The 142824-nt window shown below is 44.4% G+C and overlaps 3 protein-coding genes and 1 long non-coding RNA gene across 11 annotated transcripts; 1 reads left to right on the top strand and 3 right to left on the bottom strand.

The window, feature by feature from the left end:
• Positions 1-16604: 16604 nt before the first annotated feature.
• Positions 16605-31238, bottom strand: CHAMP1 (chromosome alignment maintaining phosphoprotein 1). 3 transcript variants are annotated; one of them, XM_017951450.3, is made up of 3 exons: positions 30935-31238; positions 24401-24522; positions 16605-20140 (listed from the first exon to the last, which is right to left on the bottom strand). In XM_017951450.3, the coding sequence occupies exon 3, from the start codon at positions 20083-20085 to the stop codon at positions 17647-17649; it is 2439 nt and encodes an 812-aa protein (XP_017806939.2). In that variant the 5' UTR covers positions 20086-20140; positions 24401-24522; positions 30935-31238; the 3' UTR covers positions 16605-17646. The 3 variants fall into 3 exon arrangements, with proteins under 3 accessions (XP_017806939.2, XP_021785530.1, XP_031511554.1); XM_021929838.2 differs by having other exon boundaries at positions 16605-20093; positions 30935-31082; XM_031655694.1 differs by lacking the exon at positions 30935-31238 and adding an exon at positions 30298-30897.
• A 15195-nt stretch (positions 31239-46433) lies between these two features.
• On the bottom strand, positions 46434-70939 carry UPF3A (UPF3A regulator of nonsense mediated mRNA decay). The gene is given in 11 exon segments (XM_031655701.1): positions 46434-47455; positions 50192-50486; positions 53292-53413; positions 60061-60219; positions 60312-60367; positions 66045-66155; positions 66277-66375; positions 69724-69830; positions 70531-70591; positions 70594-70688; positions 70869-70939. Coding segments are annotated over 11 exon segments (1305 nt in total). The 3' UTR covers positions 46434-47326.
• Positions 70940-71625: 686 nt separating this feature from the next.
• LOC110741748 lies at positions 71626-74578 on the top strand. Its single transcript, XR_004178592.1, has 2 exons — positions 71626-72141; positions 74164-74578. It is a non-coding gene; the product is annotated as an uncharacterized LOC110741748 (long non-coding RNA).
• A 5480-nt stretch (positions 74579-80058) lies between these two features.
• CDC16 (cell division cycle 16) lies at positions 80059-120061 on the bottom strand. Of its 6 annotated transcripts, none has more exons than XM_021929831.2 (19): positions 119797-120056; positions 117963-118017; positions 117770-117867; positions 116024-116062; positions 115562-115702; positions 112933-113092; positions 111829-111920; positions 111195-111328; positions 110221-110300; positions 108839-108888; positions 107468-107541; positions 103448-103573; positions 95168-95320; positions 93048-93111; positions 90521-90582; positions 89456-89591; positions 87193-87283; positions 80258-80567; positions 80059-80175 (listed from the first exon to the last, which is right to left on the bottom strand). In XM_021929831.2, the coding sequence occupies exons 1-18, from the start codon at positions 119842-119844 to the stop codon at positions 80296-80298; spliced, it is 1875 nt and encodes a 624-aa protein (XP_021785523.1). In that variant the 5' UTR covers positions 119845-120056; the 3' UTR covers positions 80059-80175; positions 80258-80295. The 6 variants fall into 6 exon arrangements, with proteins under 6 accessions (XP_021785523.1, XP_021785526.1, XP_021785527.1 ...); XM_021929832.2 differs by having other exon boundaries at positions 80064-80175; positions 80258-80555; positions 119797-120061; XM_021929834.2 differs by lacking the exon at positions 95168-95320.
• Positions 120062-142824: the final 22763 nt, after the last annotated feature.

Raw genomic sequence — 142824 nt, 5'->3', positions numbered from 1 at the left:
AATAATTCAAGTTTATATACTTTTGGCTTCTTATTTTTACAGAGAGATTAAAGATATTTTGGCCCTTTAATAAACATGGTTTTGTCTGCCACAATGAGAAATTGTACTATGAGGAAACACATCCCTGTAGATGTTGGGAGATGGTATACTCATACATTTTCTAACCTACTATAGAATACTAATATATGACAGTTTATGACTGTTTACTTCCTAGTTTTCTCTGGAAAATAAAAGATTAATAAATATTAAAATTATAATCAATATATGTAAATAAAACTACTAGAAGTAATAGAATAACTAGAAACGACTATGCAAAGCATGCAAGAAAAGTAGGGCATGTTTCACAAGTAAAGTAGGGTGTATTTTTTATAAGGAAAACCTTACAAAAAATACAAATAAAAAGAGATATCTAACCTTCCCTGTGTTATATTTGTATCAGTAAAATGTTATGTTTTCAGAAATTATATAAAATTCCTGGAAATTTGTCAATGTCCTCCTTATCCATGCTATGTGCCAGTATAGAGTTATGAGTCATAATTCCAATTATCATTTTAAATGTTGTGCTGGGTGCAGTGGCTCACACCTGTAATCCCAGCACTTTGGGAGGCCGAGGCGGGTGGATCACAAGGTCAGGAGATCAAGACCATCCTGACTGACACGGTGAAACCCCTTCTCTACTAAATATACAAAAAAGTAGCCAGGCGTGGTGGCAGGCACCTGTAGTCACAGCTACTCAGGAGGCTGAGGCAGGAGAATGGCGTGAACCCAGGAAGAGGAGTTTGCAGTGAGCCGAGATCGCACCACTGTACTCCAGCCTGGGTGACAGAGCGAGACTCCGTTTCTAAATACATAAATAAATAAATGAATAAATAAATGTTGTATGCCACAGGAAAAATCGAATATCCTTTTCAATTGTGGTATAATTACAGCCATTTCATATTCTTTGTCATTTAGATATTCTTTCCTCCTGATGCTTTCCTGAAAGCTCCTGCAATCAGCTACAGGTCAGAATGTTCATCTCCAACACAGGACTCCCTCTGAGATTCACGGAAAAGAGTATGACAGGCACTCTGGTTAAAGGCTTCTGATGATATTGCTTAAATAACTTTAAGACCATACACTTGACTCAGTGAAGATCTCCAGAAGCCTAGTGGAGAAATTGATGGGGTCATGAGACTGCTAACCCAAGATCCAGCAAGACTGGAATTGATTACATGGCACTGAATGAACTGATGAAAATTGATTATAATTTTATAGCTTTTTAGAGCATTGCTGGTTCTTTAATGTTCTAGTTTCTGAATTTAAGAAATCTCTTTCTCTTAATCTAACTGTAACTTACAACAATTTTGTAGGTTATACTTTTGTAAACAGAAATGAAGCATTTATCTTTTTTCCCCTGCCTGATTTCTCCAGAATTTTGAAATTCTTACTGAATACTCTTATTTTCATGATGATACAGTTATTAGCAAAAGTCCAGTAAGAATCTGTTCACCTTATAACAGGACATAATTGGAAAATTTGGTTATATTATCAAGGTTTTTACTGGAATATCATATTTTGGAAGTTTACCTAAGATCAGTTACGACCAGCAATTTTAAGGAAGTACGGTTGACTTTTGTGGAGACAATGCTTACAAAGCACTGTGAGAAATGGGAAAGTTCTTCAAAGATTGTAAAAAGTCACAATTTCTTACTATAAGATTGCTATCCACTATTTTTATGTGTGTGTGTGTGTGTGTAGGTGTGTTCCAAGTCTGTTGTCCTAGCTTGCTCCGGCATGCCTGGACAGAACTAGACAAGCCCCAGCCCATAGTGTATACCATTCCTTATTTGGAGATGCTTCCTTAACTATCCCTGGCAACTTCCTTTTCTTTCTTTGTTCTATTCCCCTTACCTAATTCAGAAAGTTTTAAACTAATAGCCAATTGGGTAAAGCGTAAAATGTGAGGTCCTATTCCAGCCAGTGGAAACTGGACACAGCAGTAGGGTAGACGCATCAGGTTATAAATAACTCTGTCTCCTTTGTTCGATGTGCTCTTGTGGCTGGACAGCTATTGAGTAGCACCCTTTCAGCAGAAAGTAAAGCTCGCCTTGCTAAGAGATCATTTGTTCCCACGTTAATTCTTTTTTTGTTGTTGTTGTTTTTTGGAACACCAGAAACTTCATTCCCAACAGCACTCTGAGAAAAGCCAGGCTGATACTTAGATTACAGGGTTCACAGCCTTACAGGTTAGTAAAGAAGGTCATTTCCTGGTAGGCCCAGGAATTTAGGGATATTTTGGGGGCCTCAAGAAGAGAGGAATTCACACAAAGCTATAAGGACTACAGCTGAAATTTGATATTATATTCTTAGCTTGGCTTTTAGCCTGAATAAGGTCTTTAAAAGTCAAATCTGAGATTCTGTATGAAAACTTCCAGCAAAGAAACTTGAAAGCACCTATGTGGCCATCTCCTGTTCTTGCTGCACTTATGTAAATAATCCAGCAAAATCTAACAAAACTAGACTTATTTTTAAAACAAGAATAGTCTTACTTTGATTATGATCAAAAATGATGGTTACTACAGAGAATAATTTTATGTTTCAATGGAAAACTATAACTTGGCCAGACATGGTGGCACATGCCTATAATTCCAGCACTTTGGGAGGCCAGGAGTTCAAGATCAGCCTAGGCAACATGTTGGAAACCCCGTCTCTACCAAAAATATAAAAATTAGATGGGCACGATGATATATGCCTGTAGTCCGAGCTAATCAGGAGACTGAGGAGGGAGGATCACTTACACCAAGGAGGTAGAGGTTACAGTGAGCTGAGATTGTTGAACCTTTGCACTCCAGCCTGGGTGACAGAGCCAGACCCTGTTTAAAAAAAAAATTTTTTTTAAGGAAAGCTATAGCTATTGTGGGTTATCAGATTCTAGTCTTGTTTCTTGTTTTTGGGCTATTTTTACCTCTTTGTAAACTGGATCCTGCCATCTGATGAATTTTGTCCAACAATGATACTTGTGGAATAAGAAGCCAAGTATTGTCTCTCCTACTAATGTATCTATTGTCAGTTAATTTGAAGGTCTCCAACCCTGGAACAAAGTTAGAAGAGGAAGGTTTTGCTCCCCAAAATGTATAACCAAACTGTGGTACATTCATGCAATGGAATACTATTTAGCCATAGAAAGGAACAAGCTATCAACTCACACAAAGACATGAGTGAATCTTGCATGCACATTGCTAAGTGGAAGAAGACAGTCTGAGGAGAATACACACAGTGTGACCTCATTTAATGAGACACTGCAGAAAGCAAACTACACAGATGGGAAACCATTGGCTCCATGGGGTGGGGGTTTGAAGCATTTCATATGATACTTTAATAGTGGGATACCTGCCACTATGCACTGGTCAAAATACGCAGAATTTTACAACCAAATGGGTAAATCAAACTCTATTCAAATAAAATAAAATTACTCAGGATGTGGAGTATCCCAGGACAGAATACATCATGTGAAAAAGAATTTAACTATGCTACAAATTACTATGGTTTGGATGTGGTTTGTCCCTGCAAAAACTCGTGTTGAAATTTGACCCCCAGTGTGGCAGTGTGGGGCGGTGGGGCCCAGTGGAAGGTGTTTGGGTCATGGGGATGGATCCTTCATGAATAGGTTAATGTCCTCCATGGGGGTAAGTGAGTTCTGCTCTCACAGGAATGGATTAATTCCTGCAGGAGTAGGTAGTTAACAAGAGTCTGGGTTCCTTGGCTTCCTGTATCCCACTTTCAAATGTGATGGGTACCTCACCTAAGAAAGGCCCTTGCCACGCTGGTTCCCTCTGCTCACCCAACTGTACTGACTTCTCTTAACCCCCTATGAACACTGTTTTCTAGGTTGGGTGTGTTTTCTGTAATAAAAAGGTATTTTTGCACCACTTATGGAGGACTTTTTGGATGCCATGCTAAGCATTTCATAGTCACGAGCTCATTGTACAAACTACCCTTTAAAACACTCAGATGAATTAATATTCCCACATGAATTGGCCTGAGGAAGTGTGTGCTGGAGAGATTAAGTAATTAAATGACAGCATACAGTTAATTACTGAGGGGATTTGGGTTTGGACCTGTGATCTGTGATCAAACACTCATGTCTATAACCACAAGTGCTGCCATATCATTTGCATAAGGATTTAGAATCCCTGCTGGCAGGCCTGGGAAGGTGCATTGTAACCAGATAAGAGGTAATTACCACATTTACTGAGTTGTGAGAACCACTGCACTGCCTCTCAGAGAATGCCAGGCGCTCCTGTGTTTGTCTCAGTGTCTCCAGCTTGAATTGCTTCACCCCTGGCTCTCGGCAATGCTGCTCCTCTCTCCTGCATGGATCACCTGTTCCTGGAATTCATTCTCCCATTTCTTAGGCTGCCACTTTACTGTAGCTTCCTGATCTAAGGTAAAGCTTTGATGCTGTGCATGTCCCAAAATGCCTGAGCACTATTCTCACACTGGGTTGACGGTTTCGTTGGGTTTAAAATATATATATTTCTCTCAGAATGTGAAGGCCAAATTTCATTTTCTTATTATATCTAAAATTTCAACGAAAAATTTCAGTGCCATTTTGGTTCTTGATTCTTTGCAGGTGATCTTTTTCTTTCACCTCTCTGGACGTTTTTCAGATCTTTATCTCTGATGTTATCAAATTTCACAATAATGTGCTTTAGTGTAGAAGAACTTTGAAATTCATTTTGAAGGGAAATCAATAGATCTTTTAAATCTGAAAATTCATAAACTTTATTTCTGGAAAATGTTCTTGATTTTTGAGTTATAATTCACATACTACATTTTACTCATTTAAAGTGTTCAATTTAGCACTTTCTGGAAGTAGCAGACTTCACCACTATTTAATTCTAACATATTTTCAGCACCCAAGAAACACTGTATTTTCCATGTTTTCATCCTACAACCTCTGGCAACCATTCCCTTTTGAGGCTGAGTAATATTCCATTGTGTGGGAATACTTCATGTTATTTATCTGCTCATCAATTGGTGGACGTTTCAGTTGTTTCTACCTTTGGGCTATTATGGATAATGCTGCTATGGAAATCTGTGTCCAAGTTTCTGTGTGGACATGTTTTTAATTCTCTTCAGTATGAAGACTTCAGTAGAATTGATGGATCAAAGAGTAATTCTAGGTCTTACTTTTTGAGGAACTGCCAGACTGTTTTCCAAAGCAGCTGTACCATTTAAATCCCATTGATTTCTTTTCTGATATTTTTATTCCTTCTGTTTTTATTTTTTTCTTTTTGTGAAATTCTATTTTAAACTCTGAAGATGAATCAGGAAAATCAATGCAGCTTCTTCAATAAATACAAGAAAATGATATACAGGAGATATAGGGGAAATGTATAAATTATACAGACTTAAAAACACATCAGCTAATCACAATGTATGAATTTTATTTGGGAATATAGACGGAACAGAATTGGCCATGTGTTTCTGGTTATTCTGAAGGGTTATAGACAATAGGGGTTTGTTATATTCATTGTTTATTTACATATATGTTTAAAATTCTCCATATAAGGGTTTTAAAAATTCCATTGGGCCGGGCGCGGTGGTTCACACCTGTAATCCCAGCACTTTGGGAGGCCGAGACCAGCGGATCACGAGGTCAGGAGATCGAGACCATCCTGGCTAACACAGTGAAACCCCGTCTCTACTAAAGAATATAAAAAATTAGCCGGGCGTGGTGGCGCCTGTAGTCCCAGCTACTCCGGAGGCTGAGGCCGGAGAATGGCGAGAACCCGGGAGGCAGAGCTTGCAGTGAGCTGAGATCCGGCCACTGCACTCCAGCCTGGGCGACAGAGCGAGACTCCGTCTCAAAAAAAAAAAAAAAAAAAAAAAAAGAGAAAAAAATTCCATTGGAAGCCTTATGTTTTAAAATGTACTCAGATTTTTTTTTTTTTTTTGAGACAGAATCTCCCTCTGTCGCCCAGGCTGGAGTGCAGTGGTGCGATCTCGGCTCACTGCAAGCTCCACCTCCCGGGTTCACACCAGCCTCAGCCTCCCGAGTAGCTGGGACCAAAGGCGCCGCCACCACGCCCGGCTAATTTTTTGTATTTTTTAGTAGAGACGGGGTTTCACCGTGTTAGCCAGGATGGTCTCGATCTCCTGACCTCGTGATACGCCCACCTTGGCCTCCCAAAGTGCTGGGATTACAGGCGTGAGCCACCGCGCCTGACCCAGAATTTGTTTTAATCAGGGATGTTAGGACTTGCAGACATGGAAATGACTGTCCCGGGGAAATATGTTCATACTCACAGATCCCTAGAAATAGGAGGCACAGGGAAGCCCCAGGCAGAGGCAGAAGGAGAGAGAGGAAGACATGGGCAGGAGCCTCTGCTGTGGTCTCTGTGGGACAGCAATGTCAGGCAGGGCAGGCAGGCTTAGGCTGGCCAGTGTGAATAACTTCAGCAGGCTCTGGGGCATAGGAGCCATCTCTAGTTACCTAGTACCTGGCCCTGGGGTGATTACGGAAGGACGGTATTGTTTCCTACAGCATCAGAGCCAGATAAGGTAGGTGGTTAGGAGTATGGGTTCTGGATTGGTAGTTTAATTGGCTGGCCCTGGAAAAGGCAATCTTTTCCCAGTAAACCCGAGATTCTACAGCATCAAGAAAATATAATTAATGCATTCTGTATGCACAGATGGAGTCTTCTTTGGCTTCCCCAAAGGAAGAGTCCACAGAAGCCTGGCACTCCTGGACCTGAGGAAACCCTGAAACTGTTGGTATCTGCAGATCCTCTCCAAAAAGAGTTTGCCAATCTCCTCAGACTGTAAGCCTGACCCCAGCATTCTGGGAGCCAAGAGGGAGAAAGAGTCTGCGGATCTCCCTGCTCAGTAAATTGGCTTTCACTAAATACTCTCTTTGCATAAGCAGCATTATCCAGTGTCCTGGAGCTTAGAAAAGTTGTTTCGATGTCTGAAGAAAATAAACTGTTTCTTTTTCTGATGTCAGGGGAGGAGCATTTGACTGCCAGTGTGGAATGAGGGGTCTTGGGATCACACTCTTCCCAATGTGCTTTGAACCAACACTTCTGTGTCTGCCTCACCATCTCCTCTCCTTACCTAGACACTTGGGAACCCTCACCCAAGCCCTTCTAGGAGTCTGTGGTGTGGCTCAGCTGTCTCTGTAGGCATCTCTTGGGGTTAAACATTTTCCACTCTGCTAAGGCAGTGCCATCTATTCTTCTGCTTCATCTTCAGAAGACACTGAGCCCCTTCCCACCCTCCCTTCTCCACCCTCCACACCAAGTCCATTGCACCCTTGAGGCCACAGGGTTGCTGCCATAGGATTTTTGAATTGAGTGCTCTCTTTCCAAGCAACTGTGAGAGATTTCTATGGCAGGGCCTCCAGGTTCCTGTCAAATCAAATTGTAGTTGAGTGTTGGGTGCTATTCAAGAAGCATCCCCCTTTCTCCTTCCTAACAGAGCCCTGAATTATTCAGTCACATGGTTTGAAACATGGGGTGGGTGCTGGTTGACTTAACCTAACCAGTACTGTCTCACCCTATGTCACAGTTACTGGTTCCAAGGTGGTTGCATAACTGAGGCTCATGCCAGGTGCCACACAGGACTCCCTTGGCCCCCTAATGGACTTGGGGATGGGCAAGGGCCTGAGTTGTTCCAATTAGAGTCAAATACAAGTTGTGCTAGGTTGTTAGGAACAAGAGTGTGCTTGTTCATGCTCCCTCTTTGGTGAAGAATGCAGCCTCAGAAATTGTTCTGGAGATTTTGCCACACTCAGAATGATTCTGACTTCACTGAAGGCAGAGCAGAAAATTGGGAAGAGACTGAGTCCTGGTAGCATCCATGAGCTTCTTTTTGCTCAAATTCACCCTGAAGCCTGGCCTGCTTCTGAACTACCCACCTGAATCAATAAAGTGCCTTCTTATTAAAGTCAAATTGAGCTGGAGTTTTAGTTACTTGCATCTACAGGTATTTTGTGAAGCTGATACTGTGGGTTTGTATCTGAGAATATTTACAGTGTTTCTCTCATGGTTGTCAATCATTTCAAGGATGCTCTGAGGGTAAAAAAATGATCAATTGTGAAGCAGTTAATTGTGCTGTCAGGCATAATTCATTGGGCAATAGAAAGCTTCATTTACTGGGCAGTAGAAAGTTTCATTTTAATGGGGCATCATAAAAGACAGAATTAATGGGGATGGTGACCTATGACAGCAGAGGAGGTCTCCTTCATTCTTCTTGCTGCAGAACCAGAAACTTGTGTGGGAGGCAGCACACAAGAGGGAAGGGGTGCAAGAACAGAGGGCCGGAAAGGAAGGTGAAAGGAAGAGAATGAAGCATGAGGACCGGGAAAAGATACCCCATGGCTTGGTGTGGAACTCTCCTAAAGACACAGTGAGTAGGGGATGCCTCAATTGACTGAAGCAAGAGGAATTAAAGGACAACTGGAACCATGAGACATTTTGTTGTTCACTGCAAATGCTCTTGGTGAAGTACTCATGGCTCTAGAAAACTGTTTGCAGGTAAGTCTCAGGAGTGTTGGGGGAGGAAAGAGGTTTCCTCTACCCTCTTAGATTCTGTGGCTGGACCCCAGTCCAGCCCCACAGGGTCAGTGGGTTTTTCTCCCCATGTGTGGAGACAAGCGACTGTAGAAATAGACACAAGACAGAGATAGAAGAAAAGGCAGCTGGACCTGGGGGACCACTACCACCAAGACACAGAGACCGGTAGTGGCCCCGAATGCCAGGCTGTGCTGATATTTATTGGATACAAGAGAAAAGGGCAGGATAAGGAGTGTGAGCCATCTCCAATGATAGGTAAGGTCACATGGGTCACATGTCCATTGGACAGGGGTCCCTTCCCTGCCTGGCAGCCAAGGCAGAGGGAGAGAAAGAGAGAGAGTACACAGCTTACGCCATTATTTCTGCATATCAGAGACTTTTAGTACTTTCACTAATTTTGCTACTGTTATCTAAAAGGCAGAGCCTGGTGTATAGAATGGAACATGAAGGCAGACTAGGAGCGTGACCACTGAAGCACAGCATCACAGGGAGACAGTTAGGCCTCCGGATAACTGCAGGCTGATGTCAGGCCCTCCACAAGAGGTGGTGGAGCAGAGTCTTCTCTGAACTGCCCTGGGGAAAGTGAGACTCCCTTTCCCAGTCTGCTAAGTAGCAGGTGTTTTTCCTTGACACTGACGCTACCGCTAGACCACGGTCCGCTTGGTAATGGGCATCTTCCCAGGCACTGGTGTTACCGCTAGACCAAGGAGCCCTCTGGTGGCCCTGCCCGGGCATCACAGAAGGCTCACACTTCTGTCTTCTGGTCACTTCTCACTATGTCCCCTCAGCCCCTATCTCTACATAGACTGGTTTTTCCTAGGTTATGATTGTAGAGTGAGGATTATTATAATATTGGAATAAACAGTAATTGCTACAAACTAATGATGAATGATATTCATATATAATCATATCTATGATCTATATCTAGTATAACTATTCTTATTTTATATATTTTATTATACTGGAACAGCTCGTGCCCTCTGTCTCTTGCCTCAGCACCTGGGTGGCTTGCCGCCCACAGGACCTGAGGATTAAACTGACATAAAGAAGATTAACAGAAGAAAAGCATGCACATTGTGTTTGATGTTAATATTTTTGCATGTACACAGAGGTATTCTTAAGGAAGAAATGAAGACTCAAAGAAGCGGATAGGGCGAAGAGCTTATATGACACTTTAACAAGGAATGATGAATTGCAAACATGTCACAAGACAAAAGGAAAAAGGGGCTGGGGCAAATTGTGGTAAAGTGATCAGAAAACTCCTGAGGAAACTAGTGGAAGAAGTGGGTCATTTTAGGACGGCCGTCTGTACGGACACATCTCAGCACAGTCTCCCCATCTCTGGTGATGAGAATGGTTTCCTCTTTCTGGTAAAGAGGGGGGCACCTTTCTCAAAGGATTCCACGCCCTAATTTTAGGTATACAGAGGGAAGCCAGAGAGGCCTTCTGGCATCTGCGGTTTCTCAAGTGCCTTCTGCTCAAAATCATCAATACATCAAAGCAGCATATTTTGGGTGGCATGTTATGATGGCCCTCACTGTGAGGAGAAGGAAGCTGCAGCACTGACCACTCCCAGTGGGTGAATGGAATGCTGTGGCGAAGGCGGGTTACAAAGCTGGGAGAGCCAGTGTTGGTTGCTGTCCTTTCTTTCTCTCTCTCTTTGTCTGATAGTCTGCAAGAGTGCACAGGCAAGAAAGAATGTGTCTCCTATGAAGTAACGCAAAGTACTAGTCTGGATGAGCAGATACAAATTAAATCTATGACAGACCAAAGCAGAATGAAAAGGATAGAAAGATGGAGTCGGGGGAGGGAGAAGTGAGAAAAACAAGGTGACTGCAGGCACGAAAGAGATAGGAAGAGTTCTGTGGCCAGGACCCAACAATCCCTGACAAGGTGGTAGATCAGTTGCCTCAAGAATAGCTTTTAACCCAAGGCCAGATCAGTTGCCTTGAGAATAGCTTTTAACCCAAGGCCATGCAAGGTGGCTTATGGCCCAGGATGCATAATGTCCTTTTTCCTTCAGGGGTGTGTGAGGAGGTGTTTATAGAATGCCAGTTCTGCCTGGACTGGGGCTGAGTTAGGAGGAAACATCACGGTGACCTATGAGTTAGGATAAGAGGAGGGCTTTGCCAGCCAGAAGCATCTGAAGCTAACTGTTTTATGCTAAGGTGAGGGCACTCCCAGTGTAATGGCACGGGCCCTGTCCCTTGAATTTACAGTACTTGCATGTAGTTATAAACATAATTTCCTCCCAAAGCAGCCAGATTCCCTGTGCCTCAAACCACACAGGGAGCCTGTGGTGGTGATGCTGGTCGGGAGGACCCCGCAGAGGATGATTTGGGAATTGGCGTGACCCCTGAGCTATGCTTTTGGAAGGAGAAATCTGGCCCTGCCTCACCTTGAGGACATCTGATGGGAAAAGTTCACATTTCTTTTATGTCAGTGTGTCATGGCTGGGCTGAATTAGGTGATCTCCAAGGTCATCTTCAGTCTTCTCACTGTGTGCTCGGGGATGGCACTCTTCAGTCAGCCAGGACAGGTGACTGGGAAATGGGGAAGGAGGGCCTCCTGTTGTCATGTTTCACCATAGACAAGAAAGGATCTCCTTTGAAACTCATGTGTGCACTTGACACAGGATCACATGGAGGGTTCAGGGGGTCCCCTCCCCCAACCACTGTCTCCGTGAGCACAGTGCTTTATTTTTTCATTTTTATTTATTTTTGAGACGGCGTCTTGCTCTGTCGCCCAGGCTGGAGTGGAGTGGAGCGATCTCGGCTCACTGCAAGCTCCACCTCCCAGGTTCATGCCATTTTCCTGTCTCAGTATCCCAAGTAGCTGGGACTACAGGCACCAGCCACCATGCCTGCCTAATTTTTTGTATTTTTAGTAGAGACGGGGTTTCACTGTGTTAGCCAGGATAGTCTCGATCTCCTGATCTCATGATCCGCCCGCCTTGGCCTTTCAAAGTGCTGGGATTACAGGCGTGAGCCACCGTGCCTGGCTGAGCAGTGCTTTAAAGACATGTGATGCTACATGGAGATAATGCAATGAGTATAAGACCCGCCAGGAGAACATTTATCTCACCCACCAGAAGGTACACATCAGAGGCTATTCATGGGCAATCCCAAGTCAGAACAGATCTAGGCCTCTGTCTTCACCACTTTTCTTACATTATCACTGACTGACAATGGGCCTCATGTTAATATTTTTCAGAGGAAAGACTGCAAAGGTTTACTCATGAGTAAATTTCAGTCATTCTCCTGTGAAATCACTTTCCAAGTAAAGAATGTGCACCCCATATGTAAGTGAAGACTTTGAAGCTAGATTAGAAGACAACATTCACGAACCTATGTTGTCTGTAGGGAGCTTCCTGAATTTACTGTTAACCCTAAAGACCTGCCGGTGAGACCTTGGAGACTATGAAGGTGGGGCCCATGACATAGACCACGGGGAGAGATGCCATCCCTTCTGCCGACCCCTGGGAGCAGCCTCTGTAGTTAGAAGGTTCCAGATGCAGGTTCTGGGGCCTCAGGCTCCAAAACAAAAGCTCCATAGAAAAAGCCGCGGGCTGCTTCCTGTTGTTTTGCCTTCTGCTGGGTCTGGTGCCAGAAAAGGTAAGACTGAAAGGAAGATGCCATCTCAAGAACGACAGCTGGGCCGGGCGCGGTGGCTCATGCCTGTAATCCCAGCACTTTGGGAGGCCGAGGCAGGCGGATTACGAGGTCAGGAGATCGAGACCATCCTGACTAACACGGCGAGACCCGTCTCTATTTAAAAAATACAAAAAAATTAGCTGGGTGTGGTGGCGGGCGCCTGCAGTCCCAGCTGCTCAGGAGCTGAGGCAGGAGAAAGGCGTGAACCTGGGAGGCGGAGCTTGCAGTGAGCTGAGATTGCACCACTGCATTCCAGATTCCAGCCTGGGCGACAGAGCTAGACTCCATCTCGGAAAAAAAAAAAAAAAAAGGCAGCTGTAAGGATCAAAGGTTGGCACCTGCAAACACAGTGATGTTGGGGGCACCCTGTGCTCAAAGAATGGCTGTTCTGGGTGACCAGTCATCCCAAGTTGCTGGGACAGTCATGGGCAAACCAGAGCAGGTAGTTGCTCTGTTATTTATAGCCATCTACCAACAAAAATTTAACCAAATCAGAATGCCCATCAGGTCCATTGTACCCAGTAATATACTTGTATTTGTGAATATCACAGTGCCTCAGCCCCTCGCAAGTCAAATGGAGGCCTTATTTCCTGTATCCAACTCAGTAAAGTAGCAAATATAAAAGTACCGAGAGTCCTTGAAATCCCACCCCCACACAGCCTGTCTTTACACAGTCAGCTATCTCCATGGAAGTGAGAAGATACAGTCGGCTATCTCCATGGAAGTGGGAGGCACTAACCCGTCTTGGCTCGAGAACAGATTAACGAATAATGAATAATGGGGTCACTTGAACTCCTTGATGTCTTCGGGTTATTATCTGGTTTCTTCACACGTCCTCCTCAGGGAAGTCACAGTCCTCTGGATGACCACTGCCAATTGTGTTTATTGCTTAATTATTTTACCTGCATTTATTTATTTATTTATTTAGACAGAGTCTTGCTCTGTTGCCCAGGCTGGAATGCAGTGGCACGATCTCGGCTCACTGCAACCTCCACCGCCCGGGTTCAAGCAATTCTTCTGTCTCAGCCTCCCGAGTAGCTGGGACTACAGATGCGCACCACCACGCCCAGCTAGTTTTTGTATTTTCAGTAGAGACGGGGTTTCGCCATATTGGCCAAGCTGGTCTTGAACTCCAGACCTCGTAATCTACCCGCCTCGGCCTCCCAGAGTGCTGGGATTACAGGCTTGAGCCACCGCGCCCAACCCTGCCTCTTATTAATTACTTGTATCTAGTCTAGGCTTGTTACAGGCCTGTTCAAAGTGGATGATTTGCAACAGCCTGAGCGTGGCTTTCCTGATTAAAGAGAAATAATTTTCTAATGCTAATAAAGCATGCAAAAAGCTGGAGTTACAGAAAACCCTTGGCACTAGGACCAGGAATGCTAAGAGCATGGGAAGAAAACTTTGGGTGGAGAGATACAGCTTATTTTCACTAATCCGGTAATTTCACCTACGGGTGTGGTAGCTTTTAGGGCCTTTCACAGAGTGTAATGAAGAGCTATCTCATTTCTGGGTGTTTATCCACAGAAAAATGAAATCGGGATCCCAAAGAAATAGCTGCATTCCCATGTTCATTGCAGCATTACTCACAATAACCAAAATATGGAATCTACCCGTGTCCATCAATGAATGAACTGATAAAGAAAATGTAGTGTGTGTGTATATATAAAAAGATAATACATATACAGATAAAGTAGGTGGTTAGGAGTATGGGTTCTGGATTGGTAGTTTAATTGCCTGGCCCTGGAAAAGGCAATCTTTTCCCAGTAAACCCCAGATGCCAGAGCATCAAGAAAACAGAAAATAAGAAAGTATAATTAATATATTCTGTGTGCACAGATGGAGTCTTCCTTTGCTTCCCCAAAGGAAGAGTGCACAGGAGCCTGGCACTCCTGGACCTTAGGAAACCCTGAAACTGCTGGTATCTGCAGATCCTCTCCAAACAGTTCACCAATTTCCTGTTTAAGACTGCAAGCCTGACCCCAGCATTCTGGGAGCCAAGAGAGTCTGCAGATCTCCCTGCTCAGTAAATTGCGTGTATATATATACACACACACAATGAAATACTATTCAGTCTGAAAAGAGGAAAATCCTGTCACTTATGGCAACATGGATGAATTTGGAGGACATTATGTTAAGTAAAATAAACCAGACACAGAAAAGACAAATACTGCATAATCTCACTTGTATGTGGAATCTAGAAAAGTCAGACTCATAAAAACAAAGTAGAATGCTGGTTACCATTCTATACCATATCTATATCTATGTATCTCCTATTGGTTCTGACTCTCTGGAGAACCCTAAAACACACGGCAACTTGAAAATATAAACTGGTTCACAAATTATTTAAACAAACTAGTGAATGGTAGATATTGAATCGGAAGGGGACTAACAAGGTTAGAATAATAATTGCTACCAAGGATAGGGTGCCTCCTTTGTGCTGTGTCTCCATCCTCCACTTTGGGAAGCCAAGGTGGGTGGATCACCTGAGGTCAGGAATTCGAGACCAGCCTTGCCAACATGGTAAAACCCTGTCTCTACTAAAAATACAAAAATTTAGCTGGGCGTGGTGGCGGGCACCTGTAATTCCAGCTACTTGGGAGGCTGAGGCAGGAGAATCACTTGAACCCGGAAGGCAGTTTGTGGTGAGCTGAGATCACACCACTACCCTCCAGCCTGGGCAACAAGAGCAAAACTCAGTCTCAAAAAAAAGAAAAGAAAAGAAAAGAAAAGAAAAAGAGTGGAAGCCACACTGAGGTAAACCAAGAACACAGGGGTTTAGCCAAATACAGCTCAGGCCTTAAAGCCAAAACTACACATGCATCACTACCACTTACCGGGAAGTCAGCCCTTATCCTATGGCACTATTATAAAAAACCCCATTTCAGATGGCAACTCATGTGACTTAGTTGGTGCCACCTGGAGCAAAGGTCTAGGATGAACTGCCAGGTTTGCACCAGACAGGGTGAAGTCTTAGGAAAGAATCTGTCTAACAGGGTTGGTCTGAGGGTGCAGGAGCCAGGAGAGTTTCTAGGTAATGCAGACCCTTCTTGTTTCTCAAAAACAATTTCAGTCAGTCAGTATGGACAAGAAAAGGACAACTAGTATAACCAAGATCTTACCTGTCCTACCTGTTGGCATCACTGCCTACAAGGGAACTCATCTGGAAGCTTGTTCTCAAGGTGCCATGTAAATTGATAGCAGCAGCTACTCAGTGCAGTGTTCACCAAAGTTAACAAATTTGAGGCTTCTAAGACCTTACTTGGTATTATCTAAATGTATTAGTCTGTTCTCACACTGCTACAAAGAACTACCTGAAACCGGGTAATTTATAAAGAAAAGAGGTTTAATTAGCTAATGGTTCCACACGCTGCGGAGGAAACACGGCTGCAGCAGGAGGCGGGGAGGCTCAGGAAACTTACAATCACGGCAGAAGGCGAAGGGGAAGCTGGCACATCCAACAGGGCTGGAGCAGGAGGAAGAGAGCTAAGGGGAAGGTGCTAAACACTTTTAAATAACTCACACACTATCACGAGAACACCAAGAGGAAGTCCGTCCCCAAGATCCAATCATTTATCACCAGGCTGGCCCCTCCTCCAACACTGGTGATTACAATTCAGCATGAGATTTGGGTGGGGGTCGGGTGTGGTGGCGCACAGCTATAACCCCAGCACTTTGGGAAGCTGAGGCAGGTGGATCACTTGAGCCCAGGAGTTCGAGACCAGCCTGGCCAACATGGCAAAACCCCATCTCTATTAAACTACAAAAATTAGCTAGACATGGTGGCACGCACCTGTAGTCCCAGCTACTCAGGAGGCTGAGGCACGAGACTCCCTTGAACCTGAAAGGCAGAGGTTGCAGTGAGCTAAGATCACACCACTGCAGGGCAACCTGGGTGACAGAGCAAGGATCGGTCTCAAAATAAAAAAAAAGAGAGAGAGATTTGACACAGAGCCAAACCACATCACTAAATATTGTTAAGATATCCCAACGGGCATATTAGTAGGGAAGCCAGCCAGTGGGGAACTAGGACAAAACTGTTCATTGTTTAAAAAAATGTCTGGGAATAGCTAAATTAAACCCAGTACAGCATCTCAATCCTGGCTACACATCAGAATCCTTTGAGATTAAATGCCTCACACTGTTTAGAGGCAGGCAGGATAGGCAACCACCGGAATTAAAAAACCTTTCATATGAAAGGATGAGATTTTTCACATGGAGTCCTCCCTATACAAGCATTCCCCTAACTTACCTGACCACAGAACTTGGAGAAAACACAGCTAAGAAAATGCTGCTCCAGATAAGAAAACTCCTATGTTGAAAACATGGAAATAATGGATTTGTATATCATACAATGCAAATTACACAAAAGAAAACACACATGAAAATGTTGCTGACACGAAAGCCTTTCTTTTTTAATTTGGCTGATACACATTTGACAAAATACTTTAGAATAAAATAATCCATGAACAGGTACAAGGTATTTACAGTAACAGAACTGAAAAACATAAAATTGATATATTTCTTTAACAGAAATGTCTATAAAATTTTCTACTGTGAACCTGGAAGACTTTCAGTTCCTACTTATTAACCTGGTCTTAAGCCCCAACAGGCGACATGTAAGGCCCAGGAGTAGGACATACAAACTCTAACACATTTGGCAATTAAGAATCATCTATTAGTGTGAGCTGGCGGGTGGGGGCTGGGATGGGGATGGGGAGGGAAGAACCAGATCTTAGGGTAAGATATAGAATGGAAGACTCCACTGAAAACAACTATGGACAAAAAAGATCTAAAATCACACTTATCGTTCACTTGTCTCCTGTGGGAGAAGGCTGCAAACTATTTTAAAGACTTACTCGATTTTTCCCATTAGCAGACAATCAGCAACCCTGAGACTCCAACATTTCATGACATAAAAGCTAATAAACATCTAGAAGCTGATTAAGATTTATAAACTAATTTTACATCAGATAGAAAATAACTCTTATGATTTAAAAATACATGTGAGGAAACAAAATTTCTCAAATTTATTTTTCATGCCTAATTCTTAAACATTTCAACTAATATTTTCTATTATCTGAAATTAGTTCCACACACAGATATACTTTAACTGAATGCTTTGAGTACAACTTGCTCTTGATTATTAAATGGAATGCCTACTTCCTTGTTTTATTATTCATACATATTTAAAAGAAATGAGAAGTTTAATCCATCTGGACTATATAGAAATTGATTGACTTACAAGATAGCCACATAGACAGAGACCAGAAAAAAATAATCAAATGCTCATTCTTAGTAACACAACTGAGATAGTGAAACACGGTACACCACACGTCATCTACATATCCAACTAGGCTACTTGATAAGCTATACTTACAAAGAATGGTTTCAACGAACACCTTTGTAGAACAAATATTCATACTGAGCTATCAAATTTGCTGCTCCTCCAGTGGCGGTTCAAGAGCTTCCATTAGCTTTTTATTTGCCTCTTCATTATGCCGGCTTTGACAATGAGTTAAATGTTTCTTAAAACCTCGTGGGAAATTTGATTCAAAATTACAACGTGGACATTTAAGTAAACTCTGCCCATGGGCTGCTACATGATTTTTAAGGAGAGATTCCAAAAGAAAAGCCTTTCCACAAATTGTGCATTTGTAAGGGCTATGAACATTATGCTTATTAACCAAATGATGCAAAACAGCACCTTTTTTCATAGCACGACAGCAACAAATTTTGCAATAATACTTTCCTTTTCCACGCTTCATATATTTTGCAATCTCCTCTTCAGAGATAAAAGCTTCTTTTTCTTCAGTAAACTGTAGCACATTTCTAGACTGCTCTGGACTAGTCATGTCCATTTTGTTCTCTTTGCTAAAATCAATGGATTCCACATCAACCTGCTCTTGATCACTGCTTGATTCCTGGCCCTTAACATCCACCACATCCAAATCTGTTTTTATGTACTCACTACTACTAAGCTCAGCATCTGAGCTCTCTTGGTTGTCTTTCTTGAGCTTCTTTGAGGAAGGAAATAAAGTATCTTCCAAAAGTTTCTTAGGTGAAGCTAAAAGTTCTTCCTGAACCAAAAGATCACATTTTTGATCATCTATGGCATCTATTTGTAGTTCATCACCAAGCTCAACAGCCTTCTGTGATTCTGAGAATAGAGCAGATTTGGGGAGTTCAGGGAAAAGGGCATGCTTCCGGGGCTCTGGAAAAAGGGCACGTTTGCGTGGTTCTGGAGAAGCAGGAGGGGCTGTTTTGGCAGGCTCGGGAAACAGGGCAGGTTTTCTAGGCTCAGTATCGATAGAGAGAACTGGCTTCCAGATATCTGAGGCTGCTTTGGGGGACTCAGATGGCCCAGAAGAACCTGGTTTTCGGGTCTCAGGGAAGACAGGTTTCTGAGGCTCAATAAAAAAGGAAGACTTCCAGAGATCAGGAGAACCGCCACGGGAACTTTTCTGGGACTCAGGGAAATCAAGTGAAGCAGGAGAAGTTTTCCGCTGATCTGGAGAAAGCTTCCAAAGGTCTGGTGACCCTGAGGGTTTTCTGAGCTCTGGAGATCCTGCTGGACTACGGATCTCTGGGGATAGTGGTGGGCCGGGTTTGCGAAGCTCTGGAGACACTGGGGGAACTGCCTTCCAATGTTCAGGAGACAACGTGGGAGCTGTCTTTCGGAGTTCTGGTGGGCCAGACTTCCATGACTCAGGAGATGCAGGGGGGGACTTCCAGGAGCTGGGTGAGACTGATGAAGATTTCCAGGATGCAGAAGACACAGATGGAGTTGGTTTCCAAGGTCCAGGAGATATAGAAGGAATTGGTTTCCAAGGTCCAGGAGACACAGATGGAGCAGGTTTAGCTGGCTTCCAAGGTCCTGATGACGCTGAAGGACTGGATTTCCAAGGCCTAGGGGACCCAGGTGGCCCTGGCTTCCAAGAGCCTGGTGACACAGCAGGGGCTGGTCTCCTAGGCTCTGGGGAGACAGTAGGGAATGGCTTCCAAGGTTCAGGAGACCCTGAAGGGGATGGCTTCCTTGGCTCAGGGGAGGTAGTCCGGGCTGATTTCCGAGATTCTGGAGATGCAGCTGGGGATGGTCCCCAAGGTTCTGGGGAAGCAGCTAGAACTGGTGACTCTGGAGATGAGGCTGAAGGTGGGCCCAGTGTTTCTGGGAAATGAGAGTGCTTCTGGGGTTTGGGATTAGGAAGAGTAGCCTTTACGGGCTCAGGAGATACAGGGGCAAGTTTCTGTGGTTCTGGAGAAGGAACAGGGGCAGGTTTCTGAGATTCACAAACAGGGACTGGTTTTGGAGGTTCAGGAGAAGAAACAGAGGCAGGTTTTGAAGGCTCAGGAGAAGGAAGAGGTGTCTGTAGCTCAGGAGAAACAACAGAGCCAGGTTTCTGAGGCTCCAGGGGAGTAAGAGGAGTAGGTTTTGGTGATTCTGGAGACAAAACTGAACCAAGTTTCTGTGTTTCCATTGAAAGGGCAGGTATGGGTTTTGGTTCTGCAGAATTGCAGGGTATTTTCTGGTGTTCAGGAAGAGGAGGGCTTTTCACAGGATCTGTTTCTTTGTTCAACTGAGTTTTTGGTTTATCATTCCATTTGTCTGGGGATGCATGTTTGGATGTGATGTGATAGTATACGTTAGAGTACATCTTGCTGGTGAAGAAGCATTTATGGCAGTGAAATAGCTTTGCACTTTTCTGGTAAAATATCATTTTGCCTAGCCCACCAGCATCCATTTCATCACAAAATTCTGGATGGATGGTACCCATATGGATTTGTACATTTTCATAGTCTGTGCCTCTGAAACTGCAATGGTCACACTCCAAACGTGCTGATGGTTTACGAAGTTCCTGGAATACTTCCATTCTTCTTTCTGTTACCAACACACACGGTTATATTCTTTAAAAACTTTCAATACCGCTGCAATAAAGTAGGAATAAATTATTTTCATGAACTGTAATTCTGAATACAATGCTGTCAGTCCATTATATAACTGCATAATCTTAAGTCTAGAACAGTGCGTGCTTTATTTGGTAGTATCTCTAGGGAGAATTTGAAGAAAAGGAGACAGAGAACAGTCCCAGGCACTGTACTAGGAGTTTCACATACATCATCTCATTTAATCCTAATGATATGACTCAACTATTATTTTCACTTACAGATGAAGAAACAGGTTCAGAGAAGTTACATGACTTTCTCTGGTCCAGGCTATAGGACTATTAGTGATCTGGGCCTCACTCTAGAATTAGCTGTTGCATGTGCTTTATAGTTTGACTCTCAAACTCCAGTACACAAGTCCTCGGCACACAAAGACAAGTGAATATCAAAATTAAATCCTGGCTATTTAAGGATGAACAAGAGACTAAACCTTTTGCAGAAAGCACTTAATAAATTTAATCTAGCTATAAAAAGACAACTTTAAAATATGATGCTGGCTTGATTTCATGTCAACATATTTTGCAATGTTTAATCTATCCCAATATAGTATTTTATTAATTCATTTAATAAATAAATAACTTTGTATCCTATAATTTTCTAGGCACCTAGGTTTAAAGCAGTGCTTTGTAATATGGCGTTCATGAGTTGGGAAAATAAGGTGGAAAGTGATGTAGAGAGGCTGTTGGAAAAGACCTCTACACATGGGACATTCCAGCAGAGATCCAGGTGGAGAGTGATGTAAGAGGCTGTTGGAAAAGACCTCTACACATGGGACATTCCAGCAGAGATCCTGAATGATGTGAAGGCGCATACCAAGCAAAGGGCAAATCACAGGACATGCCGGCAGCTGGAACACAGTTGCCGGAAAACATGCATTAAAAAAAATTGTAAACCAGTCTTCTTAAGTAGTAAAAAGAATAGAAGCTCGCAGTTAAAAACACATTCACATGGAACAGAACAGAGCCCTCAGAAATAATACCACACATCTACAGCCATCTGATCTTTGACAAACCTGACAAAAATAAGAAATGGGCAAAGGATTCCCTATTTAATAAATGGTGCTGGGAAAATTGGCTAGCCATAAGTAGAAAGCTGAAACTGGATCCTTTCCTTACTCCTTATACGAAAATTAATTCAAGATGGATTAGAGACTTAAATGTTAGACCTAAAACCATTAAAACCCTACAAGAAAACCTAGGTAATACCATTCAGGACATAGGCACGGGCAAGGACTTCATGTCTAAAACGCCAAACGCAACGGCAACAAAAGCCAAAATTGACAAATGGGATCTAATTAAACTAAAGAGCTTCTGCACAGCAAAAGAAACTACCATAACAGTGAACAGGCAACCTACAGAATGGGAGAAAATTTTTGCAATCTACTCATCTGACAAAGGGCTAATATCCAGAACCTACAAAGAACTCAAACAAATTTACAAGAAAAAAACAACCCCATCAAAAAGTGGGCAAAGGACATGAACAGACATTTCTCAAAAGAAGACATTCATACAACCAACAGACACATGAAAAAATGCTCCTCACTCGCCATCAGAGAAATGCAAATCCAAACCACAATGAGGTACCATCTCACACCAGTTAGAATGGCAATCATTAAAAAGTCAGGAAAAACAGGTGCTGGAGAGGATGTGGAGAAATAGTAACACTTTTACACTGTTGATGGGACTGTAAACTAGTTCAACCACTGGAAAACAGTGTGGCGATTCCTCAAGGATCTAGAACTAGAAATACCATTTGACACAGCCATCCCATTACTGGGTATATGCCCAAAGGATTATAAATCATGCTGCTATAAAGACACATGCACACGTATGTTTACTGCAGCACTATTCACAATAGCAAAGACTTGGAATCAACCCAAATGTCCGTCAGTGACAGACTGGATTAAGAAAATGTAGCACACATACACCATGGAATACTATGCAGCCATAAAAAAGGATGAGTTCGTGTCCTTTGTAGGGACATGGATGCTGGAAACCATCACTCTCAGCAAACTATCGCAAGAACAGAAAACCAAACACCGCATGTTCTCACTCATAGGTGGGAATTGAACAATGAGATCACTTGGACACAGGAAGGGGAACATCACACACCGGGGCCTATTGTGGGGAGGGGGGAGGGGAGAAGGGGGAGGGATAGCATTAGGAGATATACCTAATGTAAATGACGAGTTAATGGGTGCAGCACACCAACATGGCACATGTATATATATGTAACAAACCTGCACGTTGTGCACACGTACCCTAGAACTTAAAAAATATATATAAAAAAAAACCACATTCACACAGTACAAGATACGGAGTGTCAGTCTGCAGGGGTAGCCAGTGTACTCATGTGTCCTGGAAGAAATGTCCTAGGCATATATTGATTAACACACATGCTTTACACAAATGGGATATTAAACATATTATCTGGCAACTTACTCTCAATTAGAATTCATCTCTTTAAGACATTTTTACATATGGAGTAAGCACTGACTTTCCTTGTACTTATCTTTGCATGTAAGGCTATTTCTGCAGGGAAAATTCCTAGAAATGGATTACTTAGCCATTTGTGTTTAAAATTGATACATTTTACCAAACTCTCGAAAACTTACATTACTGCATAACAGCAGTGTATATATGAGAGACAATTTCATATAAATTCCTAATCCTTGCTACAACCTAGGTGAAAGCCAGTATTTCACTACTGTGTTAATGTGCTTCTCTTAATGAGAAAGACTGAACACTTTCTCTTATTGATGGTAATGATATTTACTGCTTCTTAAAGAATGGTACAGATTAGAAACTCTGGCTCTCCCTTTATTAATTACAAAACCATTAATTTAAAAAAATGTATAGGCCGGGCGCAGTGGCTCACGCCTGTAATCTCAGCACTTGGGAGGCCGGGTGGGTGGATCACAAGGTCGGGAGATCAAGACCATAGTGGCCAACATGGTGAAACCCCGTCTCTACTAAAAATACAAAAATTTGGCTGGGCGTGGTGGCTCAAGCCTGTAATCCCAGCACTTTGGGAGGCCGAGACGGGCGGCTCATGAGGTCAGGAGATCGAGACCATCCTGGCTAATACGGTGAAACCCCGTCTCTACTAAAAAATACAAAAAACTAGCCGGGCGAAGTGGCGGGTGCCTGTAGTCCCAGCTACTCGGGAGGCTGAGGCAGGAGAATGGCGTGAACCCGAGAGGAGGAGCTTGCAGTGAACTGAGATCCGGCCGCTGCACTCCAGCCTGGGTGACAGAGCAAGACTCCGTCTCAAAAAAAAAAAAAATTAGCCAGGCATGGTGGTGTGTGCCTGTAGTCCCAGCTACTTGGGAGGCTGAGGCAGGAGAATCGCTTGAACCAGGGAGTTGGAGGTTGCAGTGAACTGAGATTGTGCCACTGCACTCCCGCCTGGTGACAGAGCGAGACTGCGTCTCAAAAAAAAAAAAAAGTATAATATTTCTAACTTTGATAACTTGTTTTTAAAGATGTTCTCAATGACAATACTGTTTCCTAACACTTTTATCCATGGTATATCATTTGCCTTTTTTATTTTTTGGTCTAAAGCTAAAAAGGTAACAGGTATTTGAGGAAATAAATACTTTTCTTCGGAAACTATTTACTCTTTCTGCGTTGCCAGCAGTTATTCTGTATTTTAGAATATTGTTTTTAGGACTAGGACTGTAACAAAAGAAAAATAAATAATTCAGTACTGAAGAAAAATCTCTAAAAATGATCTTTAACTTACAAACGTAATTGAATACATGTAGAAATAACGGGTTAACCATCCGTCTCAGAGCCCATTGTTAAATAAAACTAGAAGACTTTAAGGGAAACCGGAGAATAAGTCTCAATAATCCCATGCAGCTATAACTGGCAATAATGAACAGCCAAGCTAACATTAAAGAGCACTATATTACATACTGTAATTACAACAGAGACTAAGAGCTCAGGTGTGCTGGGTTTGAGTCAGAGTCACCTACCATTCCCCATCCCTCCCAGCCAGCCCTCCTCTTCCCGCTGCCTACCATCAGCTCTTCAGGCCAATCTCATACTTAAACCTAAAAAGAATGCTATAGAATTCACTTCTCATATCCCAAATTATGTATATCTAGCGCACATCACACGTTATATCCATAAGGGCGTGTATACTTTTAGAGATTTCCTTCAAGAACTCCAAGTATTTTTTTTTTAATTTTCTCCTCATAAAATATTCTCCTAAGCATGCTTTCCCCACTAGACTTACCTGCTGTATTACTAGACACCTTAAAATTGGTCTTCAAAAGGCAGGCATTCTACATGGCTTTTTGACTAAACCACAGCAAACAGCCTATAGTATAAGAAGAACAACAAGACGAGAAGTTGAATCTGGAAAAAAAAAAAAAAAGTGATCAAAACTGTATCTGTGATCATGTGTGTCCCCTGTAATAGAATTCTGTGTATTTCGCTCACCATCCTGCCCTAACAGTGAGAGGAGTCCAATCCACTAAGCCTGAACACTTACTTTTTTTTTTTTGAGACAGAGTCTCGCTCTGTCCAGCCCAGGCTGGAGTGCAGTGGCACGATCTCGGCTCACTGCAAGCTCCGCCTCCCGGGTTCACGCCATTCTCCTGCCTCAGCCTCCCGAGCAGATGGGACTGTGCCCGCCACCACACCCAGCAAATTTTTTTGTATCTTTATTAGAGACGAGGTTTCACCGTGTTAGCCAGGATGGTCTCAATCTCCTGACCTCGTGATCCACCCGCCTCGGCCTCCCAAAGCGCTGGGATTACAGGCGTGAGCCACTGTACAGGCCTGAACACTTACTTTTATGAAATGACACCAAAGACTACAGTAGATACCACTCCTGACACCATCTCTGTCTACTTTCTCTTTAGTAATCCACTATGGAATTATGCCCGTGTGTGTAATCATATCCTTCTCAAACCAATCACCTAACTTCACTTCTCTGATAAGCACTCAGAAGACTGCTGGTGTGACTACAGATGCTAACGATGGCTGACTTTTGTCAGTTATCGATATTACACAGCAGAGTGACAAATTAACAGGCAGTGGAGGAAGGGACACCACAACAAACAGGACCAAGAGGTACAAAAAGAAAGGACTCTGGGAGGAGGATGGCGGTGTCCTGACCCCAAGTAAGAACACATGGACCTCCTTCAGTGATTGCTCTGCCCTCTTCTCTTCCTGCATGCATTTCAAAGATGAAGCATCATGGTGTAGATGAGTCTGCTGACAAGAACAGAATGTGATAAACTGGCTGTGCACAAGCTACACAACAGCGCACACTGTGCTTCTCATTAGCTCCAGCACATTCATCTACCCCTTCTCTATCCCCTACCCCGTCACTGCTTTAATTCTGACATCTGAACTTCCTGCCACTAGTTTCCCTTTCTTCCAGCTACCAAACCTGTCTTCCAAACAGAAGCCTAATGTGACCTGCCTGTTCACATTTCCTCCAAGTCAAATAAGACACCTACACTACACGATTTGAATACGGCATATAAAGCTCTTCACAGTCTGGCCCATGACCAGACTGCGTTCTCAAAATACTGGCCCACATGTAATTCCCTGACTATTCCAGCATCTGGGCCTTTGTATAAACTATTTCCTCTCCTTTACACTCCCTGTCTTGCCTGGCCTTCAGGCAGGACGGCTTTTTAAGTCGGCTGTCTCCCTGTAAACACGGGATTGGTTCCAGGACCACTCCCACATGCCAAAATCCACACATACTCAGGTCCTACAGTCAGCCTTGTGGAATTCCCATATATGAAAAATCTGCCCTCCATATAAATGTCTCACATTCTGTAAATGCTGTCTTTTTTTATTGGCATTTGGTTGAAGTTCAAACCTCTGTTATTCATGCGTCAACTGCACTGGCCAATTTTCCACTCCCTCCCAATCTTCCTAGAAGCCCCAGCTGTATATGTCACCCTCTGGCACTACAGCCTGATACCAACAACAGGTTGCCAGCTCCTGGAGAGGAGGGACTATCCATTTATTCACCTCTGGAACCGCTGCACATCCCTGGCACACAGCATGTGCTCTGTTCAATCCTAACGTTCTCTCAATCTTTGACTCACAGGATTTTAAAACTAGAGGAAAACCTAAGCTACTATCTAGTCTCAAAGTCATAGGATTTGGGGATAGGAAAAGACCTCAGGGATCATCTACTTTAAAACTTCAATTAATAGTTAAGGAAACTCAAGCTTGACATTAAACAACTTGCCCAAGTCAGACAAATGATCAGTATCTGATGAGAGAATCAAGTTCTGTCCAGGTTTTTTCTACATATACACAAACTAAAACAGTGGAATTTAGTAGCTCTTTTAAAGCCTGTACCATAGGCCAAAAGAAACAAGATGAAACAAACACTTAGAATCCACATATCAAGTGCATAAATACAGGACTATAGAGAACTATATCCCATATTCTGCATGGGCAGAGTACACCATACCAGTGGATCACTGTCCCCAGCTCTGGGCAGGAAGGACACTTTAAGAGAGTCTCTAAGAAACTAGAGAACATAAAAAACAAAAACAAAAAAAGAAAAAGAAAAAAAGGCAACCAGGATGGCGGATGGCCCTTTAAAAAAAAAAAAGTCATTTATGAATACAGACATTTACCTTCAAAAGGGTAAGAATTATAGATAATATATGAGCTATCCTAGAAGTGATAATCAGAAGCTAGCAGGAAAAGAATTGTGGCTCAACACAGTTTACAAACTACTCTATTATGAACTACAATGAGTTCCTTTGTTAGGTAGGAGTACTCCATAATTAGAAGCTGACGATCAGGCCGGGTGTGGTGGCTCACACCTGTAATCCCAGCACTCTGGGAGGCTGAGACAGGTGGATCCCTTGAGCTCAGGGGTTCAAGAACACCCTGGGCAATATGGCGAAACCCCGTCTCTACAAAACATACAAAAATTAGCTGGGTGCAGCAGAATGCACCTGTAGTCCCAGCTACTTGGGAGGCTGAGGCAAGAGAAATCACTTGAGCCTAAGAGGCAGGGGTTGCAGTGAACCAAGACTGCACCATTACACTCCAACCTAGATGACAGAGCGAGACCCTGTCTCAGAAAAGAAAACCAAAAAACCAACCAAAAAAAAACCACTGATGATCAGCATAGGACTAGAAGGATCTTCAGAGGGCTTGAGTTCGACCTCTTCATTTCATAACTGAAAAGACTGATGCTGAGGGAAAGAAGTGACCTGTCAAAGATCACAACACTGAGGTCAGAGGAAACAGTTGGTTTATTCTGGTTTTCTCAATTCTGGTCTCTTTCCCACAGTAGCAGAACGATCTACAAAGGTGTTACAGAACTGAGTCCCAGAATTCAGCTTTTAGGCAAAGCCTAGAGAGCTGGGCATCCTTCCAGCTTTAAGGCTCTAGCAAAATTTCTTCCTAAATTTAATAACTCCTAACCCTAACTAAAAATTAACTCAGAATTGTCCAGATTAACAAAAATTTCTTTTTGTCTTTGAGACAGATTACGCCTTGTCTCTAAAAAACCCAAATTCTAATAATTGGTGCTCTGCTGGTCTGTCACCCAGTATTCTCCAATGCAATGTTATGCCATATGGTGTATCATACCTATTTCCCATTTCCCATTCCATTTCTTCTTTGAAATCTAACACCACTGATCATCTTTTAAAACACATCTGATGCATAGTTTTTTTTAATTAAAATTCAATATGTAGAACATGTTTAAAGCTAAGTGGGTTCTATTAGTCTATACACACTAGCATTGTTCTTTATCTTAGTGGATTTTTTTTTCTTTTTTTTTTTTAAATTTAAGAGACAGGGTCTCGCTCTGTTGCCCAAGGTTTTGTTGCAGTGACACAATCACAACTCACTGCAGCCTCATACTTTTGGGCTCCAGAGAGCCTCCCGCCTCACCCTCCTAAGTAGCTGGGACTACAGGTGCATGCCACCACATCTAATTTTTTTTTTTTTTTTTCTGTAGCGATGAGGTCTCACTATGTTGTCCAGGCTGGTCTTGAACTCCTGGCCTCAAGTGATCCTCTTGCCTTGGCCTCTCAGTGCTGGGATTACAGGTGTGAGCCACCACGCCTGGCCTTTAAGAAATTAATAAACCGGGCAGGTGCAGTGGCTCACACCTGTAATCCCAACACTTTGGGAGGCTAAGGCAGATGGATCATTTGAAGACAGGAGTTCATGACCAGCCTTGTCAACATGGTGAAACCCTGTCTCTACTAAAAATACAAAAATTAGCTGGGCGTGGTGGCACACACCTATAATCCCAGTTACTTGGGAGGCTGAGGCAGGAGAATCGCTGGAACCTGGGAGATGGAGGTTGCAGTGAGCCGAGATTGAGCCACTGCACTCCAGCTGGGCAACAGAGTAAGACTCCATACCCGCCCCCCACCCAAAAAAGAAAGAAATTAATAAACTAATTTTTCAAGTAGTTTTATGTTTAAAGAAAAACTGAAGGTATGTACAAGAATTCCCACCTATCTTCTTGCCCCCAGTTTCTCCTATTATATAGGCTGAGCGTTCCTAATCTGAAAATCTGAAATCCGATTATGCTCCAACATCCAACATTTTTTGAGGGCCAAAAGAAGCATTTTAGATTTCAGATTAGGGATGTTCAACCAGTAAGTACAATGCAACTATTAAAAATTTAAAAAAAAAAAAATTCAAAGCACTTCTGGTTCCAAGCATTTCTAATGAAGGATACTCAACTTGTATTAACATCTTCTTGCATTAGTGTGAGACATCTGCTACAATGATGAGCTAATATTGATTTATTATTAAGTCTATAGTTTACACAAGAAGTAATTATTTTTTATTTATTCTTTATCTTTTTGAGAGGGAGTCTGGTGCTGTTGCCAGGCTGGAGTGCAGTGGCACAATCTCGGCTCACTGCAATCTCCACCTCCCAGGTTCAAGCGATTCTCCTGCCTCAGACTCCCCAGTAGCTGTGACTACAGGCGAGTGCCACCATGCCCGGCTAATTTTTGTATTTTTAGTAGAGACAGGGTTTCACCATGTTACCCACGATGGTCTCGATCTTTTGACCTCGTCATCCGCCCACCTCGGCCTCCCAAAGTGTTGGGATTACAGGCGTGAGCCACAGCGCCCCACCAAGGAATCACTTTTCATGATGTGCAGTTCTACGTGTTTCAACAAATGCATAGCATCATGTATCCACCACTAATAATTTCACTGCTTAACATCCCCATGCTCCCGACAACCACTCATCTTTTCACTGTCTCCGTCATTTTGCTTTTTCATGTGTATTTTTTAAAGAGTGGTAAAATAGAACAAAAAACTTGCCATTTAGGCCAGGCGTGGTGGTTCATGCATGTAATTTCAGCACTTTGGGAGGCCGAGGCAGGTGGATCACCTGAGGTTGGGAGTTCGAGACCAGACTGACCAACACAGAGAAATCCCGTCTCTACTAAAAACACAGAATTAGCCAGGTATGGTGGCGGGTGCCTCTAATTTCAGCACTTTGGGAGGCTGCGGCAGAAGAATCCCTTGAACCCAGGAGGCGGAGGTTGCAGTGAGCCAAGGTCAGGCCATTGCACTCCAGCCTGCGCAACAAAAGCGAAACTCCGTTTCAAAAAATCAAAAACAAAAATAACTTGCCATTTAATCATTTTTAAAAGCACAATTTGGTTAGTTTAGTACTAAAACGTTGTGCAAACATCACCACCATCCACTTCCAGAACTACTTCACCACAAACAGAAATCTGTACCCATGAAACAGTAACTCTCACTCTACACTTTCAGTGCTGGTAATCTCAATTATGCCTGAGGGGGAATCACACAGTATGTCTTTTTTGTGTCCTATTTCACTCAACATAATGTGTTCAATGTGCTCGTTTATATTGTAGCGTGTATCAGAATTTCATTCCTTTCTAAAGATGAACTATGGTCCATTATATGCACATACCACAGCTTGTCTTTCATTCACATGTTGATAGACATCTGGATTTTGAATAATGCTGCAGTGAACATTTGTGAACAAATATCTGAGTCCCTGCTGTCCTTTTTTTGGGGTATAAACCTAGAATTGAGGAACGACTACCAATTTCCATAGCTGCTGCACCACCCTACATTCCCACCAGCAATGCACCCGAGCTTCAATTTCTCCACATCCCCAACACTCACAATTTCCCATTTTGTGTTAATAGCCATCCCAACTTGTGTGAGGTGGTATCTCATTGCGGTTTTCATTTGCATTTTCTTAATGGCTAGTGATGTTGAGCATCACTGCACGTGCTTATTGGTCATTTGTCTATCTTCTCTGGAGAAATACGCTATTCAAATTCCTTGCCCATTCTTGAACTGGGTTGCTTTTTGTTGGTCAGCTGCATCTTCTCTTGAATTCGAGACATTAACCCGTTATCAGGTTTATGATTTACAAAGGTCCTCTCCCATTTTGGAGGCTGTATATCGGATTTTAAAACAGTAATAATGACAGAAAAGGAGACAGTCTAGAGCTAAAACGGAAAGAAAGGCTTTCGTGTTGTGCTGCCCCCAACTTCCCAACGGTTTCAAACGCAATATTTCCAGCCTTGGCCGCGACTGACACCGGGCCTCCCCGCTCCCTGCACAAAGACGCACTCCCGCCCCGGCCTCTGGGGGCGGGCCCTTCCCGCGGGCCGTGTGGGAGGCGAGGCAGCGCAGGCCCCTTCACTCGGACCCGCGGCTACCCGGGACCGGCCCCGCCAGGTCGGCGGCAGACACCGGGCTCAGGGATGCAGGCCCCAACCACGCCCCTCCCCCGCTCGCTCTCGCTCCTCACCGGTCCGGCCGCGGGCGGCGTCCAGTGGGCGAAGAACCGCGCGGAGGGCCCGGCTCGCGGTAGCGTGCGGCTCCGCCAGGCCCTGCAGCGCAGCGGCCTCCCGAATGGCGACTGGACGCAAGAGCCGGGATCCGGGTGCGCGAGCGTGCGCGCTCCCGCGGGACGGGCGGGGGCTGACGGGAAGCCAGTTTGGCGCCGCGCGCCCTCCCGCGCGGGCCAATCAGATCGCGGATCGCGTGGCGCGGCTGTGCCAAAAGCGCGTGGGCAAAACTAGCGGCTCGCGCGGGCCTTCGGAAGGGCTGCGCGCCCGCTCCGCCCCGGAAGTGCCGCACGTGCCCACTCCGCCTGCGCTTCCCGCGCGCGCCCGGGCGCTGGCTCCGGGAGGGTTCAGCCGCGTCTGGCCTGTGGCCTCCCGCCGGGCCCTCGGAACGGCCCCGGCCTGCCGCCGCCCTGCGGCTCTCTCTTCCTTTTCTTGCTTTTTTGATTGTTGTGTGAATGAATTTATTAGGAAAAAAAGAGCTGGACCTGCCCCATACATTCTCAGGCGTGCTACCTGTGACAAAAGTACAAGACAAAGTTGTTGGATGACAGTAAATATTCCTTTTCTCATCACCCCGCCTCCACTGAAAGTCCCCATTCCCGGAAGTTATCTTCTTCGTTTTTTGTTTTCAGTTTTATGAATGTTACTACCACAATTCTAATTAAAATGCACGCACCTCAAATGCTGATGCTATCAGTCTGTATGCTTTGAAAGACTGAAATTAGTTCACACTGCTCTCTACCTTTGTACCCTTAAGTTTTGCTTGTTGCGAATTTCTTTTGTGTGTGTGTGGTAAAAATAAACTATAGAATGGCCGGGCACGGTGGCTCACACTTGTAATCCCATCACTTTGAGAGTCCGAGGCGGGTGAATCATCTGAGGTCAGGGTTCGAGACCAGCCTGTCCAACCTGGTGAAATCTCGTCTCTACTAAAAATACAGTATTAGCCAGGCGTGGTGGCGGGCGCCTGTAACCCCAGCTACTCGGGACGCTGAGGCAGGAGAATCCCATAGAACCTGGGAGACGGAGGTTACAGCGAGATCGCACCACTGCACTCCAGTCTGGGCGACAGAGTGAGACTCTGTCTCAAAAAAATAATTAAATAAAAATAAAATCCGTAGAATTTACCGTCTTAACTATCTTTATGTGTACAGTTCAGTGGTAGTAAGTATATTCATAACACCACCATCCATGTCTGTAACTCTTTCATCTTGAAACACAAACTGTATGCATTACATGTTAACTCCCGGTTCCCCTCCACCTTCTACTTCCTGGCAGTCACCATCCTACTTTCTGTGTCTCTGAGTTTGACCACTTGTGAAAGTGGAATCATACAGTATTTGTCTTGTGACTGACTTATTTTACTTAGCAGAACATTCTCAAGGTTCATCCATGTTGTAGCACATTGTGGAATTTCCTTCCTTTTTAACACTGAATACTATCCCATTGTATGGATATGCCACATTTTGCTTATCCACTCACCTGTTGATGGACACTTGGCTTGCTTACCTATTCAAGATATTGTGAATAATGCTTTGACATTTTCAAAGAACCAATTTTGGGTTTCATTGATTTTCTCTATCGTTTTCTATTTTCTATTTCATTTATCTTGGCTTTAATCTTTATTATTTCCTTCCTTTTGCCAGCTTTGGATTTAGTTTTTCTTTTTATAGTTCATTAAGTTGTAAAGTTAGGTTGTTAATTTGAGATTTTCTTACTTTTTGATGTATTTGTAGCTATAAACTCCCCCTTTAGCATTGCTTTTGCTGCATCACAAAAGTTGCTATACTGTATTTACATTTTCAATCATCTCGTGGTATTTTCTAATTTTCCTTGTGATTTCTTTTTTTGATCTATTGTTCTTTTTTCTGAGTGTCTTGTTTATATTTTCAAAAATTTTTGATTTTTCCCACTTTTTTTTTTTTTGAGATGGAGTCTCACTCTGTTACCCAGGCTGGAGTGCAGTGGTGTGATCTTGGCTCACTGCAACGTCCGCTTCCCAGGTTCAAGCGACTCTCCCACCTCAGCCTCCCAAGTAGCTGGGACTACAGGCGTGCATCACCACACCCAGCTAATTTTCGTATTTTTAGTAGACACGGGGTTTCACCATGTTGGCCAGGCTGGTCTCAAACTCCTGACCTCAAGTTATCTGCCCATCTCAGCCTCCAAAGTGCTGGGATTACAAGTATGAGCCACCATATCCAGCCCCATCATAATTTTGTTAAGCATTTCTAACTTCCTCCATTGTGGTCTGAGATGACACATTGCATGATATTTATCTTTTTAAATCTACCAAGACTTAATTTGTGGTCTAACATATGATGTATTCTGGAAAATGTTCCATGTGCACTTGAAAATGTGTATGCTGCTATTGTTGGATAAGTGTTCTGTGTCTTTCAGATCTAGTTGGTTTATTGTGTTAAGTCCTCACCTCTAATTTCTTACTTATCTCTCTCTACTTGTTCTGATAACTGACAGGGTGATACTGACATTTATTATTGTAAAACTGTCTTTCGCCTTTCAATTCTGTCATTTTATGCTTCATATAGTTTTATGGTCTGCCATTAGGTGTGTAAATGTTTATAATCATTATACATTCTTGCCACATTGAAACTGTTATTAATATATAACTTTGTTGTCTTTTTTTTTTTGAGACAGAGTCTCGCTCTGTCACCCAGGCTGGAGTGCAGTGGCCTGGTCTTGGCTCACTGCAACCTCTGCCTCCCAGTTCAAGTGATTCTCCTGCCTCAGCCTCCTGAGTAGCTGGGACTACAGGCACGTGCCACCACGCCTGGCTACTTTTTGTATTTTTAGTAGAAATGGGGTTTCACCATGTTGGCCAGGCTGGTCTTGAACTCCTGACCTCGTGATCTGCCCGCCTCTGCCTCCCAAAGTGCTGGGATTACAGGTGTGAGCCACCGCGCCCACGCCCTGTTCTTTGTCTCTTATAACCTTTTTTAAAATCTATTTTGTCTGATTAGTATAGCCACCCCTGCTCTCTTCTGGTTACTATTTGCGTGAAATATCTTTTCCCATCCTTTCACTTTCAATCTATTTGTCTTTGGATCTAAAGTGAATCTTTTGAAGACAGCATATAGTTAAATCATTTTTTACCGATTCTGCCAATCCGTATATTTTAGTTAGAATATTTAACCTGCTTACATTTAATTACTATAAGGAGGGACTTCTGTCATTTTGCTCTTTGTTTTTTTTTTTTTTTTTTTTGAGATGGAATCTGGCTCTGTCGCCCAGGCTGGAGTGCAGTGGCCGGATCTCAGCTCACCGCAAGCTCCGCCTCCCGGGTTTACGCCATTCCCCTGCCTCAGCCTCCCGAGTAGCTGGGACTACAGGCGCCCGCCACCTCGCCTGGCTAGTTTCTTTGTATTTTTTAGTAGAGACGGGGTTTCACTGTGTTAGCCAGGATGGTCTCGATCTCCTGACCTCGTGATCCGCCCATCTCGGCCTCCCAAAGTGCTGGGATTACAGGCTTGATCCACCGCGCCCGGCCTGCTATTTGTTTTCTATATGCCTACCTGACAACTCTTACGTCCCTTATTTCTTGCAAAAAAAAAAAAAAAAAAAATGTTGAGTTGATTTTTTGTTGTGAAATGTTTAAATTTCTTTATGGTGCCCTTTTAAAATATATTCTATAGCTATTTTCTTTGTGGGTACCATGGAGATTACATTTAATACCCTAAAGTTATAACACTATAACTTGGGTTTATGCAAGCTTAACTTCAATAACATACAAAATCTGTGCTCATTTAATAGCTCGTCTCCTACCCCTTTCAGTTGTTGATTTCAAAAAATTACATCTTTATACACTGTGTGCCCTAAAACAAACTAATAATTCTTTTAAATGCATTAGCCTCTTAAATTATGTAGAAAACAAAATGTGGAGTTATAAACCAAGGTTACAATAATACTAGCTTTCATAATTGCCCATGTATTTACCTTTATTGAGATCTTTATTCATTTGGCTTCAAGCTACTGTCTAGTATTCATTTTACCTTGCAGAACTCCCCTGAACATTTCTTGCAGGAGAGGTCTAGTGGTAATGAACTCCCTCAACTTTTGTTTATCTGGCAAAGTCTTAATTTCTTCCCCATTTTTTTTTTTTTTTTTTGTATTTTTTTAGTAGAGACGGGGTTTCACCATGTTAGCCAGGATGGTCTCGATCTCCTGACCTTGTGATTCACCCACCTCAGCCTCCCAAAGTGCTGGGATTACAGGCGTGAGCCACCACGCCTGGCCATCTTCCCCATTTTTGAATGAAAGTTTTGCTGGATATAGGATTCTTGGTTGACAGTTATTTTTTCTTTTAGCACTTTGACTATATTGACCCACTGTCTTTTGGCTTGTAGAGTTGCTAATGAGAAATCCAAAGATAAGCTTATTGAGGATTGCTTGTATGTCAATCACTTCTCTTTTGCTGCTTTCAAGATTCTATCTCTGGCTTTTGAGAGTCTGAGTACAATGTCTTGGTGTGGATCTCCGTAACTTCATCTTATCTGAAGTTCTTGGAGCTTCTTGGATGCTCACATTCATGTCTTCATCAAATTAGATAACGAAACTATTATTTTTTCAAATATTCTCTCTACCCCTTTTTCTCTCTGTTCTCCTCTGGCACTCCCACAATGCCTATGTTGGTCCACCTGATGATGTTCCACAGGTCCTTTAAGCTCTTAGGACTAAACTCTGATCTTTTTCTTCTCTTGCCCTTTCTTCCTATCTAAGGGGCAAGGGAGTCACGCCCCACAAGCCATAAAATTTCCTCAGAGGGGTTTTATTTAATTCTATATAAACTGGTTTACTTTTCTTTTTTTTTTTTTCTTTTTTTTTTTGAGATGAAGTCTCACACTGTCACCTGGGCTAGAGTGCAATGGTGCGATCTCGGCTCACTGCAACCTCCGCCTCGTGGGTTCAAGTGATTCTCCTGCCTCAGCCTCCTGAGTAGCTGGGATTACAGGCACCCACAACCACACTCAGCTAATTTTTAGTATTTTTAGTAGAGATGGGATTTCACTATGTTGGCCAGGGTGGTCTCGAACTCCTGACCTTGTGATCTGCTTGCCTTGGCCTACCAAAGTGTTGGGATTACAGGTGTGAGCCACTGGGCCTGGCCTATACAGGTTTACTTTCCAACCTGACTCTGGTACAACATTACATTACAGATAAAGAAGGAAATAAAAGGCCGGGTGCAGTGGCTCAAGCCTGTAATCCCAGCACTTTGGGAGGCCGAGATGGGCGGATCACAAGGTCAGGAGATCAAGACCATCTTAGCTAACACGGTGAAACCCCATCTCTACTAAAAAAAACCACAAAAAACTAGCCGGGTGAGGTGGCGGGCGCCTGTAGTCCCAGCTACTTGGGAGGCTGAGGCAGAAGAATGGCGGGAACCCGGGAGGCGGAGCTTGCAGTGAGCTGAGATCTGGCCACTGAACTCCAGCCTGGGCGACAGAGCGAGACTCCATCTCAAAAAAAAAAAAAAAAAAAAAAAAGAAGGAAATAAAAATATTTTACCCAAAAATATAGGGTTTTTTTTTTCTTTGGTCATATTTTGAAAAGGATTGCAAAGTCATTTTTGTGCGGGAACAACTGCATCTGTACAGACTCTCTATTAACACAACTAGATCTTTTCCCCTCCCAGGACCTCTCCATCATGAAGAGATTAACTGAGAGATTAGCACCTTTTAAGGAATAAGGAAAAACATTTGCCATCTATTGTCTCTAAGGGTGGCCAACCATGAGGCTTCATGTACATAATAAGAACCCTAATATCCACAACCCCTTATCCAGACCCAGACACTCCTTTCTATTGATTCCAGGTCTTTAGGCAATAACTTAACTTTTTCAACCAATTGCCAATCAGAAAACCTTTGAATTCATCCATGACTTGTAAGCCCCCGTCCTGCCTTTCTTGACCAATGTATATCCCACATACCAATGTATACCCCACAGGTATTGATTGATGTATGTCTCCCTGAAACATATAAAAACCAAGCTGTAACCCAACCACATTGGGAACATATTCTCAGTACCTCTTGAGACTGTGCCTCCAGGTCTTGGTCACGCATATTTGGTTTGGAATAAACCTCTTTAAATATTTTATGGAGCCTGACTCTTCATTGACAGCTCTGTCACCTTAATCTTTTTGTGTTCCTCAGAGACAATAATTTCAATTATCCTATCTTCAAGTTCACTGATTCTTTCTTCTACCTGTTCACATTTGCCTTTGAATATCCCTCTAGTGATTTTTTTTTTCATTTCAGTTATTACAATTTTCAGTTCCAGAATTTCTCTGCGGTTTCCAATCTCCTTAGTGGTATTGCTATTTTCTTCATACATCATTTTCTTGACATTCTCCACACCTCCTTTTAGTCCTTTCAGCATCTTGAAGACAGTTATGTTAAAGTCTTTCTTGAGAACACCAGCCATCAGATCTTTTTTAGGGACAGTTTCTGTTATTTTTTTCCTTGGAATGGGCCACAATTTCTTTTTTGTTCATATGCCTTGTGATTTTTTTGGTTGAAAACTGTTCATTTGAGGCCAGGCGCGGTAGCTCACGCTTGTAATTCCAGCACTTTGGAAGGCCGAGGTGGGCAGATCATGAGGTCAGGAGTTCGAGACCAGCCTGGCCAACACAGTGAAACCCCGTCTCTACTAAAAATACAAAAATTAGCCGGGCATAGTGGCAGGCACCTGTAATCCCAGTTATTCGGGAGGCTGAGGCAGGAGGACTGCTTGAATCTGGGAGGCAGAGGTTGCAGTGAGCCGAGATCACGCCACTGCACTCCAGCCTGGGTGACAGAGCTAGACTCTGTCTCAAAAAAAAAAAAAAAGAAAACTGGTCTTTTGAATATAATAATGTGGTAACTCTGGAATCAGATTCTCCCATTCCCCAGGTTATGCTGATTTTTGTTTTTGGTTTTGCATTGTTGTAGGCTGCCTCTGTGCCTGGGGATCGGCCTGAGGTATAGACTTGAGGTCTCCTCAGGTCCTTTCCAAACCTGTGCCTTCCCCTGAGTATGCATTGTCACTTTCTAATAATTTTCTCCATGTATAAAGTTGTTTCTGAATGTCCTAATCTCCAATGTCTGGCTCCCAAAAGGAGAAAAAGAAAACCATGACAGGGGAGAAAGGGGGTGCCAGCCCCTTAACTTCCCTGGAAGTCATTCTGGCTGGAAGAGGAGGAGCTTGTAACAATGGTGGAAGGTGCAATATAATGACTCCCCACCTCTTTATTTGCACCTCTCTGCTCGGAAGCAGCAATCAGCAGAGCACAGATTCCCAATATTTGGAGGACAGTGTTCTTTTTGCCCACCCTGGCTCCTGTAAGCTACGTACAAGCTGCTCCAGGAACAATAAACCTCTTTAAATATTTTACAGAGCATTGTTTCATCAACAGCTCTGTTCACGTCAATCTTTTTCTTTCTGTTCCTCAGAGACAGTAATTTCAATGGTCCTGTCTTCAAGTTCACTGCCTGTCATGGAACTAGTGGTGGCGGATGGGCAGTCACTGCTGTGCTGAGAGCTGAAATTGACTGTAATTCACAGCAATTTATCACCCAACACTTCCCCTGGAAGTTACAAGTCTTCGGTTCAGTAGACTCCAGAGTTTCAAAACATTTACATTAAATTCCTACTTTGCCATCTTCCCAGAATCCTCCCTATTTTCTTTCTCTCTTTTGTTTGGTCCTTTAAAGTCCACTTAGGCACAATAGGCCTAAGTGGTCAGCACTGAGGTGGTGCTGCACAAGGACAAGAGTCCCTGTTGAAGGTTCTCTGTGTTCCAGAATGCCAGCTAGAACCTGCTACCAGAGAGGTTCTCTGTTCCCGAATGCCACCTAGAACCTGCTACCAGAGAGGTTCTCTGTTCCCGAATGCCAGCTAGAACCTGCTACCAGAGAGGTTCTGTGTTCCAGAATGCCAGCTAGAACCTGCTACCAGAGAGGTTCTCTGTTCCAGAATGCCAGCTAGAACCTGCTACCAGAGAGGTTCTCTGTTCCCGAATGCCAGCTAGAACCTGCTACCAGAGAACACGCAGGCCCTTACTCAAGTTCCTGCCCCATGGCGTCTGGGTTCCCGTGGGAACTCAGCAGGCTCCACTCTGTTTTCTTCTGTCATTGCTCTACCTTCCTTTCATGCAAAATTTAGGATCCTGTGTTAATTTCTGTAATAATTCTGATTTCTAGGATTCAAATATCAGTATCAAATATTTTAGGATTTTTCTAAGTTTTGTTTTTGCAGCAAAATTGATTCATTAAATTTAATAGCTTTAAAAAGTATCCACCTAGTCACAAGCTTTTAAAAATGCCAATGAAAACACTTTGTAAACTGTAATGTTAAATGCAGAAATGAGAGGATCTTTTATTTTCTCTGCATAGCAAAGATATACTGATTGAGAACTTTCTTTTCTTTTTTTTTTTTTTTTTGAGACGGAGTCTCGCTCTGTCACCCAGGCTGGAGTGCAGTGGCCGGATCTCAGCTCACTGCAAGCTCCGCCTCCCGGGTTCCCGCCATTCTCCTGCCTCAGCCTCCCGAGTAGCTGGGACTACAGGCGCCCGCCACCTCGCCCGGCTAGTTTTTTGTATTTTTAGTAGAGACGGGGTTTCACCGTGTTAGCCAGGATGGTCTCGATCTCCTGACCTCGTGATCCGCCCGTCTCGGCCTCCCAAAGTGCTGGGATTACAGGCTTGAGCCACCGCGCCCAGCCTGATTGAGAACTTTCTGAGATCCTGACTCTTAATATGAAACAGGTTCACTGTGGCTGCAGGACCTACTTTGAATGGCTGCTTCAGTTGTTTTTTCCTGAAGTGTCAGAATGAGTTGATGATCCCAAGACGTATCCCAACCGAAGGCTGAACAAAACTCGAGCATAAGGCAACTCTTGGAAGCCAGAATCTAGACTATGATGGGGCAATAACTCTGGGTCTTTTTCATTGATATTTCTTCTGTAAATAACAATGAAATAACAAAACACCAAAACACCCTCTGCTATTATGCTGAATTAAAATCATGTTTTAAAAAAAGCTATTGTAGTTATACAATATTAAATAGTTCAAGATGAATAATGCAAATAAACTCCCAATTTGGCCTTTTGAAAGGTTCCCAGTATATTGCCCTAAACTTGAAAGTAACCAAAGGAAGCAGAAAAAACTCTCATAAAATCCTGTACTAAAACCAGACCCTTCTGGACTTTCAAAATTTCCCTTAAGGATCTATTGAACATATACTTCTCAACAGTTTATTTAGATGTTTTCTCAGCATGTTATACTATGTTCCAAGGGCCAGACCTGAATCAGGGAATGGGTAGAGGCAGGTGAACTACAACTGCAGTAGAAAGTGGCAGCTTGACAGCCTTTGAGGAGGAACCCCAAACTCAGGAGCTGAGATGGCACTGGACTTTGTCATTTGTCATCTAGGTATGAAGAATAACAGTGCTGACTGTCTGCACATATTCAAAACCTACACAGAATCATCTTGTCAAATGAAGCAGCCAAAATCAGACTGGCTTTCTGTCAGAAATTCAGACTTAATTTTTCCATTCAAATTGCTGCATTAGTATGTATTACAAGGAACATAATAAAAATTAGAAATTGTGAAATGCTTCCTGTAAGAGAAATAATAAAAGCAGTCCAGCTTATAATATAGATCTAATACAATCAACTTAGCTACTTCATAATAAAAAGGATTAATTATTCTGCTATTTCTACTTAACTTATAATAATGCAAAATAATGGGAACTAAAATAAGTTACTTAATGGGAAGTATGACAAAATGGAATTCCTCCTGGGTGAGTATCTAACTCTGTTGTTGGGCTTTGGGGAATGTCCAAGTATAGTTCTCAAGAGTTAAACACATGACTCACACAAATATAAAGTGAACACGTATCAGAGGATTTATTTTGTATTTTTTTGAGACAGAGTCTTGCTCTGTTGCCAGGCTGGAGTGCAGTGGTGCGATCTCTACTCACTGCAACCTCCACCTCCCGGGTTCAAGCAATTCTCCTGCCTCAGCCTCACGAGTAGCTGGGACTACCGGCGCCCGCCACCACGCCCGGCTATTTTTTGTATTTTTGGTAGAGACAGGGTTTCACCATGTTGGCCAGGATGGTCTCAATCTCAGAGGATTTATTTAACTCATTCATGAAGAAATCCAGAGGAGGATAAAGCTAGTTCAGAAAGTTCATAAAGCTGAGTACGTGCAGCTACTGGAAAAAATGGAGTCAAATGGCCAGTTAGAAACAAAAGTGGTTAAGATCCTACAGGGCAGCACAACTGCCACCTTTAAGGCCATCATACAGAAATCACTCACATCTCTACTGGACAAAAATCTGTAAGTAAACATGTAATGTCACAGTGTGGGCACAAATGTGGGTCAACCGTTAAATAATCCTAGCTTGTCAGACATGACACAGCCATGCAATCACTCCTTTTTTGCCTTATTTCCAAGTTTCAGACTTTTTAAAAAATAGGACTGAAAAATAAAAATCAAATATAAAAATTAGAATCAAGCCCATTAATATTTTCTTAAAGTTTTTTTTTTTAGAGACAAGGTCTTAACATTCACTAGCCCCAGTTTTGGAGGGAGGAGAGGATCCCCAGAAGCCTTTGCTGGTGGGCGTGGGGCTCTTCCTTTCCTCTCAGGCAGAGCAGCAGGCTTTGCTGAAGGGCAGTCTAGGTCCACACAGCTGCCAAGGGTGGCAGATGGGCACTGACTGCTGCATCACAGGCACTCAGTCAACACTAGCTGAGCACCAGTGAGCGAGTGAAAGGCAACCGGGAGCCTGGTGTCGGCCGGCAGTGCAGCTGAGTTCTCACATGGCCGGTTTACCATGCAGGTGCAAAGCCAGCCTCAATCAATCCTGCTGCACTCATGAAAGGAGCAGTAGAGGGCACTTTGCTTCAAGCAGGCTGCCCAAGAACTACGGTCACCTGCTCTACTGGTTGAAGAAAAAAAAGCAGGAGTGATGAGCACAGAAACCAGCCTGGCCCTGGATACCACTTGTGGTTGCAGAACTGCAGAGACAGCCCATGGCGTCTCTACTGCCCAACATTGTGTACCCGGTGTGCAGCCAGGCTCCCTGTACGAGCAAGGACTTCCACCACCTGCCATCACTAAAGCTGAGGTAAGGCACTGGCAAAGCCAGAGACCTGCAGCTTTAATGCTGGTTGAGAACATACTTTCTCCTGGGAATGACAAGCACAGTGGCTGAGACCTTTGGCTGTCAAGTCAGACCAACCTACATTAGAATCTGCCTCTATTACTTTCTGTGTGTGCACAAGCTTGAATGTGAACTTGGGCAAGCTACTTTCTCATGCATTCGCATGCAGTAGAACAGTAGTACCCCCCTTATCAGCTTGTTTTGGCATAAGACAGCATGAAGTGTTCAGAGCACTTAGTGCTAGCACACTAAACATAATGAGTTAGATGCCATTATTTTATACTGATTTACAGTAACAAGAACTCTGACCAATAGAGAATACTACGTCATAGGATGAGTATCAGGATCCAGTAAGAATACAGTATTTGCGAGACAGTTTGAGCAAACAGGTAAGGGGAGAGGCTTAAAGTATGATTTTCAGAAAGGCAAAAACATCTACTTGAGAGGCTGAGGTGGGAGGACTGCTTGAGGCCAGGAGTTTGAGGCTGCAGTGCACGAGTCACTGGCCTCCAGCCTGGGCAACACAGCGAGACCCCAGCTCCATAAACATGACTCTCTCACAGATGCAGAATGAACAATGAACATATGTCAAAGTTTAAGCAACTTGCTAATGGGGCCGTTTCCAAAATACATCCTATAAAACCTAAGGGTAAATTTTTATGTGGTTTCACCCTGATAAAGTGTGCAGTAATCATTAAGATAGTTAAAACCTGTTTCTATAAAATGTTTCCCAGTTGCAGTCATTCTTTATCCAATTAAATATTTTATTTCTGGCCAGGCATGGTGGCTCACGCCTGTTAATCCTAGCACTTTGGGAGGCCGAGGTGGGTGTATCATCTAAGGTCAGGAGTTCAAGACCAGCCCAGCCAACATGGGGAAACCCCGTCTCTACTAAAAATACAAAAAAATTAGCCAGGCGTGGTGGCGCACGCCTGTAGTCCCAGCTGCTTGGGAGGCTGAGGTGGGAGGATCATTTGAACCTGGGAGGCGGAGGTTGCAGTGAGCCGAGACTGCGCCACTGCACTCCAGCCTGGGCAACAGAGTAAGACCCTGTCTCAAAAAAAAAAAATTATTTCCACCTTCCATTAGTTAAAAAAGTTATAAACTAAATGCTAAATGCAGTTAGTTTTCAGCAGTATATACTTTAATATTTTATTAAATACATGTAAAACACTTGGTCATGTTGTAAAACAAAATTATAATTTTAAAAACCAATCTTCTCATTCCCAAAAGCCCAATGCTAGGGCTTTACATATTCATACACATATTTACTGAAGAAACAGAACTTCCATTATCACACTGCTGGCCTCATCAATAACTCACACATTCAGCTAAACATTATATTGTATTATTTAAAATAGGTAATGAGAAACAGACTATTTGCTCTATATAATTTTAATCTTGACTTTACTGCAATTTCCAGAAATTGGATGAATTAAATCTGCAATCCAAGACTTTGGCAAATATGCACTGAACACTTCATAAAAATATTGCACTGACAAAGATGTGCTGAAATCACTGCTTTGATTCTCCCCCCAAACCTTTCTGAGTATGTCAGATTGAGCTGTTTCTAAGAGCGGAAAAGCAACAGGTGTAGTTCATAGTTAGCTGGTAAGTCCTGGGAAACCTTTTATATTTACTTCTCAGAAATAAAGAAACTGGATGACTTTAGTGATTGAATAACAAATCCTTTTAGAAGTCAAGTGGTTCCTCATCGTTAGCTTTCAATAAAATTGAAATAATTATGAGATGGTAGACTAACAGAAGTAATACTGATTACAGATAACTGAACATTTTGCAATATAACTTGAAAGAAATTTTTTTTTTGAGATAGAGTCTCACTATGTCACCCAGGCGGGAATGCAGTGGCACAATCTTGGCTCATTGCAACCTCCGTCTCCCCTGTTTAAGCGATTCTCCTGCCTCAGCCTCCCCAGTAGCTGGGATTACAGGCATGTGCCACCATGCCCAGATGATTTTTTTGTATTTTTAGTAGAGACAGGGTTTCACCATGTTGGCCAGGCTGGTGGTGAACTCCTGACCTCAAGTGATTAGCCTGCCTCAGCCTCCCAAAGTGCTGGGATTACAGGCATGAGCCACCACGCCCAGCCTGAAATTAAAGAATTAAGTGGTGTTAATATAATAAAACTCCTCTGTTCCTTTTTCCTATGTGAACAAGATTTTTCAGAAATTATATTAATAAAATTAAAAACTGGAATAGAATTGTCCAACATTATCTTATTCTATTAGTAAAAGGTATTCAACTCATCCACTGATAGATAAACCAACTGGGAAAATAAATCCCCATCAATCTGAGATGAATTTTCTTTTTTTTTCTTTTTAGAGATGGAGTCTCGCTCTGTCACCCAGGCTGGAGTGCAGTGGTGCGATCTCAGCTCACTGCAAGCTCTGCCTCCCGGGTTCCCACCATTCTCCTGCCTCAGCCTCCCGAGTAGCTGGGACTACAGGCTCCTGCCACCTCAACCAGCTAGTGTTTTGTATTTTTTTAGTAGAGACGGGGTTTCACCGTGTTAGCCAGGATGGTCTCCATCTCCTGACCTTGTGATCCGCCCGTCTCGGCCTCCCAAATTGCTGGGATTACAGGCTTAAGCCACCGCACCCGGCTGAATTTTCTTTTTAATGCATTATTACTAGAAATTTTAAACATTCAAGGAAGAGAGGGTAATATAATGGACTCTCATCAGTTTTAACAGCTATCAATCTTCTGCCTGAGAAACATAAAGAACTTCATAAATGCAAGGTATTTTTATTTAAGCAATCTAGAAATTCTTAATGATCACCAACTTTCCAGTGTGAATACGGCTTTATTTTACAGGTAAGATATTCCCTTTGTGAAGAAGCATAGGCATATGTGTTTTTAAAATCCAGTGTTTTTCTTTTTTTTTTTAAGTTTGGCGAGGTTTTAATGAGCAAGAGTAAGGGCTGAAGTGAGGAGGAATTACGCTGTCAGCTGGCTCTGGGAATCCCATGGTCATGCAGAAACAGGGATTCCTTGTCAACAGGGAGTCTGGTTATCACCCTCAATTGCAGGCACTCATTTTGGTCAGGGAGACATCTCTCCACACTTGCACCATCTTCACAGACTCAAGTGGGATTCGATGGTCAAAGCTCTACAAGCATCGGCCACTGACCATTACTACCTGGTACTTATTGTCCAGGACCAAGATGCTCAGGTCAAATTCTTTGCTATCCTGAAAGGGCATAGTTTTGGTTTTCACCTCAGGCTTCCAGGCCCCATTCTCATGCTGTTCGTGACCACACAACGGCCAAAATACACTTAGAAACGGAAGGTGATGTCTGAGTCTTCATTCATCCTGGTATGGAAATCCACCTGCAGCTGTGGTTCACTGATGAAACAAACAGCTAGTTTTCCTTTGTCAAGTAGAACCAACAGACAAGAGCACAGCCTGTGTGTGTGGCACAAGTAGTGGTGACATTGTTGTCTCCCTCTGGGTGGCCCTTCTGAATTGTGTTTAGTATTCTTTTTTTCTTTTTGGATGGAGTCTCGCACTTTTGCCCAGGCTGGAGTGCAGTAGCGTGATCTCGGCTCACTGCAAGCTCCACCTCCCAGGTTCATTCTCCTGCCTCAGCCTCCGGAGTAGCTGCGATTACAGACATCCGCCACCACGCCCGGTTCATTGTTTTTTTTGGTATTTTTAGTAGAGATGGGGTTTCACAGTGTTAGCCGGGATGGTCTCAACCTCCTGACCTCGCGATCTGCCCGCTTTGGCTTCCCAAACTGCTGGTATTACAGGTGTGAGCCACCATGCCTGGCCCTGATTTTTTTTTAAGAGTGGGTGGGTTAATTTGCTTGTCATAACTAGTGTTTCGTCTTTCTCTCTCACTCCGTTAGGGCAGATGCAGACAGTGTTTGTTTAAGAAAAACTAGCCAAGTGTGGTGGCACACGCCTGTAATCCCAGTACTCTGGAAGCTGAGGTGGGAGAATTGCTTGAACCCAGGAGGCGTGGATTTCGGTGAGCTGAGATCACACCATTGCACTCCAGCCTGGGCGACAGAGTGAGACTCCATCTCCGAGAAAACAAACAAACAAAAAGACTTTCTAAGTCATTCTCTCTCCTTTTGAAAGTCTGTGTAATATTTACCAGTAAAATATTTTAAGGCCTTACCTTTTGGAATTTTTTGCACATTTTTGACAGCTGCTCAGTGTCATCCAAACCAAGAGAAGAGAAGATCTGTATGATTATGCTGTCAGGCATTTGAACTAACAAATCAGAATTTCCCTGACACAGATTCAAAGAACATGTCAATACTTCTTTAACAAAATTTGTATTTAATAAATGGTTAAAATCGCAGTGCCAAAAAGACATTAACATTTAACAATTTCACTGAAAGGAAGAAACTGTAGAATGCACGGTTTCAGAAAGCTATTTTAAGTTATTTACAAATAAAGTATCTAAAACTCAAAGACAGGCTCTATATGCTATACCTAGTTTATCCCTTCCCAAACAAAATTTCTGTTATTTGGGCAAATTCTTAAACCATGGTTTAAACTGTAATGGTTACAAACCACAAATGCATCCATCCAAAGACTGTGAAACCATTTTCATCCGGTCAGTGGCAAAACTGTTGAAAGGGCAATAGTTGAAGCTGTTGGGTTTTAAATACTGGGAACTCTGGTATATATTCCTACCAGGACTAAAACACAGCACACTCTGCAGGCATGGCTGACTCATGGAGGCTGTAACAAACAAGAACTACTCTTTACTCGACAGCACAGCTAGAGGCCACCGAGAGGCACGAGAGACTGACAGCTCCTCTGCCTATAAATGAATGGAACCCACACTGGATGTCGTTCTCACAGCACTGAAAGTGCTTCAGGACTCACACTGATCCAATACTAACTTTCTTCCCTATTTTACACATATTTTTCTACTGTCCAGTGAAAATCATTTTCTGTTTTGGCTGAAAAACAAATATTAGTTTATAACAGGAATGGTAAAATCCGTGAGAATTCTGCTCAATTTAATACAAGATCACTATTTTCTTTAGAATGGTGTCTGCGTGTTTCTATGTCACCCTCTGTATTTTTAGCTTCCAGTTTCCTGGTAAGGAGTAAGTTCTCCTTTCCAGTCACGCTCGGGGTCCTTTACACGTTTCTGAGATTCCTTCGCTTGTCCATGGAGGCCAGGTGCACCCAGTGACTCACTCTGCCTCTTCCCTCTTCTCAGGACCAGTCCCCGAACCTTCTGCCTTGCAGATCCTCCCACTTTCACCACACTCTCGTGCTCGGAAGCGAGCTCCTGGATCATACAGCTGCAAGGCCGGCCGGTCCTGCCAGGATAAGAGGGCATGTTACTCTTCCAAGGGCTGGCAACACAGAAGGGTCAATATCTCCTTGTATTTCTAGAACTTGATGATATGAATTGTCCAAAGAAAATCAACCTGGCAGCTAAAAATCAGCCCTTTTCACAGCACTCTCTCAGAATTCTCAGGCAATTTAAAAAGCCACGTAAACGTCGGTTATCTGGGCAAATGTTACTGCTCACACCAAGAACACCTTGTAACCTGAGCTGGGGAGGTGAAAACTCAAACATGTCCACCTCAGTCCCTAGGCCTGAAACAAAATGAGATGTGGACCCTCACAGATGGCTTCAGATCTGCGAACTCAAACTGTTATTAACGTGAGTGGTAAGCAATTTCCACGGGGCTTATCCCTGCCTAGCATCTACCAGCAGGGAAACTGAACTGCTCCCTTTTGGGAAAACACTACCCCATCATTTTATTAAATTCCTGGAGGCAAAGCAATAAAAATGAACCAAAAAATCCATGAAGGGTAACTGTTCAGGGCCTGAAGGCAACAGCCAGGGAAGCACAGAGTGGCCCTGAAGGCCAGAGTCAGCAGCGACAGCAGCACAATTCCTCCCTGATGGGGCCACCAGCCCTGCCCCAGCACTGAAGGGGTGGCAGAGGAGGAAGGTGGCTTCCCGCTTCCTGAGGCCTGTAGCCTCCTACTCCACGTGCCTCCCGCTCCCTGCCTATTCTCCCTGCTGAGCTGCAGCCTTGGCCTCCAACAGTCACCAGGAGCCCAAGTGTGGGCTGCAAGGACGACCATGTGGGCACATCTCACACACTTCTCCAGGATTCACCAGCTCACCTTTACCTTCTCCTGGACTGTGTGTGGAAGCCCACATCAGGTTGCCATCAGGGGGTTAAGCTGCATTTTCTTTTCCTTGGTATGAACCTGACCGACGGGAGGGGTGCGAACAGGCTCAGCAGGCCCCTGCACCTGAATGCTGTGGGGCGGAGACAGGCTGCCTGGAGCCAGCATGCACAGCTTTTTTTTTTTTTTTCCTGAAACAAAGTTACACTCTGGTTGCCCAGGCTGGAGGGCAACGGCGCAATCTCGGCTCACTGCAACCTCCGCCTCCTGGGTTCAACTGATGCTTCTGCCTCAGCCTCCTGAGTAGCTGGGACTACAGGCGCGTGTCACCACGCCCGGTTAATTTTTATATTTTCAGTAGAGATGGGGTTTCGCCATGTTGGCCAGGCTGGCCTCGAACTCCTGACCTCAGGTGATCCACCCGCCTCTGCCTCCCAAAGTGCTGGGATTACAGGCGTGAGCCACCGCACCCGGCCGACAATTCGGCTTCTTACCAGGGCAGTACCTGTGTACACAGATGGAGCATGGAACCTGACCTCAGAAGTACATGACAAATGCCAGGCTCCCGGGAAAGAAGCTCCTGCACACATTCCCACCACAGCACTGTGAGGCTAAACAGACGAGCGAATGCTCCCCCACCTCAGTTTGGGGGAGCACCAGGCCATTCACCACTGCTAAAATAAGGCACCTGAAAACTGAGGATTCCCTATTGAAAAGACCCATGGCTGTACTTTGTGCCCCCCAAGGTCCAGGCAACCCCAGAAAACTGTGGAGTATTCTAGAGGTGTTTATTCAAAGGAGAAGACAAGAAGGCTCTCCTCTGGCTTTCAGCCTCGACTTCACTGAAACATTTTTTTTTTCTTTAGACGGAGTTTTGCTTTGGTTGCCTAGGCAGGAATGCAATGGCGTGATCTTGGCTCACTGCAACCTCCGCCTCCCAGTTTCAAGTGATTCTCCTGCCTCAGCCTTCTGAGTAGCTGGGATTACAGGCACGCGCCACCACGCCCAGCTATTTTTTGTATTTTTAGTAGAGATGGAGTTTCGCAATGTTGGCCAGACTGGTCTCGAACTCCTGACCTTAGGTGATCCGCCCGCCTTGGCCTCCCGAAGTACTGGGATTACAGGCATGAACCACCACACCCGGCTACACTGAAACACTTTAAAAGTGAACATCGTTCCTACACACAACAACCTGGAAGGATCTGAAAGGAATTAGGCTGAGTGAAGAAAGCCACTCTCAAAGCTCACACACTGTGTCTGCACTCATCAAGCATTCTTGAAATGACAAAATCACAGACGCAGAGGACAGACAGGGGCAGCCAGAGGTTAGACGTGGGGAGGGAGGTGAGTGGGAATGCGAACCCGAGGCAGCCCTCAGTGTGCTGGGAGCTGGGGTGGGGCCTGGTGCTGTCAGAAGGGTGATGCCGTCTGTAGTGCTGCGCTGGGAAAACGCAACCTGAACAAAAATCAGCTTCAAACTTCTGGAAAAAAAAGCTGTTTGCTTGGCTAAGGGGGTAACCACAGTCCTGTGCTCAGCGTCTGTGCAGAACTAACTTCAGGTGTTTGTCAGCCATGGGAATATTCACTAATAATCAGAATGTTGTTGATAATGTGGAAGAAACCTCCATGAAATATTAAAACTTTCCTTCCTGTCTCAAGGGAAAATTTAATCTTATTCTCAAGGGAATCATACAAACGTGCTAGTTTTATACTAAATAAAATCTTTTTCCTGGTGAAAAATAATTTGACTCTCTGAGAAAAGATGACGACTAGTCTCACTCTATGATCTGACTTTCAGGAATAACGAGCTTCCCAAGACACAAGGCCAAGTGGGGGTGACACGGTCAGCGTGCAACCTGGACCTTAAGACAGCCAGACAGATTTTTCTTTTTGGGTTTAATAAAAACCTTGTTTGCCAGTCGCTCCTTTCTGGGTGCTGGACCGTCGTCACACCTCTGCGCTCTTCCCAGTCTCTCCATGGCCTCCCCCGGAGCCCCGCTGTCCTGGCTCCCCTTCTTCCCTCTGTCTTGGCCAGGTCCTTTCCCCCATCTCTGCTCATCTTCACTCCTTCTGGAAAGCCAGTCAGGCTCGTGGTGAGCTCTGTGCCTCCTGCCGTCATCCACATGGTGTCTTTGTGCTTCACATTCTTTTTCTTGAGCTCTCTCCACATCCCTGTACTCTTTATCACTGCCGCTGCGTGACCTGTGGTTCAACCCAAGCATCAGCGACTGCAGTCACCGCCAGTCGGCTGCTCACCCTCCTTTCTAGCCCGCAGGTTCCCAGACAACAGGGGCCCGTGTCAGCACTGCACTGCTGAGGCTGCACTGTGATGGGCACACAGCAGGCACTGACAAAAACCGCTACAAAGAAGAATAAATCATAGTAATAATATTTGTCATTTCAGTTGAGTGACAGATAAGCAATATGCCTCACGCTAAGGTACTTTTTATACATATTGTCTAATTCTCACTAACCCTCCAAAGTAAGTATCTTCTTTCGGCCAGGCATGGTGGCTCACGCCTATAATCCCAGCACTTTGGGAGGCCAAGGTGGGTGGGATCACCTGAGCTCAAGAGTTGGAGACCAGCCTGGTCAACATGGTGAAACCCCCTCTCTTTTTTTTTTTTTTTTTTTGAGACAGAGTCTCGCTCTGTGGCCCAGGCTGGAGTGCAGTGGCCGGATCTCAGCTCACTGCAAGCTCCGCCTCCCGGGTTCACGCCATTCTCCTGCCTCAGCCTCCCGAGTAGCTGGGACTACAGGCGCCCGCCACCTCGCCCGGCTAGTTTTTTGTATTTTTTAGTAGAGACGGGGTTTCACCGTGTCAGCCAGGATGGTCTCGATCTCCTGACCTCGTGATCCGCCTGTCTTGGCCTCCCAAAGTGCTGGGATTACAGGCTTGAGCCACCGCGCCCGGCCTGAAACCCCCTCTCTACTGAAAATACAAAAATTAGGTGGGTGTGGTGGCATGTGCCTGTAATCCCAGCACTTTGGGAGGCCAGGGGCAGGCAGATCATTTGAGGTCAGGAGGTTGAGAGCAGCCTGGCCAACATGACGAAACCCCGTCTCTACTAAAAATACAAAAATTAGGCCAGGTGCAGTGGCTCACGCCTGTAATCCCAGCACTTTGGGAGGCCGAGGCAGGCGGATCACCTGAAATCAGGAGTTCGAGACCAGCATGACCAACATGGAGAAACCCCATCTCTACTTAAAATACAAATTTAGCCAGGCACGGAGAGGCATGCCTGTAATCCCAGCTACTTAGGAGGCTGAGGCAAAAGTGCACGAACCCAGCAGGCGGAGGTCGTGGTGAGCTGACATCATGCCATTGCACTCCAGCCTGGACAACAAGACGAAAATTCCGTTTCAAAAAAACAAAAAACAAAAATTAGCCAGGCGTGGTGGCGCGTGCCTGTAATCCCAGCTACTCAGGAGGCTGAAGCAGGAGAACTGCTCAAACGTGGGAGGCAGAGGTTGCAGTAAGCCGAGATCGTGCCACTGCACTCCAGCCTGGGTGACAGAGCGAGACTTTGTTTATCAAAAATAAAATAAAATAAAATAAACCTTCTTTTCTACAAAGTGACTGAGACTAAAGTGGTCCAGTGGCTGTCCTGGGAGCCCAGGTGCACATCCATCATGATGTGCAGAGTAAAATTAATTGACATTTAATAATGGCAGATCCATTATCTTTATGCATTTATCAGAATATTAAATGAATAGTAAATAAATGGCTGCTTCGCTCATTTGGCTAGTGGGGACCATGAGGATCTGTAACCAAGCATGAATTCACACCAGACACGTGGCAGTGTCAAGAACAGTCACAGTAACGACACCCATAACATAACCCAGTGCTTCACAATCACGGATTTGATAATCAGACGTAAATTTTATAAACAAAGCAATAAACCAAAACCCCCAAGAAGCAGAAAGGATACTTCATCAACTCGGAAAGAAAGGCAGTGAGAAACCACCCCTACGACTGTGACTCTGGGAAGCTGGCGGCCTGACCCCATTAGTCTTCCCAAGTAACACCCACGCCCACCATCCCCTGCGAGCCAAGTGGCCCTGGGCACCAGGAGACTGTGGGTGGTGAGATGTGGTGAGTGGCAGGAGTCCCAGAGGGGAAGGCAAGCCCAGGTACCCAGGGTCCTGAGGGTGGTGGGTGCCAGGAGCAAGAGGGACAAGATCCCCCGACTGGCATCTGGCTGGTCTCTCTGGCCCACCAGGCAGATGCTGCTGTGTCTGTCCCTTTTGCAGATGAGCTCCCTCCCCAGAGCCGCTCCCTCCCCAGAGCCGCCCCCTCCCCAGAGCCGCCCCCTCCGCAGAGCCGCCCCCTCCCCAGAGCCGCCCCCTCCCCAGAGCCGCCCCCTCCCCAGAGCCGCTCCCTCCGCAGAGCTGCTCCCTGCACTGTTGTAAGCAGCAAAGGAAAAGACAAAGGGAGGACCCGCAGTGCACAGCCAAAGCTGCTGGTCAAGACCCACAGCCGGAGGAGCCAGGGACAGCTTCAACCAAAGGATCACAGCACTTACAATTCTGTTTCTCTACCACAAAAGATCTGCCAGCCCTAGAAGATGGGGTTCCCAAATATGCAATTCTGTAGATAAACTGCAAGGGGGCTAAAAGAGCGAAGGGCAAGATATCACAAACACAGAGAAAAATAAAAACCAAAAACAGAAAACAAAGAAAGACTGGGAAGACAGATCCTGAAGACCTGACATGCAACAGCAGGAATCCAGGAGATGGCTCAGGAGTAAAAGGAGGACATGGAGGGAAAAGCAAAGCAAAAGACAGGAAGAAATTCCCTGATCTGAAGACAGACTTGAGACTGCAGGCGAGGCGAGTTCACTAAGTTCCTGCCATGCTGACGGGAAATGAAGGCTAATGTGCACTCGCACACGCTGGAAAGTCTGGGATTCCAAGAATAACGTGAAACAGGCACACTCGTATTGACAAGGCCTACGTCACCATGACTGGGAACTGACGCGGTCATAACAACAAAAGCACGCTCACGTCTCCTGGGACTCCTCCAGCGAGCCTTCCACGGGCCTGCCACCTCCAGTATCAATCTCCTCTCCTCTTTCTTTTGGTTTCTCTGTGGTTGGTTCCTCTCCCTTTTCTGGTTTCTTAAGAAGCTGAGAAATTACAATGTTAGTAAAATATCACCTCAAGAGCACATTTTAAAAGAAGCTGTTAAATAAATAATTACAAATATACCCCAATATTGAAGCCAAATGTTTGCAAGGCAAAGAATTAGAGCTAACAGTCCAAAAGTGAGGTTTTTGGTTTAATACATGGTGGAACATTCAGTGAATGAAATATTTTTTAGTCATGAAAAGGTAGGTTAATGTGATGCAAAGATGTTCACGTAACGAATAAAGGGCTAAAAAACAGAACATGCACCACAACCCCATTTGTACTTTTGTTTTGAGACAGAGTCTTGCTCTGTTGCCCAGGCTGGAGTGCAGTGGCGCACTCTCGGCTCACTGCAGCCTCTGCCTCCAGGGTTCAAGCGAGTCTCCTGCCTCTACCTCCTGAGTAGCTGGGACGACAGGCATGCGCCACCACGCCCGTTTAATTTTCTTTTTTTTTTTTGAGACGGAGTTTCACTCTTGCTGCCCAGGCTGGAGTGCAGTGGCACGATCTTGACTCCCTGCAACCTCCTCCTCCCGGGTTCAAGTGATTCTCCTGCCTCAGCCTCCCAAGCAGCTGGGATTACAGGCGCCCACCAACACGCTCGGCTAATTTTTTGTATTTTTAGTAGAGATGGGGTTTCAGTATGTTGGCCAGGCTGATCTCGAACTCCTGAGCTCAGGTGATCCACCCACCCTGGCTTCCCAAAATGCTGGGATTATGGGCGTGAGCCACTGTGCCCGGCCCCCACGTCTATTTATGTTCTCGCACACTCACACACACACAAACTCTCACACACACACACACTCACACTCGCACACTCACACACACACACACCCCCCACCATCTAAAGGGCTCTGCAGTACTGTTAATAGTGATTATTTCCTTTTTTGAGATGGAGTCTCGCTCTGTCGTCCAGGTTGGAGTGCAGTGGCACAATCTCGTCTCCTGGGATCAAGCGATTCCACTGCTTCAGCCTCCCAAGTAGCCAGGACTACAGGGGTGTGCCACCACACCTGGCTAATTTTTGTAGTTTTTGTTTTTTGTTTTTTTCTGAGACAAAGTCTCACTGTCGCCCAGGCTGGGGTGCAGTGGCTCAATCTGGGCTCACTGCAACCTCTGCCACCCTGGTTCAAGCAATTCTCCTGCCTCAGCCTCCTGAGTAGCTGGGATTAAAGGCTCCTGCCACCGTGCCTGGTTAATTTTTGTATTTTTAGTAGAGATGGGGTTTCACCATCTTGGCCAGGCTGGTCTTGAACTCCTGACCTCATGATCCAACCACACTGGCCTCCCAGAGTGCTGGGATTACAGGCGTGAGCCACCATGCCTGGCCAATAGTGATTTATTTCTAGATGGCAGAACTGAAATGACTTTATTTCCTTTCATGTATAGGGTCTAGTTTTCCTAAAATAGATAAGCATTAGTTTTGTAATAAGGAAAAAAATTTTTTTAAAAGGTTGCTTCCTACTGATAATTTAGAATATAGTTTTCAAAACACTGATTATTCTCTTTCCTGAAACAGAATAAATGGACAAGTTGCCACGACATATGTCATCTGCCCTGTATGGCCCTGGGCCTTTCTCCCTGCTCTCTGCATAGTTTTTGAAACTAAAGCACCTCAGCTAACTTGGGAAAAGGGAGAAAAACAAACAAAAAAAGCAATGGAAGCACCACAGATCGATCATTTGTAGAACAGAAATGGAAGGTGTACTTCTGACAATTCTGTTCTCACCCACAAAGTGGACATACTTTAACTTGCAGCACAGCAAGACCATACACAGACGCATTCAATTACACGTGCTCACTTGGGAACGCAACGCATCATGAAAGGTGGAGCCCTGGACGCGGCTCCTCATCAAGCGTGGGCCCTGTGTCAGCTGTGAACATCCTCTTATTCTGCCTACGTGGAATCTGGGAACTTACACATTTCCTTTCCGGTAACTGTCCATCTTTTATAAAAATTGCAACAGTAATATGTCTGTAACAAATGCGAGCCATAGGGAAGTGCCAATCTCCATCCACCCACTCAACAAATACTCTGCGTGCCCAGGAACTGTTCTCACAACATTTCTGACACTGCATGTCTTTTTCTGTACCAACTCTCCACCTCTCCACCTCTCCGGCACCAGCTGCGTGCTCCACATTCAACTCAACGCTGAGGCCATCGACCTGCGGTTAGCACCAGAACCCACAGACTGCCCCCTTCAGATGACAGTTCCAAGTCCTGGAGTGTCACCGGTACTTCTGACCAATCAGCAATAAATTCAGAGGTTCTCGACGGCCTCTCCTCAGATTTGATAAGTTGCTGAAATGGCTCATGGAACTCAGAAAGGCACTGTCTTCTCGATAACTGGCTTATCATAAAGGATACAACCAGGAACAGCCAAATGGAAAAAATACACAAGGTGGGTATGGGGGATGGCGCAGCGGTGCTTGCAGCTTCCGTGCAGTAACCCTCCCAGCAAGCCCCGCCTTTTTTTTTTTTTTTTCCTGGAGACAGAGTCTTGCTGTCACCCCAAGCTAGAGTACGGGGACGCAATCTCGGCTCACTGCACCTTCGCCTCCTGGGTTCAAGCGATTCTTCTGCCTCAGCCTCCTGAGTAACTGGGACTACAGGTGTGCGCCAACATGCCTGGCTAATTTTTGTATTTTTAGTAGAGATGGGGTTACACACCATGTCAACCAGACTGGTCTCAAACTCCTGACCTTGGGATCCACCCGCCTCGGTCTCCCAAAGTGCTGGGATTACAGACATGAGCCACTATGCCTGGCTCCCAGAAGCCCTGTCTTTAGGCATTATTAAGGTTTCATGATACAGGTGTGATTGATTAAGTCACTGGCCAATGGTGACCTCTCTCTAGGCCCTCTGCCCTCTGCTAGGATGGGACTGAACGTCCCAACCCTCTAGTCCTGCCTTAGTCTTTCTGCCAACTAGTCCCTATCCTGAAGCTGCCTGGGGCCTCCAGCCCCTAGTCCTCTCATTGGCATATAAGATACTCACATTACTGCGGATGCCCGGGGTCTGAGGAGCTGTGTGCAGGAACCAGGGACTAAGACCCTGTGCTAGGCACTAGGGAATGGCTATGAATGAGACAGGGGTCCCCCTGCCTTGAAGGAACTCGCACCTGATGCTCCACCTGAGGCAACGGTGGTCAAGGGGAGGAAACAAAGGAATAGGATAGCCTCAGACAGCAGCTACGAACACACGAAGGGAGAGTAAAGCAGCAGAGACGCAGGAAGAGGAGGGTCCAGGAGGACTCTCTGCAGAGCCAAGACGGGAACTAAGACCAGATGCCAAGAAGGAGCCACGGGCACATCTGGGGAAGTCCCTGTGGAGGCCTAAGGTGGAATCAGCTGGTACATTCAGGAGAAACCAGCAGGCCAGAGCCGCTGGAGACGAGCTGGGGAGCAGGCCAGCTCTGCTACGCCCTGAGAGGCTTCCGGAGGCCAACCAGAGTGCACGGGCAGCTGAGCTCCCTCCCAGCCCTTGCCTGTGTGTGTTCACCCATGTGGCCACACATAAGCTCACTGCTTAGCATCCTCAGAGGAACATTAAACAGCTGAGCTGTCTGTGTGCCATATTTCTTTTTTTTTTTTTTTTGAGACGGAGTCTCGCTCTGTCGCCCAGGCTGGAGTGCAGTGGCGCAATCTCGGCTCACTGCAAGCTCTGCCTCCCGGGTTCATGCCATTCTCCTGTTTTAGCCTTCCAAGTAGCTGCGAGTACAGGATCCCGCCACCACGACCTGCTAATATTTTGTATTTTTAGTAGAGACGAGGTTTCACCACGTTAGCCAGGATGGTCTTGATCTCCTGATCTAGTGATCCACCCGCCTCCAGCCTTTCTGAGGCGGAGTCTTGCTCTGTCGCCCAGGGCGGAGTGCAGTGGCGTGATCTCAGCTCACTGCAACCTCTGCCTCCCGGGTTAAGCAATTTTCCCGCCTCAGCCTTTCGAGTAGCTGGGACTACAGGTGTGCGCCACCAAGCCCGGCTAATTTCTGGAATTTTTAGTAGAGACGGGGTTTCAACCTGTTAGCCAGGATGGTCTCGATCTCCTGATGTTGTGATACGCCCACCTCGGCCTCCCAAACCATATTTCTCTTTATTAAGAATAGCCACGAGGGCTACGCATGGTGACTCATGCCTCTAATCCCAGCAGCAGGAGGATCGCTTGAGCCCAGGAGTTCAAGACTAGCTTGGACAACACAGTGAGATCCCCATTTCTACAATTTTTTTTTAAATTAGCTGTTCAGGTATGATGGTGCACCCTGTAATGGGAGGCAGAGGCAGGAGGATCACTTGAGCCTGGGAGGTAGAGGCTGCAGTGAGCTGTGACTGTGCCACTACACTCCAGCCTGGGTGACACATTGAGACCCTGTCTCAAACCCCCCCACAAAAACCAAACAAAAAAATAGCAAAAAAGTCATGAGCCATCTGTCTTTAAGCTGTTGATTCCTCCACAGATGCCAGTTTTCAGGCATTAAAAACATTTCAATGTTCCACATGATTTAGAAGTGAAAGACGCCCATACTGAGCACAGATGCTTATTAAAAGCTAAACCAGGCTGGGCGCGGTGGCTCAAGCCTGTAATCCCAGCACTTTGGGAGGCCGAGGCGGGTGGATCACGAGGTCAGGAGATCGAGACCATCCTGGCTAACATGGTGAAACCCCGTCTCTACTAAAAATACAAAAAAAAAACTAGCCGGGCGTGGTGGCGGGCGCCTGTAGTCCCAGCTACTCGGAGGCTGAGGCAGGAGAATGGCGTGAACCTGGGAGGCGGAGCTTGCAGTGAGCCGAGATCGCGCCACTGCACTCCAGCCTGGGTGACACAGCGCGAGACTCCGTCTCAAAAAAAAAAAAAAAAAAAGCTAAACCAGGCCAGGCACGGTGGCTCAGGCCTGTAATCCCCAAACTTTGGGAGGGTGAGGCAGGAGGATCACTTGAGTCCAGGAGTACGAGACCAGCCTGGGCAATACAGTGAATAGAAACAGGGTCTCTCTCTGTTGCCCAGGCTGGTCTTGACCTCCTAGGCTACAGCAATCCACCCACCCTGGTCTCCCAAAGTCCTGAGATTATAGGCACGAGCCATCATGCCCAGCCAACTTTTCTGTTTTTGACTGACCGTATCAGAAACAAATCTATGGTTCAATGATCTCTTCCCCACCCTTTCCTAACCTACCTTCTTTCCCCAAGTCCTGACATTTTTTTTCCTTATACAATTTTATTGAATATAAGGTATTCGATAAATAATAATAATATTGAATATGCCTTAAATCCTTCATGGCGTGATACCTTAGGTCTAAATCCAGGTTTAGTCCTGAGAAGACAATGGCTGGTCCCAATTCCGGCCAACACATTTCACACAGAGAAAAATTCCCTCTATGTATTAAACCACCCTCATCAATGAACGTATCAGTCACAAGAAAAACTCAGCAAGAAATACAGAAACTCATTAGTGCTACCACAACAGAAATGATAAAACCCGGTTCTATGAGTCAGCCTTCACACAGAAAGGCAAAACCAGTGGTTTTCAAATGTGTACTTTTTAATCAGGAAAAGTTTTTTTTGAGACAGAGTCTCGCTCTGTCGCCTGGGCTGGAGTGCAGTGGCTCGATCCCGGCTTGCTGCACCCTCTGTCTCCTGGGTTCAAGCAATTCTCCTGCCTCAGCCTCCTGAGTAGCTGGGATTCCAGGCACGCGCCACCACGCCCGGCTTATTTTTGTGTTTTTGGTAGAGACAGGGTTTCACCATATTGGCCAGGCTGGTCTCAAACTCCTGACCTCAAGTGATCCGCCTGCCTTGGTCTCCCAAAGTGCTGAGATTACAGGTGTGAGCCACTGTACCAGGCCAGGAAATTATTATTATTATTATTATTTTGAGATGGAGTCTCGCTCTGTTGCCCAGGCTGGAGTGCAATGGCGCGATCTCGGCTCACTGCAACCTCTGCTTCCGGGGTTCAAGCGATTCTCCTGCCTCAGCCTCCTGAGTAGCTCGGATTTCAAGCGTCTGCCACCACACCCGGCTAATTTTTGTATTTTTAGTAGAGATGGGGTTTCACCATGTTGGTAAGGGTGATCTCAAACTGCTGACTTTGTGATCTGCCCGCCTTGGTCTCCCAAAGTGCTGGGATTATAGGCGTGAGCTACCATGCCCGGCCAGAAAACTTTTTTCAAAAGGGAAATGTAGAGGGTGGAGAATAGGAGGAGGGTGAAGACTGAAAAACAGCAGGTACTGTGCTGACTACCTGGGCAACAAAATTATCTGGACTCCAAACCCCAGAGACACCTGATTTACCCACGTAACACACCTGCACATGTAGCCCTTGAACTGAAAATGAAAGTTGGAAAGTTAAAAAAAAAAAAAAAAACGTGTCAGCAGCAGCCCGACGTGTGCCAGCGTGGGGCTCCTGTGGGGGTGTGCTCCCCACTGCACACCCAGGAGGACAGGCGCCCACAGCAGCCTGAGGACTCCCAAGGCTCAGGACACACTGTGAAAACCACTGCTGTAGGATGGAAAAGATGGAAAAAAACACCACCACAATATTAGATTAATTCACAATGTTTTCAAAATTCTAACGAACTAAGATATGTAAAAAGTATAATTACTGTAGCAGAACTATTTTTGGAAAAAGGAAATGTTTCCTCAGAATTACCTTAATCCTTACTTCTTTCTCTGCAATTTTCTTCTGTTTATCTGTCTCTTTTTTTTTGCATCTTTCTTCTTCTCTTCTTCTTCTTTTTTCCTCTTCCCGCAAACGTTTCTTTTCTAACTCTCTCCTCCTCCGTTCTTCTCGCTTCTCTTCTCGAATTCTCTAAAGACATGGAAGGGTGTGTATATAAACCGCCTGGATGAGAACGGCGGCAGCAGCAGGGAGGGTGTTCATGAGGTAAAGGCCAGACCTACCTGCTTTTCTAATTTTCTATTTTTAATATATTCCAAAAGAGGTGTTGTTCTTCTAGCTAAAACACAAAAGTTGTAATATAGTATTTAACTCCTAAAGAAAGATTATTTTAAATATTTGTTTTCAATTTGATCTTTAAAATAAATAAGGGAACAATATCATTACTTTTTAAATTTACATGATCACATACTGTCTCCAGGGGAGTTTTTATTCCATTACTATCATGTCAAGTAATTTGAAAGTATCAACAATTTTATACATAGTAAACATCTAACTGCTGATTCTTAAGGGAGGCTTAAAGTATTACAAAGATGATATTTTTGTAGGTACCTTAAATCATTAAATAACATATATTTACTTTGATACATCACATATTCTGAGAACTTTTTTGTTTTCCGTTCTCCAAGCAATGGTTTTAAATAACATGGATTCTTGTAATGTCTTACAATATACACTCCATAAAATCCCAATGCTAAGACATACAACTCTGGATTGTAGTTTAAAAAATGACTCCACACGGGTTGGGCGTGGTAGCTCACACATGTAATCCCAGCACTTTGGAAGGCCGAGGCGGACAGATCACCTTAGGTTGGGAGTTCGAGACCAGCCTGACCAACATGAAGAAACCCCATCTCTACTGAAAAAATACAAAATTAGCCGGGCATGATGGCACGTGCCTATAATCCCAGCTACTTGGGAGGCTGAGGCAGGAAAATCGCTTGAACACGGGAGGCAGAGGTTGCAGTGAGCCAAGATTTTGTGCCACTGCACTTTAGCCTGGGCAACAAGAGTGAAACTCTGTCTCAAAAAAAAAAGGAAGAAAGAAAATGACTCCACATGGCACTGCTGATTTCAGAAAAGGCACCAACTACCAGGGAATGAACATGTCTACAAACTCTATCTTGGTCCTCCGCTTTCATGCTGGACCTCTCAGATCTGACCTGGATGTGGGTGCCCAGGCAAGCTGGAGGCCCCACAGACACTGCCTCTGAGGGACTCGCGCTGAGGTGGACAGGCCCCACATCCCACCAACACGAGGACACAAACGGGAAGGGGGAAGATGGTCTGGGTCTATTCTGTGGGTAAGATCTCAGATTAAACAGCGTTCTGAAGAATCCCTGGATGCACCTGAAAACTGACACATCATCTCTGGAATTCTGAGGACCAGGAATGAATCAGGAATCATAGGAGAAGCCCTGGCTGGGGGTCCCTCACTTGGAACTGAGGACCCTGACACCCTGACATCACAGATGAAATGGCACCTGTCCCAGAAGCCCTGCACCAGGGACAGTGGTTGTAGGGAAGAGCTGATTGTCCCAGGAGTCCTGCCCCAGGCACAGTGGTTGTAGGGAAGAGATGATGCAGGTACAAATGCCACATTTCGTGGCGGACACAGTTGCTACAGAGAACCCACTCCCCAGAGCGGTCTCTGGGCTGACCATGAACTCTGGCTCCAGGTGAGTACAGCACACTGGCTCAGGTAAATAGTCGGCTCTTTGTAATGGGCAAATTATCTCAAATCAGCCAGGGTTCTGCTCTGCTCTGTGAAAGGCCTGGACTTGTCAGCCAGGAGCAGGGCGAGACCACCTGGATGCGCGGGGAGGCTGAACCCAGACCCCGCTTGCCCACCTTCCTCTTCCTATAAAATGTCTGCCCCATCACCCACAGAGATCACAGCAAAAGTACGTAAGACCTGAATAAGAAAGTGCTCTACACATCATGAAAGTATGTTATTTATCAGACAGAATACGCACAACCATGCAACAGACCACAAGTAAACAGAAGCCTCAGAGCTGAACCCGGGCCTGTCTGCTCTAAAGGCCTATGCACCAGACTAACTCAACAATTCCAGAGTCCTTGTCAGCAAGAGCTTATTAATATTTCCCTGTAATACTCGCTTCTCAGACCTGTTCAGAAGACTCCACTGGAGGCCAAAAGCTTAGTAAAGAAAAAGGTAATCTGCCATGAATTGCCTAAGTTCAATTTTTTTTGAGACAGAGTCTCACTCTGTCACCAGGCTGGAGTGCAGTGGCGTGATCTTGGCTCACTGTGACCTCCACCTGCCGAGTTCAAGTGATTCTCCTGCCTCAGCCTCCTAAGTAGCTGGGACTACAGGCACACGCTACTACACACAGCTAATTTTTCTATTGTTAGTAAAGACGGGGTTTCACCATGTTGGCCTCGTGATCCACCCGCCTTGGCCTCCCAAAGTGCTGGGATTACAGGTGTGAGCCACCGCACCCGGCCAAGGTTCAATTTTTAATATGTAGAAACAGCAACCACAACAACAAGGAAGACTCTACAGCCAAGTCCTGGAATGAATCAGTCGTTCCCATCAGGGATGGTGAATTCTAAGCCTCATTCATTCATTCATTCATTCATTCGTTCAACTCTGGTAAAGCACTGGCTGTGCAGCAGACTCTCGGGAGGTGCCAGGACACGCCCCCCACCCCCACCCTGGCAGGAGCCACGTGTCTGCCCCAAAAAGGTATGTCTCAAAACAGCCCTAAAGTGACCAATCCTATGCAAGGGGACTTTTAAAACAAAGTGAGATGGAAATGGGAGGGGCAGGGAGGTGAGGCCTGTAATTAACATCTAATTTACTTCTTGTAGCTCTTCTTCAATTTATCAAGTTCTTTTTTTTTTTTTTTTTTTTTTTGAGACGGAGTCTCGCTCTGTTGCCCAGGCTGGAGTGCTGTGGCCGGATCTCAGCTCACTGCAAGCTCCGCCTCCCGGGTTCCCGCCATTCTCCTGTCTCAGCCTCCCGAGTAGCTGGGACTACAGGCGCCTGCCACCTCGCCCGGCTAGTTTTTTGTATTTTTTAGTAGAGACGGGGTTTCACCGTGTTAGCCAGGGTGGTCTCGATCTCCTGACCTCGTGATCCACCCGTCTCGGCCTCCCAAAGTGCTGGGATTACAGGCTTGAGCCACCGCGCCCGGCCAATTTATCAAGTTCTTAAGTGAAGAACATACAGATTCTAACTGCCAGGAAAGATGGATCTTGTGACCTAAAACTTACAGAAAAACCACTCCCCTAGTAAAATCCATCTCACAACAACTCACTTTATCCTTTTAACTAAGAAGAAAGAAAGAAAAGGAAACAAGGAATGAGGCTCAAACTAGCATTGTCTCTAATGTCTAAGTCTCTCATGTCCTTCCTAAATCAAAATACATATTCCACAGTAAGCTAAAAATGATATAAAAGCATTAAATATTTACTGTTCCCATTTGCTATTATTTTTCGCTAGTTACTCAGCTGTAACAGTCACTAACATGCTGAAAAGGAACTTCATGTAAATTCATCACTGGTCTCGACTTTGCCCCCAGTACTGTCCTACCCTCATCTTCCCTTGTGTGTAATGGGGCCACAATCCACCCATCTGTTCAAGCCAAACCCTGGAGTCTTAATTCTTCCTGTTCCCTTACCTCCCACACCCTATCCGTCTGTCGGTCCTGTCCAGTCCACCTCCAAAACACACACGCATCTCCTGGCATCCACAATCTATTCCATGTGACACCACCAGAGTGATGGGGACAAATAATCAGACCATGCCACTCCCCCAGTGGCTTCCAGTTGCCCTGGAATGAATCTAAACATCTTGCACAGTGCCCCGACCCTCCAACCGCATTGCCCTCACCCACGTGTGCCAGCCCCACAAGCCTGCAATCCGCACCTGCGGTGAAAAGTGACAGCCGCCGGCCCTGCCCCTGGTGCTTCCTTCCTCCACTGCTCAGCACAGCCAGTCTCAGTTCATCTCCTGACCTCTTTCCCTCCCGCAGCCAGTCTCAGCTCCAGCTCCACCACCATCTTGGAGGGAGTCTCCCAACCTCTTTCCCTCCCATATTCCACTGTCACATCAGTGGCACTGATTACAAACTGAGGGGTCCTGGCTGGGCTATTCCCGCTCCTGCTTCCTACCTGTCATCCCTGATGGCAGGCAGAGACCTTGTGCGACCTGTTTACCACTTGGCCCCACGCTGAGGCCGAGTCAGTGCCTAGGCAGCATGCAGCCTCAGCACATCTTGTTTACTTTAGCGATCAAAAGCTTTATTACGGCCAGGCGTGGTGGCTCATGCCTGTAATCCCAGCACTTTGGGAGGCTGAGGTGGGCGGATCATCTGAGGTCAGGAGTTTAAGACCAGCCTGGCCAACATGGTGAAACCCCATCTCCACAAAAATACAAAAATTAGCCAGGCATGATGGCAGGTGCCTGTAATCCCAGCTAGTCAGTAGGCTGAGGCAGAAGAATTGCTTGAACCCAGAAGGCAGACGTTGCAGTGAGCTGAGATTGTGCCACTGCACTCCAGCCTGGGCAACAGAGTGAGGCCCCGTTTCAGGAAAAAAAAAAAAAAAACCTTTATTATTAGACAAATGAAGAAAGTGAGTGGACTATTTCAATAACATTGACCTTTCTTATTAATTCAATCAACATTTATAAAATTCCTGAACTTTTCTTTTCTGTGTGGCAACCGTGAAGATGAAAATATAGTTCCACTGGGGAAACCAAACGAGGGAGTTTATGTGGTGGGAGACAGACAATGTGGCTGTCACGACACATCAATTTCTTTTGTTTGTTTTTTGAGATGGAGTCTCGCTCTGTCGCCCAGGCTGGAGTGCAGTGGTGTGATCTCAGCTCACTGCAACCTCCGCCTCCTGGGTTCAAGCGATTCTCCTGCCTCAGCCTCCCGAGTAGCTGGAACTACAGCTGCCCACCACCATGCCCAGCTAAGTTTTTGTATCTTTAGTAGAGACGGGGTTTCACCACGTCGACCAGTCTGATCTCGAACTCCTGACCTTGTGACCCGCCCGCCTTGGCCTCCCAAAGTACATTCCTCTTGATGGGGGGGGGCAGGGCACAGCCTGGGTGGGAGAGGTGAGGGGTGAAGAACGGGGGCTTTGAGGAAAGGAGATCCACAGAGAGGAGAAACACTTCCAGGTGTGTCTGGGACTAAACGACAACTGTCTGCCTGATTTTCACGTCAGTGCTACTGAGAACTATTTCTAAAGTACACGACTTGAGGGCATGGGGTGGAAGGCTGGATTTAAACTTGATTCTGTGCTCTGGCCGGGCTTATCCACAAGTTGGCTTGGCTTAGCTCAGGGAGCCTGGCATTGCTGTTGAAGAGCAGCAAGATGACCTCACCACGAGCAAAACATCTCATTCCTACGGGCTCCTGAGGCATCCGTCTGTGAACCACTGACTTCAACTCCGTGGCCTGGCAGCACCTAGAGGCTGTCAAGTCTAGCAGCCACTTTGGCTTCAACTCCATTGACCTGTAGCCTTTCCCTGAGGCATCCGTCTGTGACCACTGACTTCAACTCCGTGACACAATGCGCTTTCCCTGAGGCATCCGTCTGTGACTTCAGCTCTGTAGCCCTGGCAGCACTCCCTGAGCATCGATCTGTGATACACTGACTTCAGCTCTCTGTGACTGTAGCGCTTTCCCAGCTGTCAGGCACATGCCATTCATGTGTCTTCTCCACTGCTCATTCCGAAGCAGCACAACTTAAAAGGATCGTAACTAAAAAAATCACGTGCTCTCCATCAACCAATGCTCAGAAATATTTTCCCATGCGGCCATCTTGCCATTCTTTTGTCAAAACTGGAAATTACTCTACGTTTCTGCCAAGCCTGTAACAAGTTTCAACTTGTTATCACAATCAAGAAAAAAAAAAGTATATCCTCTACGAGTAAATCTCTCAATAAAGAAAAGAGAAGAAATGAGCACACAGACCAATGAGCTCTCTTGTCTTCGCCTCCATCTCCCCCAGCAGAGTCTCAGGGTTGGCGCTGGTCTTCTCTTCCTCCACAGAGTAAGTTTCTAAAAACTTCTTATATTCTGGATCTAGACATTAAAAAAAAACAGAAAGAAAATAAATATAATCTTTCCCATCTACAGGAGAATTACATTTGCTCAGTGTTCTTAATTTGGCAGCTTCATAATGTAGCACTTGGAAAGGGCTCACCATCTTCGATGCTTCCAGTCTTGGCATCTTTTTTTTTCAGCTTCTTTTTGGCTATCTTCTGGAACGGAGCAAACTCTACCACTGCAGGATATTCTAGGCCTTTTAACAGGAAACATGTTCCAGAAGCCATTCTGAAATTCTACTACATTCATTTTGGAAAATAATGACCTAGCTTACTTAAAGAGTAAGTGTAACAATGACAATGTATTATTACTATTTAAACTATAATTCATCCTTCCAGTAAGAGATTAAAAAAAAAACATTTAAAAACCTACAATTACACTTTCAAGCACCTGCAACCTTCACATGGCAAACTCCAGACTAAAACAAGGATGAACTCATGGTAGGAAGAACAATTATTTATTGAACAAAACAATCCATCATGTTGTGGTGGTTGTGTAACTGAATTTGTTCAAAATTCATCAAATTGTTCACTTTAAAAGGGTGACTTCTACCATATATAACTTACACCTCAATAAACCTGACCTCCCCAGCCCCATCCCAAATAATTTATTGTTGGAATACCTTTAAATAATCAGATTTCTTAACTACGTTTTACATTTTATTTTAAACGGTTAATTCAACTATCAATTTGTTATTTAAGTTCAAGAAAATTACTTTGCTTAGAAGACACCATGGCTAAAATTGAGAGCTTCAGAGGGTTTATAGAATATTCCAGGTACAATCTGCTTCTGATAAAAGTAGAGAATGGAAGCCATTAGAAACTAACTTTGTTGCTATGTGGGGGAAAAATGAATACACAAAGAGAAATGTTCACTAAGAGAACCTGCTATATGCCAAATCATCAAATGGAACACTGCTACCTTGGTACTAAACCCACTGAGTCATTTTTAGACTTGTCAGTAATGGTCAGGTGACTGAATTATAACTCCCTTATCTGGGAGACATGTTTGTGCCAACCTCCACTATCCAGAATAAAGTCAGAATCAGGGAGACAGTAGGGCACTGGACCAGCAGGGATGATGTCCAAGTCACCGCTCCACCCACAAGGCCTAGCACACAGTGGATACTCATTCAATGGCAGATGACATAGTCCCTGATTCCAAAGCTAAAAGTAATCAGTGTGGTACTGCCACACAGACAGACATATCCATCGAGGGAATAAAATAAAGAGCCCAGAAAGAAACCTTTGTAATATTTGGTCAACTGATTTTTGAAAAGGGTGCCCAGACCATTCAATGGGGAAAAGAAAGTCTTTTCAACAGCTGGTGCTGGGAAAACTGGATATCCATAGTGAGAAGAATGAAGTTGGACCCTTACCTAACACCATATACAAAAAGTAACTCGAAAAGGATCAAACCTAAATATAAGACCTGAAACCATAAAACACTTAGGAAAAAACACAGGGGAAAAAGCTCCACGGCAATGGATTTGGCAATGGGTTTTTGCATATGACATCAAAAGCACAGGCTTAGGCCAGAGACCATCAAAACAACGGCGGGGCGGCAGTTCACGCCTCTAGCCCAGCACTTTGGGAGGCCAAGGTGGGGGAAATCGCTTGATACCAGCCTGGGCAACTTAGCGAGACCCCGTCTCTATTTAAAAAACTAAACAACAACAACAACAAAGTAGAACCGGAAATAAGGACTGACTTGCTCACTACTGGTGGGAATGTAAAATGGCACAGTTGCTGTGGAAAACAGTACGGTATAAATTTTGTGACTTTTCTTGAGACAGAGTCTTGCTCTGTCACCAAGGCTAGAATGTAGTGACACCTCGGCTCACTGCAACTTCTGCCTCCCAGGTTCAAGTGATTCTCATACCTCAGTCTCCCAAGTAGCTGAGATTACAGGCACGCACAATGACGGCTGGCTAATTTTTTTATTTTTAGTAGAGACAGGGTTTTACCATCTTGGCCAGGCTGGTCTCAAACTCCTGACCTCAAGTGATCTGCCCGCCTTAGCCTCCCAAAGTGCTGGGATTACAGGAGTGAGCCATCACACCTGGCCATGTTACATATATTTTACATATATATACACACACACATATATATACATACATATACATACATATTTTTTCACTCCGTCGCCCAGGCTGGGAGGCAGTGGCATGATCTCAGCTCACTGCAACCTCCGCCTCCCGGGTTCAAGCAATTCTCCTGTCTCAGTCTTCTGAGTACCTGGGACTACAGGCGCCTGCCACCACGCCTGGCTAATTTTTGAATTTTTAGTAGAGATGGGGTTTCACGTTGTTTCTCAGGCCGGTCTCAAACTCCTGATCTCGTGATCCACCCGCCTTTGGCCTCCTAAAGTGCTGGGATTACAGGGGTGAGCCACTGTGCCGGGCCCATCAACATTTTTTAAGTGAAAAAGGGAAGCTGAGTAAGTTACTGAATAAATGAGCAATGAACACAAAGGTCAGTTCAAGCATCACATTTGCTTCTGGACACAGGAACTAGCTTGGCTACTGCTTATTTTGTAACAATCTTTCTAGTCCTTACCCCTCAGTGGAGAAAAAGAAAACACTCATCAGTGTCAAAACGCTTGGAGTGCGAAGAGGGTGGCCGGGGAGGGGAGGGCAGAAAACAACTTGCTGTGAAAGGTACACAAACTTGACAGCCAGGAACACAACAGCAGACAGCCTGACAGGAGAGGAGAAGGGGAAAAGATCAAAGCAGAACCCTAGAAGTACCGGGAAGGGAACTACTGAGACTAGAGGTGAAGACTGCGGTCTCCGCAGGCAAAGCTGTTTAACAGCACTCAGTGACTTCCTGGTGACATTATCATAAATGGTACAGTCATGAAGGGTGCTGTTTAGGAAGATAGAAGTCAGTATACATTTTGGAAAATTCCTATCAAACAGGTAAAATAATTTAGTTTTAAAACCCAAAAAGATAAAGTTCTCTCATGCAAAAAACTCACTCATGAAAACCTTCATTCTCTGATAATACATAAATAGACTATCACTATTACACAGAATTTCTGGGATTTTTTTGGTTTAAATAATAAAATTAAATAATTTCAATTTTTAATATCTGCACGTAATTACAGTAACATAATCAAAATTTATCATCTTACTTTAGTCTGAGAACTTTTTAATTACAACGCACAAACAGACCAGATGCTGTGGCTCACACCTGTAATCGCAGCACTCTGGGAGGCTGACGTGGGAGGATCACTTGAAGCCGGAGTTCAAGACCAGCCTGAGCAACACAGTGAGACCCCTGCCTCTACAAATTTTTTTTTAAAAATCAGTCGATCATGGGGGCACACGCCTGTGGTCCCTGCTACCTGGGAGGCTGGAGGATCTCTTGAGCCGGAGTGTGAGGCTGCAGTGAGCCGTGATTGTGGCTGCTGCACTCCAGCCTGGGCAACAGAGCAAGACCCTGTCTCTAAAAATAATAATAATAAAAACACGGATATTCTAGCAATACTTCATTAGTATACCTAGAGATTATAATAGATTTTTTAAAACCAATAATCCAACCTTTGCTGTCAAGGAAGATATATCCATCAAAACGATCTCTAAAAAGAAGGATGTCATCAGGATTCCTAAAATTAATGTATGCTCTTGAGTAGAGATGAGGATAAAGACTGAAATAAGAGATAACAGTGAAAATGGTTAGTGAAAAATACAATACTCCATTATTTTCGCCTCTTTTTCCTTTTCTGGGCACAACAAACTACTTTAGATAAAACTTTTGTGCCAAATCATCTCAGTTAATTGTAACAATCTGGATATTCTTTAGCAAAAACAAATGCAAAACGTTAACTTTACGAGGCAGAACTCAGGTCCCTTCTGCACTGCCCAGAACCGGTCCTTGGAGGCGAAACCCTAAGGCAAAGCCAGGGCGCACTCCCAGAGGAACCCGTGGCGCCGGGGACCGTCTCCGGTATTTAGAGCCGCACTGGCTGTGGCAACGGCGTGGAGGCCACAGGAAGAGCCGGCGCCCTCCCGCCCCGCCCCGTCGCGCCCCGTCCGCGTCCGAGCAGGGAGGCCCGGGAGGCGCCGGGCGGGCAACGCTGGTCCTTTCAAAGGCACCCGTTTTCCTAAGCGTTAGCCGCCTGAAAATCATCCGCATTTTTAATGCAAACCACATCTGTTTCCTTGTTGCTGGTATTTTTCTTTGAAAGGACTTACACGTTTTACTGAAATGTAATTTATTCAAAAAGTTCACACGACTCCCATAAGGGAGAAATCACGGTAAGGAACTTAAGGCAACGAGAAGGCCAGCGGCGCAGAGCTCTGGGTTCCGCCCTCTCCTCCTCCTCCTCGCTTCGGGGCGGGCCTCACCTCAGGTCGGCGGCGAAGAACTCGAAGTAGTCGTGCGCTGGCAGCGGGCGCAACTGCCTCAATACTCCTTGGTGAGGCCGGGGGCTGAGCGGCGGATATTCCACTGTTCCTCCAGTTCCGCCCCCCCTCCACCCCTCCCTTCCTCCATTCCGGCCCCCCTCCATTCCACCCTCCCTCCATTCCACCCCTCCATTCCATTTCCTCCATTCCCTCCATTCCATTCAGGTTCCTCCCCTCCGTCCTTCCTCCATTCCACCATTCCATTAATTTCTTTCTCAGCTTCCACTCTTTATTGTTGAGTCATGGTCAGACCCCTATTCCCTTCTAGAATGACCAACTTTTCCCTCCCGCACGGGCCCCGCGCGTGGCAATACCTAGAGGCCTCAGCCCCCTCCTTTTCCGAGCGCATCCCGCACTCTCCGCCGAGCCGCAACCGTCAGCCCTCGACAAAACCTCGCGAGACTCGGCGGCCCCGCCCGCCCTCCTCAGGCTGCGATGCTCAGGGCCGCCCTGAAAGGGCCAGGAGTGCAGGACGGGTCAGGGTCGGGGTCGTGACCTCCGGCCACACAGCTAGCTCCGCAGGGGCCGGAGCGGACCCTCCCGAGAGGCGGCGGCCGGGCACGGGCGGGCGAGCGCCAGTGGCGCTGGTCTGGTCGTGGTGAGAGGAGATCGCGGACAAGCCGCCTTCCCAGCCCAGCACCGTTTTTATCCCCCTTCCCCAGGCTCTCTGTGGCCGGGACGCCATCAGAGCTGGGTTGGCATTGAACGTGTTTTTGTTTTTTTTTTGGAGACAGGTCTCACTCTGTGCTACACTGTGGCGATGCAGTGGCGCGATCTCCGGCTCACGCAAGCTCCGCCTCCCAGGTTTACGCCATTCTCCTGCCTCAGCCTCCCGAGCAGCTGGGACTGCAGGCGCCCACCACCTCGCCCGGCTAGTTTTTGTATTTTTGGTAGAGACAGGGGTTTCACCGTGTGCAGCCAGGATGGTCTCGATCTCCTGACCTCGTGATCCGCCCGTCTCGGCCTCCCAAAGTGCTGGGATTACAGGCTTGAGCCACCGCGCCCGGCCTTTTTTTTGCATTTTTAAAGCAGAGACGGGGTTTCGCCATGTTGGCCGGGATGGTCTCGATCTCCTGACCTCGTTATCCGCCTGTCTCGGCCTCCCAGAGTGCTGAGATTACAGACGTGAGCCACCGATCCGGGCCCTTGCACGTATTTTCTTATGAACACACAGGTAGCAGCACTTTGATTACAGTAATTTATATGGAAGTTATTTTAAAATGACTTTCCCCTTCTCTTCCTCATGTAGGCTGTATATTTCATCTGCGGCACGCTTTCTCCCAAGAATCTCAAGCACACACAGGAAACCAGAGAATAACATCACTGAGGCTTGAACACATCCAGAGACCAAGGGCGTCACTGGCAGAAAAGCTTTTAGGCGGATCCACAGGCCCGAGAGCCACCCCGCCCAGAGACGTGGCTTCCTATGAGCAGTTCACACGCGGCTCTGCAGCACCCACAAGCGGGGCCAGGGGCTGGTTTTCGTAGTTCACAGTCTGCAGGGATCTTAGCAAAAATATGGCCGTGGTAAAAGTGCCTAGACCAGGCTCAGTGAGTAGGAAGACTAGTTAGGCTGATGAAAAGCTCTGATGATGTGTGTGATTAAAAGTAGGAAAATGTGGTTGCCAGATAAAATATTTTACCATATAGTGAGGGGCAGAATGTGGAAACCATTTATTTTAAATGTTTGTTCCTGCAGTGTTTAAAATATAGGAGATATATTCTGATTATAAAGAAACTGCTCTCCGCCGGGCGCGGTGGCTCACGCCTGTAATCCCAACACTTTGGGAGGCCGAGACCATCCTGGCTAACACAGTGAAACCCCGTCTCTACTAAAAATACAAAAAATTAGCCGGGTGCGGTGGTGGGCGCCTGTGGTCCCAGCTACACGGGAGGCTGAGGCCGGAGAATGGCGTAAACCTGGGAGGCGGAGCTTGCAGTGAGCTGAGATCCGGCCACTGCACTCCAGCCTGGGCGACAGAGCAAGACTCCGTCTCAAAAAAAAAAAAAAAAAAAGAAACTGCTCTCATCTATTTGTATGTCTTCCCTCTAGTTTTAAAATATTAAACAATCTAACTCAATATTTAATTTTACCTCTAGTCATGTTACTAGGCTGGGATAATAAAAAGGACTGTTGAACTTCACATCTGCCATCTATAACACATTCTTAATGAAGCAATCTTGCACCAGGGGATTTATCAACTTTGCCAAATTTCCTAAAATTACCAAATGGAGAAAAAAGAGCTGGTCCCGCCTCTCACCAGGCACAACCAAGTACAGTAACTTAGGGTATTTCTTGTGTTCGTGTTTTGCCCTCACCACTGCAAAGACCTGTTCTTGGCTGAAGCCAGGTTGGCCTCAGCCAACGTGAGGGAGCCTTCATTTGACCTTACCCAGAACCGTGAGCATTTCCACTTCTCCCTTTACTGCACTGTATACGTAAAGGGACTCATGTTTGCTGGATGTGTATATTTTGTAAACCTAGCTAGCAAAATGTCCAAATGTTTCTTCCCCCCAAGTCAATTTTTTAACACCTTTCTGATTCATTACTTCCTGTTATTGCAAAGTTCTGAAAAATGATTTTGAAAAAAAGGATTTTAGAATTCAGCTGTTTGATGAAATTATCTTTAAATAAAATCTTACATGAATTTTAAGATACAGTGAATGAAATACACTTGTAAAATTGTTTGATTTTACATGACAAATTATATCATAAAGAAAATCTAGCTTCCTACACATTAGCCAGCCTGTTGAAATGTTCTGTTTGATACATGTAGAGAACTTTACAGCCAAAGCAAAGCAGTAAGAAATAATCTCCAAACCTTTCTTCATGTGGGCTGTATACTATGTAACTTTACTTTTGCTTAACTGAACACTTCCATCTGTGAATGTGGCCCCGGGCTACATTTTACTTGGTAGCCCCTATCTCATTGGTAGATGACAGTGACTTGAAGAAGCTGGTGACCATAACACTTCCAAGTATTTCCCTTAAGGATAACATGGCCACTGTAGTTAGCGAGAAGGACACCTTTTTAGGAGAAACTTGTCATGAGATACTGAAGAACTGGGTAGTAACAGGAACAATACTTGGCAGTATGATGACACATTGTTTTTACTCTCAGGAGGCCTAAACACTGATGTTAGCACTGCTGCTAATCTGAATTACAGCTTAGTCAAGTGTCTGAACCCTTTGCATTTTGTGTCGTAAAGCACTGTCAACAGAGTAATGGCTCACCTACTGGACATTCACTTACAGAAACCAAAAAAATCCTAACAGTGATCAGTGAGAAAACTAAATGGTTTTTTCTTTTTTTTTTTCCTCTGGCAGGAAAAATAAATGTAAAAACTCAGCACTTTATTAATATAATACTTTCATTTTAGTTGTTTTAAAAATAATTAAGTTCAGTCACTTGATTTTCTACCCCCAACTCAAGACAGGGGAGGCACACATGATGCCTGACAGAGAGACAGAAAAGCCATTTAAAAATGAAAACAAGAAAACACATTAGTTTGAGTCTAATTTAGCATGGGGTAACTCATGGTCTCTAAGTGTATTACTGTGTTAACTTCCAGCACAATATCTGACTTTCACTGTGATGACTGCAGACAGGATGGGGTCTGAATGCTGGTCTTCAACGCACCATACAACAGTGCTAGACCCTCAACTGTATGAAGGGGAAGAAAGCCCTCCTTAAAAGATTTACTGGAGTTAACACCTGGGGATCCTCAAGAAATGAACGCTACCACTGTTCTGCTTCAGAAGGTAGAAATACAGGGAATACACTTTAGATAGGTTAAGATAAAAAGTTTTGTGTTTAAGGCAGTTCGGTTGCCTGGAAAATTCACTTCTGTATAATGCCTAATTTGTTAATGATGCTATGAGTAGATGCTTTGTAGTAACTATACAAGTTTGTTTTTCTTTTATGAAAAAGTAATGTGTCCTCTGACGTTAGGAATAGGAGCGTTTGAATAAAGGACTTTAAACCAATGAAGCATATAATCGTCTCTTTATTAGAATGACGAAAAGAGTGGCGGCGGTGTTTGCTTGTACAGTTATCACCTAGGAGTCGTATCAAGATTCTAAAATAGTTTGATTTTACATGACAAATTATATCATAAAGAAAATCTAGCTTTATGATTTTCTGTTACAATGGCTGTTCAATTCTTTGAGCTTTTTAAAGCATCACAAATGTATTAATAGCTGTTTATTATCTTAAATACTATGACTTTCAAAAGTAAAACTGAATTTTGATAAGTATTGCAAACAATTTTATATGACTATTATTTAGCTATAGTTTTTTTTTTCTTTTTTGAGACAGTCTTGCTCTGTCCCCCAGACTGGAGTGCAGTGGTGCAATCTCAGCTCACTGCAAGCTCCGCCTCCCGGGTTCCCGCCATTCTCCTGCCTCAGCCTCCTGAGTAGCTGGTACTACAGGCTCCTGCCACCACACCTGGCTAATTTTTTGTATCTTTAGTAGAGACGGGGTTTCACCGTGTTAGCCAGGATGGTCTCGATCTCCTGACCTCGTGATCTCCCCGCCTCGGCCTCCCAAAGTGTTGGGATTACAGGCGTGAGCCACCATGCCCAGCCTATAGTTTTTTTTTAAATATGACTAATATTTAAAGAGAGCAGTGACGTCATAGAAAACGGCAGGGCAGGAAGCTTCGGCGATTGAATTGATTGGTTCTTCTCCAAAACCACCATTAAGCTGGACAAAAAATTAGCAGAATCAACTGTTTTCTAACTCTGTCACCTCATCAGATGCTTACTGCAACCCGGGGAAGGCTTGATGATGCAGAGGCTGCAGCTTTTTGGTTCAGAGGGTGGTGTGGATGGACAACCTATGTACCTGCTGCAGCCTGTCCTCAGCGAGGACCCTGTGCATTTTGGTCATATAATGGTGCCCTGAGGGACCAGCGTAGATGCGTGCCTTTGTCTCGACCCCTTAGGCTGCAGCAATTTCCCCAATACCATCTGTCAGAAAATTTAGAGACATACACTTTAAAAAAAGAAAAAAAAACACGAGGTCAGGAGATCGAGACCATCCTGGCTAACACGGTGAAACCCCATCTCTAGTAAAAAATACAAAAAACTAGCCAGACGAGGTGGCGGGAGCCTGTAGTCCCAGCTACTCGGGAGGCTGAGGCAGGAGAACGGTGTGAACCTGGGAGGTGCAGCTTGCAGCTAGCTGAGATCGCACCACTGTGCTCCAGCCTGGGCGACAGAGTGAGACTCCGTCTCAAAAAAAAAAAGATCCAGATATTGGGCCAGCCACGGTTACTCATGCCTGTAATCCCAGCACTTTGGGAGGCTGAGGCGAGAGGATCATCAGAGCCCCTGAGTTCAAGACCACCCTGGGTAACATAGTGAGACTGCGTCTCTACAAAAATAAAAATAAATAAATTAGCCAGGCATGGTGGTGCATTCCTGTAGTCCTAGCTACTTGGGAGGCTGAGGCGAGAGGACCCCTTGAGCCAAGGAGTTAGAGGCTGTAGTTAGCTATGATCATGCCACTGCACTGTAGCCTAGGTGACAGAGACCTCATCTCAAAAAAAAGAAAAGATCCAGACACTTAAGGAAATCTCTGTCAGGTTACAGGCTGACCAGAGAGACAATAAAAAGACCAGGAACCTCAGGAATACAGACTTTACAAAAATAACTTGGAAAATTCACTACACAAATGAACTGCAGCCCTCAACATGTAACAGAAGCAATCCTTGAGGAAAGGGATACTGTGATTTCCAGAGCTACTGCAGTGTCATATTCAAACTGTACAGTTCTCAACACAAAATTACAAAGCACACAAATAAAATGGAAAATATGGCTGACTTATGGGAAAAAAAAGAATATGACAGAAACTGTCCTTGAGGAAGCCCAGATATTAGAATTACTAGTCAAAGATGTTCATCAACTGTATTAATATGCTCACAGGGCTAGCAGAAACCCTGGAAAACGGACTAAAGGAACCAGGAGAGTGATGTATGAACAAACAGAAAATGTGAACAGAGACAGAAATGATAAAAAGGAACCAAATAGAAACTCAGGAACTGAAAAACACAACAGCTGAGATTAAAGCATTCTACTGGAAGGATTCAGCAGCAGACTTGAGCAGGCAGAATTAGCAAAGGTGAAGAGAAGGCAGTTGAACTTATCCAGTCTGAGGAGCACAAGAACAGAACCTATGGGACACCGTCAGAAATACCAACACACGCATATAGGAATCCCAACAAGAGAGGAAAAGGGCAAACAAACAAAAACAACAACAAAAAAACCCCTAAAGAAATAATGGCCGGAAAGTGAGGAAGCACATCAAAAGCCAAAATCGGCCAAATGCAAGGCCTCTCGCACCAAACAGTTGGTCAAGTTGTGAATGCAAAGGAAAAGTTATTGAAGGAAATTAAAAGTGCTTCTCCATTAAACACACAAAAGAAAGTGAAACAGCCTTATTGCTGATAGGGAGAAGGTCTGAGTGATCTGGATACAAGACCAAACGAGACACAACATTGCTGTAAGCCAGCCTAATCCAGAGCAAGACCCTAACTCTCTTCAATTCTATGAAGGCTGAGAGAGGCGAGGGAGCTGCAAAAGAATAGGTAGAAACTAGCAGAGATTTTTCATGAGGTTTAAGGACAGAAGCCGTCTCCACAACATAAAAAGTGCAAGACGGAACAGCAATTGCTGATGGAGAAGCCAGCTAGATGGTCTAGCAAAGATCATTAATGAAGATGGCCACATTAAACAGCAGATAATCAATGCAGACAAAACAGCCTTATATTGGAATATGATGCCATCTAGGACTCTCATAGCTGAAGTCGATGCCTTGTTTCAAAGGACAGGCTGACTTGTGAGGGGCTAATGCAGCTGGAGGCTTTAAACTAAAGCCAATGCTCATTCACATTTTGAAGAAAATCTGAGAGCTAAGTCTATTCTGCCTGTGCTTTAAAAATAGAAAAAGTTTAGGTGACAGCACCTCTGTTTACAGTATGGTTTACTATTTTAAGCCTACCCTTGAGACCTACTGTTCAGAAAATGATTCCTTTCAAAGCATCACTGCTCATTGACAATCTGACAATGCACCTGGTCACCCATGAGCTCCGTGGGAGATGTACAAGACGAATGCTGTTTGCATGCTGCTAACACATCCATCTGCAGCTCACGGATCAAGGAGTCATTTTGAATTTCAAGTCTTATCTTTTAGGAAATAACGTTTTGTAAGGCTACAGCTGCCATAGAGTGATTCCTCAGATGGATCTGGGCAAAGAACACAGAAAACTTTCGGGAAAGGATTCACCATTCTAAATGCCATTAAGAACATTTGTGATTCATGAGGAGTGGTCAAAATGGGAGTTTGGAAGAAGTTGCTTGCAGCATGTGGTGATCTAATAGCAAGATAACTAAAATTAGAAGTGGAGCTGGGCGTGGTGGTGTGTGCCGGTAATCCCAGCTACTTGGGAGGCTGAAGCGAGAGGGCTGCTTGAACCCAGGAGTTCGAGATGAGCCTGGGCAACACATGAGACTCTGTGTCAAAAAATATACAAATAAATAAAAAAGAAATAAAATCTAAAAATGGAGCCTAAAGATGTGACTGAATTGCTGCAGTCTCATGATAAAACTTTAATAGATGAGGAGTTGCTCTCTATGGATAAGCACAGAAAATAGTTTCTTAAAACGGAATCTACTCCTGGTGAAGATACTGAACATTGCTGAAACAACAACAAAGGATTTAGAAGATTCCATAAATTTTGCTGATAAAGCAGCGTCGGGGTTTGAGAGGATTAACTCGTTTTGAAAGACGTTCTACTGTAATACGTTGTCAAACAGCATCACATGCTACAGAGAAATCTTTCATCAAAGAGTCAATCAATGCAGCAAACTTCACTGTCTTATTTGAAGAAGTTACCAGTCAGTCACCCCAGCCTTCAGCAACCATCAACATCAGCCATCCACATGGAGGCAAGACCCTCCGTTAGCAAAAAGATTACAACTCGCTAAGGGTTTAAATGTTAAAGGCATTTTTTTAACAATAAAGTGTTCTCTTTTTTTTTTTTTCTTTTTTAGATGGAGTCTCACTCTGTTGCCCAGGCTGGAGTGCAGTGGTGGGTGTGCTGTCCAGCTCACTGCAATCTCTCCCTCTGGGGTTCAGGTGATTCTCCTGCCTCAGCCCCCCAAGTAGCTGGTATTGCATGCACGTGCCACCACGCCCGGCTGATTTCCGTATTTTAGTAGAAACAGGGTTTTGCCATGTTGGCCAGGCTGGTCTCGAATTCCTGAAAGTATTTTTTTTTTTTTTTTTTTTTGGGAGACGGAGTTTTGCTCTGTAGCCCGGGCTGGAGTGCAGTGGCCGGATCTCAGCTCACTGCAAGCTCCGCCTCCAGGGTTCCCACCATTCTCCTGCCTCAGCCTCCGGAGTAGCTGGGACTACAGGCGCCCGCCACCTCGCCCGGCTAGTTTTTTGTATTTTTAGTAGAGACGGGGTTTCACCGTGTTAGCCAGGATGGTCTCGATCTCCTGACCTCGTGATCCACCCGTCTCGGCCTCCCAAAGTGCTGGGATTACAGGCTTGAGCCACCGCGCCCGGCCTCCTGAAAGTATTTTTAAATTAAGGTGTGTACACTGGTTTTTGGACATAATGCTATTACGCACTTAATAGACTACAGTATAAACGTGTAACTTTTTTATGTACTGGGAAACCAATTTGTGAAACTTGTTTTATTGTGATATTTGCTTTATTTCACCAGTTTGGAACCAAAACTGCAATGTCCCCAAGACTTGCCTGTAGGTACACCAGTCCATACTGATAAATGACTGAATAAACAGGAGAGAAGAAACAAATCTTCAAGAAGAATAACATGCACAGATACTGCTCTCTCCCGGGGTTGGAGCTTAAACCTCCTCAACCCACAGAGTATGGAAAGGGAAAAACAGGAACTTGACAGTGGAGAAACCTGGCAGACACCACTGTGACCAGGTGGCCAAGGTGAGCACTGCCTGGGATACGTGATGTGGTGGTTACAACCACCCAGCAGGATGTAATGAGAAAGGTGCTTGAGAAACATCAGACCAACTCCAATGGAGGGACATTCTTCAGACTGCCTGGCCAGTACTCCTCAGAACTGTCAGGGTCATGAGAAACAAGGGAAGTCTGAGGAACTGTCACAGGCGAGAGACCGCAAAGGAGACGGGATGACTAAATGCAGTGTGTGCCTGGATGGGACTCTGGCACAGAAAGCAGACATTAGGGAAAAACTGGTGAAATCCAAATAAAGGCTGGATTTCAGTTAATGGTAACTACCAACGTTGGTTTCTTAGTCATGACAAATGTTCCATGGTAACGTAAGAGGTTAACAATGGGGGAAACTAGGTGAGGGGCACATAGAAGCTCTCTGTACTCTCTCTGCCATTTTTCTGTAAATCTCAAATTAGACCAAAATAAAAGTTTATTGGAAAAGAAAAATAAAAAAAAGACATAACAGATGGTTTACCTTCTTTATTCCACTATGTGTAACTATTTTGTAGGTTCAGAGAATCAGAACACATCTGTTGCAGAGGTGTGCGATCCAGTCTCTTAGGGCGGGTCTCTGTTCCTAAATGTAGAGATGCAGTTTGGAGTCACGTTAGGAAGCGGGACATTCCTAAGCCATGGAGAGGATGTGAGAGAATACTAACCTACACCGGGACAGCGGGACCAGGACCACTGACTGGAGTCACGTGCTGTGGTCTGACATAGACGTCTCTAACATCATGTCACTTTCATTCATTTCAATTTCAAAGGTTTCTTCCAAGGAAGGTCTGGAATCTGGAGTTTTCCTTGAGGGTTCCAACGGCGTAGGCCCCGCTTCTTCTGCAGTCTGTTTTTCCACTTCAAATTCCCTGAAGTCCCACGGAGGTGAAATAATGGTTTTTAGTGTCTTCATCGTATGCACGTCAAAGTCGTAACATTTTAATTTGTCTTTAATGTCTGCTCCTAAAAGAAATACTATAATTAGAATAAAATAAGAAATTCCATCATTTACCATTTCTATTGTTATATAACACCATCTCTATCATTTAAGTCAGATTATACTACTTAGAATAAAATAGTAAACTCCATCATTTATCATTTCCATCATTATACACCATCTCTATCATTTAAGTCAGATTATACTTTTAAGAGCACAAGTTGAGAGCAGAAGGAAAACAACATTCCAATCTTTTCTTTTTCATTTGTTTTCCACCATTTGCAATGGAGGTGTCAGGAGACTTTTAGAAGCACAGGCAGTTGCAACTCCAGGGTTTCAACAGCTGCCCTATTTCCAAGGCCTCCTAAATACGGATGAGGCCTGTGGGCAACTTTTTCCTCTGCTGTTACAGATAAGACCTGCATTGTGTGGCCGCGAGGGGTGGCTCACACCTGTAATCCCAGCATTCTGGGAGGCCGAGGTGGGCAGGGAAATTGAGACCATCCTGGCTAACACGGTGAAATCCCGTCTCTACTAAAAAAAAATACAAAAAAATTAGCCGGGTGTGGTGGTGGCGCCTGTAGTCCCAGCCACTCAGGAGGCTGAGGCAGGAGAACGGCGTGAACCTGGGAGGCGGAGCTTGCAGTGAGCTGAGATCGTGCCACTGCACTCCAGCCTGGCTGACAGAGCTAGATTCCGTCGCAAAAAGAAAAAGAACTGCTGCGCCCACTGGGTATAGTCACCAATCTTATGCACACAGAAGCCACAATGAAATAAAATTCATTTCCCATATATTAAAACCTTAAGGGCGATATAAATTTGAACAGATCTGAACAGATATATTAGGTACAATCATTCGACATAAACAAAATGAGTTTTACACAGTTCAAACCAATAGCTTTCAGGAAAAGGTAATTTGGCAGATAATGACATGCAAACCTTCTAGAAATAAAAATGACATGAATGGTAAATCTCTTCTGCAAGGTCAAGGAGACGTCCCTCTGACTCATTATCAACTCTCCAGCCTTTATTTAGCTTCCTATGAACTTGCCTTGAACAAATGACAAAACTAAGGCTCAGACTTGCCTTTCTTGCCACAGGGCTGCCGAGGGGCAGAGCTGAGGTTTCAACCCAACATCTCTAGGAAACCAGAGTTTACATTTGTTTTTTTAAAATTGAGCTAAAACCAAGAGTCAAGTGTGAATCTCCTTAAGCACACGACTGAATGAACGCTACGTACATGCATCCCACATGACCACCGCCAGAAGGGCACAGAACACACACAGCTCCTTAAGACCACCCTGTGCCCACTCCTGGTCAATACTGCCAGCTTTCCCAAGCCTGAAATAAGCACTATATGGACTTTTCTATCACTACCAATTAGTTTTGTTCATTACTAAGTGATATGGTTTGGATCCGTGTCCCACCAAATCTCAGGTTGAATTGTAATCCTCTATGTTGGAAGGTGGGGCCTGGAGGGAGGTGATTGGATCACGGGGGTGGTTTCTCCTGAATGGTTTAGTGCCATCCTCTTGGTGCTGTTCTCGTGACAGTCAGTTCTAGTTGTTTAAATTCTGTAGCACCTCCTCCCTTTCTCAGTCCCTCCTGTTCCAGATATGTGAAGTGGTGGCTCCCCACTTAGCCTTCTGCCATGACTTCAGGTTTCCTGAGGCCTCCCCAGAAGCCAAGCAGATGCCAGCACCATGCTTCCTGGACAGCCTGCAGAACTGTGAGCCAATTACACTTCTTTTCTTATAAATTACCCAGGCTCAGGTATTTCTTTATAGTAACGTGAGAATGGACTAATACACTAATCTTATAAATGGAAGTAATCAGTAGAGATTCATATTTTTGTCAAAAATCTGTGAAATTTGCCAGGCGTGGTGGCTCACGCCTGTAATCCCAGCACTCTGGGAGACCGAGGCAGGCAGATCACCCGAGGTCAGGAATTCAAGACCAGCCTGGCCAACGTGGTGAAACCCCATCTCTACTAAAAATACAAAAACTTAGCTAGGTGGGGTGGCATGTGCCTGTAATCCTAGCTACTCGGGAGGCTGAGGCAAGAGAATTGCTTGAACCCAGAAGGCGGAGGTTGCAGTAAGCTGAGATTGCACAACTGCACTCCAGCCTGGGCGACTGAAACTCCCTTTCAGAAAAAAAAATAGTAATAATTAAAAATTTTTAAAAATCTGTAAAATTGATCCATGTTTCTAAATGATTCAGTAGTATGAACATGCCACAATTTATTTCTCCTCTCTCCTACTGGTGGACGTTTGAGTCATTTCCAGTTAGGTGCTATTATGAATAAAGCTATGAATACTCTTGTTTGTGACCTTTAGTGGACAGAAGAACTTGCTTCCGTTGGGCTCACACCTGGGAGCACAACTGCTACATCACAGAATCAGTATGGTCAATCATCACCCTCATACCCACTCCAATGAATCACACCTCCCAGCACCCTCACCCTGGTACAGCCCCTCCCACATTGACTCTGAGCTTATGAGACTTGTACTGATGGAACAGAACGTGATGGAAGTGATGATGTGCAACTCTGAATTTTCAAGAGGTCCTGAACTTCAGTTCTTGTCCTTTAGAACCCTGAGAACATCGTGCTACAAAGAAACCTAAGATGAAAGCCCCAGAGAAAGAGACTTAGCACCCAAGCTGAGCTCCCTACTGGAAAATGATACCATTTTAGACCATCTACCCAGTCAAGTATCTGCTAACCACAGCTGCATGAGTAAACCTAGAGAAGACCCACAAATGGGTCACTCAACCCACAGAATTGTAAAAATAATACATTGTTGGTTGAGGTTTTGGAGTGGTTAGGCAGCAATAGAGAACTGATATAATAGGCTTAGCTTTACTATGATGTTAAGCAGTTTTCCAAAAAGGCTTTACCCTTTTATAACCCACTAGTAGTCAATCTACGAGAGTTCCAGTTGCTCCACATCACACCAATACCACATACTGTACTTTTAGCCATTCTGGTGGGTGTGTACTGGTTTCTCACTGTGGTTTTATTTATATTACTTTTTTGAGACAGGGTTTTCACTCTGTTGCTCAGGCTGGAGTGCAGTGGTGTGATCGCTGCAGCTTTGATATCCTGGGCTCCAGTAATCCTCCAGCCTCAGCCCTGAGTAGCTGGCACTAGAGGCACACACCATCACTACGGTTTTAATTTCATTTCCCTGACAAGTAATGATGTTGAGTGCCTTTATTTGCTTCTTCACTGAGGCAGAATAGGGTCTAAAGACAGGGCGCCTTCACTTCAGCCTCTGATTGGTCACAGTCTTCATTTGCATAGGGTGTAACTTCACTTCAGCCTCTGATTGGCCACAAACCAATCCTTCATTGGTATAGGGTGTAACCAACAGGAAACCCCTAAGGGTACTTAAACCCCAACTGGGGCTCATCAGCTACTTGCTCAAGCCGGCTCCCACTCTGTGGTGTGTACTTTCACTTCAATACACCTATGCTTTTGTCTTCCACTGCTTTGTGTGTTTTGTTCAATCTTTTTTCACCATGCCAAGAACCTGGACGACTTGTAGTGAAGACCTTCCACACCAGTAACATATTTTGGTGAGCCAGTCAGGAGGTAAGCCCAAATTTTGGGATTTATTTTTCTTTTATTTTTCCCTTTTTCCTCTCTAGAGAGCCTTCATTTGTGGGCATGAGCTGGAGCTATCGCCATGTGGCGATAGCTGTATACAGGGGAACTCCCTGCCTCGCTATTTCCCTTTTCCAACTCGGGATCCTCAGTGGATAGCACCTAAGCACAGAGACAACTGCGGGTCTCTGGCTGGGGACATTCTGGTGAAGTGAAAGATTTCCGTGTGGAAGTGCCTGGCCACCACTGCCCAGTTTGGATGAGGGACCCAAGTCCTTTTCTTGTTTTCAGTCTTTCAGTGGCCATTTCCTACCTAATTGCTCCTTGGTAACTGAGGGCAACTGGCTGGGGTTACCTAAATTTCTTGAGGTTCTCCTTGGAGGAATGAGAGAGTAACTAAGGCAGTAAACTATGATAAATTAAGGGAGGTTACACAGGACAAGGAGAAAAATCCAGCCATGTTTCATGGCAGGCTGGAGGAGGACTTTAAAAACATACCAATCTGGACCCTTCCTCTCCCAAAGGCAGTGTTGAGCCCTCTTTTATTCCTAGTATTACTACTTTTGGTATGAACTTTCTTTTTTAGTGATTATGTAGAAGTTTATACATTTTAGTGACTGCTTTAAACAACCTATATTGTATCATTTTCAAGCCCACAGAAATGTATAAGGCATATAATTTTGACACTTTTCAATTATTTTTAAGGTTATAAGCATGTAAAATACTGTTAATATATATAAGAATATGCATAACTACCAATATATAGCTTTTTTTTTTTTTTGAGATGGGCTCTGTCACCCAGGCTGGAGTACAGTGGTGCAATCTTGGCTCACTGCAACCTCTGCCTCCCAGGTTCAAGTGATTCTCCTGCCTCAGCCTCCCGAGTAGCTGGGACTACACACGTGTGCCAGTATGCCTGGCCAGTTTTGTTTTTTGTTTTTCTTTTTTTAGTAGGGGCAGGGTTTCACCATGTTGGCCAGGTAAGTCTTGACCTCCTGACCTCTGCCTGCCTTGGCCTCCCAAAGTGCTGGGATTACAGGTGTGAGCCACCATGCCCGGCCTAGATAGCTTCTTTTGAGAGATATTCTCTAAATTTTCATCCAGAGTAGATTCACTAGTTTATTAGGTGTGCTTCTCAATACATTGCCTGAATGTTTTAAAGTACATAGAAATTTGAATACTGTTTAACCTCATACATTCCTTTGTTTATAGATTGTTTAATATTTCCAAGGATTAAAGACATCACAGCCCCCTATAAGATTCAGTAATATTGGCCGGGCGCGGTGGCTCAAGCCTGTAATCCCAGCACTTTGGGAGGCCGAGACGGGCGGATCACGAGGTCAGGAGATCGAGACCATCCTGGCTAACACAGTGAAACCCCGTCTCTACTAAAAATACAAAAACTTAGCCGGGCGAGGTGGCGGGCGCCTGTAGTCCCAGCTACTCGGGAGGCTGAGGCAGGAGAATGGCGTAAACCCGGGAGGCGGAGCTTGCAGTGAGCTGAGATCCGGCCACTGCACTCCAGCCTGGGTGACAGAGCAAGACTCCGTCTCAAAAAAAAAAAAAAAAAAAAAAAAAAGATTCAGTAATATTAATAAAATTTGAGACATATAATGATAGAACCCAACACATTCAGAGAAAAATTGTTTATACTGCTGTAGAGCCGGAAATGAAACCCAGGTTCTAAGGGGACAGGGAAACTGTTTGTTAAGTGTGCCATGAGCTACCACACAAGTGCATCAGTGACTGGGCATAGAGCAGGCACAATTACAGGATGGTTAAGAGAGTGAGCTGTGGAGCTTAACTCTATGTGAACATGCATTTTTAAACTATGATGTGCTTCAGTTTATCCTACTTTACAACGGGTATTACTCATTTTTTGTTGTTCTTCTCAGTTGACTGGATTATTTCCCCAGTCTGTCTTCTTGCCACTCTGGATGCCCACATGAGACGACCCAGGGTAATTTCTGACAGCCTCGGACTCCTTGGGAAAACCAGAGGGCACCACAGACCCCGTTTTAGGAGCAACCTCTGTTTCCCTCAGGGAACCCCAAGACACATAAGCAGACAGGTCCTTCTCAAAATCTAAAGCTCTGCTCTGTTTTCTATCACATTACCTGATCTTTTTGACTTTTGGGGAAATTACATCAGACATTACTTTAGTAGGGCCCGGGCACAGTGGCTCATGCCTGTTATCCCAACACTTTGAGAGGCTGAGGCAGGCAGATCACCTGAGGTCAGGGGTTCAAGACCAGTCTGGCCTGAACATGGAGAAGACCAGTCTCTACTAAAAATACAAAATTAGCCAGGCGTGGTGGCACATGCCTGTAATCCCAGCTACTCGGGAGGCTGAGGCGGGAGAATCACTTGTACCCGGGAGACAGGGGTTGTGGTGAGCCGCGATCGTGCCATTGCACCCCAGCCTGGGCAACAGAGTGAAACTCCGTCTCAAAAAAAAAAAAAAAGAAAGAAAGAAATTACTTTAGTAGGAATGGGAGTTAGCAGGCTTGCAACTTCCCTATCCTAGATCTCAAGATTTAACCTCACCACATCCTCCTTATCATGTAATGTTTATAACTAAACGAGTGCCCAAGTACAGCAATTCCATCCAAACTTATATTATTACTTATTCATTGTTATGGAAATGTATGGCATCTCAACATTCTATTGAAATGTAAAGATTTATATTGTTATACCCTGCATTTAAAATAATGACAGAGCCCCTTCGATTGTGTATTAGAAAAATGTTGCTAAGATTTCTTTTTCCATTATAGAAACAGACGGGTCCTTCTATCAAAGTGCTTTACACTTACTCTATAGCGGTATTTTCCACAAGCAAGTATTCAACTTTAAACTGAATGTATCCTCGGTGAGTCACTAACTCCCCACAGCATTGTTCCAATAAAATAAATGGAGTTTCTTGTTTTTAATGCAGCACGAATGGTTAGAAAGATAAACTTGGAACCTCAATGAGAATATGAGAAACATAAACAGAGACATATAACAACCTAAAAAATGGAGTACAATACCAATAAGAATAATGATCATCTTACCGATATAAGCTTCGGAATCACCAATGTACATTTCGATGCAATGACCAAGCATTGTAACAGAAAATGTATCATCTCGCCTAAGACCAAGGGCCTGCCATAAAAGATTCAGCATGGTTATTAAAAGAAAATGTATTTCCTTCTCTTTTGTTTAGAAATATTACCACACTGATTCATTTCAAAATATTCCAGAGCATCCAGGGTGGGGGAAGCGGCACTGTTAGTGGGGCCAGAGCTACACAAGCCGATGGCTGGCCATGAGCCGATGACTGTTGAAGTTGGTTATGGGTCATGGAGGTTCATCACACTATTCTATTTTCTTATGCTGGAAACCTACACCAAAAAAGGTTTTTTAAAAAGTTCTATCTCGACTGGGCACAGTGGCTCATGCCTGTAATCGCAGCACTTTGGGAGGCCTAGGCGGGTGGATCACCTGGGGTCAGGAGTTCCAGACCAGCCTGGCCAACATGGTGAAACCCCGTCTCTAATAAAAAAATACAAAAATTAGCGGGGCATGGTGGCAGGTGCCTGTAATCCCAGCTACTTGGGAGGCTGAGGCAGGAAAAGTGCTGGGAGGTGGAGGCTGCAGTGAGCCAAGATCGCACCACTGCACTCTAGCCTGGGCAACAAAGTAAAATTCTATCTCAAAAGAAAAAAAAAAGTTCTATCTCCATATAGAGTTCTCTGAGCCTTCTGTATTTGTTTGTTTGTTTGTTTGTTTTCAGACACAGTCTCGCTCTGTCGCCAGGCTGGAGTGCAGTGGCGTGATCTCCGCTCACTGCAACCTCCACCTCCTGGGTTCAAGCAAATCTCCTGCCTCAGCCTGAGACTGAGGCACAGGGCTAGTAGTTGGGACTACAGGCACGTGCCCAGCTGATTTTTGTATTTTTAGTAGAGACGGGGTTTCACTATATTGGTCAGGATGGTCTTGATCTCTTGACCTCGTGATCTGCCCGCCTCAGCCTCCCAAAGTGCTGGTATTACAGGCGTGAGCCAACGTGCCCAGCCGAGCCTTCTGTATTAATCAGATCTCAGAAGAAAGGTAAATTATACAACACTCAAATATACATATTTAAAAGATTATACAGGACTAGAAAATGTGCTTAGTCCAAACTTCTGACGAGCTCAGTGCTCTGGTGACCATCATGGTACCTTCACGACTTCATCTAACCTCAAAATCTCTAATGAACTCCTGAAAATCAGTTACAAACCGCTCATGAGTTTATCTTTGATAAATTTTCTCATATTTTATCTCTTTTTCCAAATAGCATTAGTTCACTGATTCTAAGACCCACATTTTCTCAAATTCGAACACTGCTTCCCTTTTACCTGTGGTTTCCTATTACTGCCATCAACCAGCCACCGCTGTGATGTAGGTAAAACCTGCCTGAGCAGCATGGACTTGGTGGTTATGTTGGCAGCACAGACTAGATCACAAACCACGTGAGGAACACTTAAACAGATACGGGGATTGTGGTTTTCTAAAAACCCCCCATTGACACTATAGCAGACTGAGAGGGATGAGAGAGAGAGAGTTGGAAAGCAGGTGTCTGTGGCTGGGAGGAAACCCAGAGTCAGGAACTGGGTATGTGTGCTAGCATCAGGGCACTATTCTGGGAAAACACAGATACTGGCCCTCTGGGTTGAATATTGCAACCATTTATTTCACTTACATGTACATTTCTAGGTATGTACTAGAGTAATACAAATCTGCCTAAATATGTTCAAGAATATTTTCTCTAAATACAAAAAAATTAAGTGACAGGAAAAAATTATGTTAAAGTTTAATTGGCAGCACTTTTTTCTTTATGGTCATCCTGCTTACTCATGGTCTTAAATTTGATGGAATATGGTACATGGATTAAGGAAAGGTTCTTTCCTTGTGATGACTGCACAGACTGTTTTGTTCATCTACTAAAGTGATCTAAGCGGATTAATTGTAAAAGTCATCAACAGAAAGACTGGGAGTTCCCAAAGGGCCTACGTCGACAGATAACGCTGTGCTCAGCACTCAGATCACTGGCGAGTGCCGCTGGGCACCTGCGCACTTCCCTGCAAACACTGAGGACAGGACTTATGTTTATTTCTAATTTGATGAATACTGTACAACACCTACATGCTTCGCTCTGCAAAGAAAAGAATAAAACGTAAGGTTGCCTAAAGATTATTAAAATAGTAAGTAAAATATTACCTAGAAAAAATATTTCAAAAAAGGAAGTGGTCAATGTTAACCAGATTTAAAATCAGGTACAAAGACAAGACATACTGTGTGGAAGTAGTCCACAGCATTTTCAAAGTTGCCCATCAGACTGTGGATATATCCAATAGCAGAGTAGGTGGATGCGTTCTGAGGAATCAACACCAGTGCCTGGCGGTGGTAATCCAAGGCCTCGGCGTACTTTCTGTGGGGGAGAACACAATCACTGGCCACAGTAAAAGCACTAAATCCCTAAGTCTAAGATGAGTCCATCCATATCAACACCCAAGAAACACTATCTCGATAAAAACAGCAGTCTAGACTGGTGAACGTCCTCCACACCTACTCTCGCGCATCTCAATATGCCCTCTAAATGCATCTTCCAGGCCTGCTCCCTCCTCCGGCCAAGGGCACTCCTGCAGGGATGTCTGCTGTATTCCTTCTGATGTCTAGTGGGACACTGCAACCAGAACCCCAGTCCCTGCCTCCTGGCTGTGTCCTTCCCACACATCCCCCTTAGGTGACAGTCTGCGTCCCATATCAGGGGTAAATAAAAGCAGCCAAGGTGTATTGCTTTAAGGTCCAAAAGATTTACTTAGAAAAGTGCTCCCCAAAGTTCTCTGGAATACTTGACTTGTAAAGTCTTTTGTGAAAAAAATGTTTTATCCTCAATTAAACTTTGGAAAATACCATAAGCTTGTAATACATAGTAAAGACTCAAAGAAATCCTGCAATAGAAACACTTGTTAAATCTTGAGTAACCTAAAATTGCCCAGACTTATTTAACCAAAAAAACCATTTTTCAACTGTTGCCTGTTTATCACACCACAAAACCTCTAGCAGAAAACAGTTAGAATATGGATAGGATTTTAATTATATCTTACTGTCCTAATTCTTCTGAATTAATTTTGAACACTAAATTTTCATATGAAAAAGCAAAAATCTCAATGTTTCTAAAATAAAATTACACCACAGAGATAAATAATAAAAACTGATTTTGATGCTAATTATACCTGAGCAGCCAAGTACAAGAAAGCTAGTGGATCTCATGAAATAAAAATATGACAAAGTATTCAAAATTAAGTAAACTTTGAGTCACAAAGTATATTTCTGAAAATGCTCTACTTCACTTACTTAAGTTTTCTGCAGACATGCCCCAAGTTGTTCAACAAAGGTTCCCATTTGTCAACTGTTACCTAAAACATAGCAACATCAAGCCCACGAGTTATATATGTCACGGTTCAGCCTGATTTGTTTGCACTGAATTATTTCACGCCTTGCAAGCTGGGCTCTCTCCCAGTGTGTGCCTCCAGCACGCCACAAGGCCAGGGTAACTGCTGGTTTATCTATCTCCCTTTCTTCCCTACTAGGAGACTTCTGAGGACTCTGTTATCATTAGGACAAGTTTATCCAAGAGCCAATCCCTGCTGGAGTTCAAATGAGTATCTGCAGCTCAGAGCTTTCCCTCAAACACCAGACCTCTCTATCCATCTGCCTGCTAAATACTTCTGCTTGGAACTGTTACAAGCACTTTAAGTTCGGTGTGCTACGCACCACACCCGTCTCTCCCTGGCCATCCCGCCCCTGACCTAACTGCTTCTGAGTGCCCCTCCAGTCAGTGAATGGCACCCCCATCCCCTCTGACCCTTCCAGGAAGCACACCAGGGCTGGTTCCTTCTAATTGCTAAGCATAACTCCAACCTATTTAATCCTCACCTTCCTCACTAACAGAGTCAAATCTGGGCCCCAATCATCAAAGTCTGACCAGATTGTTTCCTTCTTAAATCCCTTTTGTTTTCCCACTCTCCTCAGGATAAGGTACAAACTCTTTCATTCTGGGCCCTTAGTGACCCACACTTAACCCTCTTGACCCACTCCTTAACATTCTCTGTGAACTCAAAATCCAAGTCATACTGAATTAGCTCCAATTTTTGCAAATACTGAAATACCCTTGCCCTAATTTTTGCCTGGCTCATGTGTGATGACTTTCAGGACTGAGGTGTATGCAAAAGGCTCATTTCTGGGTGAACTGCCTTTCTCTGTGGGCACCTTTAGTTCCTCAATTGTACCGTATTTCACCATCAATTTACTTATTTACATTCCCCAGTTGATCTGAGGTCAGGAAATAGTAAACTCATTGCCCGTTGCATCCCAACGCTAGCTCAGAACCTATGACTCATTAAATATATGTCAACTAAATGAATGAACAGACCTGAGCCACAGATTCTCTGTCTCTATTGAGACCAGTTCTAGGAGGCACAGCCCATGTGAATGAAAAACAAATCATTTAATGACTCTTAGGCATGACTACTTCTCTTTAACATTTTCTGCAGTTTCTAATAAAGTCAATATCTTCCCCCTCTTCATATAGCTTTTTAATGGGCATTTTGACATTTCAATAGTATTGTGCTTTCATACTTCAAACCATTAAATTTCTGTAAGACTCTAAATGTACTGCCTCTTAATTATCAAAGAATACAGGTTCAGTTGAACCTAAAGTATGGTTTAGGAAAGTGCTTCTCAAACTTTTCTGTGCATGATAATCCCCTGGGGATCTTGCTAAAACTGCAGATTTTGATTCATTTGGTGTGAGATTCTGCATTCCTGGCAGGCTTCTAGGCGATGCTGATGCTGCTAAATCCGTCTGAAAACTGACAAGGTGGCAAGTGGCAATCCCCATTAACAAAACACTTGGATTATCCAGAACTAACCACGACTATGTGGCAGAGGCACCTGCTTTATATACATGCATGTGCAAACACAGGAATAGTGTTTATAAGTTCAGATAACATGAGAGACCAAAGTAAACAAAGCTGTGTCTATGGGGACAGGCAGATCGCTAGGCAGGAAGGCAAAGCTGTGTCTGTAACAGCAGAGAGAGCTAACAGCCAAGGGAAAAGAAAACTGTGGGCAGGTGTGCACAAACAGGAACAGAAACAGGAACAGCAGGAAGCTGAGAAGTGAAAATCAGAATAGAATGAAACAAAACAGGCACGGATGAAACAGAAGAGCATCATGCAAATCTCTTACCTATGCAAGTTTATGGCATCTAAAATTGTTACTACTTTTAAGTCATATCAGTATATGCACATCCTTGATAATTGTTAGGTTAACTCATAAGCACCAATTCATGGGGTACATCGTTCATGCAACAGAAGCAGTCAAATATTTTAAAATGGAAAGGCCCAAATACACACTCAGTGTGCAGTAACAGAAACAAAAGGTGTGAATTTCAGTAATACCTATCCCACCCCTATTCTTTCAGAAGTGGGACCTGCCGCTATACTTTATTTACCCTTCAGTCAAAGAAGCTCTCTGAAGTCCTAGAGGTCCTTTACATCAGACGCTACAGTGCCCAATAGCTTCCACGAACCAAAGACTATTCCTAGCTTCAAATAATCATCCAATCTGTTCTGATGCCTCTCACATTTCAAAGCTAGAGCCCATTTAAGAAGCAAACGCCCAACATTTGCCCTCTTAATTAGGAAAAAAACCTCATTTCTTACCACGTGGTAAAACAGTTAACTAACAATGCAAACATTAACAGCTGCTTGTTATGAAAATATCAGCTTATTATCTTTGAAGGCAATGAGATTTCCTCATTTAACAGTGAACACTCAGGGGTGTGTATGTCTGTATTTACAGATACAACAAAGAATACCTCGTTCCCAATTGCTTTAATTTTTTCCAAAGCATCAAGAAACCATTTTTCGGCTGTTTTCCATCTAAAATGAACGGAAAAAAGGTTGCAGATTATTCAAAATTACCAAATATAAACTTTTAAAAAACTTTTGATTATCTTTCTAGTAGTACTAAAATGCAATGGGGTAAAATGCTGGAAATAATTATAAAAATTCAAAGTTAAGTCACAAATTATTAATTTTATGGCATTAATATCAAGAGTTCAAGATTTCAAGATTTTGGGAGATATAGTGTATATATATATATATGTATTTTTTAAGAGTCTCACTCTGTCACCTAGGCTGGAGTGCAGTGGTGCGATCTCAGCTCACTGTAACCTCTGCCTCCCGGGTTCAAGTGATTCTTGTGCCTCAGCCTCCTGACACAGCTGGGACTACAGGCATACAACACCATCCCCAGCTAATTTCTGTATTTTTAGTAGAGGCGGTTTCCCCATGTTGCACATGCTGGTCGGTCTCAAACTCCTGGCCTCAAGCAACATGCCCGTCTCGGCCTCCCAAGTGCTGGGATTACAGGCGCAAGCCACTGCACCCAACCACAGTAGTTATGTTCTATAAAGTCACTGTGCACACTGAGTTAGCAAATATTGAACCGCGGCTCCCAGGGGAATGGTAACATTTTCTCTAATCGATCAATGTGTAACCTTGTTTTATGTGTGTTTCTGTTTAAAAACGTCTTATTTGATACATACTGTTGATTCATCAATATTGAAGTCAGGGCCAGCAGCACTGTAACTGATGCCTGCCTGAATGAGGCTTCTCTAACACATGTGTTTCCTCTGTCAGATACGTCACAATTAACACTAGACAGCATTTCACTAAGCTTGGGTATTATTTTAAAACAGTGAAATTAGCAACAAAAAGCACAAAAATGTGAAAACTGGCACTAAATAGACCACAAAAAGTACACTGGTTTATAGTTGAACTGAGAAAAAAGGCAGAGCGTTGCCTTCTTAGACTCCAGCTGGAAATGTGTGTGCCAGGAGACCCAGCTTTCTCCCAGCCGCAGGCATGTCTGCCAATGGCTAGGAAAGCACCTCAGGAACTGATTTGGTTACAAATAAATTTTAGTGAGTAGGCAAATTTGCAAATACTGATGATGACTGTATTATATTAAAAGCTTCAAGCTTCAAAAAAATACCTAGATAACCCATTTTTTAGAACACATACATGCCATAAATGACACTGCAGTAGTATTAATACTAATTTACGGCCGGGCGGGGAGGCTCACGCCTGTAATCCCAGCACTTTGGGAGGCTGAGGCAGGCGGATCATGAGATCAGGAGTCTGAGACCAGCCTGACCAACATGGTGAAACCCCGTCTCTACTAAAAATACAAAAATCAACCGGGCATGGTGACAGGCACCTGTAATCCCAGCTACTCAGGAGGCTGAGGCAGGAGAATCGCTTGAACCCGGGAGACAGAGAATGCAGTGAGCTGAAATTGCACCACTGCACTCTAGCCTGGGTGACAGAGCGAGACTACATCTCAAAACAAAAACAAAACCAAAAAAAACTAAAACTAATTTACCATTTTAAAATTTGTATATCATGAAATGCAAAGGATTACAGACATTTTTCTCTTTGAGTGTAACACCACTTATTCCACAGGTATCCTAGGGTACAGTAAAGCCTCCAGTGACCAGGAAACTCAGAGATTGGGTCATTCTAATTACTTAAATTTTCTGACTTACTAGTAACTAAATAGAAAACACTTTTGTTTCAAAAACCATGTCAAATGTTTCTCAAATACATAAATTCAACTCCTTATCAACACAGAGATAACTAAGGGTTCCACAGTGCCCCCAGCCACACTGTGGGGTCTGTGTGATCTGAATTGTCCAATCATGTAAGAAAACAAGTGGTAGCTCAGGTCAAAAAAGACCAAAACCTGGGTTTAGAATTTTTAAGGAAATCCAAGATGACAGATTCTCTCTTTTTTCTATCTCCTTCTCCTAAAATAGAACACTTAATAGTACAAATCTACTGAAGAGTCACTTTGGTCAGTTAACTCTAGTAACCGTCTCCTCTATTTACAATCACTAGTTAACAGAAGGGTTTCTAGTCTTCCAGTACTTACTCTCCATTCTGAAATGCAACCACGCCGACCTCATGCATAACAAAAGGGTCTTCCGGTGCAATGCTCAGAGCTTGGCTGAAGAACCTTTCAGCTAGTTTTGAGTTATTGGTCAAACCATATTCTAATCCAATATACAGCATAGGCAAATGACACCTAAAAAATTGGAAAATTTCACATATTCAACACCAAAAACTGTGATTTAGCAGAAATTAATCTGTCAACTCCAAATCCTATCTGCAAAATAATTTAAAGGTAGCCAAAACACAGCATTTACTTTTTTCTAACTCTTAATTTACAAATATTTAATGAATGCCTAATGGACTTTGGACTAATCAGCTGCCACTTCTAGAATCTATCTGCAACGTATTTACCTTTAATTTTCATTTTATTCCACAGTAAAAAAACAAAAACTCTCTAAAGCAAAAGGGCATGTCTCCGTGGTGCTGTCTTCCTCCTTGATGCGAATGTCACGCCACAGCCCACACTGGTCTTCCTCTGATTTATTCACACCATTTATCCTTCAAGACTGTGTTCAAGGTCTACTTCCCTTTACGAAGCTACCTCTGACTTTTCTAACATAAATGCTCTCCCTTCTGTGAATTCCCATGATAATCAGTTCTATGCAGGGGAGTTATGAAGAATGCTCTGTGTATTGATTCAATTTTCCCACCTTCTGAGACAGTTCTAGGCAGAGTCAGAACTACTTTTTAATTGAATTTTCATCTGTTCACACGACTGGATCAGCGATTGCATTAAAGCAAGTATAATAAGACAATCTTTCTTTGATGATGATCTCAGAACATCAATAAATACTGATTGCTTGGTATGTGCTTTGGTTCTAATCGAGAGCCATAACTCAAATTAAGATTATATCCTCTACAGAAGGTCATGACAAATTCTTTAAAAGTGTTTACAACTAACCTCTTGGAAGTACTTTCAAAATGGCAGCGTCAGAACCTCCAAAAATCTATTCATCCATAGAAGCAACAAGAACACTGGCAAAAATTATCAAAACCAACTTTTTCAGAACTTTGGAAGGTAATCAAGCTCTTAAAACAATCTGAGGAGTGTATATTCAAGAAAAATGGCTAAATCTCAGTAAGAACAACAAACTTCGTGTTGCTTTAATTTGTCTTATTCCCATCTCCCTTTCCCTAGCTTTGCATTAACCTTGAAAACAAGCAGCCTCATAACCACAGGAGCTGTAAAGCCATTAGCCTGGCAGCCACTGGAGAAAGCAGAATTAATTTAGAGTTCCTCAAACACCCCACAGAGAACTGCTGCTATTTGACCTGTCTGGTAGCTCCTAAAAGAGCCCCACTCATAGCTTGTCTTCTACTAACCTCCGAGCCCACTCAGTGAGAAAAGCTCTATCCCCAGGAGATTTGTTGGAAACAATCAACAGCAATTATTTAGCATTGGCTGCCGCCTCAGGCAGCTATCCCAGTCAGGGCAAACTGGATGCAGGCCACAAACTTAAAAGGAAACCTGGGGAATAAGATGTTCACAGGGGGCTATAAAGAGCTCTGACACATTCCTGGGGATTGGGAAGGCCATACACATGCATAGGGCTATATGCATGCACAGAAAAGGCCTGAGAAGGCCCTATTATCTCATCTCTGGCCCATCTTGAGAAGGCTAAGGCAGAGTTGTCAACAATGCTGAGTGTTGAAGGTGTGCAGAGTCCTTCCGCAAAGGGTGGAAGACTTACTGGTTTAAGATATCAAAGCTGCTAGTTAACTGAGCAGAGGCTTCAGTGGCTTCATACAACAAAGTATATAAACTAGAGAATTAGTTCTGGAAAGTCACTAAACAAACAGTGACAATGACCAATAAATCCTGGGGCGGTGTGGGAAAATCTCATTTCCTGAACTGCCCCATTATATGACTTTACATATCTACTTTCAACAAAAAAAGGACATGCAAAGAAACAGGAAACTATGGCCCATACACATGAAAAAGGCAGTCGATAGGAACTATTCTGGGAAAAGCCCAGATGTTGGACTAACAAGACAAATAGCTTAAATAAGCCATGTTAAGTTCTAAATAACTAAAAGAAATTATGTCCACAAAACTAAATTATGAGAACAATGTCTCACCAGAGAACACCAGTAAAGATACAGAAATTATAAAAATTAAGCAAATAGCAAATCTGGAGTTACAAAGTACAAAAATTGAAATAAAAAATTCATTAGAAGGGATTAAGAGCAGACATGAATAGGCAGAAATAAGAATTATTGAACTTAAAGATGTCAACTGAGATTGTCCCATCTGAGAAACAGAAAAAGAAGAAAAATGAACAGAACCACACAGGCTTGTGACACACTATCAGGTATACCAACACATGTATAATAGGAGTCCCAGAAGACAGAAGAAAGGAGCAGAAAGAATATTGAAGAAAATAACAGCCAGATTTCCAAGAAGCTTTAAGAACTCCAAGAAGAATAAACTCAAAGAGATTCACACCTAGACAAATAATAGTCAAACCACTGAAAAAGATGAAAAAAAGAATGTTTAAAGCAGTTACAGAAAATCATTAATTACATACAAGGGCAATTTCAGTAAGATCAACTGCTGACTTCTCACCAAGTATCATGGAGGCCAGAAAGCAGCTGATGACATTCAAAGTACTGAAAGAAAGTTGACCAAGAATTCTACATCTAGCAAAATTAATCTGTTGAAAATTAAGACATTCCCGGGGGGGGAAAAAATGAGAAAATTTCTTGCAAATCGCCTTACAGAAAACACACAAAAAAGCTCTACAAGCTGAAAGTACCCCAGACAGTAATTGAAATCCACAAGAAAAAGTAAGAGTACTAGTAAAGATACTTATGTAATTACAAATGACAATTTAACAGGTATTTCTTTTTTCTCTTGATTTAAACAGCAATTGTAGGCTGGGTGCAGTGGCTCACGCCTATAATCCCAGCACTCTGGGAGGTCAAGGTGAAAGGAATGCTTGAGCCCAGGAGTTGAAGACGAGCCTGGCACACAGTGAGACCCCATCTCTAAAAAGTAACAAAAAACTAGCCAAGCATGGTGGTATGGGCTTGTAGTCCCAGACACTTGAGAGGCTGAGGCAGAAGGATCCCTTGAGCCCAGGAGTTTGAGAACGCAGTGAGCTGTGATGGTGCCACTGCACTCTAGCCTGGGCAAGAGAGTGAGACTCTATGTACAGGTTGAGTATTCTTTAGCTTGAGACCAGAAGTGTTTTGGATTTCTGATTTTTTTTTTTTTTAATTTGGGAATTTATGCATCACTAGTCTGAAAATCCAAAATGTTCCAGTGAGCAATTCCTTTTGAGTGTCAAGCCACTGCTCAAAAAGTTTTGGCTTCTGGAACATTTTGAACTTTAGATTTTCTCATTAGGGATAGGCAATATGGAATTATATTGTTGGGCCTATCACATACAGAAATGTAAGGTTTACCAATAACAGCATAATAGGAAGCGGGTGACAGCAAAGCTGTATTACAGTAAGAAAGTAACACTGGATGGTAACTTGAACCCATAGGAACAAATACAGAGAACTAAAAATGGTAAATAACAGGGTTAATATAACAAGTGATATAAATTACACACTTCTCACAGCTTCTTTGAAAAACAAAATTACATAAATAATAACAATGTATCCTTGAGAAAATCTGTCATTAGTACATCTGCCCAGTAAGAAATACTAAAGGGAGTCCTTTATGCTAAAATAGAAGGATACTACATAGGAATTCAAATCCACATTGTTGAAGAAGAGTCAAACTCTAAGAACTCGAAGTGCAGGCTTCCAGGTTACAGGTAGATTTAAGATTTTTCTGATTGGCAACTGGTTGAAAGAGTTATTATCAACAGTAAGCAACATCTGGGTTGTAAGAGGTTGCAGAGACCAAATTTTATCATGCAGACGAAGCCTCCAGGTAGCAGGCTTCAGAGAGGATAGATGGTAAGTGTTTCTTCTTATCAGACTGAAGGTCCACTAACATCCATGTTGATGTTAACGCTGTAGGGTGTAAAGAGGCGTGTTGGACCCCCACTTCCCATCATGGCCTGAACCAGTCTTTTAGGTTAAATTTAGAGGGCCCTGGCCTAGAGAAGGAAGCCCATTTAGATAGTTGGGGAGGGTCTTCAAATTTTATTTTTGGTTTCCAACATGAAGAAATGAGAGTCTGATAAAAACAGCTATATTGGTAATTATGAGACAGTATAAAATGTGTTTTTGTTTTTAACTCTTCTATCTGATTTAAAAGACAACTAATAAATAATAATCACAGATCTGTGCTGATGGACTTATAATATGGAAGATGTATTCTGTATGACAATGACAGCATAAGGAGGCAAGAGGAAACAGAGCTATATTGGAGTAAGGTTTTGGTATACTATTAACATTAAATTGGTATTAATTCAAAGTAGGTCGTTTTAAATTAAGGTGCTAATTATAATCCTAAAGATAACCAACCTAAGAAAATTACTAAAAAAATATAGTATAATAAAAAAAGGGATTAAAATGGGACATTATAAAATATTTACTCAACACAAAAGGCGGCAGTAATGAAAAATACAGGAACAAAAGATGTGATGTATAGACAATAAAGAACAAAACGCCAGACATAAATTCTATCTTGTTAGTAACTAAACATAAATGGGATAAACAGTCCAAAGGCAGCAACTGGCAGAATAGATTTAAAAACTTGATTTAACTATATGTTGTCAACAAGAGACATGCTTTAGATTCAAAACACAAGTTGGAATTAAAAGGATGAAAAAAACCACACCATATAAACATTAATGAAAGAGAGCTGGTGTGCCTACAGTAACATCAGATGAAACAGACTTTATCAAAAAGTATTATTAGAGATAATTAGTGATATTTTATGATGATAAAAGGCTCAATCCATCAAGAAAATATGACAATTATATACACACCTAACAACAGAGACTAAGAATATATGAAGTGGAATGTACCAGAATTGGAGGGAGAAATAGAAAATTCAACAATAAAATTTGAAGACTTTAATACCTCACTTGCAATAATGCGCAGAATCAATAAGTAGAAGATCAATGATGAAATAGCAGACTTCAACGACACTACGAAAAGTAGATATAACAGGTATCTATGGAACACGCCACCCAACAAGAGCAGAATTCTCAAATACATCTGAACGATCTCCAGAATGGCTCATAAAAAAGCCTCAATAATTTTTTTCTTTTTTCTTTTTTTTTTTAAGATGGAGTCTCGCTCTGTCGCCCAGCCTGGAGCGCAGTGGCACCATCGCAGCTCACTGGAACCTCCGCCTCCAGGTTCAAGTGCTTCTCCTATCTCAGCCTCCCGAGTAGCTGGGACTACAGGCGTGAGCCACCACACCTGGCTAATTTTTGTATTTTTAGTAGAGAAGGAGTTTCACCATATTGGCCAGGCTGGTCTTGAACTCCTGACCTCAAGTGATCCACACCCGCCTGGGCCTCCCAAAGTGCTGGGATTACAGGTGTGAGCCACTGTGCCTGGCCAGCCTCAATAAATTTAAACGGACTAAAATCACACAAAGTATGTTCTCCAACTATAATGGAATTAAGATAAAAAACAACAAAGAAGAAAATTTGGGAAATTCATAAGTATGTGGAAGTTAAATGTCAACATATTCTTAAATAACCAATGACTCAAAAAAAAATCATAAAGGAAACGTAAAAATATTCATCCAATTTCAAGCATTTATCCAAACACAGACAAGAAAGTGCAGGCTGCTCTGACAGATAAGTAAACTTGAAAGAAAAATAATGCTTATCTTGATGAGTTATCATGAGGTTTTTGAGACGGTGTCTCACCTGGTCACCCAGGCTTGATTGTGGTGGCACAGTGACCATCCTGCCTCAGTTTCCCACACAGCTGGGATTACAGGCAGGCACCATCAAACCCAGCTAATTTTTAAATTTTTTTTGAAACGATAAGGTCTCACTATGCTGCCAGGGCTGGTATCAAACTCCTGGCCTCAAGTAATCCTCCCACCTCAGCCTCCCAAAGTGCTGGGATTACAGGTGTGAGCTACCACCCCTAGCTTAATGGAGAATCTAATGACAAAGTTTGTTAGATTTGGAAACACTGAAGGTATAGTGTCATTAATTATCATTGATTCTGATTCCCAGCTAGGAACTAACAAATGACTATTCTGTTTCTGGGCACCCAAAACGTCAAATCAAAATTACCAGACTGCAGCATGTGCCCATAAAAACCAACTCAGTGAATTCTTTTTTTTTTGGTAACAAATCATCAGATTGATGCATACGGGAAATATGCAGATACTGGAGTTGAGCTTCAGAAGAGAACTGGAAAAGGTCTCACCCATCTTGGTGAACAGGATGGAAAGACCTGGACTGAGTATGAGGATCATTTAGGTGGATCCGTAACTGGGTGTACAACTGTAATCTGGAAGGTTATTTCTAGTTATATGTTAGTGCTATGGACTGTTTGTGTCCCTTCTGTCCCCCAGATTCATACATTAAATCCCTGACCCCTACTGTGCCTGTACTTGAAGATAGGGCCTATGAAGAGATAATAAAGGTTACATGAAGTCCTAAGGGTATGGTTCTTACCCAATAGGACTAGTGTAGGGCTCTTACCCAGCAGGGATAGTGTCAGGCTCTTATCCAACAGGGCTAGTGTAAGGCTCTTATCCAACAGGGCTAGTGTAAGGCTCTTACCCAGTAGGGTTCGTGTAAGGTTCTCATCCAATAGGGTTAATGTTTTTACAAGAGGAAAAGACACCAGAGCTCTCTCTGTCATGTGAGGACACAGCAAGAAGGCAATTATCTACAAACCAGGAAGAAACCCCTCAAGAGGAACTGCACTGGCCAGCACCCTGATCTTGGACTTCTCAACCTGCACAACTATGAAAAAATACATTTCTGTCCTTTAAGTCACCCAGTCTGTGGTCTTTTGTTAGGGCAACCCTACTGACTAATACAGCTAAGGAGCTATGTCCTTCACAATATTTACTTGGATGCTTAGATATAAAATTCATACTTACCAAATTTAATATGACTATTGACTGAGGTTGATGATAATTTGGATGCAGAACTGAGTGCCAAAAAGAGTCTAACAGTTTGCAAAGAGATCAAACCTAACAGGATGAAATTCAATATAGATAAATATATGATTCCACCCCTGCATACTACAATAAACAAAGGTAGCTAACTTTCGTTTTTTTTTTTTTTTTTTGAGACGGAGTCTCGCTCTGTCGCCCAGGCTGGAGTGCAGTGGCCGCATCTCAGCTCACTGCAAGCTCCGCCTCCCGGGTTCATGCCATTCTCCAGCCTTAGCCTCCCGAGTAGCTGGGACTACAGGCGCCCGCCACCTCGCCCGGCTAGTTTTTTGTATTTTTAGTAGAGACGGGGTTTCACCGTGTTAGCCAGGATGGTCTCGATCTCCTGACCTCGTGATCCGCCCGTCTCGGCCTCCCAAAGTGCTGGGATTACAGGCGTGAGCCACCGCGCCCGGCCAACAAAGGTAGCTAACTTTCATTGAGTGCTTTCTATGTGTAAGATACTCTTCAAAGTCTTTAATTGGTATTATCTCAATTACTTCTCACAATAAGCCAGTGAGTAAATTTTGCTATTATTCCTATTTCTCAGGAGGCTAAGAAACTTGCCCAACATCACATGGCTGGGAGTGGAAGAGCCAGGAAGAGTCCAGGAGGTATGACTCCAGACCAGGCCTCTGGACCACTGCACTCCCACTACCTCTTCAGGCAGGGATGGAGTCACCAGTCAACAGAAGCAGTCCACACAAACAAACCCTGTAAGTTGTAACCGATGGCGAGACCAAACACTGCTATTCAATGTGAATAGCAGTGCTCTACTCCTCAAAGTAAAACACTCTTAGTATCAACACATTTAATATTGATATAAATCTAGAATATTGGCAAACACAGTCCTGCACTTTCCACTAAGCCACATCAAACACCTTTTGGTAATAGATAAGAGATAATAATTTTGCTCATGAATATTTTTATTCTTGCATGAGCATGTGAAGAAGGGCTTTCATAACTCGTCTCCACTGGCCTAATTTCCTAGTTCCTTCTTGTACTGGTTGAAATCAACTGCTAGGCAAATTCACTTCACCAGCCTCTTTACCCCTCCACCTTCAGTTATTTTACAATCACAAGCAACTAGATTAAAAGGCAAGTAAAATGTTTTTGTTTAGTTTAGCAACCAAATAGCAGTGATAATAATAACAGAAATTTCATTTCTATTAGGAAAAACACCCCTTCGTGGAGTCTGATGAGTTTGCTCTGCCGTACCCTTTCATCAGCTGTGCTGCTGTGAAGTACGCAGCCATCGCTTGGTCATGCTCGCTCTCCACCGCAAACGAATGTCCGTAGGCTATCCATGCAGGCCCGTAGGTTTTCTCAAGTGTTGTGGCTTTGCTAAAACAAGAGTTAATTTAAGTAATATAATATTTATTCTTTTTTTTTTTTTTTTGAGACGAAGTCTCACTTTGTTGCCCAGGCTGGAGTGCAGTGGCGCCATCTCGGCTCACTGCAGCCTCTGCCTCCCAATATCAAGCAATTCTCCTGCCTCAACCTCCCAAGTAGCTGTGATTACAGGTCGCCACCGTGCCCAGCTAATTTTGTATGTTTAGTAGAGATGGGGTTTCACCATGTTGGTCATGCTGGTCTCGAACTCCTGACCTCAGGTGATCCACCCGCCTCGGCCTCCCAAAATGCTGGGATTACAGGCACCGGTCTATTTATTCTTTTTTATTTTTAGAGACAGAGTCTTGCTCTGTCGCTGGAGGCTGGAATGCAGTGGTATGATCATAGCTCACTGCAGCCTCAAAATCCTGGGCTCAAGTGATCCTCCTGCCTCAGCCTCTTGAGTCACTGGGATTACAGGCATAAGCCGCTGTGCCCGGCTAATATTTATTCTTAAATTATTAATTTTATATAAGGAGATGGCCTCAAAAACATTAACATTCATTTAGCAAATAAATGAACTGTCAACATATTAAACACTAATGTAACATCTATGTTGAGTCATTTAAACTAAAACTGTTTAACAGTATAGCAAAATTTTAAGAAATTTTAGGAGAGAGTGTCACAGCTTTTTATGTACAGTAGCAAACCCCATTAGCATTCTAAATAGAACTTACAGATTTTACTTAATCCAGAAACTCCACTATGTAACCTAGTAGATACATCCTCTCATCCTAGTAACTTGCAAGATAAATTCATTTACATTTTAAAGACAGGTATACTGAGGCTTGACGGATTAAGCGATATCCTGTAGATGGTGGTCAACAGATGTACCCTGGTTACACGGACTGGACTCATATATATCAGCGAATAACTGTATAATTATACAGTGAACACTGTATAATCAACCCACAAGGAATACAGAGAACATACCACAAAACGTGGAAAACATATGGGGTGATACCTTACTTCCTTGTATTTTAAGTTTTCTTTTATCCAAATGTTTCCTGTTTCATGTAGAGCAGGGGTCCCCAACCCCTGGGCCACGGACTAGTATATCAGTCCCTGGCCTGTTAGGAACCAGGCGGCACAGCAGGAGGTGAGTGGCAGGCAGGTGAGTAAAGCTTCATGTGTCAAGAAAGAACTTGCCATTTGAAAAAAGAAAAAAAAAAGCTTAATCTGTATTTACAGCCACTCCCCTTCACTTGCATTTCTGCCTGAGCCTCTGTCAGATCAGAGGCAGCATGAGGTTCTTGTAAGTGCGTAAACACTGAGCTCTGCCTCCTGTCAGATCAGAGGCAGCATGAGGCTCCCCTAAGTGCACAAACCCTACCGTTAATCGCACATGTGAGGGATCTAGGTGGCACACTCCTCATGAGAATCTAATGCCTGATGACCTGCCACTGTCTCCCATCTCTCCCAGATGTGACCATCTAGTTGCAGGAAAACAAGCTTAGGGCTCCCACTGATTCTTCATTATAGTGAGTTGTATAATTATTTCATTACATGTTACAATGTAATAATAACAAAAATAAAGTACACGATAAATGTAATGCACTTGAATCATCACGAAACCAGTGCCCCCACCCCTGATGGGGGGGTGGGCTTCCACAAAACGGTCCCTGGTGCCAAAAAGGTAGGGGACCACTGATAAGAGTCCATCACTGAATTGTACACTAGATTAAAGCAGCATAGCTCAAAAGAACTTTTACAATACTCATCATCTTTCTATGTAGAAGTTCTTCTAAAATGCTAACCATACAACCAACCAGGGAACATTCTCGTTTCCTCCTAGTACAGGGTACTTTCGTGGCATCAGTTTTTCTAACAATCCTGGTATATGAACATGACATCCCCCCACCCCCCACCCCTTTTTTTTTGAGACAGAGTCTCACTCTGTCAGCCAGGCTGGAGTGCAGTGGTGCAATCTCAGCTCACTACAACCTCCGTCTCCCAGATTCAAGCAATTACTCCTCCCTCAGCCTCCCAAGTAGCTGGGATTATGGGCGCATGCCACCGCGCCCAACTAATTTTTGTATTTTCAGTAGAGACAGACTTTCACCACGTTAGCCGTGTTGGTCTCGAACTCCTGACCTCAGGTAATCCGCCTGTCTTGGCCTCCCAAAGTGCTGGGATTACAGGTGTGAGCCACCATGCCCAGCTGACATCCCCATTTTTAAAGAAAGAGAGTAGGAGAAATTAACTTTCCCAAGGAATTTCAGTTGGTAAGTCACAGAACTTGGATTAGAATTCAAATTTGACTCCAAAGTTTATGCTCTTTCCCTTAGAGATCAATTGTTTTGTTTGCACAGAAGAAATCACAGAAATTAGAACATTTAGAGTTTAAGCAATTAATTCTTCATATACTTGACATTTTTCTAAACTTGAATAATACTGGTTAAATAGCTTCACTAGGCTGCATGACTTTCCTTAAGTTAAAACCACAGCAAATCATTATATGAACCAGTTCACCCTGCTAAGAATTCTGTTTTATAGTCACATTTAGTGACCCCAATTTTAAAGTTTTGTGTAATTTCACAACTAATAAAAGAAATCCTAAAACTAGAAGGTTAACAGGATCTCTGCAAGTGAAAAAGAGAAACTTTCAAACTACATTATTCTCTATTGTTTCATATTTATTCTCATTTATTAATTTTTAATTACTATTATTACTTTTTTTTTTTTTTTTTTGAGACGGAGTCTCGCGCTGTGTCACCCAGGCTGGAGTGCAGTGGCGCGATCTTGGCTCACTGCAAGCTCCGCCTCCCAGGTTCACGCCATTCTCCTGCCTCAGCCTCCGAGTAGCTGGGACTACAGGCACCCGCCACCACGCCCGGCTAGTTTTTTGTATTTTTAGTAGAGACGGGGTTTCACCATGTTAGCCAGGATGGTCTCGATCTCCTGACCTCGTGATCCACCTGCCTCGGCCTCCCAAAGTGCTGGGATTACAGGCTTGAGCCACCGCGCCCAGCCTATTATTACTTTTTTGAGACAGAGTTTTGCTCTTGTTGCCCAGGCTGCAGTGCAATGGTGCGATCTCAGCTCACTGCAACCTCCACTTTCTGGGTTCAAGCGATTTTCCCGTCTCAGCCTCCTGAGTAGCTGGGACGCATATGCCCACTACCACATCTGGCTAATTTTTTGTATTTTTAGTAGAGACAGAGTTTCACCATGTTAGCCAGGCTGGTCTTGAACTCCTGACCTCAGGTGATCTACCTGCGTTGGCCTCCCAAAGTGCTGGCATTACAGGTATGAGCCACCATGCCTGGCCATTTATTCTCATTTATAAATAAAATATATAGGTTCCTTGAAAATAGGGTCTACATCACTGATTTTTTTTTTTCTCTCTCTCTCCCCGTGGCATCTTATAAAGAAAAAACCTCTTGAAGAAAACATTTATTCAGCCAGGCATGGTGGCTCATGCCTGTAATCTCAACACTTTGGGAGGCCGAAGCAGGAGGACTGCTTGAGGCCAGGAGTTCAAGACCAGCCTAGGCAACACAGTGAGATTTGTCTCTACTAAAAAAAAAATGTTTAAATCAGCTAGGCATGGTGGTGCCTGTAGTCCCAGCTACTTAGCAGGCTGAGCAAGGGGATCATTTGAGTTCAAGGTGAGCCACTATTGCACCACTGCACTCTAGTCTGGGCAACAGAGTGAGAACCTCTTCACAGAGGGGAGCGGAGGGGAGAAGAAAAAGAAACAGAAAGAAAAGAAAGGAAGAAAAAAAAGAAGAACATTTATTCTTTCACATTGCTTTTAAAGTACTCACTAATTACTACTTGAAAGCTTATGAGCAAGACATCAATTCTGTAGGTTACCTGGAGAGGAAGAAAAGAAATTCATACCTGAGATATCTTCTGGCATGTTCATTTTTATGACCGACCATGAGATAGTAACATCCCACTGCAAACCAAGACACCTAAAAAGTTCAAAATATACCATAACCAAAGACTGCAATTGGAATATCCAATTGGAATCTGCAACAAATTAGGGTAGACAGAAGGTACACTAGATGCTTCTTATCACATATTCTAGTTACGTTAGACATTTCTCTAACACAGTCCACTAAGGTCCAAAAGGAGAAGAGGGCAGACACTCCGTGGCTCTTTCTCAAGGAGACGTCTACAAAAGACAAGGCCCCTGGAGTCCCTGTTTCAAAAACCAGCCTGTGAGTCCTGACCCCCTGCACTGCTCATCTCCTCCAGCGTCCTGACTCCCCTGCACTGCTCATCTACCCCAGCGTCCTGACCCCCTGCATTGCTCATCTACCCCAGCGTCCTGACCCCCTGCATTGCTCATGTCCCTCAGTGTCCTGACTCCCCTGCACTGCTCATCTACCCCAGCGTCCTGACCCCCCCTGCACTACTCATCTCCCCCAGCGTCCTGACTCCCCTACACTACTCATCTCCCGCAGCGTCCTGACCCCCTGCACTGCTCATCTATCCCAGTGTCCTGACTCCCCTGCACTGCTCATCTCCCCCAGCGTCCTGACTCCCCTGCACTGCTCATCTATCCCAGTGTCCTGACTCCCTGCACTGCTCATCTCCCCCAGCGTCCTGACCCCCTGCACTGCTCATCTCCCTCAGTGTCCTGACTCCCCTGCACTGCTCATCTCCCCCAGCTTGACCCTGGCTCTTCCTTGCTCTCTGACCGCGTTCTGACTATTTAGCTGGTTTTCTCTTGCACTGGTTTCACACTGGGATAGGGTGCAAATTCTTGTCTTGACTGAGTCTTACACCCTGATTCCCAATTTTGTCTTTAAAAATGCAGTCCCTGATTCCATTTTCCATTCCTAGTTCTCCATTCCAATCCACGACAGTTTGGAATCAGTACACAATTCAATAAGTTGTCTTATACGTGCAATGTGAAAAAGCTACCAAACAATTATCAGCATTTCCTAGGAAAGGGATGCGTGACTGTCATGGTCAGTATTTTATATTGCTAGATTCTAAGTATTTTAAAATAAGCATGTATAATTTCTATAATCAGAAAAGAGGGTTAAAAACCCTTTTGCTTTGTTATAATTAAAATATACCTTCATGGGTGGAAAAGTTAATGCTGCTTTGTAAGTACGTTAAACACTAGGAGATTCTGCTGCAACACTTTAATAAAACAGCACTTGCTTGAACTTAAGCTATTGTCTAAATACAAGTTAAGCATTTTCTTAAAGTTCAGGTAAAAAAAAAAAAACGACGACTAAAAGTTGTATTACTTACAGGATTACTAGGATATAAATCCACCAGTTTATGAGAAAGATAGAAAAGTTCTGTTCAGGAAAAAGCAGAAAAAGAACAATTGTTCATATCACATGTGATTTAAGACATGACTTCATTACAACTCTTCACAGTCACAGAATTCTGTTCTTACAGCAAAGTAAGAATTTCATACTTGTCTTTCCTTCTAGATACAAAATTGACTAACTGGAGAGTTAGATGAAGGACACATGGTGCGCAAGGTGGGAACAGACAGCCCCTAAGAAACCACTTCCTGAATACTGCAGAGGATACAGCAAAGCACCTCACCTCTCTCAGAAGCTCATGCCTGTCACACCAAGGGCCTATTATGGACCATCATAACCACCCACAACCAATTTGGTTGAACAAACTTTTATCAGATCAGTGATACTATGTAATCTTGAGAAATGTGTAAATCCTGGCATTTCGAGATGACGCTTCCTACATGCAGACTTGGATTCAGCAGACCAGGGCAGCTGGAGATGCTGCATTTCCAACCAGCTTCCACAGATGCGATGTTGCTGGTCCACAGACCACACTCTGAGCAGCAGGGATTCGGTGAGGGTTTTCCTTCCTGACAGAGCTCACCATTCGGTTTAGAAAAATTTAAGGACAAATGCATCCCCAAACACAGCTAAATGTCAAATGTTAAAAATACGGAAAACACGAGCAAACAATCTGCTCCTCTCCAATTTCTAAGTAGTTATCGACTCTTACCATATCAGATTTCCAATGGAATTTACAAAACAAAAAGGAAAAAAATGGCAGAACTGACGCCCAACAATTTAAAGTTAACAAACCTTGAAACATAAATGATATCTGAGAAAAGGTAGTAGGAAACAGCGATAAAGAACTAATTGTTCTGATGGGAAAACAAAATTGGCCATTTGCTACTTTCCTAAACATTTCCTCCCCAGTTGTTACTTTTTTTTTTTTTTTTTTTTTTGAGACTGAGTCTGGCTCTGTCGCCCAGGCTGGAGTGCAGTGGCCGGATCTCAGCTCACTGCAAGCTCCGCCTCCCGGGTTTACGCCATTCTCCTGCCTCAGCCTCCCGAGTAGCTGGGACCACAGGCGCCCGCCACTTCGCCCGGCTAGTTTTTTGTATTTTTTAGTAGAGACGGGGTTTCACCGTGTTAGCCAGGATGGTCTCGATCTCCTGACCTCGTGATCCACCCGTCTCGGCCTCCCAAAGTGCTGGGATTACAGGCTTGAGCCACCGCGCCCGGCCAGTTGTTACTCTTATAGTAGGGTTCCATTATGTTACCTGCAATCTCAACTATCCAGAATTTCAGAGACAAAATTTCAAGTTACAGAAAAAAATTGTTTTATGTCTAAGAATTACTTTAATTTATAAAAAATCTTACCATTGGCTTTATTCAGCTCTACAAGCGTCCCTATATGTACAGGTAAACAACTTGCATGGAAAGGATCTTTCTCCATTACTCTGAAAGTTAAAAAGCAACACATTACTACCCCAAAACAGTAGGTGACGGCACTCATGAGGATCAGCTATGTGCAGTCATCACAGCATCACGTATGATGCTGTGGGTTATAATACTGCACTTTCTTCACTCCATTATCTTCAGGTTGATTCAGTTAAGGCCACAATTAAGTGACAAATTAAAGAAAAAATTCTGGTTTGCTTGAAAGGAATAAAAATAAACATTATCACAAACATTTACTTTAAGTCAACAGAATTATAATTTATAAAATAAGTAGGCCGATTATTTAAAAGAATCAAAACCAATAGGAAATACCATTAGGTTGGTGCAAAAATAATTGCAGTTTTACCATTACGTCCAACAGCAAAAACTGCAATTACTTTTGCACCAACCTAATAAATAGGTTACGTGTTTTGTCAACTAAAATTTTTGTAATTTCAAGGATTTAAAACCCAACCAAGATCTACAAAAAACAGTATATGTCATTTAGCTAAAGTTTAAATTATGCACACTGGAAAACTGATGCTTGTGGGAGATGGCTTAGCTACCGAGTGCAGCATATTGAACACCCAGCATCCACAGCGTGAGTCTCTAATTGAGAATGAATTTTACAAAACAATGTGCCAAAATGGTATTTTCAAACTTGCAAATTATCAAGATCAGTAAGAGCAACGTGTATATCCCTCCCAAGTTAATGTCATAAATCTACAAATATGCATAAACTCATGTCTGCAAACTGCTCTTTAAGACAGCACCCTGTTCTGCGCTCTACAAACGGTAAAGGTAACTTAAATTATCATCTAGTTCAGGATGATTCAGAGAGCACGTCCATGAATCACTTAGGTAAGATGGAGTGAACTCCATGTTCCTACAGAAAAACTGATGGATATACTTACACCGAAGTAAGTTTGTAGCACATTTTAAAATCACAGTTATAATAATGTCTCTCAGCTAAAGACACTACCACATCCAGATTCTCTTGCAAGCCATTTACAGACTCAGGGATGACCGTTTCACTAGGCTTATTATACTGAAACACAGAGAAATGTAAACATAAACGCAATGAGCAAAAACAAAATAAAATGCGATTCAATTTGTGTTTGACCCAAGTGGTTAAAACATTTACAAGAACAAATGTGAGCCTCTGAAAACTTATAACTTTAGGTTTTATAAGTACTCCTCTCAGTAAGTTTTACTCCCTTCTCAATTTTATCACAGAATTCCATAGTGGGATGTATTTCTCAAAGTAAACATTTAGGAAGCATAACAAAAAAAATCTTCATTTTCATGCAACACCATTCCATTTACTTGGTAATTCAATCTTTTAGTATAAGGAGTCTTTCAGAGGAAGACAGGTATTTTTGGAAGTGTTTTTTTTTTGGAATCTTATGTATTTTAAATGCTCTATTCTTGAAAATGTGCTAAATTTAAAAAGTTTTAATTTCGAAAATTTAATACAAGACTAGATGCCAAATTTAATGGAATACGATATTTACATAAAGCAAATGCTAACTCTTTGGTTTTACTTACTTTTTTCAATTTGTTCTCAAATAGAAAACGCAGCAATTCCTGTTCTTCATTACCCAGCTTGCTAAGAGGTAGTGATTCAAGAAGTTCTTTTTCTTAAAAATGGTAAGAAAAAAAAGAATATCCTCATAATATTTATAGACGGAAAAAAGCCAACAACTAAAAATATTATTCTATAGTTCTTGGTCTAAGTAAATCAAACTCAAAAGAGAACATAAGAAGATCAAAATGTGCTACAGAAGCTGACACAGCAGTTCCAGGCCTGAAGATGGGAATCATCTGGTAGGTGGAGGCCACTCTTCTAGGGCTGAGGCCAGGTCCCAGGTGGCTCTTGTCACCTAAGAACCACCAGTCTCTGCACTCCTGACGTTGCGGGGATCTTGCTCTGCTGGGGACGGGGGAGCCCGTGCACTGCAGGTGCTAAGCAGGACCTCTGGCCGCCAGCCGCTAGATAGCAGCAGCAACCTCTCAGCCTCCCTCCCTGACCCTCAGCTGTGACAAACAATGTCTCCAGACATTGCCAAATGTTCCCGGGGAGTTGAGGGGTGGCAAAATCACCCTGGTTGGCTGAGAACCCCTGCACTAGGCTAAAATACGCTAGAATCCCATTAATTCAACTACTCTATTTTCTGTTTTCCTTCTTTACCCACCTCACATTACTGCCAACATACTTGGGACTGTGATTCTCAGTGCCTGTGGTACATTAGGATCACCTGGGAGCTTTAAACCATCTGATAGGATCTCACCCCGAGACTCCCACTCAACTGCTCTGGAGTTGGGAACTGGACATGGACGTTTCTCAATTTTCCCAAGGATTTAAAGAGCAACACGGTTGAGAATCACTGAATGAGATACTGAAATCCTGGTTTATACTATCTCAATCACTTCTCAAAAAGATGGTCTCTTCCTATTACAATCCCTGGATTCGGACAGCACAAGGCACCGTACAATACTGCATTCTGCAATGTGCTTTACATTTGAAGACTAAGAAAGTCAGTAGGTCTATTTAAACCCATACGTGGCCTGCTGTTGACTTAGAAGATTTCAGAGGCAAAAAATCCAAACAATATTAATTTTGCTAAACATAAAACACCTGAGTTTCCAAACCTTCTTGTGCTGTCAACATGTGGTGTGATGTTAGAAGATCAAATGCTTCAAAACAGTAGACATCAAGCTTCAAAGCTTCTTTGTAGCTGTAGGTAGCCAGAGTTCGGTTATCTAGAGCATCATAGATTTTCCCACGTAGAAGACAAATAGAACTCTTTATCTGTTGGAAAAATAATGAGTCGCATATTAAGTCAGTATTTTTAAACTTAACTTTTTTTTTTTTCCTTAGAGGCAGAGTCTCACTCTGTCTCCCAAGCTGGAGTTCAGGGGTGCGATCATAGCTCACTGCAGCCTTGAACTCCTCTATCTCAAGTGACCCTCCTACCTCAGCCTCCTGAGTAGCTAGGATTACAGGTGAACACCACCACGAACAGCTAATTCCTAAAATTTTTTGTACAATCTTGCTGTGTTGCCTAGGCTGCTCTCAAACTCCTGGCCTCAAGTGATCCTCCCACTTTGGCCTCCCGAAGCACTGAGATTACAGGCATGAGCCACCATGCCTGGCCCTTAAACTTAACTTTTGATAGAGAATTGTGTCTTAGAATACTGAGAAGTTTTTATTGCATTTAAAGGGATTTAATCACAACTCTCAAGGCATGAATAAAAACACACACACATATAGACACACACAAAAAAACAGCAAAGTTTCTTCAATTCACCTTCCCTGGGCTCTAACCGCTCTGTTCCAACACATCTTTATAACAAAAGTCCATGTCACAGCTACTAGGTTCATTACCTGTTTTGTCCAAAACAGTGCAATGATTTAGAGATGGCAAACAGAGTGTGTATGCATGTGTATAAAACTCCAAGATTGACAGTGTGATAGGCAGACACCCCTCAAAAGGATCTTCATGAGCAGAAACTGGCAGCAATGCAGCACAGTGGTCAGAGCAGTCAGCATAATGGCCTGCTGGGGCAGGACAGACCCGAGTTCAAACCCCAGCTCTGCCACTTGTAACCTTGGACAAGTGATTGAACCTCTCTTGGCCTCCATTTCCTTTCCTCATCTGTAAAAGGGTAAAAACACTAACTTATAGAACCCTGAGGTCTAGAGATGCTACCCTCTCTGTGGTGCTAGCACATGGTAAGGTGTTCAATGGCCATCTCACGACTACCATAAACAAGAAGATATGGAAATCTGATGCACATTCTAGACTCTGGACCTCAAACTGAACTGAAAGATGATCCAGCAACAGGCAGCTAAAATCATTAAGGATATGAAGAAGATTCGTAAAGTAAAATTTTAGAAAAAATAATGATTATGAGAGTCTTCAAGATAAGCAATATCCTAGGACTCGCTTTTTTAAAAAATATAATTTCACAAAATCGATAACAATCATTACAAATAAATCACATATTTCGTGGCAGGTAAGTTAATGGATAAGAAGTCCTAAAATAATGACTGTACCAGACACTCTCATAAATGCATTTCTTAGCAGAAGAATGTGCTTCCCAACACATAAATTAATGAGTGGCCAGAAAAAAAACAGACAAAAAAAAAAACCTAGAATGCGTAATATTCTTTTATGCTTAAAAATAACTATCTAAGATGAAAAGTAGATGAATAAAGTTCTACCAAAAATATAAAGAATAAATGGGCCAGGTGCGGTGGCTCATGCCTGTAATCCCAACACTTTGGGAAACTAAGGCAGGAGGATCACCTGAGCCCAGGAGTTTGAGACCAGCCTGGGCAACACAGTGAGACCCTGTCTCTACAAAACATTTTTTAAAAAATTAGCTGACTGTGGTTGCATGTGCTTGTAGTCCCAGCTACTCGGAAGGCTGATGTGGGAGAATCACTTGAGCTTGGGAGGTTGAGGCTGCAGTGAGCTGTGACTGTGCCACCGCACTCCAGCCTGGGCAACAGAGCAAAGACCCCGTCTTAATTAAGGAAAAAAAAAAGATGTGGGAAAAAAGATAAATTGGTAGGTAGGTCAGATAAGGCTTACAGGGATTCTTTCTGAATAATAAAAATATTCTAAAATTGACCATCGTGAGGTTTGCAAAGCTCTGTGAATATACTAAAAGGAATCAAACCATACAGTTTAAATGGGTGAACTGCATGGCATATAAATTAAACCTCAATAAGTTTTTATTTTTTAAAAAAAAATCCAGATTAGTGATCTATAAATGTCACTTAATAAGTTATTATACAATTTCTGCCAGCAAGGAATGTGCAATTTCATGGAGATATGAAGTATACAAACTGAAATACACAAAATTACATAGCAATGTACTTTGAAGCAAACAGGAACACAAAACCATTTCCTGGAAAGAAACAATGTAAGCTAATCGAAGTTTCTTAGTGTAGGTCCAAAACACTGTTGAAACACAGAAAGAAGGAGAAAAATTATTTCACTTTTAGGGAGTAGCTTAAGACATCGGAGAAGGCAGATTTCAAGCCAGCCTATTTTGGATGCAGGCATCTGCAGGTACAATTACAGCTTCCAACTGAGGGCTCAGAAATGTCTCAGAATCTTTTTTGGTTTTGGTGGGCAAATTAAATAAATTGGCAACCACAATTGTTTTAATATAGTAACACTCCGGTAAAAGAAGATAATGTATTTCTACCACGTAATGGGGGCAATTCTCGCTGCCGTTACTGAGGTGTGCTAACAGTACTACTTACTGAAGACTGTGACATTTCCCAGTCACTGGAGGGATCTTTGAAGCCACTTTCATCCTTCAAGTATTTTTCAAATAATCTTTTGTTGATTGGCTCTTCCATATCAAGAATATCAAGGGCCTGCTGGTGCTCTTTTGCAGCATACTATGGGGAAAACAGAAATGCCACTCATCACCCACAATTTCTAACACTAAACATATGATCCAGATTTTTAAAGGATAATATATATTATATCCATTATTTAAATATAAAATGTCTAAAGTAGAATTTTCTTCATGCATGTCAGCTTTTAGTAAATGAAGAATCAGTATTTTACAGCAAACAATACTAAGGAAAAGAACACTTCCTCGTGAAATACTTTACTAACCTGCTAAGCTACATCACTAAAATTCTCACACATATATAAGGGATGCATAACACTCATTTTATTCAACCAAATAAAAATGAAATTGTGAGCATACTTACATGGCACCTAGCTGCAAGGTAACGACATGCTTCATACAACTAGGAAAGAAATTAATTTGTTTAAATAGTGGTCAAAATAATACGTATTTTCACTCTCAAAGCAAGCCATAAGCATAAAATAGAGCTAATTTCATAATTTCTCGTTTTACTCTTGCAGTTAAAAAAATAAAATTCCAGTCTTGTTAAACCATATTTATTATGAACCTACTGTTTACTAGGCACCAAAGATTCAAAAAGGCCCTGCCCCAGGAGGTTACGGTAGGGAATACATGAACTAAGCACAACAGGTAAGCATGACGAAAGGGGGTCACAGAAAGCACCAGCCAGGTGGAGAAGGAAACATCTGCAGGAGAGCAAGTGAGGCAGCGAGTAAGTGGTCAGAGGAGTGGAGCGCTGGGCAGCACTTCAAGCACTGAGTGTGAATAACGACTGGGTGTCCAAGGAGCTCACAGCAGCCCCACGTGACTGGAGCACGTGCTCCAGGTATTGATGGTGGTGGATTAGACGCAGACTGGAGAGAAATCATGGAGGGCCTCACAGACCTACTGATGCATCTGACTTTATCCTGTAGGTAATGGGAAGTCACTGAATGACCCTGTGGGAATATAATCACATCTGTGTTTTAGGAAGACTACTCACCCCTGTAACAGTTCACAAGATGAACTGGACACAGGGAAGGTGAGCAGAGAAAAACTGTTACTGTGGAAAAGAGACAAGAAGAGAGGCTGTAACAGAACAGACAAAGAATCAAAGGCCTGACACGTATGAGTGGGGAGGAAAAGGAATATCCATGATTTCACAGCTGTTTAGAAAACAGTCTTCAGAATTTAGACTAGATGGGAGATGGGGAAAAAGAAGGTGACAGATGAGGTGTAAGACATTTTCCCTTCACATTCGGTAAAAAAAAATTGGGCCTACTGTGATGACTCACATCTATAATCCCAGCACTTTGGGAGACCAAGGCAGGAGGACTGCTTGAGACCAGGAGTTCAAGACTAGCCTGGGCAACATAGTGAGGCCCCGTCTGTACCAAAAACATTTTAAAATTAGCTGGGTGTGGTGGCATGCACCTGTAGTCCCAGCTACTAGGGAGGCTGAGGCAGAAGGATCACTCGAACCCAGGAGTCTGAGGCTACAGTGAGCCACGATCATCCCACTGCACTCCTGGGTGACACAGAGACCTCAAAAAAACAAAAACAAAAACAAAGAAAAATTGCATAAATTTAAATAACTTCAACATAATAGAATATACACCTAAAACACTAATGACTTTTTTTTTTTGAGATGGAGTCTCGCTCTGTTGTCCAGGCTGGAGTGCAATGTGTGACCTCAGCTCACTGCAACCTCCACCTCCAAGGTTCAAGTAATTCTCTGCCTCAGCCTCCCGAGTAGCTGGGATTACAGGTGACTGCCACCACGTCCAGCTAATTTTTGTATTTTTAGCGGAGACGGGGTTTCACCATCTTGGTTTTGAACTCCTGACCTCGTGATCCACCCGCCTTGGCTTTCCAAAGTGCTGGGATTACAGGTGTGAGCCACCGTGCTCGACCACTAATGACATTTTTTTCAAGCTCTGAAGAGCTTTACAGTTCATACCATTACTTACTTTGTCCAGTTTCCGTGACCGGAGTGCAAGGGCGGCTCTGTGATATTGTGCTGGGATTACAGGTGTGAGCCACCGCACTCGACCACTAATGACATTTTTTTAAAGCTCTGAAGAGCTTTGAAGTTCATACCGTTACTTACTTTGTCCAGTTTCCGTGACCGGAGTGCGTGGGCGGCTCTGTGATACTGTGCTGTCAGGTAAAGACACTGAGCCAGCCAATAGATGTCCTGGGGTTCCTCTGGAGGGAAAAATTCACATAAGTGGTCAGAGGTACAAGGTGAAACAGAAAAAAATTTAAGATTAATCAGAAAAACAATTAGCATTGTCACTTACCATGAGAGAGTGAAGCTACTTTATCTGCCCAAAATAGAGCACTTTGATACTGTTGCTGCATATCAAAAAAAAAAAAAAAAAGTGGTAACTGCCCCGTTATTTCAACAGTCTTAAACTGGTATCTAATATCATTATAATTCTATGTAATAAATCTACATCTCAAAACAACAACTTGTTACATCTCTATCTTATATCTCACATCGGGTGAATTTTAGTTCAATGTCACAATACAAATATTACTGTAATATCTGTGTATATACAACTCATGAAGACAATTTTTTAAAACTCATACACTGTAGGCCGGGCGCGGTGGCTCAAGCCTGTAATCCCAGCACTTTGGGAGGCCGAGGCGGGCGGATCACGAGGTCAGGAGATCGAGACCATCCTGGCTAACATGGTGAAACCCCGTCTCTACAAAAAATACAAAAAACTAGCCGGGCGTGGTGGCGGGCGCCTGTAGTCCCAGCTACTCGGAGGCTGAGGCAGGAGAATGGCCTGAACCTGGGAGGCGGAGCTTGCAGTGAGCCGAGATTGCGCCACTGCACTCCAGCCTGGGTGACACAGCGCGAGACTCCGTCTCAAAAAAAAAAAAAAAAACTCATACACTGTAAAAATGTATCGCGAAACATACAAGTGAAATGCAAGTGAAACAGCAAAAACTAGTCTAACAATTCTTGTGCTATTTATATAACACTTTCAACGATCTGTTAATGGATCCCAAAGTGAATTTTAGTAGATAGAACACTATACTCAAATACCTTATATAAAACAGTTGCAGTTTTAATAACACTCAAATTTAAAAACACACACACATAAATTAACTAAGCTTCACTGAGCATGGGGAAGAACTCGCCTCCTCCAAGTCTAACAAAAATTAAAGAGCCGACAATGAGAACCAGCCACCCAGTGACCTACGGCTAGCTTTAGTCCCTGCTCTGCTCCTCGGTCCTCAGTCTTCTACAGTCTCTGCCTCAGTTCCCCTGGAGGCAAGCCAGGACCACTGCTGCCAGCCCGAGGCAGGAGGAATGGCAACGGGATGGTTACAAATATGCTCAATACCGGAGTCTCCGTCTGGAAACCAGGCCTGTCATGTTCCTCACTACGATCACAAAACACTGAATTCAGCTGACTTGTGGTAAACAAAAACACTGCCCTCCAAATGGACTGCGAACATGTGGCCACGTCATTTAGCACCCAATTCCGAAAATTCTGCATTACCATGGCTTTTCTTTCCCTTCCTTTCCAATCTCCTGAAAGAGCAAGCATTTCAACAAAAAATAAACGACATTATAGATAAAACTGATGCTGCTGATTCTCGAAGACACTTCTTTCCTTAAACACTGTTATTCACTCAAAGGTAGTGCAGGGAACACAGACATAGTTAACGAGAATTTTTAAAGTACTGATTTCAGACAACAGGCTTCTGCACATCTTTATTCACTTAAATTCAGTCCAATAAAAATTACAACTAAACCTCTCAAAAATGTTTTATTCGCTAGCCCTGCAACTTTCCTTCAAAAATTGTCCTTCAACTTGCACTGAGTAGTCGGTGTCTCTTGGGCACCTCCTCCGCGCCAGGCGCAGAACGAGGCTCAGACCCGAGTGAGGCGCCCCCTGCGCTCCGGGGCCTCCACTCCCCGGGCTGTGAAGCGGCAGGGGCCGCTCCCTTCGGGGTACGGCGGAGACAGCGCTGCTGGTCCCACATGAAGGCCCAGGGCCGGGCCAGTCCTTCCCCACCAAGAGCCCTGACGGCAGTCACCGCAGCCCCACGCCACGCGGAAACGGACCCGGCGCGGCCTGCCCGGGCCCCGCACTCCCAGCCCGGGCCGCCCACCTGGTCGAGGTACTGCCGGACGCGCTTCCGCAGCCGCTCTAGGTTCATGGCCGCGCGGGCCCGGCCTCACGCCGCACCCCGCCGCCCGGCGCGCGCCTCCTGCCCGCTCCGCGCCACGCCCCGTGCCCGTGCCTGTGCCCGCGCCCGCCGCCGCCGCCGCCGCCACAGAACTCGAAGGCCGCAGACCGCACCTCCGCCCAGTCCCGGTGCGCCGCCCAGGCTCTTCCGCTCCAGACCGGCCCCGCCCCGGAAGTCCCCAGCAAACGAGTCCCATCTGGCGCGGGAAACCGGCCCTGAGTTGCTGGTTCCGATGCCTCTCCTGGCACGTGGGCTTCTGGCCGCCGCGGGGCGAGAGCGCGGCCTCCCCGGAATCACTGCGGCGCGTCTGGGCATTGGCGAGAGACTCAGGAGGGCTCGGGGCCGGACCACCCACCCGGGCAAAAAGCAGGTGGCTGAGCAATGGAAAGTGGGGCTTTAGCTGAGCCTTCCTTCCCCAGAATGTAGTCAACATTTTAAAAACAAGAGCAACGCACTCTCATTACCAAAAAAATAAAATAAAATAAAAATGTGTGCACAAACAGCAAAGGAAGTCAAAAGACAACCTAGGAAAAATTGGAAACCTATTACAAAATGCGAATTTCCTTATAACGTAGAGCCAGTATTCCCTTTACATATATGTAATAAGTAAGTGGGAAGAGATCAATGGTTCAGGAGAAGGACAAAAAACAGTTCACAGGGAAAGAAATGCAAATAGATTTTAACATACGAAAGAAAGCAACTTAGGTTGTTTATCAAGAATTTACATTAAAACAACATAAGCTATTGACTGACTATAGATTTTTCTTTGTCTCACAGACTCCAGAAACGTGACAATAATGGGTGACTCAGCAGTAGGAACAAAATGCCTTAAACAATTGCCCCTGTGGCATGGGGAGCAGTGACTGAAGTGAGTCTCACACTCACGTCCTGATAAATTTTGCATCCTTCAAATAGTTCAGACTGCTCTGAGCTATTTTTCTTTCCTCAAAACCTTCCATCATTGTATTTCCTCTACCACACTTACTAACTGGTTAAACTGATAGGGCTCACAAATATTGTGTATTACCTCACATGACAAAATGGACTTTGTAAGAGGTGATTAAGTTAAGATGGGTTGTGTGGCTGGGTGTAATGTAATCACAAGAGTTCTTACACGTGAAAGTGGGCAGCAGGGGTGAGAGTCAGAGAGACTGGAAGATGCTGCTGCTGGCTTTAAAGATAGGAAGGAAGGAGGAGAAGGAGGGAAGGGAAGGAGGGGAGGGGAGGGGGAAGGTAGGTAGATGAGCCGGAAGTGCAGGTGGCCTCCAGAAGCTGAGAAAGGCCAGGGACTGGATTCTCACCTAGATGCTCCGGGAGCACAGCACTGCTGATGCCTTGATATCCTGCAGAGACCATTTCAGGTAGTGATCAGAGGTTAGCAAACAAAATTAGAGCTCTGCCAAATATGTACATGCCCGAGGCTGGTTTGTCTAACAGAATGTTCTGTTAATTTTCCTCTCCTTACATTCTCTCCCAGTATTTGCCCTTGTTAAAGAAGATAAAATTTCAGGACCCTCTAAATTTACTACAAGGGGGAAGTTAAGCCCTGGAGACTGAGTCACAGAGCATGTTTGCAATTCTGCAATACTGAGTTTTGTGAAATTGAGTGTGTAAAAATCTGTGTTTTGTGGTTTTAAAAGATAATTCCTTCCTTAAACTAGTTCCTGAAATATGGTCAGGAAAACAAGGCTTGGATTTTCAGTATGACCAGAACATTAAATATGCCAAGTGGTTTCTCAAGAATTCAAATGACTCTGAAAGGAAGAGAGAACAATCACCCTTCTCACTGGTTAGTGAGGTGGTATTGTCGCCACACGAGAGCAGTTTACAAAGTTAGAGAATTCTGTTGGCTGAAACTGCAAAATGTTGAGGCTTTGAAAGAGCAAAAGCCACGATTAAGAAGTCAATGATTGGCAAATATGTCTTTGTTGTCATTTTACAAAGACAGTTCTCGGGTTCAGAATTAACATCTATCCAAACGTCAAATCTCGATCTACCTTGCGTTTCTTCACACTCTGCAGCTGCAGGTCTGCTCCGGTGCTGCCTTGGAGACCTCCAGGTCCACTTGGACCCCACAGACAGGGGCTGTAAGCGTCGCCTGCAGAGTTGGGCAGAGGAAGTTCAGAGCTTTCCCGCCGGGACATGAGCACCCCACTAACACTCTTAAAAAGAAAAACCTTCTGGGTTAATACCTTTTTTTTGAATTAACCTCCATCCAGGTAAAAAATGATTGATAAGTAAATGTTTGTTAATTAAAATTGAGGCTTTCTGTTGGCTTAGAAATGTTAAGCTTTGTGGCACTTACTGATGTGGAAAGTAAGACCCAGCGAGGGTAACTTACCTAACCGAGGTCCCAAAGCTGCAACTAAAACCAAGTCCCTGAGCTGACAATGGCCTCTTGGGTGTCGTACCCATTCGTGAGTATACCTGGGGTTTTAAGGCAAAAGCAGGCTGTGGGGACACCGAGAACATCAGCCTGGGGTTTGCAGCTTCCCCCCTCTCCCTGCCTCTTCAGAGACGATGCCCTCTGGGGGGCAGTGATCGAGTTCTGCCAGTGTGGGGAAGCTCTGCGGGGTGAAGGGAAGCCTGGAGAGGAATCTGCCAGGCTCCGCGTCGCCAGCATCACCTCCTGAAACTGCAGTAAAAGGACTGGGAGGCTACGAGAAGCAAGCTGAGCCACCCGGACAGAGCATCCTGAGGTGCCGGACGCCTTTTCTTCCTAGCATCCTGTCCCACCACCTGCAGGACACAGCAGCACTAGTCATCCTGCACAGGCTCCCTCTGCAGCTTCTCAAAGACTGCTGTCCGCAAACATGGGCCCAGCCCTGCGGACATGAGGGTAACAGCCAATTCAGAAATGTTGTGATCTCTAGCTGGTTATCTGATTATCTTTCTCACTATTAAATTAACTGAATAATGCCCTCATTTTTTGTTAGGTGGATATGAACTTTGTCATGAGCCATGAAAGTGTTCACTGATCTCAATTTTGATGCCAAATTTGGGAAAGCACTTTCTAGTACAAGTTGTTCTTCTGATTGACTCATTCACGCATGCTTTGGTCTCCTGTGCCAGTGTTCTGCCAGGAGCGGGTGATGGAGTGCAGATTGTGGAGGGCCCTGCGAACACAGGCTTGATGTCTGTGGAGGCCACAGTGGCAGTCCTCAAAGGGATGCCAAAATGGAACTGAAGGATGGGTTGGCCCAGTGGATAGGGGAGGGAGTGGGGTTGGGAGAAGGCCCAGGGCATTCAGGGAATGCAGAGAACCTCGTCTGGCTGGAACGCAGTGACTTAGGGCCCGTAAGATGAATGAGGAAAAGCTCCCTAAAGTGATATGTGAAAAAAAACTGCCTCTGGATAATCTACAATGCTTACAGGTGTTGTTCAGTGCCAAAAATATTTTATTAACACACAGTTTGCTTATGCCAAGACGAATTATCATTATCGCCTGAAACATAGTGCTGAGGATAATTTTTTAAAATGACAGCAGTAGTTCACTGAAAAAAGCATGAAATCATCTAATCTGGAGATAGACACACACCACACACACACACCACACACTGGTGCACACCCCCCCACACTACACACCGCACACTAGTCCACACACACCACACACAACATACCACACACCACATACTAGTACAAACCCAACAGACATATTCCACACAACATACCACACACATACCCCACAGACACATCACACACCACACACTAGTGCACACAACACAGACCACACACACACACACTACAGCCCCCCGCCCAACGCCACACAGGTAACTATGCTTACGAACTGCTGATTCCAGTGAATGTGGCACTCGGTGATCGATGACATTCTTCTTGATCAGTCCTCCTTATTCTGGGTTACTTTGTATGTATTGAGAATTAGACATTATTTTGCCACAATTTATGATTTGATGAAAACATGGGGAAAAACATGAGAAAGAGTGATGGGGTGTTGGAATTGTGGGCTCCTTAAATTTTCCCCTCAGCCTCGTAGAAAATGAGAAAATCTCCAAGTGTCTGGTTAATTTGCCCGGGTACTTCAGTCAGCGGCATCTTTTTTATTTGTTTTTGAGACAAGATCTCCCTCAGTCACCCAGGCTGGAGTGTGTTGGTGGGATCTCTGCTCACTGCAGCCTAAACCTCCCAGGCTCAAGCAATCCTCCCATCTCAGCCTCCTGAGTAGCTGGGACCATAGGCACCACCACACCCGGCTAGTTTTTGTATGTTTTGTAGAGATAGGGTCTCACTGTGTTGCTTAGGCTGGTCTTGAATTTCCAGACTCAAGCAATCTGCCCCGTCCCCCACCACCCCCCGCCGTATCAGCCTCCTGAGGTGCTGACAGGTGTGAGCCACTGCTGGCCGCATCTACTTCACAGGACGTCCATTCTGGAGATTGCCGCTAGTGGGCACCATTTCTCCATGCGTCCATGGGCTTTTCTCTAAGGTCCTTGTTAGGCGATGGCTGCTGGCCTGGGGCATTTCATTTTTTGAAAGTCTCTCGCCAGACACCCACTTATGCAGGCGAGGGACTCTGAAAGTTGTCTCGGGGCCCAGATCACAGAATCTGAGAGGCAGTGGGGTTTTACAGATGGATTCCCTAAGGGTTCAGTTTAAGGTGTTCTTTCCACTTCGCCACTGTTCTGAGGGTTAGTACAATTTGTGGTTCCCCTTCCCCAACCTGTGGGTTACATAAAAACTAAATCTGGTCTTCAAAGAACTATTTATTGTCTACGGAGTTTTAGGACATTATAGTTACTGTTGAGGAGAGAAGACAATTAAACAAATACCTGTACAAGAAAAGTCCTAGTTGGTAAATACTGAGAGCTTTACAGCTGCGTGAACAGAATGACATTTCACGAGTGGCTTCAGCCCGGTGTGGCACACCTCCGGACCTGAAAACAAGCTCAGTGTAACATGGGACAGACGTCACACTCCGCAGCCTGTGTCAGTCTTGCTGGTTTTAATAAAGTTTCAATGTGTGTTTCCCGACCAGACCCATGTGCTGAACCCAGCTGTAGTTCAGCGGAGTTTGCCTTCTCTGCTAAGCAAGTCTGACCTCCAGGCTTGGCAACCATTTCTGGAACAGAGACGTTTCACAGTGTTAGCACCTGAAGGGCCTGGACTCCATCAGCTGCCCAGGTCGCATTTCTAGAACATTCCCTCACATCTGGAGCTCTATCCACATAGCAACCAGAGGGGCTGACATGCACCCTAAGGCCAAAGACATCGCCCTTTTATAGTGGCCTTGTTCTTCTCTGAGACAGAGGAGGTCTGGGAGTCCTGAGAGTGGCCTTGTGTGACCCTTCTGGTGGCGCTGACTGATTTGGCAGCAGGGAATAGTGTGGCAAGCAAACCCGGCAGAGCCACGGCCAAAGGGCTGTGATGTCCAGCAGGCCCATGTCCTACTGACCTGGAGAAAACACACAGCAGCCACTGCTGTATCAGCTTTGGCTTCACCATTGCAGGGTGGGGATGGGAGTGAGGCAGAGGCGGCACTCAGGGCTCAGAATGAAGGAGGCTCCTCAGGTGAGCCCTGCACACCCGAGGGCAACACCCTCCTGTTCTGCAGGGGGCACTCCCTTCCCTCACCCCAGTACCGGCCTGGGCCTCGCCTGCAAGCCTTCTTCCTCCTCCTCTTTCTCCTTGTCCATCCTCCCCCGTCCCCTCCCCTCCTCATTTATCCTCCCTACTCCTCGTCTCCCTCCCCTCCCTTTCCCCCTCCCCCTCACTTCTCCTCCCCTCCCCACCCTTCCCCCTCCCCCTCCCCACCCATTCCCCACCCTTCCCCCTCCCTCGTCTGTCCTTCTCCTCCTCCCTCGTCTGTTCTCCTCCTCCTCCTTCTGTCTCTTCCCCTCCTCTTCCACTATGGGACTACTTTTCTTCCTTCTTTCCCCTTCTCCCTTCTTCTCTCTCTCCTTTATTTTCTTCCTTTCTATATTTAACACATATTTCCTGTGTGCCCACCTCACACAGGATAGGCTTCTGTTCTCACTGCTCCATCCATTATATTTATGATGGTTTTAAAGTATTTCAAAGTTCTATAGGTTTCAATTAATTTGATACCCAGCGTAACATGGGACAGACACATCTCTGGATCTGAAAATGCAGCTGGTACTTGACCTTTTCAGGTCATCAGAGCTCGTCGGTGGCTGGTTTTTACACTAAGGCTGCTGACAGGATGCTCGTTTGCCCACTAACTCTCTGAGCCAAGTCCAGGATGGAACAGAGCTGACATCATGGCTCTTCTGTGTAATGGGAAGATTTTATCTACTTCTTGACTATGTGTAGCAATTTGTCAGTCTTTATAAACTGTTTGCTCTCTGGAAAGAGACAGATTGAAAAGAGAATAATGTTCTCAGGACCAAACAGCAGCCTTTCTAGTTTTGTGGTAGATCCTTTAAAGTTCATTGCATTAGGGCCTATCAGGGAGGGCTGGCAGGGCTGGCAGAGTACAACCCTTGTGGGGTGGAACAAGGTGGGGACACACAGGCAGACACATTCAGAAAACGCTGCCAGAGTCAACCCTAAACTGCCACCTCAAAAAAGAGGTGCAAATTCGAGGCTTGCAAACCAAGGACACAATCGCTACGGAGAGGCCATTTTTCCACCAAGTTTAGCGCAGACGTGGACTGTTCGTGGACGTCCTGTGCCCGGTTGGGCTTCACGACAGAGAGGGCTGGGGCCACCTGGAGAGGTCATGGCTGCAGTGGGCAGAGGCTGAGCACCCCCTAGCCCGATGCAGGCATCTCAGGCTCCAGCACCACCTGCCGCACAGGAGAGACTTCAGGAAGTCCACTCGGGGGATCAGCAGGAGACCCAGAATCCACATCCAGGCCTGTCTGACCCTACAGTCTGTGATTTTAAACACTGTCGATGGAAGCTCCACCCTAAGGAGCGCTGAGGAACCTGGGATTGCCAGATTCCGTGTGGAGGAGCTGGAGGCAAGGCCGGCCATTCATGTCAAGTGTATTTTAAAGGGGCTTGTGCATAAAGGAATGAAATAAGGAACAAAACTAGCTGCTGCTTTTTTTTTTTTTTTTGGTAGAGACGGGGTCTCATCATGTGGCCCAGGCTGGTCTTGAATTCCTGGGCTCATGTGACCCTCCCACCTTGGCCTCCCAAACTGCTGGGAATGTAGGTGTGTGACACTATGCCCAGCTTGAAATTATCTTCTTATTCTCAAACAAAACAAAACAAAAATCTAAATCTATAATATGGGTTAAAAATAGCAAAGAGTACTTTGGGAGGCCGAGGCAGGCGGATCACCTGAGGTCAGGTGTTCAAGAATAGCCTGGTCAACATGGCGAAACCCCGTCTCTACTAAAAATACAAAAATTAGCTGGAAGTGGTGGTGCATGTGCCTGTAATCCCATCCATCTAAAAATAAATACATAAATAAAATTAAAATAATAAATAAATAAATAAATAGCAAGGAGAGGTTAGGGACCGTGACGTTTCTGAGGGTCAGCTATCAGTTCCATGAGGCCGAGACGACATATGCAGAGTTTTGTTGAATAAAGGTGTGTGAGTCTTTTAACTCATTTTTAAAAGGCATTGCCCATGGGCTAGATGTTCATAGCTGTGGAACAGCTTAGGCAAGATCCTACCTGGGGCTGATAGAGAACGTGAGCAGATCCCAAGGGCTCTCAGACATACCCTTAATGTCTCCAACCGAGACTCTCTGGGTTTTTGGTTTTTTTTTTTTGAGATGGAGTCTCGCTCTGTTGCCCAGGTTGGAGTGCAGTGGTGCATTCTCAGCTTATCGCAAACTCCATCTCCCAGGTTCAAGCGATTCTCCTGCCTCAGCCTCCTGAGTAGCTGGGATTACAGGCGCATGCCACCACGCCCGGCTTTTTTGTATTTTTAGTAGAGATGGGGTTTCACCATGTTGGTGAGGCTGGTCTCAAACACCTGACCTCGTGATTCGCCCACCTCGGCCTCTCAAAGTGCTGGGATTACAGGCGTGACCCATGGTGCCTGGCCCTCTGGGTCCTTTTATATGTTAGGTTATGTGCTCTGGAGTCAAGCTGTAGTTTCACCATGTTGAAAAAGTTTAATGATTTATTTAGATATTTGTTAAAGGAACAATCACAGAGCTTTTAAGGTAAGTACACAAATCCACCTAGGAATTATAGACAAATCCACCACAGCTCAAAATATGGTAACAGAATAACTCTTCATAGCTAAAGAAAAAAATCTAATTCAAAACCCTTAGCTCCTAATATTACTCTGCATAATTTGTTTTCAGTTATCAGTCCAAGAAGCACAGAAAATAGCTTTGCTGCATCATCTGGTCAGGCACATTGTTGAAACACCATTTTAGGAGCTGCCTCATGGGCACTTCACAGCTGCTCTGGCTGTGATAACAGTGAAGAGAGGAAGAGAGCGGGGCTGCCCTAGCCCCGGCCTCGGGCAAGGCTGATACTCCACACTGCCCTGAGACCAGTGGCTGTGTTAGCCTGGGGAAGCTCACGGTGGCCTTGTGGGTCTTCCTTGTCACCCCCTCATCACACTTGTCTTCTTTCTGGATTTGTGTTCTGAATCCTCACCCTTCCTCACTTCTCTTTTAGGGTCCAGGCTTGGCTGTGCGCTTGCTAAATTCCAGTTTCAGTTCCTGCTGGATCAAAAATACATATTTGAAACTAACACTTTCTTAGGCAAGAACAAGAAACTATCAACTTACTTGGGAAATTATTTCAACTCATTGACAATTCTTTACTTAGAATTAAGCATACAATCTTTTAAATAACAGCTTTATTTAGATACAATTCCACACCCCTTTATAGTGTATATTTTAGGGTGTTTTGGTATATTCAGAGTTGTGCAACTATTGTCACAGTATAATTTCAGAACATTTTCATCACATCCCCTCCAAAAATCAAACTCCTTAGCCATCACTCCCCAATTTCCCTTCCCCCAGCCCCTGACAACCACTGATTGCTTTTTGTCTCTTTGAATGTGCCTATTCTGGTCGTTTCATATAAAAAGAATCAGACAACATGTGGCATTTAGTATCCAGCTTTTTCACTGAACATAACAATGTCTTTAAGGTTTATCCAATTCTGTAACTAGTATCATTCCTTTTGATGGTAGAATAATATTCCGTTGTATGGCCACACCACGTTTTATCTGTTCATCAGTTGATAGACATTTGGGGTATTTACGCCTCTCGGCCATTGTGAATTATGCTGCTGTGAACATCAGTGTATGGGTTTTTGCATGAATGTATGTTTTCAAGTCTCTCGAATATAGACCTAGGAGTGGAGTTCCTGGGTGATTTGGCAACTGTTTAACTTTCTCATGAACTACCAAACTGTTTTCCAAAGTGGCTGCACCACTCTATCCCTACCAGCAGTCTATGAGGGTTCCAATTTCCCCACATCCCTATTATAATCTGCCTTTTGATTGCAGACAAGTTAGTGGCTGTGAAGTGACATCTCACTGTAGTCTTCATTTGCATTTACTAGTAACATTGAACATCTTCTCATATGCTTATTGGTCATTTGTATATCCTGTTGGGAGAAATCTCTATTCAAATGATCAGATAACCTTTTGTCAATTTTGTTGTTAAACATCTTTCTGAAATGCAGCAAGGTACTTTTACCCAGAATCAGTAAACTGAGCCATGTTGGCTTGTTGCTGGATGGTAAAGGGCCTTCAGGAGGAAAAAGGAAAGAAACTCAAATTTATCTTTTGCCAAGTAAGTGTGAGTCACTTTTTTTTTTTTTTTTTTTTTTTTTTTTTTTTGAGACGGAGCCTCGCTGTCACCCAGGCTGGAGTGCAGAGGTGTGATCTCAGCTCACTGCAACCTCCGCCTCCCGGGTTCAAGTGATCCTCCTGCCTCAGCCTCCTGAGTAGCTGGGACTACAGGCACATGCCACTACGCCCAACTAAGTTTGTATTTTTGGTAGAGACAGGGTTTCACCATGTTGGCCAGGATGGTCTTGATCTCTTGATATCACGATCTGCCTGTCTCGGCCTCCTGAAGTGCTGGGATTACAAGCATGAGCCACCATGCCCAGCCAAGTGTGAGTCACTTTCACAGTCATTTTTGCAAATGCTATTCACTTAACCCTGACGCGAGGTCTAGGAGGTGGTTCCTGTCACATCTTTACAAGCGAGAATGGGGCTCCCCGAGGCTGAGCTTTTGTCCAAGATGATGGTTGGAGACCAAGGAGCTCAAAGCCAACTCACATCCACTGTGTGTCCTGTGCCAAGCTGCACTGAGCCAGCTGATTATTTAAACAGCTAATTTTGCTCCTCCAGATCATTTGTGTTTAACTTTTGCTTCTTTCTCATGTGCAGGAGTTATTGGGGTTGGGGCACTAAATTAGAGCAATGCATACTTCCAGTTAGCTGGGGGCTCCAGGAAGTGCCAGGATGGCCAGTGGGTTTTGTTGGATAATCTTATAGAAATTCTTTAGTAGAAACAGGTACAAAATTAGTATCTTCTCATTTTGGAGTTAGGGATAAATGAGGGATGACTTGAAGGGGTAAGGAGGATGGAAAATTGAAATCCTTCCTTTAAAACGCTTGAGAAATTTTGCAAGTTAATATTTAAACCAGATTGAGATATCCAGGAGACTGGCAGTGCAGCCTCCATCAGGTGAAGCTCTGGGGCAGAGGAGAGGGGCCCGGGCTCTGGAGAGCTGGGCAGGGTTTCTCTGCCAGTGTCATGAATTTCTGGGACCATAAAGGTAAAGTGGTGTGTCCCATCCATGCGAGCCCAGCAAAGATCCCAGAGCAAAGATCCCGGATCCCAAAGGTCTGGCAGCTGGACAGACCATAGGGAGGTGGTCCAACAGCAGGTCAAGGCGGCCCCTGGGCCCAGGAGGGTCTTCTGAAGGCTGTGTTTCAGGTTTCTGGTCTTATAAAACTTAGCATTTTTCTTTCCTAAACCTGCAGTTTTCAAATAACTTAACTTTGTTTTTCTTTCTAAAAGGAGAAGACCTGTCCTAAAATGTGTGTGCTCCCTCCATCTCAGCTTGGTACATGGCTAGTCTGTTTCCAAGGTGGGGAAGCACCACTGAGAGACGCATTCACATTCCAGTAGTTCAAAACTGCAGACCCCATGGCAGGGAAGGGGATTGAAGACTGAGGTACCCTATGGCCCTGGGCCCATCGCCTCCTTCCTCCCTCACACACAGGAGCCAAAGTCCCTAGGAGCTTAAAGTTGCTGCTGAGAAAGCCATCTTTTTGGGACACACAGATCACAATTCCAGCTTGAGGTTCAGAGACAATGAGTTGTTTCCCATGATTCCCGTTTTTGTCCAGGTACAGGGAAGTGGGGGAGGGACGCCTCTGAGCCAGTGTCCTGCAAGAGCCTGCCCCTCCCCAGCTCTGTCTTGGAGCCTACACTTGAACCATGTTGCCAAAGCTGGGGACTTCAAATAAAGTGCAGTGCCTGGTCTGTGGCTGCAGAAAACTTTTTCTAGGGCTTCTGTTTTCCCTTTTTTTGTTTGACTTTATCTTAACATTGCTCTTGTGGTGGGCTTTATCTGTTTCCTGTTACATAAAGCAGGAAGAATAAGAGTCAAAGAAAGCAAATTAAGTATAAATTTGAAACATCGGTTGCAAGCACTGTCTTGACATTTGCTGAGGAAAAACTCAATAGTATTAATATAAGAGGAGAAGTAAGGAAATGAAAACAAAAGAGCCAGAAATGAGAACAAACACAATATACTTATGTCAATATATATGAATGGATAAAACTGAGTGGGGAAAGCCTCTGGGACTAGGTTAAAATGCAAAATTATGCTATTCTGTTTATGAGACAATGTAAAATAAAATGACTGAAAGATATTAAAAAACAAAACGATGTCTGAAAACAAGCCGGGAGGAGGGCAATGGTGACAATGTGGATGAAAACACTGAGATCCCTGGAGGAGTGTCACAGACACAGATGGGCTGGGAGAAGCACACCTGTGGTGACTTCACAAAGGCAAAGCCAGCAGAAGAGGTGGGAGGCCCAGGGAGGCTCTCATGCATGAATTCAGTCCACTAGTGAGATTCTGACTTGTGTACTTAGACCCAACATATAGGAGGGGTTGACTCTCATATCTGAAAACAAGATATGTGCGGGATTGTTAAATCTCATCCCCAAAACTTTCTGCAGGTTTGACTTTGACATAAGCCTCTGCCAAGCACCTGGGCAATTTAACTCTCTTGCCTGAGCCCAGACCACAGATGGAATTGTGACATATCACCACAATGATCTGTCATTGTGAGGGAGAAAGTGTCTCACCTGTAATTAAAGAGGGGCAGCATCAAACCAGACACTGCTTTTGGCAGTGAAATGAGCAAAGAGTACCCCTACGGGTAACCCTTCATGTTGGCGAGGATGTGGGAAAGCACTGCTACAAACCTCTGGAGAACAATTTCTGTGAAGTGTCAAGAATAGAGTTTTTGACATTGTAAACTGATTTTTAGTAACTTGCAATAAATTGAAAAAAAACTGATCTCTAACTTGCACGATACACAATTCCATAGTTTTTAAATTCCATATTTACTAAAAACTGAAAGGTAATCAAGAAAACTTACAGTATTACAAGACAATACAGGAGAATACTTGCATAACCTTAGTGAGAGGTGACAATGTGGTAGCAGCCCTCACTCTTGGCGCCTCCTCAGCCTCCTCAGCCTCGACGTCCACTCTGGCAGCGCTTGAGGAGCCCTTCAGCCTGCCACTGCACTGTGGGAGCCCCCCTCTGGGCTGGCCGAGGCCGGAGCCGGCTCCCTCTGCCTGCGGGGAGATGTGGAAGGAGAGGCATGGGCGGGAACCGTAGCTGGGCGCTGGGCTCACAGGCCAGCCCGAGTTCTGGCAGGCATGGGCGTGGGCTCAGTGGGCTCAGTACTCGGAGCTGCCTGCTGGCACCGCTGGCCCCCGGCAGTGAGGGGCTTAGCAGCCGGGCCATCAGCTGCAGAGGGTGGGTGGGCCAGATCCCCCAGCAGTGCCTGCCCTGCGCTTGACTTCTCACTGGGCCTCAGCTGCCTCCCCGCTGGGCAGGGCTTGGGACCTGCAGTCTGCCATGCCCAAACCCTCTCCCAACCCCAGCGGTGGGCTGCTGGCCGCCCCCTGCTCCACGGTGCCCTGTCCCATCAACCGCCCAGGGGCTGAGGAGTGTGGGTGTATGGCATGGGACTAGCAGACAGTTCCACCCACGGCCCTGGGGCAGGATCCACTAGGTGAAGCCAGCGGGGCTCCTGAGTCTAGTGGGAACTTGGAGAATTTTTACCTCTAGCTAAGGGATTGTAAATACACCAATCAGCACCCTGTGTCTACCTCAAGGTTTGTGAATACACCAATCTATACTCTGTATCTAGCTAACCTAGTGGCGACTTGGAGAACGTTTGTCTAGCTAGAGGATTGTAAATGCACCAATCAGCACCCTGTCAAAATGGTCCAATCAGCTCTCTGTAAAATGGTCCAAGCAGCTCTCTGTAAAATGGACCAGTCAGCGCTCTGTAAAATAGACCAATCAGCTCTCTGTAAAATGGACCAAGCATCAGGATGTGGGTGGGGGCCAGATAAGGGAATAAAAGCAGGCTGCCGCACACCAGCAGCAATTTGCTTCTGTCACTTTGTGGAGCGTGGTAAGTTAATTATTTTACTGTTTACAATAAATTTTGCTGCTGCTCACTTATTGGGTCCACGCTGCTTTTAAGAGCTGTGACTCTCACCGAGAAGGTCAGCAGCCTGACTTCTGAGGCCTTGCAAGATCATGAACCCACCAGAAGAAAGAAGCTCCAGGCACATCAATGTCTGAAGGAACAAATTCCAGACACACCATCTTTAGGAACTGTAACACTCACCGCGGGGGTCCGCGGCTTCAGTCTTGAAGTCAGCGAGACCAAGAACCCACCAGTTCTGGACACATTAGCTTGAGAGAGCCCTTTCTGTGTATAGCACAAAGACCAGATGCCATGAGGGAAATTATTGATGGATTTGAGTACCTTAAAATAAGTTTATGTGAATTGATAAGTAATAATGTGGAAGAAATACTTATGACATTGATAATAGAAAAAAGGTAAATATAGATAATATAGTTACTGTAGATTAATAACTAAAAGGAACATACGCTAAGAATTTGGTCAAAAGCTATGAAACAGACAATTCATACAAGAAGAAATCAGATAGTCCAAAATTTAAAAATATATTTACTATCCAGGGTTGACAAAATTACGAGGAGACAGATACTCTGGGACCACTTTAAGCAGAGGTGAAAATTGCTAGACTGTGGGGGGCAATTTGGTGGTATCCATTGAAAACCTAAATGTGCTTACCTTTTGTTTTCACAATTTTACTTCTAGGAACATAAGTTACAGCATAATTTTGTGTAAAGCTACATGTGGATTAAGATCATAGTTTCAACTTGGAATAGCGAAAAACGGAAAACAACCTAAATTTCAATAATTGGGGGACTGCTTAAGGCAAATCTGTACAAAATATTTTGTAACTGCTAAAAGGAATGAAGAAACCTTTCATATATGGAATGAAACTTTGTATGATACATTATTGAGTGAAATGAGCAATTTACAGAAAACTACATAGGCTAGGACCACATTTTTATTCAAACAAATATGGCGGGGTGCAGTGACTCACGCCTATAGTCCCAGCTGTTGAGGAGGCTGAGGCAGGAGAATCACTTGAACTCAGGTGGCAGAGGTTGCAGTGAGCTGAGATCGAGCCACTGCACTCCAGCCTGGGTGACAGAGCGAGACTCCATCTCAAAGAAAAAACAATCAAAACCTCGAATATGTGTACTTGACAAATAAAAATAAAAGTTCATGTGAGTTGCTGACAGTGATTACTTCCAGGGGCTGCCATCCAAGAGAAGACTCCCATGTTCCTTACATCCTCTATACTGTTTGACATCTTACGGTTTACAAAAAGCAAGTATTAGCTTTGTAGTTAAAAGATTTGAGGAAATTTGATTGGACAGGACATGTTCAAATTTTCAATGTAAGGCCGGGCGCGGTGGTTCAAGCCTGTAATCCCAGCACTTTGGGAGGCCGGGACGGGCGGATCACGAGGTCAGGAGATCGAGACCATCCTGGCTGACACGGTGAAACCCCGTCTCTACTAAAAAATACAAAAAACTAGCCGGGCGAGGTGGCGGGCGCCTGTAGTCCCAGCTACTCGGGAGGCTGAGGCAGGAGAATGGCGTAAACCCGGGAGGTGGAGCTTGCAGTGAGCTGAGATCCGGCCACTGCATTCCAGCCTGGGCGACAGAGCAAGACTCCGTCTCAAAAAAAAAAAAAAAAAAAAATTTTTTCAATGTAAATTGCAAAGCAAACTAGATTTTCTGAACGCCTTCGGAGTTAGTAGTTGTTTAATGGTCATGTGTCTTTGCACAGGTACTTGTTCTCTTCACGCTTCGGGATTCTGTAAGAGGTGTCTAGCAAGCAGCAGAGCTTACAATGTTCTACTAGGCATGGAAGGAAGCACTGCAAAGCTGACAGTGCAAATACCAGTGGAAACTGCAGGGGCCAAGGCAATGAGGTGCTACTTGAACTAGCTGCGCAGGGATAGAGCCTGTGGTCCTAGAACTTGTCCAGGGGTCGGGTCTGTGGTTCTGAAGCTTGTTCAGGGTTAGGGTTAGGAGCTTGTCCAGGGGTGGAGTCTGTAGTCCTGGAGTTTCCACAGGAGTGGGGTTCATTGTCCTGGAGCTTGTGCAGGGGTGGGGTTCCTGGTCTTGGAGCTTCCACAGGGGTGGGGTTCGTTGTCCTGGAGCTTCCACAAGGGTGGGGTTCGTTGTCCTGGAGCTTCCACAAGGGTGGGGTTCGTTGTCCTGGAGCTTCCACAGGGGTGGGGTTCGTTGTCCTGGAGCTTCCATAGGGATGGGGTTCCCGGTCCTGAAACTCACAAGCCAGGTCTGTGGTCCTGAGCTCCACAGGAGTGGGAGTTCAGGTCCTGGAGCTTGTGCAGGGGTGGAGTCTGTGGTCCTGAGCTTGCAGGGGTGGGGCCCGTGTCCTGGGAGCTTGTGCAGGGGTGGAGTCTGTGGTCCTGGAGCTTGTGCAGGGGTGGAGTCTGTGGTCCTGGAGCTTGTGCAGGGGTTGAGTCTGTGGTCCTGGAGCTTGTGCAGGGGTGGAGTCCATGGCCCTGGAGCTTGTGCAGGGGTGGGGTCTGTGGTCCTGGAGCTTGTGCAGGGGTGGAGTCTGTGGTTTTGGAGCTTGTGCAGGGGTGGAGTCTGTGGTTTTGGAGCTTGCAGGGGTGGAGTCTGTGGTCCTGGAGCTTGTGCAGGGGTGGAGTCTGTGGTCCTGAAACTTCCATAGGGTTGGGGTCTGTGGTCCTGGAGCTTCCACAGGAGTGGGAGTCTGTGGTCCTGGAGCTTGTGCAGGGTGGGACTGTGGTCCTGGGAGCTTGTGCAGGGGTGGAGTCCATGGTCTGGAGCTTAGTAGGGGTGGGTCTGTGGTCCTGACAGGGGTGGAGTCTGTGGTTTGGAGCTTGTGCAGGGTGGAGTTCAGGAATGGAGTTGTGGTGGAGCCCAGGGTCCTGAGCTTGTGGTGGAGTTCAGGTCCTGGAGCAGGTGGAGTCCATGGCCCTGGAGCTTGTGCAGGGTGGGGTTCAGGGTCCTGGAGCTTGTGGTGGAGTTCAGGGGTTTGGAGCTTGTGGAGTTCAGGGAGGGTGGAACGGGCTTGTGCAGGGTGGAGTCTGTGGTCCTGAAACTCATAGGTTGGGGTCTGTGGTCCTGGGAGCTCTCACAGGAGTGGGGAGTCTGTGGTCCCGAGCTTGTGCAGGGGTGGAGTCTGTGGTCCTGAGCTTGTGCAGGGTGGGAGTCCATGGTCTGAGCTTGTGCAGGGGTGGGTCTAGGGTCCTGGAGCTTGCAGGGGTGGAGCCCAGGTTTTGGAGCCAGGCAGGGGTGGAGTCAGGAATGGAGCTTGTGGTGGAGTTCTTGTGGTCCTGGAGCAGGGGTGGAGTTTGTGGCCCTGGAACTCCATAGGGGTTGGGGTTCAGGGGTCCTGGAGCTCACAGGTGGAGTTCAGGGTTCTGGAGGGGTGGAGTTCAGGTCTCTGAGCGGTGGAGTCCATGGTTCTGAGCTTAGTGGTGGAATGGAGCCAGTGGTGGAGTTCAGGGAACTCTGCAGGGGTGGGAGTCTGTGGTTTGGAGCTTGTGCAGGGGTGGAGTCTTGTGGTCTGAGCTTGTGCAGGGTGGAGTCTGTGGTCCTGGAAACTCCATAGTGGGGTTGGGGTCTGTGAACCTGGGAGCTTCCCACAGGAGTGTGGGAGTTCAGGTCCTGGAGCTTGTGCAGGGGTGGAGTCTGTGGTCCTGGAGCTTGTGCAGGGGTGGGGTCTAGGTCCTGAGCTTTGTGCAGGGTTGGGGTCTGTGGTCCTGGAGCTTGTGCAGGGGTGGAGTCTGTGGTCCTGGAGCTTGTGCAGGGGTGGAGTTCTGGTCCTGGAGCTTGTGCAGGTGGGAGTCTGTGGTCCTGGAGCTTGTGCAGGGGTGGAGTCTGTGGTCCTGGAGCTTGTGCAGGGGTGGAGTCCATGGCCCTGGAGCATGGACCGCGGGTGTTCACGTGATTTTCCTTATGGTGGACTGGATTTTAAGGAAAGCAATCTTCCACATTATAATGTTCCACAATATAATGGTTATATATGCAGGTAAAGAGAGTGATAGAAGATTTTTAAAACTAATTAATTTGATTTGTTGGGGGTATTTATAAGCAGTATAATTAATGACAACATTTAAATCTCATGGTTCTTCCTGTACAATTACAATTTTGCCAATGAGAATAAAATGAAGAGAGTTTAGAGTTTAAATTGTGGGGCAAACTCAGATTTTTAATTCCATTATGGACTCTGTGGGACAGCTGATTGAGGATCATCACAAGATTTCTCTCTTCTCCTTTTCTTTTTAATTTTTATTTTATTTATTTACTTTGAGACGGCCTCTCGATCTGTTGCCCAGGCTGGAGTGCAGTGGCAAGATCTTGGCTCACTGCAACCTCTGTGTCCTGGGTTCAAGTGATTGTCCTGCCTCAGCCTCCTGAGTAGCTGGGATTACAGTTTTGTGCCACCACGCTTGGCATTTTTTAAAATTTTTTAGTAGAGACGGGCTTTCACTTTGTTAGCCAAGATGGCCTCTATCTCCTGACCTCGTTACCCACCCGCCTTGGCCTCCCAAAGTGCTGGGATTATAGGCGTGAGCCACCACGCCTGGCCTCTTTTTTTTTTTTTTTTTAAGTAGAGACAGTGGCTCACTATGTTTCCTAGGCTGGTCTCGAACCCCTCAGCTCAAGTGATCCTCCCACCTCGGCCTCCCAAAGTGCTGGGGGTTATAGGCGTGAGCTACTGTGCCTGGCCAAGCTGGTGTTAATGATGTTTTATGCATGCTATCTGGCTAGGTTATTTTCACCAAATCTTTCTCTCACAATCTACAATCAATCAGCTGAGCTTATTTTAATTTCCTCCATTTTGTGAGCAGATGCATGGTGGGTGAGGTCATCAGCTGGGTGACTGTTCTGCACCTAATGTTACTAGGATGTGACCATTTGACATATTCTTGCTGACAACTGAACAAAATGCTCTAATACGGCAAAGAATCAGTGAATACATAATTTTGATGAATCTGATGAAGTAAAATGGGAAATTTCAAATAGCTATGGATTTTAGATGAAAAAGAAGGTGCGGGTACCTTTCTGCTTGGCGTATTTGCTGTCTCCGGGGAGATTCCACACCAGCACCCAGGACTTCTCAGCCCTGCCCCAGTCTTCACACCACCTTTGAGCTCCACGCCATGGTTCTGAGTGTGTGAATCCTCCCAGAACGGCCGTATTTTCTTCCGCAGTCTGTGAAGTTCCTGCTCTCTCTTCCCCCCCTGTGTAGACTCCAGGAAAGAGTACACACATTTTGAAATTTGGATTTTATTAAAGCGTGTGTGTTCGCCATTCCCTCGACAGGGCAGCCAACAGGCTCCGGAGCAGGAAGGGGTCCCGGGGTAGAGGGCTGCTCCTGCTTCCCACTGAACCAACATTTAAGAAACTGGTTCTCCAGGTGCTGGAGTGGGAGCTGCTGGCTCAGAGAGGAGCAAAGGGCACACTCAGCCCCTGCGCGCTCACTTTGTACTGCGGGAGGGGCGTTTCCTATGTTATACACGGGGAAACCAAGGAGCAGAGAACCTGACGGTTGGTCCAAGGTCACACAGCTGGAAGGCGTGAAGCCCAGGTCTAAAGCTGGGAGAGACTGCAGAGTGAGCTGAGGTCCCGCCAAGAGCCTGGCTCAGATCTTACCAGCTCTATGGAATGTTGAAACTGCCCAGTGACCCAAGGAGATGCATTGATTACAGACTTTTTATTTTCCAGATACAGCTTCTCCTTGCTTTCTGGCCAATGTCCTCTCTTAGAGGAAGAGTATGGGACATATTTTGGACCTGAGTTGTAGAGCCAAAATGGGATTAAAAGCCACCACAAAGCCTCTCTAAGGAAAGAAATGGTGGTGGTGACAAAGTCTAGTTGGCTGCATGAGAACATTGACAAGCACAGAACAATGATCTAATCAGTTTTCCCTGAAAGGCAGAGGTCCCCAACCCCCGGGCCATGGACTCATACCAGTCTGTGGCCTGTTAGGAACCAGGTCACACATAGGAGGTGAGTGGCAGGCGAGGGAGCGAAGCTTTATCTGTATTCACAGCCACTCCCCACTGCCGGCATTACTGCCTGAGGTCTGCCTCCTGTCAGATCAGCAGCGGCATTAGATTGTCACAGGAGTGTGAACCCTATTGTGAACTGCACATTCGAGAGCAGTGTTACATAGTCCTTTGTTGAAAATAGATTATAGACACATGGACTTATTTCTGGACTCCCATTGATTTATATGTCTATCTTTATGCCAGTGTAATGCTATCTTGATTATTATAGCTTTCTTAGTAAGTTTGAAATAGGTGTGGAGTCCTAATTAGAAAAGAGGAGTCAGGCTGGTGGGAACAGGGGAAAGCAAAGAGATAAAGCAGGTAAGTGACAAATCTACCTTTCTTCATGGTCCAGAACACACAGCCCTCCCGCACAAACAGCTCACAATTTTCCTGTGCTGAGCTGTTACCAGAGACCTGCAAGATAGCTCACTGCAGCTTCGGCGTTACTGGTACTGCACAAAGCCCTCTTCAGCATAAATGCCACCCTGTAAAATGCCCAGCAAGCCTTGGTCTCCTCTAGTCAGCCTCTCTCCTATGGGCTGCCCACTGCCTCCTCAAAACATATTTTCCTACTTTCTCTCATAAATCTGCCTTTCTTTACCTACAACTGTCTTGGTAAATTCATTACCCCCATGCCACTGGCTGAGTTAGCCATTGCTCCCCAGCAACAATAAGGACATGTGAGTCCTACTACTTTGATCTTCTTTTTCAGGATTGTTTTGACTAAAACAATCCATCGAATTTTAGAACCAGTATGTCAATTTCTACAGAGAAATTGGCTGGAGTTCTAATTGGGATCGTATTGAATTTGTAGATTGGGTTTGAGACAGCCAAATGCCCAGAATCTCTGCCCCATCCCACAAGTGTTTACACCAGATGCTTTTGTGCAGATGAGGGAACCTGCCCAGGGCCTTGTCTGCACATGCCCACATGCGCACTGGGGAAACGGGTGAAGCCACGGGCAGGGGAGGAGCCTGGCCTCTTCAGTTCCAGTTGAATCCCAGGCCACCACACAGCCTGGGGTTCAATTTGTGAGGTGGGAGCCTGTTAGCAGGACTCCATCTCACTTTGCTGAGTTTTTTTCTTTTCTTTTTTTCCCTTGTCGCCCTAGAAAATCCTGCTCTGCTCACCCTTCAATGTGTTCGTGTGCCTAGATTTTCCTGGTCGTGTGACAAGAACCCAGTTTTTGCTGAACTAAGGAGCAAAATTCTGCAATAGTTTGTATATTGCTATCTTAATATAGCAAGACTTCTGAATCCATAAACATGGGATATTTTTCCATTTGTTTAGATCTTCAATTTTTGTGGATGACGGTTTGTGGTTTTCGGAGTATAAATTTTGTACTTCCTTTGTTTATTCCTAAGTACCTATTCTTTTGATACTTTTGAGTATGGAACTGTTTTCTTAGTTTCCTCTTCAGATTGCTCGTTGCAATTATATAAAAATACAATTGATTTTTGTGTATTGATCTGGTATTCTGCAACCTTGTTGAACTTGTGGATTAGTTCTACAGCTTTTTAGTGCATTCCTTAAGATTTTCTATATGCAAGATCATATCATCTGTGAATAGAAATAGCCTGCTTCTTCCTTCCCAATTTGGATGTCTTTTATTTTCATGTCCAGTGAGGCTTGCACTTTACTAAATTCTGTTGCAAATGGAACCATCCCTTTGGGAAGAGAATGGGAGCTGTTACGAGGGTCTGCTTCTTCCTCTGGGCAAAATCTCAGAGCCCTAGAGTGCGGAGTGGGGACAATGGCAATCTTCTCTCTGAGTGACACCCCAGGCTCTGTGCTCTACTGTGTGTGTGTGTTGGAGGGACACACGGTGTTCTGGGCTTGACTCTCCCAGCATGGAACCAATGCCTATGAACCAGACCAAGGAGATCTAGGCTCCTGTAGTCTTAGGAGCACCATTCCCAAGGCTGCAGGCTGAGCATCCATTCCACAAACGGGCTGGGCAGAACAAGAGCATCTCCGGTGCGGGGCCACACTCACCTGGGATTTAGTCTCAGCAACAGGCAACTGCAGACAAGATGAGAAAAGTAAGGCCCTGCCCCTTCCAGGAGGAAGGCCCTTCGACTAGGAGCTGTGGGCAGCAGAGCCCATGTGCTTGGCTGCAGCTTCTGGAGTGCATCTGCATTGCTGAGCTGGAAGCAGTCGGGAGAGAGCAGGTTTTAGCTCGAATACCAGGGACATTTGCTGTTCTTGTCGAATTATAATAGTAATAGTAGCTTTTCTTGAATAAATGTTTATTCTTAGGCTCATACAGCAGAGACTTTAAATGACTGGTTTTAAACCATTTTCAAAAGTTTTGCTGGGGAATGGGTTGAGGGAGCTCCTCCTGCAGTCATTCTGGAGGTCTTTCACGTGGGTCCCACTTGACATCCATTTCTCATTGAGTTTTCAGTCTTGGGCAGAGGTGTTCATCTCTGATTTTCTTTTTAAATAAACTCTCATTGCAGCCTTATTTGTAATAGCCGAAAACTGGACACCACCCAAATGCTCATCAGTAGGTGAATGGATAAACACATTGTGACAGATCCGTGCGATGGAGCACTACTCAACATTATGCTAACTGAAAGGCAGACAAAACGCAGGTACTTGATGAACCTACACACATAAAATCCAGAAACTGCAAAGGCACCCCACAGGGAACCTTTGATGGGCAGAGGGTGGTGGGTCGGGGGACCGACAGGCTCAGGGAAACCTGGGGAGTGATGAATGTGTTTACTGTCTTCACTGGGGCACTGGTGCCATGGGTGTATCATATGACAAACCTATCACATACACTTCGAAATATGTTTACTATATGCTACTCGCATCTCAATAAAGACATGAAAAATGAAATCAGGAGTGAAAGTCCAATTGCTGACTTTATAGTTCCTCTCATGTTGAGTTTTATTACTGGCTGGCCAGCTAGCTAGATATATTTATTCCATCAACCAACTGGTCTGCAGTGCTCCAGAAGCAGCTGAGACTCCCCTGAAAACGAATTGTTTCTCTCCAGCATTGTGCATTAACTTGGCAAGTGTCCTTTGTTAAAGAATGGAGTCAACTGAGGCATGACGGAGACAATGGAGATGATAGAGATGATGGAGTGATGGAGTGATGGAGATGATGGAGTGATGGAATGATGGAGATGATGAGCGATGGAGTGATGGAGATGATGGAGATGATGGAATGATGGAGATGTTGATGATGGATTATGGAGTGATGGAGTGAGTAGTGATGGAGATGATGGAGTGATGGAGACAATGGAGATGATGGAGATGATGGTGTGATGGGGTGATGAAGATGATGGAGTAATGGAGATGATGGAG

Source organism: Papio anubis, chromosome 15 (assembly GCF_008728515.1).
Source record: "Papio anubis isolate 15944 chromosome 15, Panubis1.0, whole genome shotgun sequence".
In the NCBI taxonomy this organism is placed as follows: Eukaryota; Metazoa; Chordata; class Mammalia; order Primates; family Cercopithecidae; genus Papio; species Papio anubis.
The sequence above is the reverse complement of the archived record's forward strand: the minus strand, read 5'-3'. Positions and strand labels throughout refer to the sequence as shown.

Bases quoted from the DNA above. Each gene is read 5' to 3' on its own strand.
- CHAMP1 (XM_017951450.3), bottom strand. From the start codon at position 20,085: ATGGAAGTATTCCAGGAACTTCGTAAACCATCAGCACGTTTGGAGTGT.
- CDC16 (XM_021929831.2), bottom strand. From the start codon at position 119,844: ATGAACCTAGAGCGGCTGCGGAAGCGCGTCCGGCAGTACCTCGACCAG. The intron at 115,703-116,023 runs GTAAGTATGCTC...TTTTCCCCATAG, and splicing joins ACCTTGCAGCTAGGTGCCAT to TATGCTGCAAAAGAGCACCA. The intron at 87,284-89,455 runs GTATGTCTTGTC...CTTTTATGGCAG, and splicing joins CTGTGGACTACTTCCACACA to GCCCTTGGTCTTAGGCGAGA.